General features: G+C 38.7%; 1 protein-coding gene across 2 annotated transcripts; it reads right to left on the bottom strand.

The window, feature by feature from the left end:
• Positions 1-24835: 24835 nt before the first annotated feature.
• Positions 24836-106357, bottom strand: ATG5 (autophagy related 5). 2 transcript variants are annotated; one of them, XM_062572691.1, is made up of 8 exons: positions 106265-106357; positions 105355-105508; positions 98106-98233; positions 91923-92001; positions 84898-85060; positions 72033-72127; positions 51875-51992; positions 24836-25911 (listed from the first exon to the last, which is right to left on the bottom strand). In XM_062572691.1, the coding sequence occupies exons 2-8, from the start codon at positions 105460-105462 to the stop codon at positions 25775-25777; spliced, it is 828 nt and encodes a 275-aa protein (XP_062428675.1). In that variant the 5' UTR covers positions 105463-105508; positions 106265-106357; the 3' UTR covers positions 24836-25774. The 2 variants fall into 2 exon arrangements, with proteins under 2 accessions (XP_062428675.1, XP_062428676.1); XM_062572692.1 differs by lacking the exon at positions 106265-106357 and adding an exon at positions 106122-106193.
• Positions 106358-120403: the final 14046 nt, after the last annotated feature.

Below are 120403 nucleotides of genomic sequence, written 5' to 3'. Positions count from 1 at the left end.
CATTTACCATGAGATCTAAACCAGAAAGGCCATGTGCTCTCCTTCCCTACCTGAATGTTAAAGAAATAATGTTCCTTTTCATATTGAGACACTCAACACTGTATGATGTTTTAAAAGTATTTCACTGTCCTCTTAAAATTCATTTAAACATCTGTCTCAAGAATTTGAAATACTGCCAACACAGAACTGTGGAGTTAAGAAAACCAGAGCACTGTTGTCATAAATGTGCCAAATGCAGCATGTTATATTCCTATATTCGACAGAGCTATTGCTGTAATAATTTTTTAAAAAAACATAGGATAACCGTTACCACCATAAATCATACTTCATTACTTGGCAGAGCATTACTTTGTGCTGGAGAGTTATGTCCTGGGGACACTTGTAAGCTTTAGAAGCTGTTTAATAAAACACATTACATAAAAAGCCAATGCGCGTTATAGATCACAGCCTCGCCAGGCTGAGCCCGGCAGCTGTTGCAGTTGTTTCTGGCAAAGCCAAAGCCAGTTAGACGGCACCGAAGGGAGCACGTTGTGACCAGAAATACAGCGGGTTTCTGCACTGACGACGACCCAACAACAACAGGACTGCCACCCGTGCAAGACGTGACTCTTACAAGCGTGAAAAATCATTGGTTTGGGTTTTGTTTTGTTTTTTTCAGTTGCTGGACCTGTCTCTCCTTACTGAATTATAAAGTCCCCGGTCTCTTAGCTGGATTCCTGGGAGAGATAACTCACTCCCAGTGCCGGCAATTACAGCCTGGAGGGCTGCAAAGCCAACGTGACTCACGGAGGGAGGGATGAGCCCGGTGTGTGGTTGCTGCCAGGACACCAGGTCCGCCCAGTGCATGCGGGGAGCCTCGGCGCACTGGTGTATTACAAGGAGGAAAATAGCTTTGGGTATTATTAAAGGGAGCCAGGAAGCAGTTGGGTAATGGCTGCAGCTGCGGCGGGTGGAGGCATGTGCCCGGCACGCAGCAGGGACCTGAACCGCAGAAGCCCGGTGGCAGCCTAAGAAAAAACTAGTGACAGATTCGAAGTCATTTCAGCAAACTCCGCCCCACCCCCCCCCCCAAAAAAAAAAAAAAAAAAAAAAAAAAGCACACTTGTGTTAGGAGTCTCAGGAGGTTATTAGGCCCCTGAGGCTGAGCAATGGTTGCCTGATAGTTCCTAGTTCCCTTCATACAAAAATGAGTATGTTGAGCTCTGCGTTAGCAAAAAAAACCACAGTGCACCTTTCGAAAAAAATGATTAAAAAAAAAAAAAAAAAAAGGAGAGAAAGAAAAATAGAAGAAAACTGGGCTTTCTCTTTGCTTTCTTTTAGAGGAACCAGGCCTCTAAATGGCCATGCCAATGCCCTCCTGCTGGTAACCGGCTCTGATGCCTTTCTGCCCACCCCCACGGTGCCAGCTGCCCGCTGGGCCTGGGGCATGCCGAGCCCGCACACAAATCCGCCACGCTCCAACCAGTCCTGCCTGGGTTGGGGCGGGGGCACGGCTTTTTGGCGAAAGCTTGTCGCTTTGCAAAAACACAGGTGTTGCTAAATTTGCCACAAGCTGCAGGTGAGGGGCCAGGCTGGCGCGGTGCTCGTGAGCAGCACGCGAAGGGGCTGGCAAAGCGCACGTTTCCGCGCCCGCCGAAGCCTCGTCCGCAAGGCCGGCAGGTTACACCTGGAGGGTCAGTATTTCAAACGCGTTGCGCTGCTCTGCTTCCTCGCTCTTTTAAAAAGCGCTGGGGAAGGTTTCTCAGCAGTTCGCGGTGGGGAGGAGGAAGGGTCCTGTTAAGCGCAGCCTGCCCCCCCGCGCGTGCCTGGGCGCACGCCGAAGCTTCGGCTGCGGCGTTGTACTCTTAACCCGCCGGTGGGCGATTGCTTGGAGACACATGTGAGCAGACACCACCTCTGCTTGTCTCACTCAGCGCCAAACCCCTTCACCTCCTCTGTGACACCTTGGAGTTGTTTGGCACCAGCCAAAGGACACAGAGAAGCTCAGCGCAGGAGAGCTTAGGAGACACTTGCTACCTCCAGGCAGCATGGGCTCAGCTGGCTCAGGCCTCTCAGCTCTGCAACCTGGGCCTGAATGCAAGCCAAGACACTGGAGACGGAGCTCAGGCTCCCAAAAGTGCCATCTCTCTTGTCCGTGTCGCATCATAACCCGCTAGATGGCCCTTCATGGTGCCCTCATCTAGAGCACGTTGTGCCGCCCAGTGCGTCAGCCAAAGGAAATGCAGGCTGTGGGACCTGTGGCTTCTGCTCCTCTTTCTTTGAGCCAACATCTGGGGCAGAAATCTGTGCCCAGAGTACAAGGACAGGGAGCAGTGGGGAGGTGCTGGAGCACCTTCTGGAAAAGGGAGACCTGGCACTCCAAGGAGAAGTGTGCCGGGTGCTCACCACTCTCCCTGCCCAGCGAGGCGAAGGCCAGGCGAGTCCATGCCACGTGGGCGCAGTGCCGCTTCCCTCCTCCTCTCCCAGCGCACGCGTGGGGAGATGGTTGGGATGCCAAACCGCTTAGGTAGGTGTGACCAAATAGCCCTACTGAAAGGAGCCAAACCAGTAGGACTTCCTTATTGTGCAATGCTTAATGAAGGCCTTCAGCTCTTTTCTTCCCCCATTAGTCGTGAATAGGCAAATCCTTGATCACTTCCTCATCCGAGTGCCCGGCCAGATTCCTTGCAGCATTCCAGCGCTGAAGTGCCTGCGCTGCGCGGAGAGGCGATTCGGCCAGCACTGAGACCACGCACGGCAAAAGAAAAGGCTGAAGGTCTCTTCCCTGGCTTGCAAGTGCCGGGGAACCAAGTTGTCACAACATGATACAGGGCTTAGGGTTAGGGAGATCCCGGTGTTCATGCATTTACCAGATGAGTTTTACACGAGCAAAGCAGAAAGTAGCTTTTGGGCAGCAAGAGGTGCATGGTAGTGAGACGCCCGTGCAGGGTTTCCTGGGCTTTCATCTCAGTTCCCAGGATTTCTCCTAGGTTTTCTCCAGTAAAACTCTCTGCAGGAGGATTCTCCCACCCTGCTGACAGCAGGCAGCATTTGCTCCCCCCCCGCTCCCCCCCCCCCCCCCGGTCCCCAGACCCCAGACCCCAGTCCATCTGGTGCATTTGGGCAGTACTAATTTTTTTTTGTTTGTTTTTAAACTTTTTCTCTCTCTCTCTTTCTTTTCTTTTTTTTTTTTTTTTTTTTCTTAAGGAAAGGTTCGGCACTTATTTACAGGCTAGCACAAACAAGATCTGCTCTTGTTTTCGGCCTCAAAACCCCACCACATATAGAAGTCATTCTCAGCATTAAGGCCTTCAGTAAAACAGGGGAAACAGGGGAGGGTTTGCTGGCGGTGGGGCCATGTCCCCAGGCGGGGACCCCGCTACCACGGCTGGGCGGCGGCGTGGGGAGGTTTCGCTCTGCTTGCAACTGATGGTGAAAACAACAAAGGTTAAAAATGTGTAGAAACTGTAACCAGGTGCGAAAGGGAGCAAGGATACATGAAAAGTGAAAATTTGCCTTTTTAACAAGCCGTTACAAGTTAGCTGGGTGTTTAGGAGGGAACACGCACTGGTGCTTATAGTCATTCAGAGAGGACTTTTTTTTTTTTTTTTTTTTTTGCCTTTTTACAAAGCCGAAGGGTGCAGAACGAGGCTCCTTTCCTACCCCATATTGCAGCAGTTCGTGCATGGCCGGAGCTGTGGGTGTTACGTGTTTTCTGCTTTGAGTGGCGAGTTTCGGTTTGATTCCTCTCCCGAGAGCTGCGGGGACAGTTTGCACCCGCCTCGCCGAGGCAGGGCGCAGCGTGCCCCGCCGCCGCCGGGTGGGCCCGGCCTCCGGGCACCGCGAGCCCGGCCAAACCGCCCCGCGCGTGGGGCGTCCTCGCCCCCCTGCTCGCGCCCGGCCCGGCGCCCGCGGACGCCTCCTTGCAACGTCTCGGGTGTTTGCAACGCCGCGAAGGCTCCCGCTGAGGTTACCTGGACTATTTCAGGGTGAATTTGGGCTCCGAATCGCAGCTCCCGCGTTCGGCTGGTGGCCGGAGAAGACCCCCCCCCCCCAAACTCGTGCCCCTTCCCAGCCCGGGCTTCGAGCGAGTCTCGCTTCGAGCCCCGGAGCAAAACCGTGTCTGGTGTTGCCGGAGGGCACCGCGGCTCGCGGACGCTGGGGCCGGTTCCCTCCGGCGGCCGAGCAGCGCCGCGACCCCCCGCGCTCGCCCGCACGGCTGATTTCCAAACGAACGGCGACACCTTTACGCCGTTTTTTTACCCAGAGAAACTGCACCTTTGCTTCAAAAACGCCTCCCCCCGCAGGGTGCGCTGGGGGCCCTCGGTGCCGCCCGCCGTCCTGCCGGCTGCACGGGGCTTTCGGCGCTGGCCCGAGCGGACGCCCCCGCCAGCTGTACGCAGGGTCCCAGCAGCGGCCAAGGCCCGCGGGACCCGCGGCCGCTCCGCGGGGACGTAACGCCGACCGCTGGGACGCCCTTCCCGAGGCGGCCGGGTAAGGCACCCGGCTAACATCTCCGCGAAATAGCCGCGTACTTCTCGAAGGACGGTACGACCTACGCGCCTCCCATGATGGCAATTTACAAGCCCTTTTTTGTTTTTTTTTTTTAATAGAAATTTCAGAATATCAAGGCCAGCGAGAAATTTTGCAGCAAGAAGAGGGAAACAGGAGCCAAGGCTGCTCGCGGCTGGTTTTGGTGCCTCCAGTAGCTGGTAGCAAGGCCTGCGACAAGTGGTTGACCTTCCCATACGCCACCCGACTCATTTGCAGAATAGGTACAAGACCGTGCAAGCTGTGGTGTCAGACCGATAGCGGTACCATGCCGTGAGAGCCTCTGGTACGCAACCACGTGCCCTTCTGCTGCTCAGAGAGCGACCGCGCTGCTTATATCGCTATACCTGCAGTGTCGGGATATTTAGGAGCCCTCACTTACGGGCTGCGACTACCCCGAACGCGACGAAAGCGCTCCCTGCCCCAAGGAGCTCACAAAGTAAGCGCGACTAGAAACCCCAAAACCACAGCGGCGAGCTGCAGAGCTTAAATTTCCATTTTCTCTCAGCGTTTTCCCACGAGGGGATCGCATGTGAGTGCGCAGGGCGCAGAGTCAGACCGCGCCTGGTTCGGTTGCTCTGGCATGCCGCTTGGCGATACAAGAATGACAGAAATTAAAGCGAAACCTCTTCACCTCGGTCTCAGTGAAAACGTAAAGCGTGCGGGGGGGGGTGAGGAGGAAAGGGGGGGGGAGATCGATCCGTATCTACTCAACAGTCAGACCCACGGCATGGGGGCAACAGGAGTCAGGGCTTTGCTTTTTCGGAAACTAATAATCTATAGAGAACCGTTTCCTTTTCTGCTGCGAAGATAACACATTCACCACCTCAGTTGCATGCAAATAACGCACGGCTCTGCTCAGCTAATTCACCTCGGCGATGCAGCCAGAAGGAGAGAAACCTCCCAGCAGGGCGGACTGGCGAAAAACGAGCCACCATCTCGCCCAGGGCTCGCTGAAATTCTTAAATACTTAGAGGACGGCGGCGCCAAACAGATACTGCCAGGGAGATCCGGTTTCGCGAGCTTAACCGGGCGTTTTTCACGGTCTTTGGTTCTGCCTCCGACCCACATGTGGGATCCAGGCTGGGGTGGACGTTATCCAAAGAAACACGTTCGATATAGCTCTTCGCGTGGACCACAGCTGGTCACCGGCTCATCCCAGATTTGATCGCAGTGCATCAGCTCTCATCTGCTGCCAGCGACACTACCGTGTGCCACCAGAAGCCCCCAGAAGCATGTGGAGAACGAGCAGGTGGCACCTCGGGAGGCCGGGAACCGTGGGAGCCTTGGCCCCGGCGGCCGCCCGGAGACCGAATCGTCCACGCGGCGGGAACCGGCCTCCCGGGACCGTGGAAAAAAAATATAATAATAATAAAATAAATAAATAAAAAAAAAATCGAGCTCTGCTACGTTCTTCTACACGTGCTTCTGCCCCACGCCCAGATAGGTCCCGTGCGGCCTTTCCTCCACTCGGCTCTTCGCCGCGGTTCCCGCCGTCCCTCCTCGTCCCCATCCTCCCGGCCCCTGCGCCCTCCCCGGGGGCTGCCAGCCCTCGCTGTGCCGTGGGGCAGAGCTGCCGGCCCGCGTCCTCCCGCCGACGAGCCGGCCGAGGGGACGGCGCAGCGCGTCCTCGCCCTGGGGAGACCCGGTGCCACCACGGCGAGCTGGAGCTGACACGTTCGAAGAAAGGAGAAAAAGGAAAAAGAAAGAAAAGAAAAAGGAAGAAAGAGCTCTGTGCAGCCGGGAGATGCAAAGTGAAACTGCTGCGATGGGCCCGGCCGCTCTCACGTTGAAAGGCCCAGAGCTGCTCGTCTCTGACTTCTCCCCGATTTATTCGGGGACGTTAAATTCCAGCTATGACTTGACAAACTGTAAAACAGCCACAGTGCTCGCAGCCCCTCAGAAACCCTGCCAAAGCTCGTCCTCAAGGTTTCGCTGGGTTGATATTGCCAAATTATTCAATTTTTTTAAATGGTTTTCCTTATTTTGACATAACTTTGCTAACATTTCCCCCTGGGGCTGACTTGCCACCAGTGTGGAGCTCGTGCTCATTAGCACACTCATCATCACCATGGCTGGGCACGGGCAGCTGGGGAAGAAAATGTTTAGGCTCGTACCAGGAAAGCAGCTGCGTATTGATGAATGATCACCACCCGCTTCCCCGTGGATGCTGAAAAAACGATTAAGCTGCTAACGTACGCAGGAGAGGTTCACCTTCAGCCTCCTCACGGGGGCTCAGCCAGCTTAGCACAGAGCAGCCGCATCTTGGTGGCCAGACTCCTCCACAGGCCACATGGTGGATATTTAAGTCAAAGCTGTTTTAGGCTAAAGCATCTTAAATGAAGAGAAGGATGTTTCAGCCTGAGCGATCCATGTCCATGGTTTGCCCGAGTTATCTCAGAGGGACAACACGTACCGCTCTTGGAAAGCAGACTGCTTTCACTTACTCTGGTTGAGTGGAAGAACAACTCAGTCACAGAGCTGAAGGGCTCGGTAGATGTTTCAGTGTGGATTGAGCATCTTTCAAAAGGAAATGATCTAGTTCATGGAAGTTACAGAGGGGTTCGGAGGCGTGCACGACACTCGCTAGCTTGTGTCATACGAGGAAACCACCAGGGATTAAAAGATCTATTATTCTGTGATTGCTGTATGAATTTTCCTCTCAGTATTATGAAAGGTCTCTACTTCCCTGATGACAGCTCCGCTGCTACATTACCTAAATATGGGCTACCACATGCACTCACTGTCACTGTCATCTCACCCTCTGATCCATACAAGGTAATAAAATAGCTCAAAAAAAAAGAAGTACCAGATGATTGTACCACCTGCAAAATATTCATGCCTAATACGTCCTTTGTTAGGATCGATATTGATATTCAGATACTTAAGATTTGTTTCCTGTTTATTCCTCCTTCTCCCTCAAGACAATTTCTTCTTAATCACTTCTGTAACATCTTGGTCACCTTGGGTGTAGATATGTGTAAGAGCACAACGTGCTGTATCCTACTTCAGTGCAGTAACTACTTTACCTCCTTGGAATGGTTTTACAAAAGGCGGGAACGGAGAAGAATGAAAACAGAAGACAAGTCCAATGCTTTGCAGACTTTTGGTCGTGGTGCACATGCAGATTAAGTTGTTTTTGTCTCCCCCCACCCTTCCTGAGGTGGAATTAGTAATGAGGAGCAAATCTCATTTCACACTCTCTTGCAGCTTTTAAAACAAAGTGAGTAAATGGCAAACGTACCTTTCGTCTCCTTTCGAAATTTAAGTTAGCTCCTATTGTTAACAAGTGAAATTAAACTGGTTGTTGCTGTTAAACTTCTATGCTGTTTCCTCACGTGAATTACTCATGACCAAATCTACTTGGCAGTTGTCCTTATTAAAAAAAAAAATCAACGACAACAAAAAACAAAGAAAGAAGAGAACAGAGAGAAGGGTTAAGCACTCCAATACAATTTACCCAATAAATTTGTCATATTCCTTATATAGAGCTGTCCCTCCAGTTCTTCCTGTTCCCTAACATATCTGGCAGTTTGAACAGTGTTGGCAATATTTAAGCAACGAGGGATTCCAGGTGGAAAGGTTAATGTACATTACCCTCAAACGTAGGGTGTGTTTTTTTTTCTTGTGCCTTCAGCCTTCCTTGATGAGCATTTATTGCACAATGACCGTGAAGTAGGAAGGTCTTCTTCCAACTGTAACATGGCCTGGCTTGCTCTGCTGTAGTAAAGGGACAGCACTGCAGTGGCGAGGACGAGGCAAACATCTCGACTTGTGCCCTGTGGAGACAGCTAAGATGACGACAGCTTCATTACTGCTGACCTCCAATTCATTTTCTGAATATTAAAGCCTTTGCATAATGGCACAAAAACGGGCAAAAGGTAACTCCAGAAAGCAAGCAGGCCAGTGGAGCTCAGCGTAGGACTGGTCAGGAAGATGCAGGGCTTGCTGTTAATTTTCCCCTCTTTCAGTTGAGCGATGCTGGAATCAGAGTTTCTTCTCTAGCAGCAGTGCTTCGTCCACAGTCCAGGCCCCTGTGGGACAGCGCTGGGCAGGACTGGAGAAGTCCTACTAGGTCCCACAAGTGTGAGCGGGAGAACCTGCATGGTTGCCATTCCCTGGGACAAAGGGACACAACTCGCTGCCAAGCCAGCGAGTGCAGGAGATGAGACCTTCGACCCAGGCCAAGATCAGAGAGCACCTGCAAACCACTTTCACGTGGCATTTCCCAAGGATGTCTGCGTGGCCACAGGGACCTCTCGCAGGGTGCCGGGCCTCCCTGCCCACCTCCCCGGGGGTCAGCCCCACACGGGGAGGAGCCGCTGAGCATTGGGCGCTTGGCCTCTGCGTTTGTGGCTGGTGGTGTTTCCCCAACCAGAGTGATGTTGATGTTCTTAATGGAGGTTTGGCAGAGAAGCAGAGACATATTGTAGCTATTATCAGACTTCACATTTAGAGTTTATCTCAGTAAAGGATGAAGAATAACCCACTCAAGCGTGGTGGGGTTTTTTTGGTGCAAGTTTGGGTCTACATTTTCCATTACAGTGCTAGTTCTGGTCCTCACCATTGTCTTCCTCTGACCCAGAAAACTTGATCATGAAAATAATGTTAGTTAGAAAATAATGGAACTGATAAGTCATTACAGTCACATGTGTGTCTCATTATACATCAGTTTGGTTTCACTATATATTTTACACTATGTAACATAAATTTCACTATGCACCACAAGTATTTCAATATGTGATAGTCAGAAAGTGGCAGTTTACACTAAAAGTTTCAGTATGTGGTAGGATATTTCAAATACTATAAATTCTCCTTTTAAATGAAATGTATTGTGTAGATTAGTAAGAAATGCAGTTATTTTAGTTTACTCAATGTGGTTTTCTTTCAGAGCAGTATTTATTACTGCACTGTTCAATTGCCATATTTATTTTTATCATACATATCAATGGATGATTAAGTGAAAATTTATTAAACATACACTGAACAGGATTCAGGCAACCTGAGTGCCATTTCTTAGATCTTTTTATCTCAACTCAATTTATACTATTTTAGCCCTCCTCTGATATCTTAAAGTTCACAACAGAAACACCAGTAAAATTTTTCAACTCAAAGTATTATTTGATTGCAATCCTACTAAAACAACTCACACTTGCACGCTCTTCAAGCAAAATAAGCTTCCTATGTGAAGCCTGTTTCCTGCCCTTTTTTTTTTTTTTTTTAAGTGACTCCTCTTCGAGGAAGTAAAATTTGCGGGACTGAAAGCCCTTGCAAGGGGGAATTGTTAAAGCAACAACTCGGGGTACCAAGGTACTCCAGTTAGCTGTCATTTACTGCCCATGATCATGACCATTTCAACTGCAACAAGGAGCAGAGGATCTGCTATGTGAGCATGGCACTGGTTATAAATGTTTTTAAGTGACTGGATCAGTTGACCATATCAGGTCAACCAGGCCTTTGGGTAGCAAACCTCTTCCCAGTTGCTAAAAAGGAGTATTCACCGCAATATTGATACACCAAAAAGCTTTGACGTATGTTAGAGTTACCAGGTCATCATATTTGCACACGTGACACCCTTCAGCATCAGGAGGTACCGAATGCCTTTGAAAGATACTTGGCAGGTATCTGGGATACGTACCAAGTGCACATCAAAAGCAACCAGGAGGCTCAGTAAGCCGAGGCACTTGCATGGGAAGGACCAGCTCCTGCAGCCAAAGCCATGCCAGGTGCAGCAGTGATTGCCCCACATCCAGGACCTGCAGCAGCAACTGCACAGAGAAAGGAAAAAAAAAAAAAAAAAAAAAAAAAAAAAGGTAAATGATGCCTATGAGCTCTCCCTCATTTTTTACCTTCTCTGACCATGGGCTGAACCAGGCAGCAGCTCATGCAAGGATCTATTTCCTTCAGCAGAGGCCATGGCACTACGCTGAGCTCCAGCCCAGGAGAGAAACACTGCCCGGCTACCCCTGCTCTGCCTTCTGCCCCTCAGGTATAACCACGGAGATCATTTTCTAGCACTTTTCAATGAATAATTTCAAAAATGGTAATGGGCTAAATTATATCATCACCCCCAAATGGTGATCTCCAGGCCTGACCCACCCGCTCTCGCCTGCAGATGGTGCCGGCAGGGAGCCCGCGCGGCTCTGAGCAAGGCACTCCCAGGACCCAGATTAACTGGAAACGAGGTCTTCGAATTTCGCCCCTTGCCCTGTTGCAGGGGGGCTGGCAGCCTCGCTGGCTCCTTGCCAAATAGTGCAAGCACCTATTAACCAAGGAAAAGGTAAAGTGCTTGGGACATAACGTGCTGGATTTCAGCCCAGCAGGTTTAAATCTCTTGACCCACAACAGCAGCTTATCTGTGTTTGGAGGTCAGAGACCTGGTAAAGCCCCGCTGACAGGTGCTCGCTGGCAGGGAGTCAAGCGTTTGGATCTCCAAATTAGACTCAAGCTTTGTTTCCTTCCACGTGGAGCGAAAGGGGCCACAAAACCCAGGACCAGCAATACACTTAATTTACGGTCTATACATTTTGCCCCGGAGACACCACGAGGCAAAGCCCATGAGCCGCATCAGATGTTTTTCAGCGACCAGACGTGTCCGTGTCAGACGCAAGGCAGAGGGACGACCCGGAGAACAGCGGTCGCTGCTCTCGCCCGAGACCGGCGCCAGGTGAGGGGAGCCGCCTTCCCGCGGACGGACGCTTTGAGCCGAGAGGGTTTCCCCTGCGCCCCCAGGCACCTCGCCCCAGAGAAGCCCGGCTATTCCTCTTATCCTTTAAGAAAAGCAGAAGAGACGAGTGCGCAAACTTTCCAATATTCACTTTTTGCCACATTAGAGCTGGGCTGAGATACGTACAAAGCAGTGTATTTATGCCACTGATGATACTGCCAACAAAAGGTAAATTACAGCGATTTTCCTGTTTCATCGACTTGCTAGTCCAGCAGGTTTTAGAGTGAAGGAAACATTGCACGTATCCTTCAAGTCCCCTCCTAAACACAGCCAGGGTATAATTTTAGCTTTCTCTTATTACCGATCATGTGTAACTGATGCTGAGCCAGCCTTTAGCCATCACCAAAGTTATACTACCTAACCTGTTGCACTACTTTCACTAGCTCACTTTATTCAAATATTTTAATATTTCTACACTGTAAAAAGCAGAACAGTAACAAAAATACATAAAATGTATACGAACTCACTTACCAAAACTAAACGCTTTCACTTGACCCAATTAAGGTTCACTCGTAACCTGAAATGCATGGATTCAGAAAAACAAATTACAGTGTAGCTTGACTGTCTGCAATGATTTCAGAAGCAGTTGGCATTGACCTGCAGAGTGTAGTTTCGTGTGCACTAATAACACTTAACATAGCAGTTTTTCACCTTAGCTGACTGCAGAAGTAGGCCTATTTGCAGCCATATAATCAAGCCGTTGAGTTTCCATTGCTGTGAATATGACCTATGTTTTTTCCTCTTTACTCAGCTATGGCTGAGGCTAATATTTGTTCATCAAAATTCTTCTGTTTTGAATCAACGTATCTCCACCTATGCAAGCCTGAGAGAAGAAATGCTCACACCTTCTTTCATATTCCCAATAGCTATAGCATTTCTGTAGAAGCAGAAGTCACTGCCATGTTCATGGTTTACAGATATTTCTCTATTTAAAGTAACTTCTACAGGTTTTCATGCAGAAAGCTTGTATCAGCCTTATTTCCTCCAAATTTAGTAGCAAAACATTATTATCAGCACTAACTAGGCAAGAGCCTTGCAAAGCAAGACTTAAAGTAAAAACTTGATTAAAAGGGTGTATTGGCATAGTATTAACATTTTCTGTATCAACAGCTTCCTGCATGCTTTTCTGCTGATTTTCTTCAAGTCAGTCAGTCTGTCTTCTTGAAAAGAGAAAAACGTATATATTAGTGCTTCTTTTAGTTCTGACTCATAACAACTGAAAAGTTCAATGTAGTGCTGCAAATCATATTCTGCTGATCTTATAGGAGGAGAAAGGCCAGCTAGACCAAATCTTTTCGTTCATTCATTGCTGCAAAAATGTTTCTGCTCCGACCAACGCTCTCTTCAGTACAGGTGAGTGTACTCCACTGGTGAGACTGCTTGAGAGTTTTGATTGGAAAGGGCCTTTCCTAGATACTTGCACCACGATTTTTCATGCTGCAAGGCATTAGAAAACTGCCAAATTCAGAATCTGTTGAATTCTACCTGTACAGGTAAGGAGACATTTCCCTGTTCTATAACTGGGATTTGCAACATCATTTACAAGGATGGCAAAACCCTCAGCTCTGAATTCAGCTCATTTACTGAATGTTCCACAAATACAGGCTAAAGCCATAAGGGACACTCATCGGTCACTGCTGTATCTTAAGCAGAGTGGCCAACGGAGAATAAATAGCTTGTTGATTTAAAGGAAAACTGCAAGAGCCCCTCTGCACTTGCACAATGCATTTTACCTTCTGGAAAACTGCACAACATGAGAAAACCACTTGTCTAATGCTGGATTTCTATATCTAAGTATTTGCTGGTTCCCATTTCCCAGAAGCATAGGATAACAGTGAAATACTCAAATTTCACTCTGCCATCGTAACAAAAACCAGCAGTCAAAAATAGGGCAGTGCAGAGGGATACCATAACCAGCAGTTGTCTTCCGAGGTTGGCATATCTAATCGTTTCCTCATGTGTTAATTGATTTTTTTCCCCTCCTGACGTCCCATTACTTCCATGGAGGTGACAAATCCAAAGAGCTGGAGAGGGATAAACCAAATCCAAATAACTTCTCACATAGGAATTTCTGAGGATCCTGTAGTCCTAGGATGTGTTTAGGAAACTCAGAAGTTGGGGAATGTTTTTGCTGCAAGGGGGTTGTGCCTGGTACATGCACTGAGGTACAACCTTCAGAAAGGAAATTGCCCAAAAGGCACAAACCAATACTCCTAGGAGAATAAACGGCAGAGAGGGACCTCACAGGCCTGGACAAACCCCAAAATGTCACAGCCCCTGCAAAATGCAAGCCAGAGAGATCAAAAAGCAACAGCACTCTGAATTCATCCTGAACAGCTGTCAGCATAAAAAGGGTTCTCACCTTTTCCTTAAAAGCTCTAGCCTTGGAATTTCTCCTCAAATGCTTCTGGGGAAATAACAGAAAACATCAAAATATAATTCAAGATTCAGTCCAGCTCCTCTGGCAGTCCCATCTAGGCATACTTTATGACTTGGGGGACAGGAGAGGGGAAGTCACGCTATCTTCTTCTTGCTTCATATAGCAATATCCCAGAGCATATTGAAAGCAATAATTTCCATCTGCCACATAACCTAGAAACCTGAAAATTACTCTGTTAGTAGAAATCTAGCATGCTAGTGAGTAACCAGAGGTGACCTACTGCTTGCTTTCATGAGTGGTCACAACATTCTGAGGATGCTGCGTTTGCAATTTACAGTTCTGATATGTCTAGTCAGGTGCATTTTTGCTACTGGTCTTCAAGAAACTTGGGAGGACAACAGAAGAACGCAAAATACTGATTACCGTATAAATTAATTTTTCCTTTTGGTCTACATTTAAAAAAAAATAATAGATAAGTCAATTCTGTCCTCTTCTTTTGAGGGAAAGCTGCTAACAGCCCCCATTAATTACTTGCAGAAAGGTAAGTGCTTTGAGATGATGAGACTGTTTGTAGACACAGCCACCATACATAGTAAAAGGTAATTTGAGGACGTACTTGAGGACTTCAGCAGGTACGAATGACAGCTGGAGCCTGCAGCTGCCATAGTTCAGCCCATACGGGTGGTGATGCTGGTCACTGCTGTAGTGACTGCTGGTCACAGTCGCTGAGAGCAGATGTCTCGCTCCACCAACGCTCCACCAGTGCCCCTAGTGTCGTTACCTCTGACTTTTAAGCTGGTGCATCCGTATGTCTGTGCCACGTAACTGCGGTTACTAAACTTGCCTAAACTGCCTGTGGTTGCTCAGCTTGTGGCAGTATCCACCACGTATTCCTCAGCGAGCGAGAAGTGGACGGCTGCGAGCAGGCAGGCCAGGCAACCTGTCGTTACAACAGCGGGGACCTCTCGAGATTCGCAGTTACGATAACGAAACACTTACTGTGGTCTGGCCTTGTCGAAATCTTTTGGGTATTACCCGTTTCTGGTGGCCCAAGGGATTCTGTTGCTTTGGTTGACAAAAGAGGCAGAAGCAGCAGGTCTGCGTGACGAACCCTCACGTAATCAGGCTCTCTGCGTCGGGCCGAAGGAGAGGAGCTCCGTCTCAGACTGCAATATTCACCCCGCTCGTATTTGTTGGGAGCTGCATTTGCTGGACGCAGGATTTTCCAGTAGGGAAGGTTAGATCCAGAATCTCCCTAACCAGCGTGCCACCTCCCCCGACTATCTATACTAAACTCAGCCGTGTCAAAGCAGCCAAGAGAATGGTGCTGCACTGCATTGGTTCAAATTAAACAAGCCAGCTGACAGATTTTTTAGATTTTATTTATGAGACGTGAAAAAGTTTCCTTCTACTCTCCAAACCATATTGCTAAATACCAAAGACACTGTGAAAGGGGGGCCTCTATTATTCAAAATTTTTTTGCATTCTTTTAGTAGATTAATTGCTTTTAACATTTTGGTTAAACACACAAACAGGCACAGCTTTTTGCTGTTGCTTTAAATGAAGCCAAAGGAGAACAAAAGGCATTAAATGGAATCAATTTTGTTTATAAACATATTAATTTTAAGAGTGCTATGTGTACACTTAAAATGAATTTAAAGCAGTCAACCTTTCCAGCATCATACCCATTTTCACTATATCCAAATAATCCATAAATCCAGATGTAAGTTGTCACAGACACTTCTCTGGAGAGCTTGGAAAGTTAAAAGTCAATGCTTCCTTATTAATTAATAATTGTTTTCAGCTGTTCTGGCAAGTGATTAAAACAAAGTGTCTGTCTTTAATGTTACAATATAAAAGTTCTCCTCTTCAGAGGCCTATGCGCCAAGTGGGAATTGCCTCATTTGCAGGAAGGTGTCATACATGATTGCTTGGAACATCTGCAAGCAAACGAGATGTGCAGATATTGTACCTGCCGTTGCAATGATTTTTCCGCAGAGCATCCATTAACATTACCTATTGAGCAGCTTGAGGTAATTAACGCAATACTTAATTGAGTATTGTACTATATGAAAGAGGCTCTCCCACGCTGTACAGGTTGTGCCTCATTTACCAAAATGCCATCTTGTCAACTTAATATCAAATCCTTTTTAAACTATAGTGTTTCAACCTTTACAGTGCAAAACATTATAGCACCTTTCCTTTCCAAACTCTAAACCACTATCAGTATATTACCAACACATTGCATGACATGTGAGTGGATAGTTAAACATTACAGCGACTCTGATTAGTGCCTCCTCCACACTGCTCCACTCCCTCCGCACTGCTTCGCTTGCCAAGGCCCCCTGTAGCTTACGTGCACCCACCTTATTCCTGCTTTCTCTCCAGTGGCTGGAGACATCTGACCGCTGAAGGAGAGAACAGCTGGTGCCTGATACCAGAGGAGCTATGGCCATCCTTAACTGACTCCATCACTTGTAAACCATGGCAAAAGAGCAAAATAACGCTGCTCTGAAGAGTGGGCCAAGATGTTGTTTTTAAGAAAGCGGGATGAGGCTTTGGGGTCCCTTTTCAATTTCCATAATAACTCCGCCAAACTGGGTCGGACCAGTCTTTTGAAATACTCCTCTTGCTTCCAGATTATTTGAAATCTCTGCCCAAGCTATTGCAATTCACTGTACCCAAAGCATGCATGTCGCACAAGCAACCGCACTTAAGTCCCTCCCTTGGCTTCCAGCCTGGTTTTAAATGCCAGTTTAAGGATTTGATTCCAGTTTTCCAAGAAAATACTGGCTATAATCAAAGACTGAAATTTCTCCTACCCACCATCAGCTCTACTAGGCTTCTCTAGGACAATGCTGATCTCCAAAAGTTGAGTGGGGCATAAAGTATTCTCCTTGTAGTCACATCATCTTTTCTCAATCAAAAATCTTTCAAATGAATCAAGATCAATCAAAAATCTTTTTTCCTTTAGTGGGGGGGGGGGGTGGAGGGGGAGGCAGTGTCAGACCATCCTTAGAAAACATAGTGAAGGGTTCAGCTTTGAGAAAGACCTTCTACCATAAATACTGCTTATGGGCAAAATCCTTTACTCCTAAACTTCTACCAATTCATCCTCCCAGTAAAATTGAAATAAAAGTTCTCATGGAAGCAGAACTTTCACATCCCTGCAAACAGAGCACAACAGATCCCATGACGCAAACTAAGAACTGTGCTTGCAAACTGGAAAGATAACTAGGGATTAAGATAACTCGGGATTTTACTGCTGCTTATCTTCCCACCCTTCCAAGCACCTGACAATTACAGCAGAGAAATTTTTCTTTTCTGCTGCATCAAGAAACTTGTTGAACTATTGGAAGTACAGTATTCGAGCTCCTCCCGTTCTGGCACATCACGAGGGTTGTTGCCAGCTCTTTCTAGCACCGGCTCTAAGAACTCTTGAGAGACTCCTCATATGTTGCTGTAGGAGCTGCTGTCTGTTCTGAGCAAGCAACAACATAGATGGGTTCAGGGAGCTAAAAGGTTGGGGAATGCTTTACTGGCAGAAGTCAAAAGGACCAGAATGAGAACGAGTCAGCTATTTCCCTGAAGGGGGAGATCCTTCCACCAGTACCGACTGACACTGGGTGCTCAAATCCGTAACTACAGGATAAAGGCGGCTGCGTGCTTGCACTGCATCCGCAATAATTCCTCACGTTCACATTCTCGCTCCCTTGTCAATGCTGGAGAAAGCACCTACTCTTATTGAGACACAAGCGACCTGTTTACTTTGGGAGGTAAAAGTTAGCTATCTCTGGGTAACTCTGAAAAGCAAACGCCCTTGTTTATTATGGGGCAACTGCAGCACATGCCCATATCTTAAGATATTAAGCGTCTTCTCTCTTATTTGATGGCATGCACCTCCACATCAATGTAGCACCTCCATGAGAGGATCAAAGCAGAACACCTAACTGTGTCACTGTTCTTGCTAATCAAGTATTATATTCAAGAGTAAGAAGGCATTTTTATCCCTCGCAGGCAACATCTCGCAGCAATGAGTTACCTGCTGGTGGTGCAAATTGGATGTCTTTGATTCTTTCAGCATCTTCTAGTGATGAACTCTCTCTTCAAAAAACAAACGTGTTTTTTTCTTGAACTCTCAAACCTCCTGATAGCATCAAATGTTTGGGAACAGAAGTTGTAGGTGGTTTTGTTAACTGCAGACAGTAACACAAGCCGGGGCTGAGGAGGGGCCGGCGAGGGAGGGGAATGGTGTAACGCTGCCCCGGGCCTCCCCAGTATGTGGCTCGCGATCCTGATCAGGCTTTCGTTTTGGAAGTTTACAGAAAGCTGATTGCACAAGGACAGCAAAAGAAGTGTGAATGAAGGTAGGTAAAAGCCTTTTTAGATGCTTCAATTTATGTCAGTGTCAATTTTTAAAGTGAATTTAATTTGCACCTCTGTTATCTAGCTTGCCCCTTGTGCGCTTACCCAGACCAAGTCTTCAGCAGAGGCGTGGTTCAAAAACTTGAAAGACCTAAATTTCAGAAAATCCTGACGTGATAGCTCAAGAATTCATCTTCACGCTCGGTAGCTACACTTCATTTTTGTCCTCAAAGCATACAACAAAAAATGATCTTATAAAAAATGGTGACAGGTAGGTCAGGGTGGTGGCGGTGCAAGTGGTAGGCTTCAGAGACAGAAATGTTTTTTTCCCCTGACCCCATTTCAAGAGACACCAAACCCACAACACTTTACAGAGGCCAGAGGAGATCCGATTCCCTGCTACATCCCCCAGAGGAAGCCATCCCCAGCAGCGCCCAGGAGCGCACTCACGTTTTGGCAAGAGATAAAAGACCCAGTAGCTCCTCTTACATACAAAGAAACACTCACAATGTATTTCAAGGAAATTGTGAGAAGATACGTTAGGATCTCGCCCTCTTACCATTTAAGTAATTCAATGCAGGACTGGAAGTAGGACACCACTAATTTCACTGAAAACAGACATTAAGATTTCTTAGTAAAGGACATCTGAGCAATACATTAAGCTGTTATTTATTTATTTATATCTATTGCCCCAGTGGCTACTGTCCCAGGGATTTCCTCAACAGCTGACAAGTGCACTACTTTTTATACGCAATAAATCAAAACTGGACGGTTTCAGTAAGGGAACAGTTCCCCCAAGCTGACTGTGAACCTGCCTGAATGGTTCGACAAAAACCTGTCACAGCAAAAGGGTAAAAGTCCTTCTGCATTTTCTTATTTAAAGGCAGTAAACTGTAGAAAACAGAAATGCTAGCAATTAAAAACAACATGCCCTCTTCTTGCAGTCTGTTTATGAGTGTCTATATCTTTTTCTACAACTAACTCCGATAAAACATCACCCTATTCTGACTGGCAGTTGAAATAGGAATGGTTTGAGATCAAAACTGGTTTCGATATTTATTATATGTTGAAACATTAATCTGCTATTACATATGAAATATTCATAAAAGTGTAAAAGATGCTTCACAACCATAAAGCAATTAACTCCCGTGACACAAAGTTCCCCAAATGAATCCATCAGCTGCTCCATGAGTAAAAAAGAAATGCTGGTGATTCAGTTTTCCACAACACATCAGAAAGCAAGAACAAGAAACGGTTGTGAAGCAAACCTGCCTAAATTTTGGGCAGTATCACCTGATTCTTGGTAGGTGGACATGCAAGTCCCCAGTGTAGGATCTGCTGCACAAGAAGTCTTGAAATGATTAAAAAAAAAAAAAAAAAGAAAGAAAAAGAGGCCTTCTTAAGCAACACACTGAAATAACTAGGTTAAATATACCCTCTTAATTACACTATTCGCTCCAAGGAACACTAGGACTACGAAAGACTAGAGGCGTCAGCCGCCGCGCTTCGCACATGAAAGCCAGCACACCGTGTTCGCAGAAAGGAAGGGAAGGAAAACGCACGCACGGTGGAAGCTCTAAGGTTACGAGCGAACATGAAACGGCGGCGAGATAAGGACTCCAACCCTGTCATTTCCCTCCCCGCTAATTGCTTTCTCTCGAGCCCCACCTGCGCTGTTTCTTTCTTTTTTTTCTTCTTCTCGTCGCCCTGTTCCCTTCTCTACACGTCTCTCTGTCCCCGCTTTCCTACAGGGCTACTCAGTTTGTGGTAACAGCCAGCAAAAACTAACTTGCTCTTCAGATGCAGAAGGAGAAGCTTAAAAGAAGGGTCACAGAGTGCTCTGAAGATCGGGGTTTCAGTCACGTTCGCTTTTCCAGTTATTGCTGTCAAACATGCAAGAGGAAAAGATGAGCAGCTTCAGAGCAGGAGAGGCAGGGCTCGAGCCCATCTCCACTCAGCTGAGGTCACGGATTAAGAGAGGAAGCAAATTTAGAAAACAGCGAGTTTGCAAGTAAGGCACAAAACCAGTATAATATAATTGTCACAGCGGAAATAACGAACCAGCCATACAACTTCCTGGGTCAGAGCAGCCCTTCGGAGCCCCAGGGCCACCACCTCGTCCCTGCCTCCGATTCCCTTGAATGCACTTGGATAGACTTTAAAATGGAGGAACTGTAGCTTATTTTGCTAATTTTGAACAGGAGAAAAAAAAAAAATCCAGCGAAGGTATGTACATATGACTGATGGAAATCTGCACTTCAGAGGTTTGATTATTTTAATTAAGGCTTACGATGCAAGTTTCTGACCAACAGTTTCCATTCTGATCTTTAATTCTGTAGGCATGAAAATACACACGAGTGCCTCTGCGTAGCTCCCGTGCTGAAAGAACCGTCTGTCTTTAAGCCGCAGCTGGGACGCTACTGCAGCAGCATCCCCATATACGCAAGCACAACGCAATGCAAAATAGCAGTTGGCTTCTCTGCATTGCTTTTCCTTTGCAGAACCCTCAGGAGAGTCCCCAAAGTATCCCCAGTTCGGATAAAAAGCAAAGAGCAGCTTCAGAGCTGGGAATCCCCGGCACATCCCTTGCTCTCGCTCCAGGATCCTATTCGCTGCACCACGCTGTACCCTGCGTTTTCTGTGACGCACGCGTAACGAAATAAGGCATCGCCAGTTCTGCACTGGGCACGCGAGCGCTCTCGCTGGGGCCTGTCGCTTTCAGGCACCAGCTGAAGGCTTCGCAAGTAAAGGCAGGCGAAGCTTCATCAGGCAGCTAACAGGGAGGAAAAAAAAAAAAAGGAAAAAGAAAAGCCCTGTAGCAGGTTTTTATTTCCATAATTAATTACACAGTAAACATAAATGCACTGCTTCTCATAAAACTATCTCATGCATATGACAAGGGCAATTAAAAGGGGTGGGAGTGAGGATTTAGATAACAAAGCAACTGATTTTTTTTTTTTCCCAGTACAGCCTTGTTTTCTTTGAAGGAAGACCTAACTTCTCACAGCTTTTAAGATGCACATGTAAACTTGCAAAACATTTCACAAAACCTACTGAATGACCCTCCAAATTCTAGGAGACGCAAAACACGCCACACTTCAGCTTTACCCCTTCCATCAAACAAACTCAGAATTATCACAAATACTAAGATGGGAATATAACGTGTCTTAGTAACTACATCAAACATTTGTTCCCACAGCTTATTCATTTTATTGCATCTTTTGACCTGTATTAGCAAAGTGATGTAAGGAGTAAGAATTTTGAACGTCTTCAAAGGCAGGCGCTGTTTTAAGATTTGATGCATTTTGGCAGGTTTGAGTGCAGTAAAATCGAGCCCCTCCAACCTCCAGGTTTAGCATGGCGTCTGACGGCCTCTCCTTCTGCCCTCAGTGCTTTTTATCCAACATAAATACTAAAATAATAATATAATCCAACATAAATAATAAATAAAGCAATGTGGAAAACCATACCTTTAAATTTCGTATAATTGCTAGCTATATATATGCATATATACATATACCTGCACACACGCATAAACAGAACTTACATAAAACTAATCTTCATTTACTTGTTTGCATAGCTATATTTGAAAGAACTTCTAGTCTTTTGTATTCTTCAATTTATTGTTTTAAAAAATTGGATGTTTCATTTCACAGTTAAAATAACTGCATTACTTGAATCTTGCAGGCATGAAAGGGGAAGGAAAGAAAATATATATCTCGTGATTATTTTAAACTTCTTTCAGAGACTAACATGACAGTATGACGTAAAACTGCAGAAATCTATTTCTGAGCATTTGAAACTTCACATCTTTTTACATCTCTAAAGAGATATTACTCAGGTTTAGTATGACATTTTGAAATGTCACCAGCACTGTCTCAAAACCAGAAGTTTTAACACAGAATAGACACCTACCTGCTTCAATTTGGAAATACATTCTTTGTGATATGATATTCTGAAAACCGCTATATGTATCCTTTCTCAGCCTTAGTTAAAAAGCTAAATGAATAAAAAATTAAAAAAGGCAATTCACTTCAAGAACCCCTTTCCTGTCCAAATAATCAGAGACCGCTAAAATTAATAGTTTAAGCCACTTTCTGAGAGCCTTTTTATTATCCTGATACAGCCACAAACTTTGAATCATAAATATGTCTTTTATCAGGAAATATTTTCCCCTGAAACAAGCATTTACCGCATCAAGAAAGGAAGATTATTCACTCCATAAAGGCCTTTCAGAGTAATTTTGTTTTGGCTAGAAGGCAAAAGTTGGAAAACGTGGTAGTACATGCCAGAGCCACCCAAACTCCATGTTTCATCCCCGTGCAATACCAGCAGAACAGCACTCGCAGGAGACCTCCCAGTCATGAACACGGTTCTCTTCCTTTCTGCACAATTTGTTAATCAGGATCAATACCAGGCTTATGCAAGTATGCAACCAATCTTAACTTCTACAAATAGTAGCATACGAATAAACACTATCTCTATGTTGCTGCTATGTTAGTAACCCAAATGACACCTAGATTGCTTGGGGAGTCTAAAATGACTGCTGTACACCATATTCATTTTGGAAAGTACCTATGAAAAGGATTTCATTGTCCTTTTTTTTAGTTAAGCCTTTTGATTTACTGAATTACAACTGACAAACATGTTACGCATTTGTTTAAAATCCTTTCTAAAGCGAAGAGTCACGTTTTAGCCTGAGAGCCAATACACTTGCGTACTTGAGATGCAGTTCTTCCTAAAAACCAAAATCAGAAAAACCACCTAGATGGAAGGCAACCAGCTCTTACCATTTTCACGCGTTGGTCTTCATAGGAGCTTGTTCCACAGCTCCTAACGCTCTGAGCAGAGGAGTAGTTTTCCTTGACGTAGGTTTATTAATAGCTAGTTTATACTGCATGCTTCTCTGTGCCTGAGCTGTCCTTGAGATTTAATATTTCTTCACATTCCTACCAGTTTTCCTGATCATACTGAGACATAGTCCCCAAAGCGACAGTGAATGCAGCAACAAGCTGTTTTTTTTTTTAAACTATGCTTTACCTCATTCATTGGACACACTTCAATTTTAAACTTACAGGAATGCGGGTGTATTTGGCACTTTTCATTAACATCGAAATTAATTTCGTGAGTGAAATTAATCTAGTGAGTACACTGAAATTAATGTAGCGAGTAATCTAGTGAGAAACTGATTTAGTGAGACTTCGACCAATTTCAGCCGAATCTGTTTTTCTCAGAAGTAACAGAAGGTGCACTGTGGCGTAATTACATATTTTTCTTCAGTGTGAAATTCTATTATTCACACAGTAAGAGAGAAAATAGAAAAATATATGATTGAGATCAGATAAAACAAAGACATCATTTCATTTTTGTAACATAGTGCTTTTGTTCAGACACTTTCTTCTACCAGCTCTACATAAAACAAACAAAATTTATTTACTTAAGTATTAGTAAATGTTTTTCTTCTGTCACAATTGTCCATCACACAATGATCCTTATTTAGCTGGAAATAAAGACAGACTCAGAGTTTATTTCATTTTTTAATAAAGTTTAAATAGTTAAAATAAGAGGAAAGAGTATGTTTTAAAGCCCACCTTTTAATTGTTTGTTTCATGCCGGGCCTTAAAAGTTGGATTTACTAGCAAACACGAGTCATGAGAAGAGAGCTGTATACTTAAAATGCTGGTGTAGAATATGTTAAAATAGGCAGTGACTTACTCCAGTTTACCTTAAAACAAAAGGTACTCTTTACAGTGTTTTTTTGTTTGTTTGTTTGAAGTGCACTGCCTCTTATATTTATTCTGAATAATGGAAAATTATCCCTACAAAAAGGGATTTTTTTTGTTTTTTAAATATGAAGACTCTACAAAATATTTGTTTTATCCATTGGCAGTATGTTGACATTCTCCAGAATATTTAGACGTGGCTGCCTACAAAAGTTTATAAATGCCAATCCAACACTAACAAAAATTCCAAACAGAGTTGAAAATTAGCATAATTGAACCAAATCATCCCACTATAAGAATATTATATTTCAACTCCTCATAAACACAGATCAGCATGTTTTGTTTCATTTTAAAAATTCTTCATGACCCGCAGAATACAGCATGTTTCCCTGTTACTTTTCTCCTTCCATTGCCTTAATGCTAATTCCTCATTTACATTTAAAACACTATTTATTCTACCAAGGTTTTTGTGCCCTTGGGACTTTTCTAGCATCAGTTCTACCCTTGCCCAAAGGGATCCTTTTCTCTTCTCCTTAAAGAGTGTTTTGATTGATTTCTTTAATTTTCATTTTCTTCTTTTTCAGATATAGGTAAGTGTCCTATCATAAAGGCAGCATGGAAATAAAATAATGGCAGCAGCAGTGGGAGCTGCTAAGATTTGCAAGCCAAGATTTACTAAGAACTTCAACGGTTACTTTTTTTTTCCAAAGAAAATTGTCATATTTTCATTAGAAAATGTACTTGATAATATGTGTATAGTAAACATACTGTTGTGCCACAAAGAACACAAAACTGTAGACAAAGCAATATGGCACACAGTTTGAGGAATTTAACCTAACATGAAAATATGGCAGAATCCTAGTAGCAGTTGTAATGGTAACAATCGCTTAAAACCTAATGGAATCCAACAACCTAAAAATACATCTGCTAAACTGAAAAAAAAAAAAAAAAAAGTCTATGCAATGAGATTACAAGCTTTTAACTTTCAGGCTGATTACCCAGGGACCACAGCAGAAAACTAAACTCAGATGTGAAGAAGTATTAGCTTGGAAAAGCCTCAGATTTCCAAAATTCCAAATTATTAAAAAGTAATACATCTGTTCATCATACTATGGTGTAACTGTTTTCTAATCTATGGGAATAAAGAGCAGAATACAATAGTTTGCAACATTCATTTACTTTTTCTTTTCCCCCCCCCAACTTTTTAAACTAATTTAAGAAAATATTCTCACAGGAAAAAAAAAATTAGATGAGCACAAAGAAATGCCATGACAAATCCTGAGACAAATTATCCTACATCATTGCTATTCTATGAAAACTGGTTTGAATAATAAACATACTGGAGTACATTAAGTGACTGCATACAAATCAAAAGTATTTGTAAATTATTAAGTTGTGCATGTTTTTAAATGACAAAACATGCTCATGGGTTTACTTAAAATCTCTCACTGCTTGTTATCAAAGTTAAAAGATCATTTGCATACCAATACACATATTGTAAACATGAAATTCTCATTAAGGAAAGATGGGTTTACAGTAATTTGATCTTTTACAAAAAGCTATTGGTAATTGAATCTCTCAGTGTCTAACTTTCTACAAAATTAAACCAATGTTTCCACTCTCCAAGTTGAAACATGACCGCTTTAGGAAATACCCCCGTTTATTTGTTAATCAGAAATACAATCAAGTGGCATATTTCCATTTGCTCTTCAGGCTGACAGTTTCAGCTTTTTTTTTTTTTTTTTTTTTTTAAACAAGAAAACAGCAGACTTGCAGAAGTCCTGTAAAGTCTTTCATATTGCAACTGAAGTTTAATTACAGCAGTGAAGAAAAGCAGTGGTGATGCAAAGAAAGATCGGCCCGATTGCCCCTATCTGCTGACAGGATCTCTCTTCCTGTTTGGCTCGCAGCAGTGAGGACTTCTTGTTTTGTTTCATTTTTTGTTTTTTCTGGTCAGACTGCCTCCATCAAGACTGACAGAAGCAAAAAATTGACATGCCCTTACAATTTGAGCTTGAGAATAATCCTCATACCAATATATACTGAATGTCAATCAGTAGGTCGGGGAATGATACTAATGTGAAGAAAATTATCTGGATAGCTCATATGTTCACTTAGCCACTGTATTGGTGTTTCCAGCATTGGTTCAATTCCATGAATCATCACTTGAGTCTTCTTTTCTCCATCTAATTCAAAGAAAAAGAGAAACCACTAATGCACCATTCAAAATTCACAGAAAGATAAAACATACAGTTAACTTCAAATAGACATAATAGGTGTTACAGAGTTTAACAGAATGAAAAGCGGGAAATATTGGTATGGAGAAAGCTGATAATTGTATCATCTAAAACAGAAACTTTGAGTTAAAATTAATTCCAAGAAAAATTTGGTTAAAATGAAACTTAATGAAAGTGCCAGTCTTCTTTACTACTTGCAAGTTTTCTCCTACAGCTTCTCGTTAACTCATATCTATCTCCCAGTTACAGCCATGTGAGATTTGTATAGATCCTGCTTGAGATGTTGGTTTAGCTTCCTAAAAATTCAACTTTAGGAGTATGATTTAATATTTTACATGTAATACAGCTTTTTCAGTAATACAGCAGAACACATGTAGTACATCATGAAATCTAACACCAAAAATATGCTTATTCCTAAAGTGATTTTATTTTGCTAAGAATTACGTATTTAATTATCTAGCAATATTACCAAGAATTAACTCAAAAGTTAAGTTGGCACCAACTTTTTTCCCCACTTACTTTCATCTTGTGGAAAAGCTATGTTAGCAAATGATTCCCAGTATGACAAGAATATATTCTAAGAATATTTCAATTCTTTTTATTTATACTCGTCCCGAAGGATGCAAATACTTTGATCCTTTGGTTCAAATGATGGGAACCAGCTAAACCAACTGAAATAGCTATCAGAAAATGAACTAACCCCCCCCCCCCAAAAAAAAATTCAGTCTCAAGAGGAGAATAGCATTTGAAATATGCTCCAAATAATGTTTAGAGAGAAAGAAAGAAAAAAAAAAAAAAAAAAAAGGACAAAGTGTCCTTTTACTGTTTTCATACTATACTCTGGCATTCTCATATAGACCTACCACAAGGAAATCCATAGTCAGTGCTCAGAAACATCACTGCCTTCCCTAACTGGCATCCTGTCTCCCTTCTCCTCGAGAAGCAGGACAGTACACACCAGACAACCCTGCCACCCAGAAGCTGCACAGAAGGGAGCAGGACTGAGGAATGACTGAACTGTTACTGGCTCTTTCAGGCTGTTCCCCGTTTCAACATAACTCTTATTTTAGAGCACAGATAGAATCTTATTCGCATTCAGTAAGCAAAATGATTTGACAGCTATCTGAAGAAGTTTGTACTGAAAATGTGTATCTATGCCAACACAAGCTAAATCTTACTTGAAACAGTTATCCTTAAATCCTCTGTTGACTTTATGCTAGCAATAACATGTCCTGAAGATGCAAAAAGCTGTTTGTCCAAAATATAGCATTATTTGTTACATGCTATCTACATATGGTACCTTACTGTGTACAAATCTTCAATCAAACCCATACAGTTGGATTCTCTAAATTACATAGTATGCATGTTATCATACTGAATTAAGCACAAACATTTTACTGAAGAGAGATCAGAAAACGGGCCACTGTCATTTGAAAATAAACTACTGGTATTCAAAACCAACACAGGTTTTATTGGGCTGAAACATTACCGATCATGTTGTCAAGAATATAAAATCCAGAAGAGATACTTTTCAGTAACAAAGTTTGGTACTATATGTGAACCACAACTAAATAAATTTTTTAAATAAAGCAACTAACTCTGTCAAAATCAATATACATATATTAATATTTTTATGCACATATTTTAGCATTTTTCAAAATAAAGCCCATCTATGGTATTCCAAAAATTGGCCAAAGTTGATAAGTCATTTACATTTCATGTTATCAGTTAATTTTTGGAAACAACTAATTTGCACACACAGGCAAAAAAAAAAAAAAAAAAAAAAAAGACACCGTTAATCTCCAAATTCCTTCTAGAATGACTTTATCACTGCATAACCTGCTGGAGAAAACCTGCATAGCCTAAGGAGAAATTAACTTTAACAAGAGTTAAATGCAATCCCAGGAGCACAAAATTTCATTCTAGATGCATCAAACATCTACATAATGCAAAACAATTTATACAGTAATATAGGCATATTAACCCTCAAATTCTTTTCTGAAGAACTTACATTTTTCCACTTCCTCCAGATTTTATGTTCTAATTATATCCCTAAATACATCTTGTGGTTGTTCCCATAACTGTGTGATTTGCGAAATTAATAAGAACATTCTTATTAATGGACTGAATAAGAGACAAAAAGTGTAGTCAGGAAAGATTCTTCAGGTTTTTTTGCTTTTCTACAGCGAATCATTGGTAATCACTCTCTAGGTAAATGCTCTCTGAGGAATTTTGTACCTCTAAAATTAAAAGAAAAAAAATGGTTTCTTACCCACAAATGTACGGTAGTGCCAGATACTTTACTAAATTCAAGAAGTATCTACCATTTCGCTTTTATCTTCAATACCTACAGCCCACTGAAGACACAAACAAGACGAATTTGAAACCAGTCTGTTCATGTCAAATGCATGTTCGCTATTACTCATGTCCTTGTTAACCAGTGTTTATGAACAGTCTAGTCTAGGTTCAGATTACACAATACGGCATTAGTACTGTGCTAGCTACCTATACACTGCTGACTGCTCTTAGCGGAAACTCGCACAAAAATAGATGAAACTTCAGAACTTCAGTATCAGCTTTTTATTATTGGAGGAAAAGCTTATAAATACTTTCTTTGAGTTTTCTTTTAGTATGTGACAATGTTTTTTCGGAGGGGTGTGTGTCTGTGCATGCACAGTAATTCGATGCTTCTTGCTTAAAAATGAAATGCAGTTTATCCGCATGTCCCTATTCTCCACTCCACTTTGTCCTCACTTTCTCATACAAACTTTTATTCTGTTCCTCAGTAACCTGAGTAGATCTTAGAGGTCAATGAAGTACTTACAATTTAAAGTCTACATTTTTGCATTAACATTGTTCATGAGATATTTTTTTTTTGGGGGGGGGGGGGGTTAATCTCTGACAAGGGATCACTTCTAAATTCCTCTTCCCCTTGAGACTTGAATAGTGAGATCTTACGTACCAATTCTGTACTTACTGTAACCTTCTTTCACAAAATCCATTGTTTTTACTTCAGCGTTTCCCCCTCCTCTTGTTACTAAGGACCATAAACTCTCACTCTTAAAGTTACATTTACCCAAACTTTCTTCAAATCTCATGTTTTCAATAACTTCCTCATTTTGAATCACATCTAGAGATTCTCTCTGGTAGCTGGCTCCTCCACTTTATAGCAAAAACTTGCCAACATTAAGAAAATTGCTGGAAAGTATTCTTGTTTTCTCAGCAGGTGCCTGCCTAATTAGTATCCATCACTACCACTGTCATCTGGGTTCAGGATGATTTGCTAGCTGTTCATGAAAATTCATCCACCTGGTTAATATTTATAATAGATTTACATCATATTTTTCATTATTGTTTGTAAACTTTTAAGGAGTTGTAGCTTACTTGCATGCATCCTGACACATTAGGAGGTGTCCTTCCTCTCCCCACCCCATATTCTGCAGTAACACAAACTGTATAAAGATTGACAAAATGCTTTATAAATTAAAAATATAGATTGATAAACAAAGCATATTTGAGTGGTGTAAGATTTAAATGACTTAGCTACAATGAAAATTTATATCATATTGGGGGCAGATTTAGCTCAGTTGGTTAGAGTGTGGTGCTGCTAATGCCAAGGTCATGGGTTCAATCCCCATATGGGCTATGCTGAGGGTTGGACTAGCTGATCTCCAGGGGTCCCGTCCAACCTTACCATCCTACGATATCATTGGACGAGGCCTGTAAAAACTGGGGCAAATAACTCTGTTTATCTGTACTGCATAAGGTCCAGACCTGTCAGCATTCATTCTACCATACTCAGCAATGCAGTAAGACCAAAATTTTATTGAAATCAAGGCACCTCATGGATTTTTTTTCCCCATTTTAGAACAACATAGAACTGAATTACCTGTTGGCTATCATATGACCTAAAGAAGGTTTCTTTTACTCTGTTGCAAATTAAGGAACAGGATAATGAAAATGTCAGAAAAAGCATAGCAATAAACGTTCCATAGAAAATTTTATAATGTGTGTACATAGTAACTATTGACTTCAGATCAAAGTATTTTTATATTACCAAAGTAATGCACAAGTAATAAATACTGTTTTAGCACTTACAAGAAAGTCTCAAAACCTATTACATCATCTCCTATTAGGATGGATGTCCCAGGCTTAAATTTCCTTTGCTTTCCTTGTGAAAATGCACAAACTCAGAAGCCACTAAAATCACTCATAGTCTAGAATAAGCAGAGATAAGACTTGTTGCCAAAACTTTATAGCATTCCATCTGCAGGAGGTAAAAAACCATGCTTACATGTTGCATATTAGCACACTTCGAGGACATTTTAGATGACCTAATTTAGGCACCCTAACTTAAAGGTTGCAACAGTTAAAGCAGGCACCTGAATTTGGCTAATAAATCATACCATGTCAAGTCAGAAGACTACCAACTTTCTATACAGAAAATGGAGAGAACCAGGCAGCTCTGAAGCACAGGGTTTAGAGACATATGTTTCTCTGTCATCTATAAAAATGCCTCACTGTTCCTGATCAGGAAACCACCTTGATCTAGGCAACAGAAAGTATTGGCACAGGAGGCCTTCTTCCCAATGGGCATCTGCAGGAAGGAAAGAGATGGTGTCTCAAAAGAGTACTTCAGACAGTGGCTCAAAGCCTTTTCCATCCTGAGGCAGCTTGAGTCCACTTTCCTATCTCTAAGGAGAATGCTATAACCACTACAATACTTGCTCTTGCAAATCCCCAGCTTCCTTGAAAAACACTCAAGATTTAAAAATCATCACGCAAGATGGAAAGAATACAGAAGAGAAAAAACAGTCTTCTGAGAAGGTGGGTAGATGTGCAATGTCACACTATCACATGATAAGTTTTTCTATTTCTTTTAGCTATATAAATCATTGTTTGCAAAGTAAACCACTCAAAATTAGGAAAGAAAGTAATTTAACTAACTAACTTGGCATCAGTTCAGATTGTTATACATACCCATGGATGTAATCTGTTTACATTTTTTCTACTGAACCATATTTTTATTTAGAATGAAAGAATTAAAGATGATAGAGGGATGTGAAAAGATATTTTTCTCATAAAGATAAAAGTGCCTAGGAACAGAACAGTGGGAAAGAACTACTACTGGCAAAAGTGCCTTTTTCAGCCACTCCCCAACCCCTTGGCAAATTAGCACCACAAAGCCCACCAATGCTGCAGCTATACACTCCCTTTCACCTCGCTTGATCAGCTTCTCTGGCCAGCCTCCGTCCCCTGTGATGCACCACTGTTCGATCTCGATCTCGTTGTCAGTGGAGGTGATGCCTCTCTTCTCGTCTGTAGCATTTAGCAAGCACCTGTCAGGGCAATTTAACTTGCTGCATTTTCACTGATGACACTGCAAGATATCCAGGATTTCACGAAAATTTGCCTTGGTGCTTCAGTTAGGCTCCTCAGCATGTAAGTCCTCTGCATAATTAGCGCCAGAATCTCTCTACAGTTATCCAAATGGGCAACGCAGAAGCCACAACTCCTTATTCAGGAATGCTAAGGACATGTGAGAGGGCACACTCATTCTGTGCTTGAAATTCTTCCTCAAAACTAGGAACTGTATATTTAGTGAGGCAGCATAGATTACTGCATTGGCTTTAAAGCCTTAGAAAAGGAAAATAAGGCCTGTGCTCCACACTAGAAAAATCAAATAATGTGCTTTTTGCAGGATATATAGCCACAGGCCTAAACTAGACAAGAATACTAAAAAGTATGAGGAGAGAGCATCACTAAGGAAAATGCCATGCAGTAGCAATGCTATGAATAATGTAACAAGACTAGCCTCCAGCTCCTTCAGCTGTGAAGCGGGTCATAAATATCTGCTTGCTTATCTTCAGAGCATATACTTGTTTCTGGATCAGATGATACTAAAGGTATCCCTGACAATATGCATTGGCACACAGTAAGAAAACTCATTCTGAGGCAGAGTGACAAGGAAGTGAGTTCTCTTCCTTCTCTTTTGGTGGATATGGTTTGCCTGCTTCCCTTTCCCTGTTTCTGCTCCTCAGGTTGCCAGACAAAAACAGGTATTTAGGAGTTGTTACTTTGAAGCAATCAGCACACTCTTTGACAGTAGGTGCTCAGCATCCAGAGAGAGGTGCTGATATCTTTACCAGGGAGATTTTCATCTAGCTCTTTGGGAGCTCTTTGGATTTTTTTTTTTTTTTTTTAACCAATAGATAATTTCTAGTAAAATGCTTCTTATGAAGATCCAACTAAGTTCATCTCTGACAGATATTACTGTCTAAAGTCTAAAGCCAAAACTGGGACTAAATCTCTAGCAAACACAGATGAAAATTTCCTTCTGAAAACTAGACTTTAAGTCTAACACAACTGATTGCATACAAAAGACTATACCACATAGCAAACAAAGAAATTCAAATACTATACATTCTAATTTATCACAGGTGGTAAAAAGTAACTGAGAAGTGGTTGCAGTTATCCCTCCCTTCCCTGTGTACCTCAAGTTGGATATTCTAGGATATACAGAGAAGAAACAGCCCCAGGAAAACCTTATGATCTGAAGAACTGAAATACACCAGTAAAAGAATATGAATAAACAACAATATGAAGAACCTATTTCACTCCATGGACTTTTAAGTAGAGAACATCTCTAAAAAGGAAAAAAGAATTAAAAGAAAAATTTCCAATGCAGAACAAGTCATAATGTCTTCCTGCATTAGAAAGAGTCTCAACCGAGTAAATTCAATTTGATATAGGGATATTTCAACTGCTACCACAAACACTGATGAAGAGTATTAACCCTTCAATAGAAACCTGTTCAAAATTGACAAATGCCTAGAATTAAAACTGACAATGATCAGATACCATTTATAACAACTTGCTTCACAATTACTTTCACTACATGTGCTGCAAAAATAGCTTGTGCTCAGAAAATAACCATAAGCTTCAGAACATTAAGCTAATGGGTGATCATGAACATTTTCACACTACTTCTGTAATATTCACTATAACCAGATACTGTATCTTTTTTAATCTATGGCAAAATACTTCTTACTTCAGTCAGCAAACTCAGCTACAGAATGATTTCAATCCATATATAAATGAAATATTCACGCTTTACTTAAATATCTTTATATATACATATATACATACATTCAATTAGAAGTTAAAACATTATTTCAGCTGTCTCCATTTATAAACTAAAATCATTCTGGAACATTTCTGCAATCAATTCCCAGCATGACATACAATAGCAACCAAAGCACAAAAATATGGCAGGATGTTCAGATTCTACAGTAATGATGATCTTAATATAAATATCTCAAATAGAAAAATAAACTTTTCTTTCAAACAAATCTTACCTACCTATTCTGGGACATGCAATTTTATGGGAATCACAGATAAAAAATGTTGAGCTTGGTTTAATCTCAGGGCCAAATATCATTTACTCTGTTTGAATAAATTCAGCACAAGCATGTTAATTAATATTTTACTATTTTAATTTTTAATATTTTTAATATTTTATTCTTCTTTACTGAATATAAATATTTTACATTTAAGAATCGATAACCTCATACTAAGGTCACTATACGGTCACAGGTTCTGCTGTAGTAAGTGACCAATTTCCCATAGCAATCTTAACATACTAACTCACTTTAATCTCACCTAAACTAACATAAACCTTACGCCCCACCCCAATTTGAAATAATTGTCAGTGGAAACAGAAACAGAGGTGATGCACTGAACCACAATCAGCAAGGTATGCTGTTCATATTCTCCACCCAGGAGTGACAAAACGCCAAAACTTTTGCAAAGTCAACTGCAGAATAGCCTAGCCACGAGAATCATAGAATGGTAAGGTTGGAAGGGACCTCTGGAGATCATCTAGTCCAACCCTCAGCACAGCCCATACAGGGATTGAACCCATGACCTCAGCATTAGCAGCACTATGCTCTAACCCACTGAGCTATACCTGCCCCCAAAGGAATGCTTCCTTCTGATCTCAAGAACTTAGAAGTTGATGTGTGACATGATGCCATAAGAACTGACTGTTCATTCCTGCCCACACATCCTGCAGGGCATGGGGAAAGCCATTGATGCTACTTCAGTTGAAGAATTCACACACAGAAACATACCTTAACTACACTACTCAAACCAAGTCCTTCCCCTCAAAATTATATTTTATCTGGAATAAACATTGTTTCGAATACAATGTAAGATGTGGCTTGGAAGAGCAAAACTTCACTTCCTTGATATAATCCAACTGCTGAATCATAACGTTATAAACGAATGATCAGATAGATCTGGTTAACTGGCATGGCAGCAATGTGAGAACATGCCTCATTTTAATAACTGGCAGTAACATGAGAACAATCGCTCAAATTAAACTTCAAAGTTTTGTTTAAATGTATGTTCTCAGTTCTGAATATTCTTGATATGCACACAAATATCCTAGATGGCTTTGAACTATGTTAAATTCCTGGCCTCAAAGTCAATTCATGGTAGAGATCTACTACTTCGCATTTTCTTTAAAAATTTTCCTTTTAAAGTAAAGTCAAAATTTTAGTGGTTTACCAAATGACCCGTTATAGGATAACGGAACAAGGCCATTTAAACAATCTTTTCTAAGTCATTCTTTTGAATTTTTAAATTCTTCTCCAAAATAAACAATTCAGAACAGTCTCCTCCCTGGAGTGTTTGGTCATTCCTGTCTCTTTATGAAGTTCACTCTCACAGCACCCTGATGTCATCTTACCAGGTCCCCTTTTAAGGGCTGCTGCTTTTTAGTCCAAAAGACTATGATAGGACTAGATCAGAGTCAACCTCAATGAAGTCTGTTTCTACAGAGAGCTTGACTCCAAAAGCATAACTTCAGGCAAAATATGAAGTATACTTCAACTGCATGACTGTCATGAAATCTGTATTCATTGGTTTGATGCCATGCTTTAGCTAGCACTGTTTTTTCTCTACACACTTTGACACAGATCAGTTGGCTGATCTCTACATAATCTTCTGGTGTTGAAGATCCCTAGCATAAACATGTGCTACTTTATTTTAGACATTTGTGACCTAAAGGAGAAGAAAAAAAGTTTCTCCATCATAGCTTTTAGCATAAATAGATTCCTGGATTATATTGTAGCAGACTCCTAGCTTTCTTGGTCTTCAAAATGAAACTGGATGAACCTACAGCATTATCATTCACATCAATTAAGATTAAACATTGAGAACAAATCAAATACTTGCTAACACCCCCCATTCATCCTTTCCTTCTCCATATAATTTTTCCTCTTGTAATTTCCTGCCATCATCTGCCTCAAGTTCACTCTGATGTTAGATACCTACATTAGTGAAAAATAACAAAAAATGTGGATTAAACCTGTCACAACACACAAAAACTTATTAGGTTTTGGATCTGCTTATAAGGTCTTGGGTAAGAGTCCAGCATAGGGCTACAAAGAGGACTGGAGCATCTCTCACGAGGAACGGCTGCGAGAGCTGGGCCTGTTTAGCCTGGGGAAGAGAAGACTGAGGGGGGATCTTATCAATGTGTACAGGTACCTGAAGGGAGGGTGTCAAGGGGATGGGGCCAAACTCTTTTCAGTTGTCACGTGTGACAGGACAAGAGGAAATGGGCAAAAGCTGAATCACAGGAAGCTCCACCTGACCGTGAGGGGGAATTTCTTCATTGTGAGAGTGACGGAGCACGGGAACCGGTTACCCAGAGAGGTTGTGGAGCCTCCTTCCCTGGAGATATTCAAAACCCGCCAGGATGCTATCCTGTGCAATGTACTCTAGGTAACCTAGCTTGAGCAGGGGTGTTGGACTAGATGATCTCCAGAGGTCCCTTCCAACCTCAACCATTCTGTGATTGTGTAATGCTTATAATCTCATAGCAGCCAGACAGTACATAAACAAATCAGGAAAAGTTTTTATCCCATTGAAAAAGCGAATCTGGCCTCAAACAGCAGTAAGTCCAGGCTGTAATACTTTTTCCTTTAACCATTCTCCATGCAGTTGTAAAACGTTAATACCGACAGTAATACCATCTAAGGCAATTAAGGGGATTTTTCCTTCCATAGAAGGATCCATGCAACTCAATGGAAAAGAGTTAGAGCATTAAAATGAAAGCTTTACTTAACTATACTTAGTGTTTTATTTTCTTTCATTCCTGTATGTTTATTAAAAATAATTGGGTTATTGCAATATAAATAATCCCAAAGTAATTTATGATAGAACTTTAAAATACTTTTCTTAAAGAGCTAACATTTTTAGCAGTTAAAGTTTTTAAAAGACCTTACAGTTGCTGGGCCTGAGATGTTACCCAACCTTTTAGAAAGGAAAATTTCCCACAGAAAATAATCTCATATCCCCCCTTTTGCTTAGGAATGAAATTCCTCCTTTAGCCTCAATGGCTTAGCTTCAATCCAGAACCAGCAACAGACCTGCATAAAACATTGGAGTTAGAAATTCAAACATTTTTTTTTAATTAAAAAAATGTTTAACGTTTGGCTATGTGCATGTGAGCAAAGGCAAAGTTCAAGGGAAATCATGCTACTGTTCCATATAACAAGCAAGCACACAATATATTTAAATATACAAGGCATGGCAAGGTGTGTACTGAAAGATAAGCGCCTGAATGCGTGACAAATTGAGTCCAATTCATCCATACCTTTCCCATTGTTGAGGGAGAGCTAAATCACTTTTAGGAGTCCTGAAGCTTTCAAACCGCAGACAAGTTGACTTGCAATGAGTTAACCCTTTCATGTACCATGCCCTTTAATTAAAGTTTCTCTTCCCTCTAAATTTTGTACAGTTGACCTCCCAAAATGTAGGCTCTCTTGTTATACAGCAGGGGAGCAAAAATGTAATCAATATCATTCTTGAAAATTTGAAATATTTGATAAAGATTTTTCCCTAGAATTGGTATAAATCAAATCAATTTGCTGTAAAAGACTTCTTACTGCCAACACTTTGTAAGGACTTTAAATGTCATTGTTTTCAGTAATATAGTTATCCTAAACAATTGAATATCAAATTTTCTATACAATCATATTATATATTCCCAATGCATCTATGTAAACATACATATTTTTTAAAAAAGGTTTTTATTGGCATTCTTGAACTTTCAACCTCTCCTTTGCTTCATTTTCAAGTTACTATAATTCATATCATGCCTGCAAAATATTTTTAATTCTAAAGGGCATCAATATTTTATATTAATTTGAGCTAATCACATGATTTTTTCAGCAAGACAAAGCAAAGTAGGATTACTGCTGTGGCAAAATAACCACAATACAGAAAAGCAAGTTTACTTGTTTTCATCAAGTCAATGATAATTGTTAGTTTATCTGCTCAGTTTAATAAACCAAACTCAGAAAAGGACATTCAGACATAACTACAGTTTAAAAACTTTTGCCTTAAAAGGGATGAGGAAGTATATACAGATCAAAGGCCTAATGGTTGCTATTTTATGTTTTGCACCTTTTCCTATGTAACTGAAGAATAAACCAGTTTGCCTTTTCTGTTACGTCTAGCAACATTATTATGATATTTCACAAAGTAAACAACTTTACAAGCAAAGTAAACATGCAAATAGAGATGAGCTATCCAATCAACCTAGCAGTCTGGACAGTTTTCTTCCATGTCTGACAAATTCTTTAACCTCTGCTTGGTTGATCAGTAAAAACCCAGCTAATTGAATCCATCGATGTAAAAAAACACAGGCTCAAGTCTGTACTGCATACATCATGCTGAAGGATTTCTGCCTCAGCCATGGCAGTAATAGTCAGTGGGGTCAGGTCAAAGAGGGTTAAAGCAAGTCAGGATATAGCCAAAGGAATACATCAAACACTGATTTTAAAAGGGCAATTAATCTTAGACAGAAATGCTTCCTGGGGAATGAGATCTCAATCTTAAGAGCACACTACATGATGTAGCAGTAAAAATGTACATATACAAGCTTAGAGAGCTTTCATCCTATGATCACAAACAGAAGGGGAGTGCTGTTTATCAGAGAAATACAAACCTTGCTAAAATACTTACATTAGCTTCTTCCGGGCCCTTACTCATTGAAAAATAAATTCTTTAATGAGTAGGCAATATAGTTTGCACACACAAAATAACTCTTTCTGTATATGTTCTTTTGAATAGCTAGCAGATTAAAGTATCTAGATTTCTTCCATAGCAAAATCACAGAATTTAGTCTTGAAAAATTTAGGAAATGGTCAATGAAGGAGTAATGTAATACCTGAAGGGCTCTTCACACTAATTTTTTTCCCTAAAATCACAGAATAATTACCTGTTTACAGCTCAGATTACAAATTAATTTTCATTAAAAGTTCATTTTACTTTTTTCATTCCAAAATATCAGAAGAGTTAACTTCAAAGTTGATAGATTATCAGTTTCTCTTTAAAGGGTGAATCATAACCTAAACATTTTTTTTTATTTAGAGCTCAGACAGTATTCTTTTTCCACTTTACAGCAAAAAGTATTAACTTATAACATGCCTATAGCATTTGCCATCAGAATTTAAGTTAATAATTAGGAATCATTAGCTATGTGCATAAAATATTGCAGGCTCACAAGTCAGAAATGAGTTATAGCTAATTCTGCTGCACTAGTTTACGATTTTAAATAGAACTGGCTTCTCAAACCGCCCTTCCGTTGGAGAACATTGATCCTCCAGCAGAAGCAGGAGAATGGGATCTATTTATGTCTCTAGTACGCCTCATCTGGCTTCTTTGCTTAAATTGCCACGGAATAACAGTTTGCACTAAGATACTGGATTTACTTAAGTTTCCCATAGCATTTCACCATTTTAAGTGTGGTCATCATACCATCAGGGAAAAGGGCAAGGGGCACAAGGGATACTGACATGTTCAGGGACTATAGCACCTCTGTCCATGCCAAGCCACTGCAGAAGACTAGCTTTGAGATAAGGAAAAAGTTTTACCTTTATTTTCTTACAAACACATGCTCTAAATCACTACAGATACCTGTTGAGATAGGACAATTGATCCATTGAATGTGAAGTTACTAATATCTGATTAAAATAAGGCATTTAGAAAGAGGGGCAATTACTCTCAACAGGTGCTACTGCACCTAATAGAGAAGAATAAGACATAATAAATGCAGTATTTGTTCTTGGATTAGTCTGTTTTACATTATTGGTGATGCTGCTACTTTTCTCCTAATTACTTTTCCTAGGACCTTTAGTTTTGCAGGTTCTCTTCTTGTCAGCCACGTAAAATGTTCATTTCCTGTGAAAATCAGATTGTACTTGTAAGCATAGAGGCAGAATAGAAACAGACTGCAAGAAGGGAGAAAGGACAAGAATAATTTTACTCAGTCCCCATAAGGGTATAGTACATATATTCCATTTAAAGGTATAGATGCATCTCACAAATGGACCAGGACCCCCACTGTGGACCTCAGGGCAAGCGCCACACAACAGCTATTGCTTGTTCAGCTGAATTACTTCCCTCTCCACAACAAGAAGGTCTCATCTGTACTGCTTACAGAGAACAGTCCCCAGACCACATTAATTCATGAACACTGCTCAGGATTTTCTGGGAGAGTATTAATTGACCCAGACCAAAAAAATTACACCAAAGAACTACTAATAATGGAAAAGACATCATGTTCTAGCTCTCCTCTGTTTACTAATCTAAATAAAACCCCTGACACTATATTGTCAAAATCCTGTTGCGCACAATAGTGTCTTAGTGGAGACATTCACACTGCAAGCCTGAAGAGGCTTAGTATCGTCTCCCAAAAAGGTTTGGTAGTCCCACTGAAGTCCCTTCTCTCTTCACCAATTGCCGCATGAAAGGCAGCATGAAAAATATAATCCATCAACCTTATCGGAGTGATGACCCCCTACCGAAAAAAAATTGGAAACATTCTTACATTTATTGTGGAAGTAAATGTAAAAAATACCACATAAGTCTATACACTTTGTGTACAACTTTAGACGTTGCTGACATACTTGTTTCTGAGAGCAACCAACAAAGATTTTTTTTCCCATAAAGTTTTTGATGTCTTAGTCACACTGAGCAACTTCTATGATCCCCTTGGGGTGATGCAGACTAATTTAGATCAGGATTCAGATCCTATCCTTAACTCTTTCCTACTGACCTCAGCGTGATCAGCTGCAAGCCACATCACCTACCTGTTCCTCTAATTTCTTTCCCTCCTTTCTGTCTCTCTTCACTCATCTTTTGTCCAAGTCATAAATTCTGTTGAAAAGTACTGAAATGTTTGTACACTTCATAAAAAACTGAGGACTCTCCCTAAAATACAAAAAATAGTCCTTTTAAAACTGACAATTCACCACAAGCAAAATATTTTGTCGAGATGCTTTGATTCCAATAGCTTTCCTGCTGAAAGTCATATGCATAACAGATTACTGAAACTTGCTAGCTTCCTAGTAATGTTCCAACGTTTTCTTGACTGCCTAGGTTTTCAGAGCCGCAGCACTTTATGAAGGATTTGAGGCTAGGACGACGCTTCCAGGAAGCGCACTTCTACAGCAATTCACAGAGCAGACTGCTCTTGCATGAAAACTCTACCTCTCTTTCATAGAGAATTTTGAAAACTTCCAACTTGCAATTTCCAAATGGAATAAGCTAAATTTTGTTCTGTGGAGCATTTTACTTTCTCCATTTCCTTCTACTACTGTTTGTAATAGATTTAGGAAACCTTGTTGTGTCTGTGTAAATTCATTGGCCTTCTGACAAATTTAAACAGAATAGTCTAGAGTCTGATACTAATAAAACTTATTGGGTGGCCGACAGAATAAATACAGCTGAAGTTGAACAAGCTTCCAAAGGCTTGTCTGAGAAACAGGAATATTTCTCTAGTTGTTCTTCCTACACTCTACCCTTCACAATGTGCCTGCATGTGTGTACCCAAAAGACACTTAAGTCACACAGAAAATGCATGTTACTCTTTTGATATGAGAAAACTTGTAGAAGGACACAGCTCACATCTTACCCAGCAGATGATCCAAGTGCAGTTTGTTGAGTTAAAGGTGGAGCAAAACTTAAAGTTACACTTAGTTACCCTTAAGGTACTGTCATATCCACAGCCACTGAATGCTTAAGATTGACCTAGTTATATTTATAAATTCAGGTGGCCTGGAAAAGTATTCCAACACTGCTTCTTCCACCACCATAGCACAGACCAGCCTGCAAAGAGCACAAGCAGTTAACGCTTACTGGACAAGGGGAGCAAAAGTTTCCTAACCTGGTTTACCACAGGAGGAACAAGGACTGGGATGGTGCTATTGTGCTCTTCTTGCTGTGCGGGACCCAAGGCAAACCCAAGATCCAGATAATTTTGTCCTCAAACAGAGCAAAGGCAGCTATATTTCCTTTTCATCCAAAAGTATGCATGTGGCATATATTTAACTCCTCTACTGCTCATTTGTCACTTGTGTCAAAATTAGGAGCATACAGGCAAATATAATCTAAATTCAACTTTCTGTTTGAATAATTTACTGGAAGTCAGTGCTTAGAAAATAGAGAGAACAAAAACAATTAATATGTAGTCTCTCATACAACATACATTAGAAAAAGCTGAGTTAATTGAAAACAGTTGATCACTAATTTTACAATATCATGCAGTACAGCAAGTCTTAAGAGAAAAATTCTGGAAGTCTTTTTGATCCTTGCTTTATTTCTAAAAGAACTAAAGACATTGCTATAGAAAGAGGTAAGTTCACACAGCTTTTCTGAATGAACAACAATGCTGTGAAAACTGGAATTGATTGATAGCCTACTGTTTGCGTCACTACATCCAAATGTTTACCATTTGAATCTTCAAGGAAGCAAGAGACAAAAATCAAAACAAGTTTTACGAAGACTTCAGCGACACTAGCAATTTAAAATTGTATCCAGAATTGCTTAGACATGATAGTTGTGGATGAAAACAGTTTCCTCCTGCCTTATGCAATTTTTATCTTTGCATTACGCACAATGTCTAAACTTCTGGTGTGGAATAGGGAAGTTGTCTTTCCCTCTCCCAGATTAATTCTATGTTTTCCATCATTTTAACCCTCTATCTTCAAAGAATTCCACTGAACTCAGCACTGTTTCCACTTGCATTCACTGCTCTGTAGTTAAATAAAATCTTACTATGTATACACCATTCTCCTAGTAAGATGAGTCACCATTTCTAAATGAACTGTTTCCAGCATCAGAAGATAAGGATGTGCTATAACAGGAACCTTAAATGTATATTAAACAGTTTTTTTTTTTTTTTTTTTGATTGCTGTGAATTATTCACATGTGCTTTTCCAAATTTGCTAAATTCTGAAGCTCAGCACTCATATCATTACTTCTGAAAACAAAGGCCCCCTCACTGGCAACAGGAACATTACCATCAGGTGCATAAAACCATGGGGTAATGCAGAAAGACCTCTCTGCTGACAAAACCTAATACTATTTATCTTTCATATATGACAATGCGGCTATAAGCAATGTGGCCTGGCCTACCTAATTTCAGTAAAATAAAGATTATTAGCTGGTAGAGGAACAAAGACTCGTTAGTCATGGTACCACCTCCCTTCAGTTGCAGTCCACTCATATTGTCATTTGGCAGTGTTGGACAGAATACCCATAAGCAACACATTCTACTGCATCTGATGTGTGGTTATATGTTGTATTTGCAGGCAACATAATAGTCATTAACATTTCTTCTTCACCTGCAAACCAAGCCATATGCATGCAGTCTAAGAAACCACAGGTGATGTCAAACCTCAGCCTGTTCCTCCATAATATACCAAATCTTCTTACAAATAGTAGTAACTTTCAAGACATCTGACATAATCACAAATCCAAAAAAGATATCGGGCACAGCGTATCAGGAATAAAACTAGTAAATTTTGACTTAAGTCTGAAAAGGTTCTTTAAACAACTTTTGGAGTGGAGAAGGGTTGATTAAAGGAGAAACTGGCCACAGTCATATTCTGGACTCCCCTGAGTAACCAGGGCACTAGTCTGTTGTAACGCTAACAAACTAAGAAATCTAAATTAGGAAATGGGGAAGAATGCTGATAGAGATTGACAGTCCCTAGGTATCTAAATATTTTAGATATTTCTGATATTAGATTTTCATACCTAATGTTACAAAAATTGTTAGAAAACTCAAGGAAATTGCAGTGTAATTCATAGGTCTGTCTATAACCGTATGTATGGTATCTCTCCATAGATAACAGAACATCACAGGAGGAAAGGATGCAGAGGATGAAAAAAGTCCTAAAGGAGCAGTGACAATTACTAGCTACATCACTAAAGATCTAAATCAATTACTCTTAGGAAATTATCTTGGGTTTGAAAAACTACGGAAATAGTTATCAATATCACGGTGAGCTTGGTCAATGGTGTAGAAGAATCAGAAGTAAAGGATGGAAAAGCAGATATTAAAAGAACAAGAAATTATAGCAAAATAGTTATGTATGACTGGAGTAGAGGTATTGAAACAACATGATGAAAAAAGGGGAATGGCCTTGGAACCACTGGCATGAAAAAATACGGCTTAGCATCAGTCAGAAAAAGAACTGGTAAAAAGGTGCTGCTCTTCCAAGAAGATGGGATCAAGATTAGAAATAATTAAACAAAGCCCCATACTAAATGACCAATTTGCCTCAGTTTTCAGCATAAACAGCTAATTGGAAACATCGGAGGGAAAAACAAAAAACCACCATCCATCCACACACTGATAGGCAATTACCAAAACAGAACAAAACAGTTCAATATGCTCAAATTACAAGACTTGCAAAAATTTACATCACAAGACTGAGACCTGAAATGAAATTGCACACCTTAGAGAAAAGATTCCTAATAACTCCAGGAGGTCAGGAATAGTACTGCATGAATAGCAAGTGGCTACCTTAATTTACATATTTTCTTGGCAACTATGGAACTGAGAAGTTTGACCTCAAGAGAATACACCAATTAATTTAAGAAAATAACATTTTAAGGAAATTTAGTAATTGAAAAATGGAATAATAGCATGAGGATACTTGAAGTAAAATTTCAGGCTGGGAAGTATCTTTAACTTCATTTATGAACCACTAAGTAACTCAAAAATTACTATTTGTTATTTTAAGAACTAGAAAATAGATAAGCAAGCATCTTAAAGGGAGATTACAGTAGGCTGTAACAGAGAAAGAAGAGGTTAGTGGTTTAGTTTGGAGTATAAGATTATTAACTTTAAAAATTACTAGATATGACAAGCAAGACTTCACTGTTTCCCAAACCTTTCTCTACACAGAGGAGAATCAGAGTGACAAAGAAAAAACAGAATTGTTCTGAAACAAACTGAATTAAATGCATTGATATAAAATGCATGATAATGCACTTCATGCCAAAAGTCAACATTTTCATAAAAAATGTAGAGTTTAACAGCTGGCAACAGCAGAAAGAGACAGTCAACCTTATTAGGCAGCTATCAGATGTCTGAGAGCCATGAAACAACGTGCACACCAAAAAAAACCACAATCCTCCGCAATCCTAGGATACCTCAGGCAAGACGTTTTCAGAAACAACAGAACGTTAATGCCATTGCACAGAGGTATGAGAGAGAACTGATGAACCATTTTGATAATACATGATTAAGAAAGGTAAATGGTAACTAGAACAGTAATAGAGAAAGGGTCTCAGAGAATGTATCGTGCTAGAAGGTGGCTATGGTGTGATATGACACAGTGCTGAATCCCATGCAACCCGGGGACTGCCACTCCTAAACCTCCTTCTACCTGACTGACTTGGTCTTACCTTTTCTGCTGCCACGCAACCACAACTGCTGCCTACGAATCAGCTAAACCAAGGAGGAAGGAAAACTATTCAGCTAATGAGAGAATAGCTGATTTAACACATTTACTATCTAAATGCTCATTTAGACAGAAAATTGGAGAGCATTATGTTAGATCTGTTCTAAACTAGTCTTCCAGGGGGAAACACTGTAAGGTGAAAGAAGAATATCTTTCCTGAAGGCTCATTATCATTGTATTACTTCTCAAGATGTTTGCTATCAGCAAAGGTAGCAATTCTAATTGTTATTCTAGAGAAAAGGATCCTCTAAGGCAATCCCCAACATGCACCCCACTTCCTAGGTGTTCAGCATTCTCTGCTCATCTGAAAATCTCTGTGGAAAGAGCCCATAAAGAAATATTTTGGGTAGATTTCACAGAGAAGGATAAGCAGAAGAGCAGAACATAGCATTTTCTTTTCAGTCTAAAGAGAGTCATCATTAAATTGCCAAATTTTACGTTCTCAAAAGCATACTATTAGGAGACTGATTTCAATGCTTGCACAATATAATTTCTTATCTCAGGCATGCTGTCTATACAACTCTCACAAAAATTACCCAGGTGATGTAAAATGGCATTTTTGACATGATAAACTGCATTTGATTTGCCTCACAAGATCTAGGTTGAAATAAGCGGCTTAACTATACCCCCACATAAAATTCTGAAGATGACTGAAGGTTGGGAGAAGGTATATTAATCTGCTTGAGGACATAAATATGTTCTGGCTTCCCAAGCTGCAAGTTAAAAATGAATCCATGCTTGATCCAGTATGCTCAGAAGGAAAAAATAGGGCCAAGCTATGTTCCCTGTCCTCTACCTGCTAGAGGCAAGTGAGGCAAGTTTGTTATGGACTTCAGAAATGTGCATCTCTGATCTCATGGTCTCACTATTCCAGCATTCAGAGCACAGAGAAACAGTAAGTAATAAAAGGAGGAGAGAAGCCTACAAACAATAGAATTCATGTAATTCGTGAGGGTTCCAAGAACTGCACCAGCTTCTTAGAGTTTGTTCTAATTCAAAGTATTGCTTTTCTTCAGACTTGTTCATCCTTACTAAAAATGTATCAGTTGCTCAAATTCATGCATTTGGACAGATTGCTTCCAAAGAGCTATATTCTCTGTGATACCTCCCCTGCAGTTAAGAGAGAAGGGGGGAGGGGCGATAAAGAAAAAAAAAGGAACTGAGGAATAGTTTTAAAGAGATGAAAGTATTTGAAATTATTTTTTGCAACTTATACAGGTGTTTACTGTACAACATTCATTAACTAGGGGCACCACATACATAATCAATAAAGGATGGGTTTGAGGAGAGACAAGGAAGTATGGGTTGAAAATAACTGCTCAAGTAGTTCTACTTTAGAGCACTTCAATATACAGTGAAAGCCTTGAATAAATAATTTTGTAAGTTAATTTAAATATAATGTAGTATCTAAACAGTTACCCACAGTTTCTAATAGCCCAGAGTAGTATTGACACAACACTTTACAAGGCGTATTTTCACTATTAGTGTTTTAATGTAACCAGAAGGGAAATTTGTGCAACCTGTTCTATTTCTGACAACTTTTTTTAATAGAGTATTGTGCTTTTCGACAGTTGATAATCAGTATATATCCAATCAACATATGTATAATTTTTTTTATTGAAATATTTTCTTCTCAGCACAATTAAGCAAGAGACTTAATTACATCCATGCTTCCTAAAGCAAAGGCATATAAACACTGTGGGTGGTTCTTGAAACCCTTTCCTCCCTCTTCTTGTGGTGGTCCTTAAGTATCTGGCAGCAGGAACAGCTCACATATCTGGCTACAAATGCCAAGTCTGAAAGACATCTATTCTCTGTGTTCCCACGGCACAAAGCTTGGTTACGGATGTCACCAAAGACAGGCAACTACCACAATTAGCATGAAGCTTCCAGTTGAAAAGTCATTGGAAAAGAGAAAACTAACTATGCACAGAACAAAAAAAAAAAAAAAAAAAAAAAAAAGAAAAAAGCACAACAGATGGAAAAAAAATGGAAAGAATAAGAAGCTCATATGGATTGTGTTGCACTGACAAAAAGATGCAGCTAATGTCACCAGTGCACTAATTCATGGAGAAGGAGGTTAAAAAATAGTCTTAGAAAAATATTCAAATTACTTTCTGAAATAAAAGTGAAAAATTCCTTCACCAATGCTTATTATGTCTTTAAGCATACCTTTGATGAGTTACAATATTTTCTCTTTTCATAAAAATCAAGTAAATCTGAACTTTGATAACATTGATTAAAGTCTAAAAATCCAGATGTGGAAAAGAATGTCATCACTTTGACACGTATTTTGGAAATCTACATTATTTTGTCACAACATAATTTTAACACCCCAACCAGAACAAACTAAAATTGCAGATTAAGACAAAACATGAAGTTCACAAGAATAAAAATTAGAAAAATTAGGTCCGTGGGACAAAAGGACAATTTTTTATACCATGAAATTCAAAAAATCTTGAGCATGAGCTTTTTTGCCTTCAGAAACTCTGCTTCATCTAGATTTTCCTGTGGAAAGATGATAATATCACCATTTTATAGACTATGTAAGTCCAGAGAATGGATTTATTGCTATTGTCAGATATATCCATTTTTTTTTCCAGAGGCTGGGGAGAACGAGATGCCTAGAACTTGACTTCAGAGAGTAGCTGACATTTTACATATTCAAAGCTCCAGAGCTCTCACTGATTCCAGGTACAAATAATCAAGTTGTTCTGTGGAACACTCGAGTCAGAAGCACCAGAAAAAAAAAAAAAAACAAAAAACATGGTGACCATCTTCCTAAAATAGGTGGTTTTGTAGTGCTCAGCTTGCCTAGTATCACCTATGAACTCTCTAGGGGAGAAAAAATTGAATTAAATTCCCAAGAGCCATATAAAGCTGCCTTAATCACAGTGTGTGCTGAAGTACACTCATTCACCATCTATCATTTCAACAATCAGGATAAAGTTTTTTCACTACACAACCCTAACACTAAAACATGCCTATTTTGTGCTGGAAGTGTCATGGGGGGGAGAGGGAAATTGAGGAGGGGATATGGACGCTCAGGCACATGGAGATTAAGATTGTACAGGCAGTCTCAAATTCTGATACCTCCTAAATTTCAAGTATTCAACTTCAAATGAATAACTGCGTTAAAAGAAAAACATCTGTGCACAGTTTCCCAGGTTCACAGAAATGCTAACAAATTAAATTCTCATATGCCCATAAACTGGGTAGAAACACTTAGCTCTCCTCTGCATGTTGAGCTAATAGAGCATCTGTTGACAGCAGTAGCTTGTTAATCTCTCAGTGGACCAGCATCAGAGAGGAAATGGGTTGATTGAGTGGGTTTCATGGAGACTTTAGCAGCACAAAAATGCTGAGGTTCTGCAGTCTCAGGAGTCCATTCCAGCTGCTGGAAAAGGGAGAAGTATGTCCTAGTTACGGTTGCTAACATTTCTATAGGCAAACCTCAAAAATGGCACTACCACAATCTGGTGAGCTAGCATTTTTTGAGGGTTTTTTTGTACCTCAAAGCTGTATTAAAGCATGAGCACTTAATATGGTGCATCTGTTACATTCAAATAGCAAATGACAGAGTGGATTAAGACAAGCAAGAGAGCAATCAAAGCTTGCTCTTCTCTTAGAATGGGAAGACACTTACAGCGACTGATACGGTATTGGGAGAATATCCCTAGAAAGTGAGGAGATACTGCATGAAGGAGCGTATTATGATGTGGGTTTTTTTTCTTATTAGTGGTGAGGGGCCTTTTTGTTTGTTTTTTTGTATTTTGTTTTTTTAAACCAGCCCTAATTTTAAGATGACCAGACTGAATGAGATATACTAAAAAAAACTGTGTGGTGATAAGTCTTGAGGGCATAGGAGAAGAGGGAGCACAGGATGGAGAGAAACAATGCCAAGGCCAAAAAGGCTTAAAGAAAGATGAAAGATTTATGTTACTGAGAATGAATGGCATTTCAGGTTGATAGTCATTGAAGACCGTATTTCATTCCAGTGATACGTAAGCTCAAGAAAATTACAGGGACAACCATCAGAAGTCAAAGGTACAGAGATGACACTGAACTGAAGCACATACGAGAAGCATCTGCTGACTGGACAGAAAAGATCACTCAAACGAATCAGGCTCTTCTGTTCTTTCTCTCCCTGTTGACCTCCCCCAATCACCTTTTCTGAATGGGCTAAGATGAGTAGATTGCTCTTTACCTCTTAGGTCGCCTCCATCACTAAATGGCTATCTTGCATCTCTACTGAACAGAATAGGATGGAGTGAAGTGGTCAGGTCTAAACCACTGCTGCCCTTCACACCTGTTCTGTGCATTGACCTTACCTGTACACATTCCTCAGCACTAGGAATCACTGCTCTTGTTGCATCTGCTTTTTGGATCATTTTCTATAAAGCTAACCCCTTTTTCCTCATCCCTCCATTTTGTCCTAGTTCCGTTTCTTCATAATCTGTCTCCTAGGTGTTTTCTTCTTTCCATATTGCCATACTTCATTCTCCACTTTGTACCTCTGTCTGAGACACAGTCTCCTAGTACAGCAAGCCCTGCACAGATCTTCCCCAGTCCCACATCTGACCATCTATATACACTCTCATCTCCTTGCTCTGCAAGCACAAACTGCTCTTCCTCCCAACCTTTGTTTCAATTTGTTTCTCCAAACTGGTCTCTAGACCACCTAAATCACTTCTCCAGCCAGAATTCAAGTGCCATTCTTTCTCGGATGCCTTTCAGTAGAGATCCACTTGCCATATCCTTCTCTACCCCTTCAGTCTTTTATTGACTCCTATTCCACTTTCTCCGTCCTGGTGTTCACAGCTATTATGTCACTTTTTGGCTTTTGCCTCAAGCTCTTTCATCCTTCCCCATAGTTTATAATCACTCTCCCTATCACATTTAATAACTTCCAAATCTGTCATTTGCTCCCAAATTACTTGTCTAGTCAGCCTTCTCCCCCCCCACCCCTCCTCTATAGGATCCTTGTATCATACTCCCCACATCTCCGCATAAATTTATACAATATGTACTGTACTTAGCTCACACAAGACATTTAGCTTTCTGTTACCTAGTGGGAAAAAAAAATGAGGACATGAGAAGAACAATCCAAAGCCACAATGCAGGAAAGATTCTGCTGAATCCCAGATAGCTCATGTCTGTGCAAGGAGTCAGATTTACTAAATTCCAAGTTTCCAGTTTGCTCGGTAGAACCCTAAGGATAAAAACTAAGGCAAATTTAAGCAGATTTAAATAGGAACAGATATGTATGCTCCAACACAAACAAATTCTTCAGCCAAATTTCAAATCTCTAAGTGTAGGAATAGTAACTATTATGGTTTCTTTTTCTTCAAGTAGTCTTTACCCCCCAAAACTGAACAGTGCATGAATATACATACATACACATACATACATATATATATATATATATATTTATATAAAAAAAGCCTTTAACAAAAATGAAACAATTGGCATAGAAAATTTCTATCCTGCTATTAAAGTTTGGCATGCTTGTCAACAACTGAAAATATGATCTATTAGTGGAAATTGTCATGCAACTGGCACTCATAAAAAATCATATTACATTCACACTTTGAAAAAAAAAATCACTAATTTGCAGTCCATGATGCAATATTTATGCTTTAAGATTATACATTCCCCACCTGCAGCTTTAGTAAATCCATGTAAAAATTGTCATCTATTCTATCCTAGAATAACTTTTGCATTAATAGTTTAAGTTTTTCATTCAACTTGTGTTCCTGACTACATTCCAAGTCAAAATGAATCATCATTTCTAATTCATACTTTTAAATTCCCTTTTCACTGGTGTTTGTGAGATTCTGAAACCTAAATACTTCAGTATAGTTAAGGAATTGTTAAATCTCCTTGTGCTAACATTCAAATCTATTTGTAACATTATGCTCCAAAATTTGGAGTTATTCTAGGAAAAAGGCGTTCCTTTTTAGGTGTTCCTGCATAGCTAGCAACACTTTTTTTTTCCTCCTTACTTTTTTTTTTATATTTTTTTTTTTTTAGAAATTACTGTTTCTATGTGTTAATAAGGATTCAACAGTGGTTAAAAAAATAGTAAGAAAAATATTTTGAGATACAAGTCAGTTTAAGATAGCCATACCTCAGAAATCAATAACTACCTGATTTTGAACAATGTAACTGTTGTGTAAAACTACATATTACTGATTTTTTTACATCAATTTCAAATTTACTGCTCTCTTATCAGAAGGTGATGTTATTAAACCCATGAAATCTGTACTAAGACCTCCTCTAGAATATCCTTTCTTAAATAACATTTATTTACTGAAAGAAAACATCATTTACAGCTATTGGTAAGACACAATAGCAAGAACAAGATGAAAAATATTTAACACTAAATGGTTTTGATCTCAGTTTGCCAGAGTATGTAACTTCCATATTTATCCCACCAAAAAAGTAAATCAAAGGAGCGTTCCAACAGCTGTAAACTCTGAGGCTCAGATAAAACCCAGAAACACTTACCCATACAAGTAAGTGTTGATCAAAAAATGCTACTATATGAAACGATATGATGCTACATGAACAAACTGGTACTTAATCCTACAATACTTGTTAGCAACTGCATATAAACTATTACATACTTGTAACAACCTCTTTCCTTTCTGGCACATTCTTAAAGGTTCAATATATATATAGGAAAAAAAATACCTTCTGAAAATATCTCAATTTCAACCCATTTTAGAATTTTATATATGAAAATTTTATACAATACAAAATTAAAGATAATTTACTTTTTTTTTGTTGACTTTTCCTCCAAACTACTTGTTAAAACTGCAGAAAACAAAACGATTATTTTCATAACTGTGTGTACATGAGTTTTAAAACAAAACTTTCAAAGATGAATTTTTCAGGAGTGCATAAGGACTCAATCTTGTCCTCTCCGAACACTGCAATGATATGTAAGCACAACGAAGGGCCAGAAAGGAGTGAACTCTGAACTTCTGGTACTGAGGCATACTTCTGCCTCCATAAAGCCCTATATAAAAGAACAAGAAAAATTATTTATTGGACAAAAGTTATCTTTACAGTACCTTCAGGGATAATAGCACTAGGACACACATCTTTTAGGAGATCTCCCAAAGTATGCAGCTGTCCTCCTGAAGCAATTGGTCGAAATAGCTTCTGTATAAAAGGTCTCTCTGTTGTTGCCTGTTAAAATACCAAAATTAGCAGTTTAAAGACCAAGCAAATATCTAGTATCGTTATTGGGATAGGCAGGAACTAGGGCAGAACAAGAGGTGGCAACAAAAGCTGTGCCAGGCATTTCCATTTCTTACTTCCCCCCCCCCATTTTTTTTGCATCCCATTCACATAGTGAAATGCAGGGAAGGGTTGTTTGTTTAACATTTTAAAGTAAACTGACACTCCAAGAAACTGTAAAGATAATTTATAAACAGTGTCATGGAGACGTAAAATTGTTAAATGTATTTTTAACTTCTGTTACAACAATAGGATCTGCTTGAACAAAACATTTAGATATATTCTTAGATTAAGTAAATAACCATGAGCGCAGACTTAAAGAGTCAATATATGCCTAAATGTTTTGTGAAATCAGAACAATACTGTAACAAATATTCAGTATCTTCCAGAATATTTTATCTTCCTCCTTTCACAGATGCATTAAACACTGAATAGGAAACAAGTACCTTTATAGCTTGAGCTAGGTGAAAATTTTCCAGCAGATTATTTGTTGAAAAACTCAAACCATTTCAGCTCCAAGAAACAGAAGACAGATTTTACAAGTGCTGTGCTCCAACAGAGAACCTAGAGTCTTCTGCCTATTTAAGAAATTTACCGAGACATACAGAACATATATGCTCACTTCTGCTGCAGATAGGTCCTCTGTACAGGAATCCAGAATGATTTCAGTTATGGGCCCTGTGAGATCTTGCACATCATCACAATTTCTTTTGGCAGCAACAGAAGCAAAACAGCTGTAAGTAACCATTCTCAGCCACCACCTAGAACATAGGCAGTAAAATTCCTGAAGTGGCAGCAGAAATGAAATAGCTGATGGGATCTACACACTCCATTCTCTAAGAACTGCGATTACACTAAGGTAATCCCCTTCGAGGCTCTGTATCTGCAGCTCCATGGTCAGCAAGCATCTGATCTTGAAAGGACAGGGAAAGTTTTTCCTTGATAACCTGACCTCTCCTCTCAAGCTAGGCATCTGAGCCAGAAAACATATAATCTCATATGCAAACAACCCAAAATTTGTTGCTGACAAAATTTTTACTAGCAGCTAACTACAGAAAGCAACAGACACAGCCTGCATTCCAACTCCAGTAAATTATACCTTTATCAAATACTAATCTAATGAGGAAAAAAAAAAAACAACTCATGCAGAAAGTCAACAGCCAGTGCCACTTGGATTTCAGCTAGCTAGCACTTGGACAGTGGTTCCTGTCCCACTGGAGTGATTAAAAATAAAACAAACAAAAAATCACACACAATCCTACACTCAACATCAAAGTATTTTATCTCCTGATGGAGGCTGTGAGTGGGTAGTAGCGACAAACTACCATGAAGTAATTTCAGGGCACCTGGCGTATGCACAAAGCACAGTGCAGAACTGCTGATACGCATTCACTTGTTACTTCTTACCAACAGCTTCCAAAAAAACAAAAAAAATAATCTTTCTCCAGTTTTTCCTCATGAAGACTGATACTGATTGGAAGGAACTGACCAGCTGGCGTGGTCCATTCTCAGTGTCCTCACCGTAAGGGAGTGAGGATGCACAGATGGTGTTAATGAAGTGTCTGAACAGATGAAGAATGATGGCAGGCACATAGCCAGGGCATTCACCTCCCACAGACACATGCTTGAGACATGAACTCTTTCACATTCTAGTGGAAAAGTGTTCTTTCAAAGCATCATACAAAAATAATCTGAAACATTGTTACAGCAAAACCATTTTCCTACCATTTATATCTAAAAAACCCCCAAAACAAAACACTCATCACGCACACACAAAATCTAATCACAGCTCTTAAGTGCTTGCCAGCTAAAGCAACAGAAGCAGAAACAGATCCCAAGGAAGAAGTCCTGCAAAGGTGGTCCATCATCAACAGGCTTTTAAGATAAGAATTTCCCAAGTACTTATGCAAAAGTTTTCTGTTCTTTATAGGCAAACCACAATCAATATTTTTTCCCTAATTATCATAATTTAATGCTGTGTTACAACAAGAGGAAAAAATTCAGAGATGTATTTTCTAAAGGTCCTCCCACGTAGCTTGACTGCTACAAAGTAACATCCTCAGCCATTATCATGAAACATTATAGAAAATAAATTCAATTTCATATTGTAAGTGTTGAGCAATACAGATGTGGTAAGGTAAATAAAAATCACTGGTTTCCATCAATGTTAAAATGATAAAAGTAACTGCACGTAAATTGTTTATACAAAGACTGTGGTTCACAAATATAATTTTACAGAAAGAGCGTTACCCCGACATGCTTACATTTCTTCCCTCCCACACAGCAGATGCTTTACACATTCAAAGAGTCAAAAGAAGAGTCTCATCCTACAATTATGAGAAACATTTATGAGATAAGTTTTCAAAGTATCTTAGTATAGCAGCATAAACTGATCTCGAAGAATGCTACTGTTACTCCCTTTGAAACTGTAGTACTAGTAATACAGGCCTAAATTTACTACAGCTTTCTACTCTAGTATTTACTCTAACAACATAAAAAGTAACAGCCAATACAAGTACTGATGTAACACTAGGTTTGTAGAATTTGTTTAATCAATCATGCAAATCAGTTCTATCTGTAATTCAACCTACGAAGACATTCCTGTGCAAGCATTAACTGACAGTGACTATAATCAGGTTTACAAGTATTTTTTCATACAGTATCCATTGTTTTTTCTTATAAAGATTTTTATAGCTTCAATGGCATATAGCATTTCTTCATTATTTTCCAGCATGGCTCCAATTTAGTGGCATGCTGTTCAAAAACCACTGCATGCATCTTCAGGGTACTATAGGTAAGAGCCAATCAATGGTTGCTGATGAGGTATGTGTAAAGGGAACGCCTTCAAGCATACTAACATGATTTGCAAGGCAAGTGCCTGGCACAAAATTTCTAGTTCTTTTAATGAGATCATGTCCACAATTCAAAAATAAATCAGTGAATTTTTATGAAAAAAGATTCAGTTAGAAGTTAATGTATCTTCTAGAATGTTAGACTTACTTTATTACAACAAAGATTGCACCATTCTTCTATACTGTCTCTACAGCACCACAAATCTTTTGCTTTACGAAACAAATGAAGACTTTGCTCTTTTTTAATGCCAGTTTAAAAGTGATAGTTAAAGAGGAAGTATACAGGAAAGGAAAGTGACAGTGAAAAAAAATTACAAAGACATCGAGGCTTAGCGGATGCCTCTTCAGAGCTACATTTGTTTATTTTGCATTTGCTTTTGTTAGAGATAAGCTTAAGAAACTCTAGAGAGTACAGTAAGAAAGGACAGTTCATTAACAGTAGCTTGCAAGATGGTCTCATCTGCCCAGACATCCTGTGAGAAAGTCATTCAGCCTCCTATCTGCCTCTATATCCCATCTTTAAAATTGACAACAGTACTTTTATACCATACACAGTGCAACAAGGAGAAATAGATTAAAGTAAGATATTCAGGTATAATAGCACTGAAGAGAGTTATAAGTGAGCTAGAGTTCTAGGAGGACCTTTAAGGCACTATAAACTCTCAGAAGATCAGAGACAAGCTATACAGTTACATATTGTGTTAGCAATTAGAACTTCTTTCTTCACAATGATCCTGTCAAAAAGAGTACTCAGCTTGCCTGGTCCTTTTCAGAATCAACAGAACATCAAACACTGCACAAAATCCACAATTTAATTAGTCAGACATTTTATACAGGATGCATCTTCAAATGAAAAACATAACCCAAGGACTGCTGAGTCTTAATCCAAGAAGACAAAAAGAAAAAAGAAAAAAAAAATCACAGTTACTGGTATTTCCAACTAAAGGAAAGGATTTGGTTTTTTCTTACTAAATATTCTAACTAATAAAAGCTACCAAATATATTGAATCCACACAAAACTCCCAAAAACCTGTAATTCCCACACATGCATGAGCTAGCAACCTAAAACCATAAAACTTTAGCCTTCCCTACATGTTTCATAATATTTTCATAAACTTGCCAAGTTCATATTCCTTAGGGCTTTGCAATGAAATGCTTTAAACTAAGAATATATAATATATTGATATAATCAAATCTGAATTTGTTTAAACAAAATGATAAACTCAACCAAGAAGCTTTAGAAGTAAAAGCAAGAGCTTGTATAATGCTTTAAGTAGGTATTTTTTAAATATATATCAGGGAAAACAATGATACATCAACTAATCCCTGAAAACGAAAGTTTTATAAGTTGTATTTAAATATTCAGTCAAAAAATCAATTTTCCACACCATTTTTTTTTAAAAAAAGGTCTTCTGCTTTGTAAGAATGTTTTCAATTAAAAATCTTAATACATAACGAGAAAGTGACTAATTAAAAGGTGACAAATTGTTTAACATATTTAGTTGCAGAACTACATACACCATACAGCATGTATGTGTATATCTGAAAGCAAGACACTGCAAAGCCACCTCTGAAATACTATTCTTTCACTGGTGCTGAAACTCACTTCCTCTCCTAGAATTCCCAGGTATATATTTTAGGCTTCTTTTTGCTTAGTGTTATACTCAAATGAATAATTATTTCATTGTGGAAAAGACATAAAAGCATGTGTGTGTGTTTGCTTTTTAGAGTCTGCTTACTGGAAAGTAGTCAGGTTAACAGACTGAAGGTTTAAATGAAAATTGCAGATGATCACCAGTAAGCTCAGGTAAGAAAGAATTTTAGTCAGAACAGGAAATATTATTTCTGAGTGTGTAGAGAGAGGAGGGGGGGAAAAAAAAGTTTGAAGGAGCCAGTCTAAGGTATCTTCCTGAACTGAACTACCTTTCATTGTCTAAAATTCTATGGTTTTAATAAAGTTATGAAGCAGATGAAGCAACTGTAGATATTTTGACTTTTTAGTTAGAAACTAGTCACATATTAAGAAAGGTTACTTGGCTCTTAAGCTCGTCATACATCCTGATACCAGTAAAATCAGGCCAACAGAAACATCTGCACCAATAATAAAATTATATAAAATATATAAGCATCAATAATAAATTATACAAAAAATATATAATTACATGTAAATATATAAGAAGAATAAAAATACTGTGTCACAAAGATAGCTTTTATGTGTATAAACAGCTAACAGTAGATAGTCAAAAAACCAGAAAGGCAGCATATGCAACAAATTGCACCAGTGACGTAGAAGGGGTAGAACATTTAAATAGCAAGGCAAATACTGACTAGTGTCATCCAGAAAACACAAATAGGTGACTATGCAGTAAAGAAATCTCAGACAGATTTAATCCAACTCATGTTTATTGTTCTGCATTGTTGGGATGCCTGCAGACAGTGTAAGCTGGTGATCTTAGCAGAAAACAATGACGATTTATATGCAAAATGGTTTGTGTGAACTTAGACCTCTAGTTCTTCCCCACCTTTATTCTGTGTTGCTGTACTAAACTTCCCATCTCCAATCAAGCTGCTGCTTAAACAAAGAAAAACTAAACCAAAAAACAACCAATCACTTTTACAATGGCCAGTGTAATTCTGATTAAATCACTTTTAAAAATTAAATGCTTCAAATATTTATGCATAAACAGTGAGCTAATATCTATATCAGCCTTTTCTTTTTGCACTTTGCTGCATATTTCATGTTTACATGACATTTAATATTTTGAAGCATTTATATTTTCATGTTCTATCATCTCATCTTAAGCTAGGAAAATAGAATAATTAGTGTGATACCCACATCCTAATTTCCTCCACGACAGAATAAAGGTGATCATGTAAACCAGAAATATCAGTAATGCTTAACTGGTACTTGAGTGATTCCTATTTCATCATTCAATTTATAGAAGCTTACAAAAAGGGCTAGGCAAGCACATATTGAAGGAAAGGTTATTTTAGGCACAGTCTTGCTATTAAGCAAGACCTTTCCAATTTAATCTGTAATCTTCCTCACATTAAAAACATAGGATACAGTACATTACTTATTAAATTGACTTGTTCTCCTGTGGTCTTATTTTTATCTAGTGGTTTTATTCGTAAAATATTTCCCTTTTCACAATCCCTGCTATTTCCCAGCATAAATTCTAGTTTATGCATCTAATTAAACAAATTCAGAAAGACTTGTGTGCCAGCTGGAGTTTCTATATTTTGCTTAAAAAAGTATTTCCAAAAATGATTATACCCTTACTTCCTCATTTACTGTTTTACAAGCAATCACCCAGCGCTTCTGTCAGGATAATCTTGCAATACTTAATTTTCAAAAGGTGTTAAGAAAAAAATACATTTTATTAAGGCTACAGATTCAAGTTACACTACAATTTGAAATTCAATATTTAAATGTCAAAATGCAAGATTAAGGTAACTTCATTTTCACTGCTACATCATAGTATAGTGTATCTATGCAAAAGCACTGTACATTCTAGTAAGCTGCTTTCAAACCCGCATTTTTTTTTTCTTTAAAGGAATCCACACAAGACTAATAAAATCAAAGCTATATCCAGTAAAGGGTCATTTATTCATTTCAACACAAAGAAGAAAGCCTTATCTTAAGCTACATTAGAGCTACTCAGGGAGCAGTCTGAGAAGCAGGAGAAAAAAAAAATAAAAGTGACATTTCTTCCCCTGTCCCTTCTTTTATGACAATCTAGAAAACAAGACTCAAAAATAGGTTAGTATGCCAGCCGAAACTATAATACTTATTATCACCCAATGAAAACATTTTTGGCTTTAGCTTATAAAAACTTCAACATAATAAACAATCTTATTTCCCCAAACACATCTATTACAGTAATTCAAAGCAAGTTGCCTACTAGAAGCAAGATGCAAAACCATTCAATGAAAACTGTGATACATTTGTATCTCTAGAACAGTCAGAGGAAGATTTTCCACGGACTCTGGAAATCTCTATGCGATAACACTTCCAATGAAGGAAAACTATTTCAGTCACCGTACACTTTTGTTAAGTTATATGCAAATTTTAATATTTTGTTATATCAAGAATGACTGAGATGAAGCCAAACATGAAATAAATGCATTATATTAAGTGTCTTCAGACAATAATTGCAATTACAATATGAAAGAGATGAAATACAATGTTATATGTCAACCAATCTAAAAAAGATGAAAACAAATGTGGGAATGCTAGTTTAATAATGCCTCATTAAAATGTTCTGGATCAATTTTTCTCATTAATAAAATATTTCATCTGTGCAGTAAGAAACTGATCATTACCCTAAAAGTAACTGTACTACTCATCACAGACTTGCTCCAAGCTGTAGTTACAAAGTTTAATCTACAGTTGTTGTGGTAACAGCAAAGTTGACTTCTAGAAAAACAGAAATTTAAGTAAATAAGCTGTTCAGAATATTTTATTCAATCTTAGAGTTAGCTGAATTTTTGCATAAAAATTCATTATTTTTTCCTCTGTTAAGTGATTATTTTACCTGAACATATCAAATTCAGTGCCCATTGTAACAGATCATAGTCAGCAGGAAAAGAGAAGATGGAAAGTGAAATTCTCTGTTACTGAACCATTTTAATTGACTTGTATCTTTGTTCTCCCCCAAAAATCCATATGAGTCAGAATAGTTGCCAGAATACAAGTTGTTCTATTACGCTTACATCCACAGGTTTGCATTGAAAAAAGTCCAGTGTAAAAACTAGAGACTTTCAGATGAAGCTATACTGAAGTCTGGAGCTTTTTTTTTTAAACTTAGGCTGTGAGAAGGAGCAAGAGTAACTATACATAATTGCTCCAATACCCGAGACTATGCAATACACACTACTAATACTTTAAAGATATCTTTAAAGAAAAGGACTCCTTTTTAACAATTTCCTTAGAAGCACTGGTTATGCTGTCGCTAGCATCTGTAATGTATTCTTGATGATTTCTTTGGGAGAATGAATACACCATTCTTTTAGAAAGCATATTAGTCCAGGCCAGACTAAAAAAAAAAAAAAAAAAAAAAAAAAAAAACTATCAGTAGCAGACACTTGCTAAACAACCAGGTTAGATATTTCACTTAAAGTTATTATGACTGGACTATTCTGATCAAATTAAAAGACTATTTCTAGAATTTCCTTAGTCTCCACAAGAAAATGAACTCCAGCTAATAGATGTCATCATTATGATTTTTCTTTCTTTTTGCCTTGAATCAGGCAAGTACTACTTTCAGAATTTTGAACCACTAATCCGTGATGTCACACCATAGTTTAAAAGCGTACGGTAGGTCACGTTACAATAGAACTAATTTAAATTCTTTGAATAAAGAACTAAGTTATGATTTTATATGTCCAGCATGTAACTAAAAAACATATGATGAAAGGAAGTAGTATAAGCACGCTCAATATACCTATCTTGAATTACCAGAAAAATTGACTCATTGACAGGATGTGATGGGTTTGCAAGGCTAACTGTATGACTTTTTTTTCCTAATACGCTTTTAATTGCTATAATAAATTCCATATTTTCAGTCACTGTAAAAGTTACAGCATACAGCTATAGTATAATCTAAGAAAAAAATGCACATTTTCATTTTTTCTGAAGTTTGTAGTAGGATTTCTGCAGTTGAGTGGTAAGAAGAAAAATCTGGTTTCACTGTGAAGTTAAAGTTTTTATAACTGATAATGAATGATCTTTATACTCCCTAATATTCTTAAGACACATGCAACAAAGATAAGAAAATGGAAACGAACAGGCTACACTGGACATTCAATTTGCACTAATAGCAGTCACAAATTAGCAGTGCAGAAGTACATCACTAGACTGAAGCTTAAGATAATTCTATGAATGCCTGTATGTACACTCTCACGTGGTCATCACAAATGTGTATTTAGAAGCAGCTTTAAAACTTATGACAGAAATTCTTACTTTTAAGATTTTATGTGAAATTATGAAAATACATAATATATTGTTAAAATGAATATTTCACACCATGTAGGCCACACAAACTTACTCGATGGATCATTTTTATCCCACAGAAAAGACTCTAATCCCAATTACTACAAATTTATTCTCTTATCATAAGATTTTAAATGATTAAGGAAATACAAACTTACATGTGTGTGTATCATAATACAGTATACCTATATTATATTCATACATACACATCTCATTTAACATGAAAATTCTGGTGTCTCTTGTGTAGTATCTTCAAGAAAGCTTTATAACCTTTTAGTCTTTGAACACTAATAATCACTGTTTTAAAAAGTAATAAAAATTATATAACGTTTCCCTTGACAGAAGCTTCAACTTGTTATAGCCTGCTGTTTGGCAAATGTTTTATCAAAAATTGTTGCAAGTTAAGTAATACCTATAGCCTTCCCCCCAAAAAAGAAAAACAATACAAAAGACAAACTCCTCAAAAAAAAAAAAAAAAAAAAGAAAAGAAAAGAAAAGAAAAGCTTCAAATTAAAGTTACAACTAGAATTACAAACACATTTGGAATAAAGTTAAAATTTTATTTTTAATGTAGTAGGGTTTATTATGGTTGTGTCTTGACAATAAAAATGAATTGTTTTGGTCACAAATGGTTAAGAACAATTCTCCTAATCATATATGGGCAACAACTGATGTCTTCCTTGCAACTTTTCATTGTACAGAATACACTGTATGAAACAACCGCAATCTTACCCTAAGTTCCTACACAATTGACAATTCAGCATTATTCTAAGTCTAAGAAGAAATACGGCAGCTATTTAGATTGATTTGGCCAGATGCACTGCTGAGAATCTTTCCTTGCACACCTTAATTGTTTTTTAAATCACCCTTTTCCATGCTATTTAAACTGGCAACATACTTCCTTACAGTATTATAGAAAAAGTTTTATGTAACAGCAACAATATCAGTTATTACAGTCATGAAAAACATTTGAAGTTAAACTCCTATCTTGTGTTCCGAACACACAAGAAATGTGATAATCTGAAAAAGATACACCTATTTAGAAAATAACCTTTACGGAAATAATTCAAAATTTAATGGGTTAACTTAATTATATCATCTCAGGATAGAAGACATTGTTCCCCTTTCTATAATCTGTTTCTAAAGATGCATCACATTGTCCACATTGTTTTTATGCCTATGTCAAATACGTTTACATCTCATCATATTAGGGCATAAGGGGGGGGGGGAGCACGAAAAACAAGGCCCAAACCTCCCTCAGATTCTTCAAAGAATCTTAAAATTTAGCTTAGTAGCATGCAGTAGGAAGCTGCCACAGAATTCATAAGAACAACAGATCTTTAAGGAATAATTTAATTCTCTGTGGCTTAACAGAACATTCAAATGGCTTTCTGGAATGCCAGCATGTTGATTCTGAACTCCCTGCATCTTTGAATTTAAAATTTTTCTAAGGGAACCTTCACCTTTGTAAGTGGAGATATTGAGACCCCTGTGAGATGTTCAGAGATTATACTCTTTCACATCTGCAGCGAGTTTGTCATTTTGTAAGTTCATATTGCAGAACCTCATTTCCACTGGGTATGTCTGATGTTTACTTCTTGGTTGCAAGGGTTGCAGGCCTGGTAAGTTAAGTAAAAAGGCCACAGAACCACATTCCCTCAAAACTGAGGCATTTTCGCACTGTTGTTTCTGAGAAAGGCTGCAGCTGGTTCATAATTTCCACTGCTGTTGGGAAATATGGATTACTGGATAATAACTTATCTTCTTTGATTATTTTACATCCACAGGAAAATTTTCTTCAACAAGCTGCCAAATCACCTATGTAAGGACAGCATTTAGTGTTTCTTCAGTTGTCCTTAACCATTTTCTTTAAGGTTTTTAGGAGAAAAGTGAGTAGTGGGTTAGTGGATAGTGGGTTGAGAATGTATTGCCATCTGTTCTTTAAGGTATATTAAAGGATACCCCCTAAAGTGCTTGTTCACACTGGGACTCCAATCAGTATTCCCTATAGAACATGACCACTTGGAGGATGGTCTGCAAGATAAATGAAGGCCGAAGCACTACCCTCCACCAAAGTCACATTATTCTGATTCCAGTAGTATCACAATACTTAACAGTGTAGAGTAGCTCCCTAAGTCCATAAGATGGCCACTAATATTTCTAGAATGGAAGGACATTCAGCCTTAATCAATGCTTTATCATCTCTTGACTAGCCTGGACAAGACTTTTTACCGAATATGCAGTGAAAAATCTTGTGTTAAGATGGCCAGTCTTCCCAGAAAAGAAAAAAAATCAGTAAAATATCAAGGTATCTGAAGAGTCATTGAAAAAAAAAAAAAAAAAACAAACAAAAACCAAACACTGCTTTTAACAGTTGCAGTGTTTTATGCACATATGCAGAACTAAACCTAGCATAAAGGCAAGCAATTGAGTACTGCTTAGTTGTGAGGCAAACAACCTTAAGAAATGGATTTAAATGCAAAAAATTATATTGTTTTTCTTAAAAGCATTGTATGAAGTATTGTACTACACAACGCTTTCATCCACTTACAGAATTAAAACCACTGTTCTCCACAATAAGAATCAACTAAAAGAAATTCCTACAGTCAAGAGCAGTAAAATGTCTAACATTTCCAATGTGTGTTAATGCATACAGTATTCCTAGAGTATGGTGTCATACCCCACTTCCTAATAGGTTTGTTTCATTTCACAGTTGCATATATACAATTTACTTTCAGACTTTTAAGAAAGTACAAATAGAAATCTTGGTACTTTCCAAAAAAACCTAAAACACTATTTCTCGATCCTGAATTTTGTGCTAAAGTTAACCTGTTCTGTTTACTTATTTTTAAGTAAAACAAAAATAAGATGATGCACTAACACTGACAACTCAAAACAGATACAGCTGTGACTTGCAACTCAACCGACTTCAGCTTCTTCCATCATCATCATAAGCTACCCTTTAGTTAAACTCTTAAGCAGTATATAGCATATATGCTGCACTGACACAGAAATAACCCTTGAAAACAATGCATCTCTTACCCTCTGAAGAAGGAAAAAAAATCCACACTTGCTTTTCCTCTTATTCTGAATGCACAGCAATTCACCGTGTTTTTTTTTTTTTTTTGCTATTACTTTATAGTGTAATACATACAATTATGAAGGAATATAGTAACAGACTGCAAGCAAAAGTCCGTCCTGCTACAAAATAAGAACCAGACCGTGTAACTAAATACAAAGTGAAAGTGGCAAATCAGTTGGCATTGACTAAACTGAGTAAAACAGAGAAGTAAAATAATCAGATTTAATGATCAAAGGAAAAGGCAGAAATATATTAAAACATAGCATTGACAAGATCCAATAGTAACTCTATAAATAGTCTTAATTCAACTGAATTACTGCATCATTTATTGTCTTTATTCAATCTTCAACTCGTTTATATTCTTGAGAATTAACACTCGATTGAATACATACATTAACTTTCGTAACAAATTTAGGATGGTATATAGAGCACTACTTTAATAAAACAGCTCAGGGAAACAGGGAAACAAAAACTTAAATCTCAAGTTTTAAAATCAAATTTTTATCATGAATATTTACATATGCTTTTTTATTTCTGGGTTTATTAGCATAAGCCAGTTCGGAACAAAGATGAGAGCCTTACAAGAACAATTTGCTAAAAAAAGCTATAAATTTGTGATGAGGGAGTACATAAGGAGTGCATGTCAGATTAGTGATATTTTCACCAAACTGTCAATTATTTCATGACAGCTCAACACAAATTGAATGTTTTGCTAACGTAAATTAAAAAATAAAAATCTATGCAATAGTTTACGCAAAGTAACTTTATTCAGCGAGATACTACTGCTTTAGATCCTGAAAGAATCTAGGTGTATCAAAAGAGAATCAGATAAGATAAAGAAGATTTAAAAATTAAATACTGCACAGTTTTCCCCAACGCGCAGAATATTGGATATCCCTAAGTTATCTAAACTAGTTACAGCATAATTCAGAACCTCAAACTCACTCCTTTCTCATATGAGCAAAACTACTCTCTGTATACAAATCATGCTTATGTTCAACTCAGAAGTACTACTGCAGCTGATTTGGACAAGCCCGAGCTATCTTAAAGCTATCCAGCTTGGTAACAGTGCAACCACAGCTCAGAGTAGCTACCGAAGTTAAGGCTTTATAGCCTCATCTCTTCTCAGTCTCCCTCCTCGAGCTCTGTGCAACTCATACAATAGCTTTCAACTAGGCAGACTGACAGGTTTCCAGATAACAGCCACATTTACATAAGCTTTAGTCACATATCTGATAACAAATACAGTATATAATCCCAGAATTTCTTTTAAACTCTGTGAAGCCCCCATCCTGCAGCATGACTCTGAAAGGCACAAGGCTGATCTTGCACCTGGTTTCTTTGAAGTCTTTCACAAGGACTGCATGAACACCTCTTAACACAAAAAATCATGAACTTCAGCAGCAGATGGACTGAGCTAGCCCATTTCACTTTGCATTTAAGTGAACCACAAGAGCTCACACAATTATGGAACCTCAACTGTGACGATAGAAACCTTTGGCTGAAGGTGACAATTTGTTAAACAGCTATTAAAAGATAATACTTCTAGTGCAGAACTGAACATCAATCAAGTTTAGAAAACAAGTATTCACAGTAATTTATGGGTCTTGCTGCCCATACAGAATATTCCCTGCAAGTTTTATTTTCTTTATAAGGAGGCATTAGGAAAAATATTTGTTTACCAAAGCTTCTATACTTTCTTATTCATAGAGATTTGATTTTTGAAGAAATTTAAAATGGGTAAAAGCATGAGTTTTCAGTGTTTCTTCAGCACTGAACTATTGGTTTTAAAACTAAGTCATTCTGTACACTCTATTTTACTATGAAACAATTTTTTAATTTTTTTAGGACAGAAATTGAGTTGAGCATAGCACTGTTAGACAAACTAAACATAATTTGGCAAGAGTCTTTCTATTCACTCAGAATTGCTCTTTTAAAAAGAACGTTTTAAGAAATAAATTGCTCTATTTTCAGTAGGTCTTTTATGAAATTGGTACTTTTAATAAGAAAAAAAAAGTTGAACACAGGATTATATACATGTCTATTTGACAGCATTTTGCATTAGCCAACAAGAGATAGAAACTTGCTGTGTTATGTTGCCCTCTTCAGGTCGATAGCAGCTATATTTTCTAGCTATTTTGGTTGAAACTTGCAGTTTCAAGAAATAGCTAACTTTACCCTACCAATACTTCAAGTATTTCTAACCTAAAATCTTGTATAATCAAACTTAACTTTTGGTCTCCCAAACTTTAATACTAGCCTTGAGTCTTACCAAAATATTAGCTAGTGTTTGAAAAGAAGACTACAAAATAGCTTCAGCACAGGCAAGCAAGCCTCACTTAAAGAGCTCAGTTGATTCAGTTTATCAAATAAAGTTGAAGTTGCTGATATCACCTCTCTATGTGAACTTAGAAGTCAGAAGGCTTTAAAGTGGCAGAACGCAAAAAAAATCTAAGAACTGGAGTTGAAGTTGGGCAAATTCAACCTTGAAATGCAAAGAGACTTTTTGCGCAGAATAAAAAAGTTGAGCTTACTAGTATAAAATTATCACTTGAGGTCTTTACAATTGGGTCCAACATCCTTCCGAAAGATCTGCTTTGATTTAGCTTTTGAACATCTATCATTACACAGGTCAGTGGCGCTGATCTGCATAATTGTAATGGTCTTTGGAACTGATTATCTGAGCTCTGCCAACTAGCATGAAGACATGAATAAAGGTTTTCCACTGCTTGAGAAAGGGCCCTGCTGGGCTTCCAAGTCAGTTACCGGGCCAGAGAACAATAAAGTCTTGGAATACTTTGCTCCCTCCTCCCACCTCCCTGGTTTTACAGGACAAGTCAGAGTAGCCACCTCAATACTGCAACTTCAACATGAAGAGCAATATGTTAGATTTAACCAGTATATTCCAAAATATGGCAAATTTCAGTTATGTTACTAAAACAGATCTACATCAAAACAATTTGTGATTGTACAATTTGCCACAAAATTTTACAGGATTTATGATAGGAAAAAATCTTTGCAAAGCCAAGGCCTACTCCATAATTAGGCAATAAAATCAATAACTTATTCAAAACCCTTAGAAAACAGAGGCAAAGCCTCATTCCAATACCATCACATATCTAATACTCTAATAAAGGAACAAGCAAGCAAACAATCCCGGATCATCATCTCTTGGGCTGGCAAAAAGACATTTAGCCTACCGCAACCTAGTGAGGCTCTAGAACAGCTCAGCAGTCTTCCTATCATGACTAGTCTTATTTCATCCTCTTTCTCATGCTTTTTACATTTCATTCTTGAAAATAAAATTACTATTTCAACTTTAAATCCTATGTACTAGTAAGGTAGACTCCAAATAATCTGACACATGCAATTCACATTCCCAACGGGATGATGGGCACGCTGTTACGGAGATAGCAGGCAACCCTCACAATGCCCATCCCCAGTATCTTGTCCCACAGACTCGCTGGGACCATGCAGTCACTGAACTGCAAGGGCTGCACCTTAGTGGAATAATCCCACACAACAGGAAAACATTTGTGGCAGAAAGAGTGAGACAGAGCGAGAAGAGGTAGAGCGAGAGGGCAAGTGGGAGAAACTGAGAGCTGGCTGGGGACAGATAGAGGCCGAGGAAAGGAGAGTGTGACAGGGAGTGACAGAGTAAGCAGGAGGGAGGGAGACAGAGAGATGCATAGAGAGAGGTGCTGAGAGGCAGAGAGAGAGAGAGAGAGAGAGAGAGAAAGAGAGAGATGGAGACTGTGAGGAGAGACAAGGAGCCGGCACGACAGAGAGGGTTATCAGAGCTCAGGGATCATCACAAACTACGTGCACAGCAACAAGCGAGACCGAGAGCAATCCCATCTGCAGGACAAGACAGCAGACAGTGGTTGATGAGGCCAGTCTCCGCTAATATATAGAGAGACTCCTCTCCAGTTTGACTGATATGCTCTCTTCTAATGCCTGGAGCCAGAGGCTTTAGCACAGTCTGATGAAAACTTCTTGTTATTTATCAGCCTATAGTTTGTTCAATTAGAAAATGAAAAACCAACTAGTCTGATGGGGAAAGAAAAAAAAAATAATCAAGCCAAACTAGCTCTAGTACAGTATAAGAAAAGCAGCACCTTTTAGATGCATAATATATTTCATACATTACTATTACTTTCTCCCTCAAACAAATGCAAAATCATTCTATTCAACAGTACTATTAGAGCAAAAAGATTTTCATGCAACTATCAACTGCAACTATCAACTGAGCACATAGCCGCTTATGTGTGTGAAGTGATGATGCGGGCACTTCCCCCCCACATCTCCCCCAAGCCATGTGTGAATAAGGAAAACTGTCACAAAAATACAAACACTATTTTTAAACTGCCTCTATTACAAAGTTTCCACCTATCTCAAAGCTTCATCTGATGTGAGCTCCATAAGGCACAGTTTAGACAATGAGAGTTGGTAATACAACCTCCAGAATCTCTTAGCTAACTTTTAAAAGCCGAAGTTAGCTAGCTTTTAAATTTGCAATTCAACTAGTCATTAATGACATTTAATCTTTTTCAATGTTTCTTACGTTACATGCTAAGATTCTAGTCCAATCTTAGCTGCTACATGTAAGAGGTGCTGGACAAAGGCTTAAAATTACCTGTGGTTAGTTTAGTTCTGACTTAGCCAAGTACTCTGCTCGTATTTTTGCCATCTCTCCCCCACACACCATCAGATTTGGATACCACATGAGGTATGATTCATATTATTCTTTAGAAATGTACTTTAATAGACAAGCTTTACAAATGAAAGAGCCTTTGAGTTTTGAATATATCAGGCCTTCACTGAAAAGCAAGCAAGTTTTACTTTATTGTATGCATTCTTCTATAGCAACTTTCTCCAAAGTCAGATTTGACCACTATAAGACTGATTTTTCTTAGCTGATTTACATTTAATGCACTTTTACCACAATCTAGCACATTTAAAGAAAAATATTCACTCACTTCATACAGAAACAAAAGCAATCTAGGCAGTTCACAGAATTATCTTCTAGTACTTTGGGGTAATGGAGGCTACAGAGAGTAAGAGGAGGAACTCTGCCTACTGAAGGCAACGGTGCTAGAAGTCTGGGAACATCATGGCTCTTAAAGGAAGCATTATAAAACCCTGACATTCATACACATGCCATGATTCTGCAACAGCCTAGTAAGTTCCTGCTATCCACCCATGTATCTTTAAGCATCTACAAAAAATGTTATGTGAAAATATGTAGGGAATCAATGCCTACTTTGGTACAAACCAAAGCTAAACTAGCTTTCAGGTAGTTACCTATGTATACGCAAGCAATTACAATACAAAGCCCAATTTTGTCACCAAAAAGGGAACTAAAATGCATTTAAGAGGGTGAGATGTTTAAAGATGTCTTAAGAATACTTTTGAGTCAGTTATTTCAGCATATGCAAGTCTGTCACTAGGTACTGTAGATTTATGCTGAGAAGAATGGACTCCTCACTTGAAAAAAAGGTATAGTCTCACTACTCTTAACACTTTCTGAAAATTCCTCTAAATACATAAGCTCTTATGATGAGCAGTAATCAGTGCACACAGTGACAAACCAAACCAAAAAAAAAACGTTAGGAATACCTGCATCAACCTTCTGAAAGGGAGCAACATCACTGAAAGTATTTGTAACTATTAAGAACAGTATTACTGAAAATAATGTACACAAGCCTTCCAAAGGACTGCCTCAGTATCATCTTCATTTGCGTTTAGCTTTCCAGTCTTATTTAGGTATTTGAGGTACACTCAAATAGGCTTACTGAGTACACTCAAGCAAGGGTTTCCAAAGAAAAGGTGACAAAGATGTTTATCATCAAGTACTACCAACATACGTAAAGGGATAGACATTATTGAATTTGCTTTTGTTTTGGATTTTTTTCAACTTTCCTAGCATGAAATCATGTGATATTACAGAAGTCTTCCCTCATGACTTAAAGATCCCTACTTTATTCGAGCAGCAAAACTTCCACTTAGCACACCCATTTCTGTAGTTACTATTAAAAGATTTTTCTTCAAAAAGACTACTAAAAAATAAATAACTTGGTTACCAACAAATAAAATACCGAGTGAACTACTTTCTCTGATACATAGTTTTTGATTGTCATACAAACCTTGCCATCTGCTACGATCTTCGACAAAATAACTGACTTCCGTTCTCAATCTAAGGTTTCATTATGACAGTAAATCTGTCCTATATCTAACATGAAAAATTACATCAGTCCCATAGCAAGATCATGTAGGTTGATATATTTTAATGAGTCATTAAAGCCGATTATAAAGTAATATCATTACTGTGAATAAAAGGCTTTTCCTATAGTGACAGGTACAAAATATAAATATATATAGACGTAAACATTTCAATCTTAAAGACAGGACAGAGCAAAACTGCTTAATTCATGATAGACTACATGAATTCTGTATAAGCTTCTAACTATGCTTAATTCAAAACTTCATCCCAAGCTTAATGCTAAAAAATTGAGGAGACACGAAAAAAATTGTACATATCTCAAGGAATTTTTCTCCAAATAAAAAGTTTCTGGGAAAAATAAGATTGGTATATTAAATTAGAAAAAAAAAAAAATCAAAGTTAGTGTGAGATTTGAGGAAGATTACATAAGGTTACAACTAATTGTCAACACTTTCTATGATCTTCAGATATAGTTCTAATCCCTGAAAAAAGCATGACAGAAGTGAGCCAAAAAGCAACTATTAGTGCAAAATTAAACTATTTTCATTAGTCAGTTATTAGTTTCAGAAGTCTACAAGAACTATCTTGTAAATCTAATTTAGTTTCAAATTTATTATTTATTATAAAATTTAAGAAGCATAGAATGGATAAACTATTTTACATTTAAAATAACCAACAAAAGACAGAAAAATGTGCAAGTAATCCACACAATTTGTGAGAGTTTTCTAAGTCTGTTTAGCACAAGTAAATGCAACCCAATAGCTTCAATTCATACCCCACAGGTACTCTTTGAATTCTCAGACAGCCACTATTTTATTAATAGATATCCTGAAGAAGAGACAACATTTATGTAGTTATTTTATTTTTAAACACACTGCAAGACGTGAGGGGGAATTTCTTCCCTGTGAGAGTGACAGAGCACTGGCACAGGTTGCCCAGAGAGGTTGTGGAGTCTCCTTCTCTGGAGATCTTCAAGGCCCACCTGGATGCAACCCTGTCTAACATGCTCCAGGTGACCCTGCTGAGTGGGGAGGTTGGACTAGATGATCTCCAGAGGTCCCTTCCAACCTTATTGATTCTATGATTAAGACATTTTACTTCACTGACTAATTGCTAAGCTTTTATCACTAGACACATTACAGAAGTTATCTTAGTTTCAGTAATGCTAAAAAGATTACTGTAGACAACCAGCTTTCACCAGATCAAAAAAAATTCCACAGATCTGGAAAACAAAAACTGTTTCATTTTTATCTTATGTTAGAACTTTTCCAACATATAAATGAAAAAACGCTCACACTGAGAATATATCATAAAACATGTCACAGATGTATACACATTTTTTAACTTGAAAAGTTTCTAAAAATTTAGAAAATATAAGGAGATGATTAGAAGACAAAGGTAAGACCTAAACCATTCATGGGGCCTTAGAATACCATCAAGAGAAGCCTATGTAGGTGCTGAGAAAAAAAGGGTTGTTCCCCAAATGTTTGACTTTGCCCTTTTAGAGGGCATTTTACAGTCAAAGCAGTCTTCACCCGTAGCAGTTTTTTTAACGACAGAATTTGCTTTTTTTTTTTTTAAGGCATCTATACCATCTTCTGTACATTCTTGAGTATTACACCCTTCTCATGCAATGAATGACAAACACTTATTAGAATAAATACTGTCCATTCGGCTTTGCTAAATTCATCCAACTCAAGAGTCCAACAAAGATGAGTATACAAACTAAGCTTTACCATAACATTAAAAAATAATATACATGATTCCACACAATTGAGATTATGTTATATGACATCTTAGAAGAGTTCGGTAAAATTTTTATTTCATTTTCTCCTACCTGATAAATTCTAAATGGGATGTATCGGAATCCACTATCTTCTGGAGGATACTCCATGAGTTTTCGATTTATGGCCCAAAACTGCTCAAATTTATCTGTGAAGGTAAAAGTGGATTCTGTTAATACAAACACCATATATTCTTCTTTAGCTAAAAAGACATCTGCAATCATCTGCATCCTCCTATGAAAACAGTAATACAGTAAGTTATTGAACTGAAAGAGAAAGCACCTTGAATTCATATTGCTTCTTCCATTGCTAGAGAAATAGTGCTGTGCATTACAAATTGCACTACCTGAATTAATAGTGCCTGTTTCCTACACTCTCTTGCTACTGTTACAGTCTTGCATCTAGTTAAAAAGATCTAATTGTTTTTAACTATAGATGAACAATACATGCAAAAGCTAGAGAAACTAAAAAGCACTAAAAAAAAAATTTGAGGGGGTTATATTTGGATACATAAGTCTTCAGATAATCTGCAATGATATACAATAAAATCAGAAAATGTACTGCCAGTTTGATGGCATGATGGGAAAATAAAAGCTTGCTATACTTGAAATACGTTTTTGTTAATAATAGCCAGATAACTTTGTTTAGTAAAAGAAGCTCAACGCTGCATATAATACATTATTTGATTCTTGTAATGTCTGAGGAAGATAACTTTATGATTAAAACTTGTAAAACACATTAATAGCAGCATAGGTCTAGAGTGGTACGTGCCTTTATAGATGCAAATCAGTTATTCAAATCAAGTAAGCAAACCAGAAGTGACAGAAAGGAGTACAAAGAATTAAGACGAATAAAGCTAACACTAGCATTACTGGAGAAGGCAGCATTAGAATAGGAACAACAAAGGACAAGTTTCCTCATAGGCCCTAACACTTCATGACGAAATACAATAGATAGTCAGAGACTGTATTCTTTTTGGAGGACTATATCTCTCCCAGAACTGTGTTCAGCTGAGTTGCAAAAAGACTGAACGTAACTGGTTTAGAATTCAATCACCATGAACCAATTCCGAAATCTATCCCACCGAGCAAAGGCTCTTCTAACTACCCACATGCTTAGTAACAACTAAAGCAATTGCAGAACATCTGAGATTTGCATCACTCCCCAAGCACACAACATAGCTGCCAGTCAGTGATCAAGGGCATAAGCTAATACACATTGCAGAGTTTGATGCACGTTGCTTTTCCTGAATGAATATGACAAAGCAGGAATTTCCAAGAAACAGTAAACAAACTACTACCAGGCACTCCGTAGAAGCATTTCCTGATGCTTATCTAAAACTTTTTCTGCATCCTTGTTTCTTGATTAGCAGTAAGTAGTTCTTGATAAGTACTTATCTGAACCACCATGAGCATCACAACACAGGCACCTGCCAGGGATTAGGAACTGCCTGGATGCAGGGTGCTAAGCCTGCATCTCTCCTGCTGGCAGCTGCAGCAGGTGCCAGTGACCCCAACAGCTCTGCAAGCTAACTGCACCCAAGCAAGCCCTCACTTGGGAAGCCCAGAGTCACGTATTTGCTTTTATAATGTTTGACAGAAAGATGACTGCATACTCTTCTTGAACTCTGTACTCTGCCAATGGGAAGGTAAAGATTTAGCATACCATCCTCACATTTGGAAACAGTGTTCAGAAAATGGCTTACAGCTTTCACAACAAACTATGTGGACAGGCATCATACAGTAGGCATTAATCTATAGCACAATTACTACTTCTGCCTCTACTGTACAGTCAGTAAGATGATTAATTATGGCAATACACAAAAATTAAGTAATAAACACCTATTTAAGCCAGTGAGCTTCAGAGGACCTTAGATCCTTAAACAAGGAATCTACATCCTGGAGACACCCTACCTGAACAAAAAACAAAACAAATGTTAATTTACTTGTTTAATGATCAAATTATAGCACCTAGGAAAGACAAGTAGACTGCTTATTGTTTTCAAAATGCAACAGAGATGAGCAGCACATGTTTTAGATCAGCAGAACATGAAATTCTGAACAAGCAACAGACTTATGGTAAGAAGCATAGAGTTCCTTACGGCATCTACAGCAAGTAAGTGAATCCTTGTAGGACAAAAAAAATTAGACTCGGGTCATCCACAGCCAGCTCACTTCCATTTTTCATTCTGGCTACCATACCTCCCTGAAATCATGTGACAGATGATGCATAAACACAAGAAACATCTGTCTAAAATTAGGGATGTTAAAAAGATTCCAAAAGCTGATCATAGCAGTTCAAGCTCATTATGTATATATAGGGGCAAACAGACTATTTTGAAGAAAATTATTAAGTAAAAAAAATCTGTTCTCTACTACCAGTAACTAAGGAGATCGCCCCAGGAGTGCTCTCTGTCCTTTCCTATTTTAAGCTGGGAGGGGGTGGAGGGGAGAAAACTGCAGCTACATTTAATGTAAAGATTCGGTTTCTCTCTCTTCAGCATATACTTTTAAATCTGTATTTGCATTTAACACAACATCAGCATATTTTTTTTGCCTACAACTTTCTACATTATATTCAGGTTTATCTGTTATTTAATCTCCCATCTACTTCCTCTAACATAAAAATGTAAATAGCTTAGCTGTCCACTGATACTTTTCTCCTCTATTCCCCAACCAATTGTTGGTAATTTTATTTAAGGTAAATTATTTAAGAGTTTATACTTTTCTAATTCTTCTCTGAACACTTAGACAACACTAAAGACAACCTCTTATTTCACCAAAAATTCTTCATTTCTAATAAATTCAGTAGTTTCTAAATATAACAGCAATAAAAGCATGACAGTCCAACAATAAACTTGTTACAATCAAATAGGTTTTGTCAAGCCACCTAATATCTAGGAAAGTGAAAAATTTCCTGGTAAATTAGCTAGACACAATGGAGTCAGACATTTTAAGGCACGCCTACAATGTGTATATAGCACTGTTTGAAAATATCTAAGCTAAGTGATCTTCATAACCTTATATTACTGTGTTCTAAACATTTCTATGGGTACAATATTTTTACTACAGAAAGATGAGTTGGGTATAAAGAGTTAACCATATAATTTTAAAGAAAGCAGCAAGAAAAAAATCACTGCAATTTCATATTGATACATATGAACCTAGCAACTGCTTTTATCATCATTGGATGCATTGACTGAACGCTAAGGATCCAAAATATACCATCCAAAAATAACAGCTTTAGCAGAACCCTTAAGATTCAAAACTAAGGGGGAAAAAAAAAGTACAACTTGAAAATATGAGTGAAAGGATTCAACATTCTGATTTTCATTTTTTGTATGTCAGTACCTCTTGACAAAAGGTACTTAAGGAAGCTACTACTGCTCTACATGCAGTAAGAGCTCATTAGAGCTTTTGCTACACAGGAATTAAAAGCAGCAAGCTGCTGGCCGGAAATTTGACAATCAAAACAAAACTCAAGTTTTTGGCAAGCCAGTAAACAAGGAAGAGTTCTCTACTTATCAGCAAAAACACTTTACACGCTCATCTCCCTCCCTTAAAAAAAAAGGTTACGCAGCCTACATGATACACAATATCTAGACTCCTATAATAGTCACATCTGATTACTTTTGTTTTCCATGATCCAACTTGTTTTTATGAAAGTGCTTGACCAATGTGTTAAAGAGTTTCTATATTAGCAAAAAGTAGTACTTGCAAAAGGCAGATGTTCACATCTGAATAACAATATTTAAATTAATGGCAATAAGGTTTGAAGGGAGCAATGAAATTAGTGATAGCATTAAAATGGCAAATGACTACTAATCATACTTCTGAAACAAGAGAGAAAAGCTGCTATCTACCTTTGCCTGAAGTGATACACAAAATTTCGCTCTCTGAATTTCATGTCAAAGATTGGAAATTTAACAGTCAAATAATGGAAAAGAGAAACAGCTGAAAATGTATCAGCTAAACCATTGATAAAGATTTTATTTATAAATATTCATTTATTAGGAATGCAGTCATTGCATGTCTCAACACCAGACACTAGCCTACAGTATTAGGGAACAGAAGATGTAGATGTACAGAATTGAAGTTTTGAGAATATGCATTCGCATATACAGAAATGTTAAGAAAGAGTAGTAAGACTACAAGAACTTAATGCTGTCTATAATAACAGTGATGTATACAAATATACAAATTAACCAATCAACAGATTAAACAAACCTCAAACATGAATTTACAAACACAGCAAGCCAAACATGAGCATAATACGCATCTTCAGAGAACTATCACTGAAATAATTCATGCCTTTAAAGTCTCCTTTAAAACAGTCTCAAAAAAGTTGTTAAAAGACAACGCCTTGAGAATGGCAAGACTAAACATCTATTAAATAAGACTGGAGATCACTTAATAGTCATTGAAATAAATGTAATTGCTATAAATTTATTATTTGGATTTAAAAGATGAGAGCACAGTGGCCATGGCACATGCTCAGTTAAAATGGCATTTCCTAGCAGAAGGCTAGAGACCCTTTTTGTTAACGTTTCTTCCTCCCTAAGATCCCAAAGCAGACACAGCATCCCCAACACAGTTTACCAGTTCTGAGCAGTCACTTCCATCACCAGCTAGCTATCTGCTTGTGGAGGCAATGGTTAAAGCAGCCCACTGTTTAATCTTCATTTCTGCAAGAGCACACTGATGGCTTTTGTTCAGTAGATGTGTCCACCAAGTCTCCTTTCCACAAAGTTGCTTCCCCGTTAGTCCAGAGGGTACAATGAAGTATGATTTTTTTCTGTCTCTTCTGTAGGACTTCGCACTTGGGTCAGTTAACTTTGGGAGGCTCCTGTTGGCCTGTTCCTCTAGCTTATCAAGGTCCTTCTGAATGGCAGACCTGCCTTCCAGTGTATCAACCACTGCAATTTTTTTCTTTTAATCATAAAAAAAAAACTTGCTATGCGTGTAATCTATCACATCATTCATATAACCCGGAACCATATTGTACGGAGACCTATAGCTGTAAGCAGATGATGTAAAGTGCGTTTTCTTAACACTAAACTAAACATACTTTCTACTGACTTGTGTTCTAACAAACATTGCCTTTAACTATTAAAGCCAGAAAAGAATCTTCCCAAAATTTAGCATCAATTCTACTTCTGTATTGTTTCCAGAAACAAACTCTACAGGTACACATAATTCTGCTGACTGAAGAGCAATTCTAAGCAATTTTATACAAAGTTAAATTTTGTGCAGTATGCCTCAACGTGAATCAACTTTACGTGAATCAACTTTGCTGATGAAGGATAAACATTTTAAACATTTCAAAATTAATTTTATTAGGCTATTTAGAAACACTATTTACAGCTGGTTATTCTCATTTCTCAGCTATTTAAAGACCTCTCTGCAAGCGACTTTAAGCCATCTAAACTCACTGTTCTTACTCTTATAAAACAAAAACGCAGATAACCAAGACTGTCAAGAATTTTAGGAAGACTCAGATACATGCCTGACCTTTGCTGGCTGGTAAAATTCAGTACTGGCCTATTGACAGCATTGTTTACAATATCTGTATGGCACTTTTAAATCTCAAGACTTTTTTTCTTTTCTGTTTTACACATTGCCATAATCCACAGTTTGAAAAAAATACTCTTCTTTTTAGGCATTTAGATTACTTGCATATTTTGCTAGATCATACAAGTGACAGATCGTATAAATCCACAGTTAAAGACGGCAGACAAGTTCACTAGTCTTTTCAGGCTGTCTTCAGGCAAGGAGGTAAACTATTGCATGTGGAGAGGTAGGAGGATAGTAACTGTTCCAGTAATGTAAGTGACAGAAGCTAGCCACAGAATGATGTGAAGAATATTTTCACATCTCATGTACTGAAGCAACAGCATTCAAAGAATGTCATACCTTACCAACATCTGTGTGATTCTTTTCACTTTTTTAAACACACATGCATAGTTTCCCTATGTAGAAATCAGTAAATCAGGAAAAGTTCAAGGGAAAAAAATCAAAATGGCATACCTTCTTTTTGCTGGCTGTATGTGAAAAGTCATATGTGAAAATGCACACTTACTACTTAAATTAAGATTTTTGTATGGCCGAAAAGCAGGAGATCTCAGTAAGTACTGTGGCTTAAACTAAAGAGAAAGTGCTGGTTAGTATCAAACAAAATATTGCAATCTACTTCTTGCACATAAGGTTGTATTAAAAAAAAAAAAAAAAAAAAAAAAAGACGACGACAACTGAGCAGCAGGGCTTGTTACAGCTTACTTTGCTAAGTCAAAGGGAAAATGACTCCTGAGTTTCACCCATTCTCCTGGACTCAGCTCCAAACCTAGATAGCCTGAATGCTTTAATGGCTTCTCTGCCTGTGATTATTTTTTGTTTACATACACAAAAATAGAAGAGCCTAACACTCTGACATAACATCTATTATGCTCTTTCTAAATTAAAGCTTTCCTTAAAAGTTGAGGAATTTTAATATTATTGCATGCCTGTCACAAAAGTTCAGGAGCTTACTAGCTGAAAACAACTTAGAGGCATTTCAAAATACAAATAAAAAAAGCTAAGGAAAGTTCAATTCACATATAAAGTTCTGTCTTTTAAAGATAAGTTTACTTAGACTGTATGCCTCCTTCAGCATACCTCAGGAAATGACATGGCTGGGGGGGGGGGGAGGGAGGAAGAAAGCAAGGAGACAGTAAAAAGTAAAGTTTCTGCACCACTTAAATCTAAGCAAAGCAGACTTAGAGAAATACAAGCAAAGATTCTTCAATTTGCCTCCAGGTCTATCAAATATTTGAAAAAAATGCAGAAGACAGGAGCCATGGAGATAAGGAATCAGCATTACCATTTGCTATTAAAAATGAAAAGACATTTTCAAACACCTTGTGTTATATATTCAGTTACAATAGAGAATACATACTACTGCTATTTTCATAAATATATGATGAATTAGTTTGACTTATTTCTTACTCAGACCATCTAGTTTTTAAAGCATACTGCAAGAATCTTTTTGCATAAAAAGTTCTGGAGCTCCATGCTCTGAAAAAGACCTCATCACATATACAACAACAAATGAAATGAAATAAGAATCACAGCACAGGTGCAAACTATCTACTTAAGACTTTTCACAAAACACAGCAGTGCTTTACCAATATTAAGCCCCTATTACATTGGGCAAACAAGTGAGTAAGCTTCAGACCTCACTGGTGCCAAATATACAGTGATCCATGGGGACAGTCTGTGATTTACAGCTGGTCCACACAGCTACATTAAACAATCTTTTCAACTAAAGATTTGATGATGAGAGGTTCACTGGCTCTAACAGGAGGTCTGGAAGGTAGCAGTCCATACCCAAGAACACTGGAAACAAACATGATACAACAAATCCCATAGGTTACTTGTCTCACTAGAAAAACACTGCATCCATGGCCAAACTATGATGGCAACATGCTTGGGGAAAACACCTTCCTCCCTTTGAACACTGTTGCAAGGAGCAGGATCAATGAATTAAATAAAGCAGGGGAACAAGGCAGCAAGAACAAAGGTTGCAGTAACTAGACTGCAAATTCAAAAAACATGAAACAAGCGTATTAGGTCATAAATACCAGAACACTAAATTGATCTAGACACTGCTCCAACAGTGAGGGAAAACCAGTGGAGATGTAGATGTGTATTCCTCCTTCCTGCTTACAGCAACATACCATTTAAATGCTCAGATACACACAAGTGTGGAAAGAAAGGAAAATATAGCCACCAAAATATGAAGTCTTGAAGAAATGGTTAAATTCCAGAAGAAAGAGGGTCAAAATGAGGACAAAACCCAAAGCTCTTGAACCTATAACAGCAATAAAAATTAAAACTATCCAGTATATACCAACAGTTTACATAGCTGGCAGATTACTTGTACCAAGGATGCAGAGGCTTCTGAGCTTGCTCCTTCCAGGTTTAATGGTTCTCATTAGACAAGAAGTCATTCAACACAAGATCATGAAAACATTAGGAGGCACTAGTACCTCATCTCATGGTGAAGACTTCAGTATAAGGCAGCATTGTGAGTACTAGAACGGCTTTTGCTTTTCTCTATTTTCTGCTTAGCACAGTTGTTTTCCCCCTCCTTTTGAAGCTGATGGGATCTCACTGGCCTCATGCACATAGCAGCTCTGCTCTGGATCCTCACTAAGAGTAGAGCTGGGAAAGCAAAGGGAGGGAATTCAGGCCACCTTCATTTCTCCATCTTTACAATGTTAAGAGAATGGATATGCAAGTAGTCACCTTGGCAGCACAGAAGAGTAGTAAGGCAAAAGTCAGTTTTGTTTTGTACCATTTAGAATCATAATATTGCAAGGGTACATCATTAATTCAGTCATTCATGCAGAAGGGGTAATGAGCCAGTACACGCTGCAGAACTAAGTTGGAAATCCCTACCATAATCCATTACTGAGGGCAGGGAGGACCCCCCCCCCCCCAAAAAAAAAAAAAAAAAAAAAGAAAAAAAAAGAAGTGTAAAGGCCTATTCTTATGCATCTGATTCATTCTGCAGGTTCAGCCTGAATCTAGTCAAATTTATCAGCCTCAGCTCATCATCAAATCAGATCTGGATAGTACTCATGCAGGGCCACTTGAATCTGTCTATGACATTCACCAGATTCTACAACATCAGTGACCCCAACACATGGCATATGCCATCCTCTTAACTTCAGGATAAGTAGGTACAGACAATAATTACAAGTAATTAGATGCACCTCCAGAAATTTTTAATCGCAAACCAGGAAGATAGCAACAGCTTTTTCTTTTTTTTAATTCTTCTTTAACCAATATGCTCATTTTCAAAGCTCAAAGGAATTACTTAGTCCTTCTAGTTAATGAAATCACTACAAATAGAACAAGCAAAGATAACACCACTTTGGTAGAGATATAAGAAAGGGGGAAGAAAGAGGGTTTTGTGATTTAAAAGTAATAGCTGGTTCATTCTCTTATTAAAAAATAATTTTCTAAGTATATATTGCCTAATTTAAGTTTCAAATGGCATTTAGGTTACAAAATTCCATTTGAGATTATAAAGATTTGTTCATAGTTACCAAAGCATGCTCATCATCCTGGGCCTAGGTAAAGAGAACAACATTGCTACTACTAGTTCTCTACAAATAAGAGAAACATATGCATATCAAATCTGACCGGGCTATACATACACAACACAAAACGATGCTGGTAATATATAGCACTAGAAATGTTCAAGCTCCAGGGTTATAATATTCCTGTGTGTTACTCTTCAGAAAAACATGATTTCTGCCCCTAAAACCCACCAGATTTTTTAATTTCTTCCTGATCCATATCTGAAACAAATATATACAGAACTGATTCGGACATTAAGATGAAAAGAAAAATCACACGAACTAAAGAATTAAATATTGCATACTATTTTTTGTAGGATATAGTTTGTTTGTATAGTTTGTAGGATATTTTCCCTTAATAATGACAATTCAATAGGGCCATTTAACATTTTGGAAGCTCTACAGTAAGAGCAAGCATTATATTCTTCCTACATAACAGTATATACACATAACAGTAAAATACATTATAAAATATAATGCATGCATTATTAAGTCATGAGTTTTTATTATTTATTTCCCCACTCATTTATCAGAAATACAAGCTCTGGTCTTCAATTATAGAGGATGGCTGTGAAAATTTCAGGGTATAGGAACTATGTTTCCCCACATCTGACGAAAAGCAGCTGTGTTGAATCTAAAAACCTTCCTTTATCAGAACTATTATTTACTGAAGTTATAAATATTAAGTCTTTGAACCATGGAAAAAAATACACCTCCCCTTTTAAAAACTGTTGAACTTTAATTTGTTTGATCCTAAGTAATCACTACGCCCACAACATGCCTCAAACCAGAAAGCCCATATTTTTTCCACACAAAAGGCAGGGAAAATACCACACTTAAAAATTCTCTTTATCCATGATAAAAACAGCCATAACATTACTATAGCAAGAACAATAGAAAGATTTCCCACCAACTGTGATGACAGAATTGTAAGAATCCTTACAAAGGATCAAAGGCCAGTATAGGCGCAGAGCCTGTCCTCGGTGTTTGCGCAAAACTTCTCTTCCCTACCGTATTCAAAGCTCCACAATGCCGGTCAAAACCAGGGCAGCCCAGAGGCACCTATGCGAAAGAAGCGCTCTAGTTAAGAGCTATCAGTGTTAGAGAGACTAAAAATTGGCCAACTGAAGCCTGAAAAATAAAGGGGGGGGGGGAAATAAACTAACAAACGAACAACACACACAGCCCCGCAAACCAAAAGAGTCATAGCACAAGCACACAAGCAATAGAAAAGTAAGTCTTCCTCCATGATTTTGTGGCCTATTAACACAAAACCAAAAATGGTGGGAGGAAGAACATAAAGGTTGTTTGAATACTGATCAGCTGCTCCCAGCACAAGGTTTTGCCGCAAATTCACTACTACAGCTCATCCCCTTAAAAGCATCAGAGCTACAGAGCAACTGGAGAGTTTCTCATGCTACTTGTTCGAGCATTTCCTGCTCTGTAGAAACATTTATCCCCAGTTATATTTGTACTTGGCAGTTGTATTTCTCCAAACAAACAAAACTGGATTTTTTTCAGAAACATGGGTTTAATATACTACAGTAACATACCCAGTAAGTATTGTTTGCAATCATTAAATAACACTTGCTCTATTTAAGAGCTGAAGAAAATTGCTTGAAGTTTCAAAGAGGAAAAAAAAGAAAAGCCTGCAGATGTATCATTACTTACAAGACAGTTATCACAAATGTTACTTTCTTTTCTTTTTTTGTGGTCATTCATTCTGTTTCAAAGAGGTTTAAAACTATTGCATCTCAAACGAAAGCCTATAAAAAACACACTGAAAGATACAACATGCTTAAAAAGTGTTTTCTTGGTTTCAGAAGCTTTTCTTGTTTCTCTTTTATGAAGAGCTGAGAAATTAAAATTAGCATTTGAAAGTATTCAAAAGATTGTTTAAACTTCTCATTTAGGTGTCAGATTCCACAGGTGCAATTTCTCATTAAATACAGTGATACAGTAAATACAGAAATCAACCTTGCTAGGCAACCTCTGATCTTAACATCATAAAGCAAACAGTGCAACTCTTGCTTTGCCTACAACTGAAGATGCTCTTAGATAAATGATCAACTAGAAGAGCTTAAGACGGGCACAGAAAGGACAGATTGCACACCTGTTCCCTTACCTCACACAGAAGTTCTCCTTAAGAGTTTCTATATTTTCTGGTTCAGTAAAAAACTTTTGCTCATATGACTTTTGTGTAGTCAGCAGTTCTGCCATAAATATAGTTCTCTCATGGTAGAGGTCTTTTTGCATCAACTTTACAAAGCATTCATAAAAAGAACATACAAAATGCATTGTGGGGAGCATTAGAGTACCAGCATTAGGTGACAGGATTTCATTTCCCAGTAAAACTAAACATTCTTTAAATAGAAAACAAAATTAGGTTGGCAGAGCATTCCGCTTCTTCTGTGTTAGAGGCAGTTTTGTTCAAACACTATTGCAGCAGAAAGGTTATCTCATGAAGTTATTAAAAATCCAGTTTAATTTGACTTGTCTCAATGTAAACTTAAGGGAAACATCCATTTTTGTAAGGACTCTGACTTCCAGTGGGTCAGAATCTTTATTTACTCATAATTCACAGAAGTGAATATATTATCAGTTTGGTGACTAATACCTATACAAAATAGAATCTCTCAAGTAGTTAAATAAATATTTTGTAATAAACCAGATAAGGAGCTATTTCCTATCAGATAAAGTTTGCATGTATTAGTTTGCAGCCTTCAAGATCTTAGCACTCAAATATTAAACTAAGATAACCCTCTAATTTCTTCCTAATACTGATTTAATTGGAGGAGCATTAGAAACCTATCAGAATAAAAAGAGGTTATATCACCTCATAGGAACTCAGTACCTTAAAAAATATTGCAGGAGTATCTTTAATATGGAAGGCAGCACGACTAAGCAATAAAAAAAATCCATATGCTCATAAAAAAATTAAACCCAAACTAATTTGGTGCCTTTCTAATTGTCTAAAGCTAACAAATGTATGACTCAAGTCTTCTTTCATTCAGAACTTCTCTTGTGTTTAGTTTAACTTTTTCTTATAAACACATGTGAAGAGATGAAGTGCAGATGCACAGCTCTTCATCTTACAGGACAAGACTTCTAAAGGCCTGCTCCAAGAACCACAATAAGAAAGAAGAGACACTAAATCCAGAAATATTGCATTTCACACTGCAATACAGATTCATACCATCTGCGCAAAGAAAGATTAATTATAGCACGCTGTTCTGCATTATTTTGCTGTCAGCTGCTGTTGTAGAAATACCTTTTCTGTCAACATTTTACCTGTGCAGAAATGTTTGCAAAAGCCATAGTAATAGCAGTAAAAGTTTTAAATTTGGGTGAGGGAAATAAGTTCACCTATATTGTCTATCAGTGACAATCCTTAAAGCATAAACCAGAGGAGCCAAACCTTTTTCTTAAACAATCCAACATGATTCATACTCAACACTACTTACACCCCACAGCTGTCTGCAATATAACAACCATCAGGTGCAAAAAAGCATACTAGACTAAATATTGTCTTTTTGTTTTGTTTAAAAAAACCCAACAATAGAATCACAACCCAATCCAGTTCCTCAAATATCTCAAGCTACAATTAGATTATTGCAAAATAAATACAGTTCAAAATTTTCAAGTATGTACTTTCTACACAATAAACTAAAATTCTGCAGAAAATTTATATTTTACTTTCCATATTATGACTGAAATTTGAAGAAATAAGCTATTAACATGCTACATCTAAATTAATTACATCTAAATCTAATTAATATTTGATGCCTTGTATTTACCATTCTGTAACCCCATCCACAGCTGCTTATGATCCTTTTTTTGCATCTCATTGATGACTTGACTTTTGTGCTTTAAAGCATCTGCTTCTTTTATGCAAGCCATAAAATGAGCTTCAATCACATCCTTAGAATGGCAGTGTAGAAGATCCTTTTCCGGAAAATTCTACAAAGAAACGAAACATAGGAGTGTGATGTATTTGTTTTCCTTGGTCTTTGAAGATCAAGAATAGATAATAATTTTAATCTGTTTTATACTTATGTAACAAAAGCACACTGGACTCTTCCACTCATGAAAGAAACTATCACCCTCCGTCCTCTCACTGTGTTGAAAATAATAATTTGCAGTGAAAAATGTTTCAGAGAGAAACATTCAGATAAACATTGAATAACTTTCTGTAAAAAAGTGAAGTTACTCTAAGTCATCCCACCTCACCTTAATAAACATACTTAAATATGTCAAAGGTTGCATTTAGGCCCTTATATCCAAAATTCAGGAAACAAATGACTTTAGCAAGTTTTCAAGCACAAGTTCAGTTAACTGGTAGCAAACTGGGAAAAACAGAAAAATAAGTGATAAATGCCTAGCTCCTCTTGACCTTCAATAGAAATTTAGTGCCCATTTCTATATATGCCTTTGAAAAGTGTTGCTTTCAAATATCTTCCGCATATACTATGAAATACAGTATACATGCCATTTACAAACATCTTTCCTCAAAGATACTGGAAATCCTCATCAACCCTATTTTTTCAATCTAACACACGTCCTATGGTCACATGCTGCAACCTCATTCCTCATCCATTTTATCTCATCAGTTATTGCACTGCACTTAAAAATGTTACAGATGCACAGTTCACAACTTTTGAATGAAACAAAAAGTTACCTCAGTAAATGGCAACTCTTTGCTAAATCATTTAATAAGGAACATAGTACTAAACCTTATTTGTGTACAAAAAAAGATCGCTTTGGAAATTACATAATCAAAAGCTCATCACTACATAGGCTTAGAGGTAGGCTTGTTCTTCCCCTAATTTTTATTTTATCAACTCTTAGTATCATTTTACTGTATCATTTTACTTAGTATCATTGTATTTTACAATACAAGCATTCAGTTTCATGAAATCACTGAGTTCAATTTTCGGAGTCTTCAAAAAAAGAAAAAACAAGGAGGGGGAGGGGGAAAAGCACATTTTATCCTCTCCTTATTCATGCTGTTTTCACAGCAGCTTATGACTATGCTGAACACCACAAACTCCTAAAACAAACTTAGAGTGGCATCATTAGTGCTCCCCTCTATAACAAGGGCTGATCACTTATTTTCACAGTATATTTCTCATCTGTTCTGCATAAACACTTTTCCTCTTAACCTTTCGAAAAGCTTTTTAAAACGTTTTTGTAGGGACTGTCAAAATCACCTTGGAAATACAAGTAAATCAAACAAACTATATAATGGGGAATTTTTCAAAAGCTTTTACAACAGTTAACAGATAATATCCTACTAGGATCATCATCTGGATGAACTTGTGCCTTCCCTCCTCTTCACAAATCAGGAGAAATGGTGAAGACTACCTCAAAGTAAGGGAACTCAAAATAACCAAGAAACACTAATAGCTGGCAATACTGAAAGGAGCTGGGGGCAGCCTTACCTGAAAAAAATTCTGAAAGACAAGAACAAAAGTTCCCTCTTCATTAAGTTTGTCAAAGAGAGCTAGAGATTAAATACTGGAATTCCATAAAGTGATTCTTCCTTATGACAGGGAACCCAGACTCTGGAAATTGCAGATCAATAGCATGAACATCATTCAAAGACAGTAGTATAAAGGGAAGAAGATGCCTTCTTTCTGGAAGAATACAGTTTGGTATCCAACTTAGAGGTGCTATTGTTACTTAGGACTAAAGGATGTACAGCTGACTAAAAATCTGAAGACAGAGATAAAGCTTGCTTCTCACATGAGCATAGCTGAGTACGAAAACATTAAAGAGGAAAGAACAGAAAGATGTTCTGTCACCAGCACAGAGCTTGCTCACCCTCTGTCTCCTCTACAAAGCTGACTGTCCAGCATTATTGCTTCTAAGATGCATAGAACACAATAGTGAGGCTGCTGGTTTCCAACTGACATCTGTATAAGCCTGTAAAATACTTTAAGAAGTTTAACTTATTTGCTCAAATTAAAAAAAAAAAAAAAAAAAAAAAAAAGGAACATCTGATAACCAGTCTAGAAGAAAAGAACAGTCAGAAATAACATAGTTCAAGATTTAAAAAGTTCTTTACATTCAAGAATTCAGATGTGAGACATTGGCATCCCTCAGAAAAGATGAAACAGTGAAGTCTACCTAATGCCAAGTAACAGAGGAACCTAGAAACTGACTTTTACAGTTCAAAGCTGAAGTTTAAGTGAAGTCTGAGAAAGTGACAGAATTTCCGGAACTGTTTGTCACAGGTATATTTACATGTTGAACTTCATGGTCTTTTTTTGGACATTGTGCTTTTCTACAGGTAAGCATCTATACGCTGGTTTTCATCCTGTGAGCCTTCAGACAACAGGAAACTTCACTCTTTGGTGATATGTTTGAGAGAGCCTGCACAGTGTGTCTGTAGAATAATGTTAAAATATTTAAACATTTCCAGAGCTAGCTAAGCTAGAGGAAGGAATCCAGGCACAGTAGCACAAAGGAGTGGGATGTTTCATTTTCACACCTTTTAAGGGAAAATAGAGTGGAAGACTCAAAAACATTCCTATGATCTCAATGTTGTCTACTTTTTCTTTACAAGAAAAACACTGACACATTTCTGTTCAGTACCGTGAGTAGAAGCTGAAAAACACAGGCGCAAAAGTGAAACCTTAGGAAATAACACTACATCTGCAAGAGGCATATAAAACAAGTCAACCTACCTACAAGAAACTACGAAGGAAAAAATATGGCATTCTGCACTGATATAAATTATGTCCCAGAAGAATAGGGTTTACATTTAAATATATCACATGCACTCCTATACCTCTCCCCCTCCTCCCTCCCGCTTTTGAGTTGCCTATTCAGGAAATAATGATGAAAAGTAAATAAATTACTTATGATTATATTCCCAAAAAAGGCAATTGTAAACAAGCTTGTAGCCACCTGTGGTTATACAAACATGAGAGGTGCAGAAACTTAAAAAGATTCCATAAACAACTTTGATTAAAACACAGTCATTATTTTTGGAGTCTTTCACCCTCCATGTTCTATATCTTTAAAAGAAGAGTTATTATCGGTTGCCTGGGACTTTTCTAAGAAAGCTAAAGTAGCATTGGTTTTATTTTGCACAGAACAGTAGACATTTGCAATATAAACTTGGTCATAAAGAGGTAGGTATCACCTGTAAAGACAGGAGCACTAAATGACCTTTCATATAAGTCTGTTCCAAAACCATACGGTAATTTCAGTCTGGTCTTATTATTCCATTCCACCAAAATCTATCAGTTCTATTTTACAAAATGCCTGTTTACAATAAGATAGTGTAATTGTATTAGGTTACATCTACAGAGAATTACACCAATAGCATAGTATTATAAACTATGCTATCATTGACATAGCCAGCAAAAAAAAAAAAAAAAAAAAAAAAAAAAAAAAGTTATTCTATGAAGTTGCACTTTCACTAACATACAGAATGCAACTTATCTCTCAATTTGTGAGATGAGAGGTGGTAATATCGAACCTTAGCTGTTTAATCAATGGAGAATTAGAGGTACTTCTAAAGGGCAATTCATGCCCTCCTTTGGGTCAGAAGGCTCTGTCTATCTCCTAGCTCCCCAACTAATTACAAAAAGAGCAATAATAGATTATCTCAGATACCTAACTAAAATAAGGCAAGAAATTTAGATTTCATGGCTGAGGACAAAAGCAGGACCTAGATTTGAAGCTTCCATTCCTATGCACAAAAACATTTGAATATAAGCCCTCCAGCAGAACATAACTCAGCTTATAACAGTTAAACTTCTAGTTCTCAAACTAATAATTTTTAAATAAGCTATTCTTTCAGACTTTCAAGGTAGAGTTCAGAATCATGCATTTTCCTAGTGACAGGGAACAGAAACAGAAAAATAATAAAGCTCCAGTTTTGGCAGGTAGAGAGGAATGGAAGAAAAAAATGTATTCTACAGCATCTTCCATGTATTTCATAACCAGAGACATAAGATTTTAAACACTTTGTGGAAGATCATATTCTTAATTGTTCAATACTGTAAGAAACCTCAGACCACAAAGTTCAGTACTGTGTGCTTAAATGTGCCAGATAACAGTATAAATATCATTTTCACTATACTCTTCCTCTCCACCTAGCAATTTATCACTTAAGGAGCTCCCAAGGCAGGGAAGCATCCACATACTTCTATTTAGTTACCATCAGTGATCTTTTCTTTGGGGGAAAAAAAACGTAAAAGCTAGAAGTATAAACAAATTTTAGTGTCTCCCACCAGTAAGTTCCACAATTTATCCATGTGCTGCATGGAAAAGTATTTTCCTTTTCTCTCCATTTGATCTTGTATTGAGTTAATAAAATCAAGAAGAGAAGACAACTGATGTTACACAAAAGAAGATATAGCTCCTCCTCTGCTACAGCAGGTGATGAATGGAGGGGCAGGCTAGGTAAGGGCTTCAGTGGAGGAAGAGTTTTAGCCCTTAACTTACTATACCGAATTCACTCTCCCACTATAGCACTAGCAGTCCCAGAGCAGTGCTTTAGCTCCTACACGCTGCTTAAAATCTGGGAAGGTGGTTAACATGCTGAGAACATTAGCAGTGCCAAGCACACTGCAGGGCACTATGAGACTAATTCCATGGGAAGGGACAAAGTTCCCCCTCTTCTCTATAAAGCAACACCAGGGTTACAAAAGCAACTTCCCAGACTATTGCTTCTCACGATTCTCAGACCTCAGTACTCTGCTCAAGCTCATCCTTCTACAATTATTTAAGGCAACTGTATTTTAACTTTATTAGAGTTATCAGTGAATCCTATTTTATTGCATACCACAAGTAGAGATGAGTAAATTGTTTCTTAAATGTGAACACTGTGTTTATTATTTCATCTGCGTACTATAAGTGAAGAAAACTACAAGTTTTTTTTCAACTCTCAGATCTGTGCAAGAATAAAAACAGGAACAAAAAAAATCTCACATTTCTTGCTTTAGACAAAGAAAATCGATCGGAAAATAAAAAGTAAAAGAATGCTCTCTACTGATGTTCTTGAGCTGTCTGTTGTTGACAGCATACTTTCATAAAAAAAGAAAAAAAGCTTTGACAACATAACTTAAAGACCAAAAAAAATCCTAATACTGTTCAATTAAATTAAAAAAGAATTACTTCCCTTTGAAGAATAATTACACACAAATGAAAAAAAAAATCTCTGCAGCAATCCTATATCTAAACTATTCAGCTACAAAGAACTACAACACAAAAGTCTCTCCAACATTTTGATATACCTCGAGAGATTTTCAGTTGTGTTTATACTTCAAACAATATGGAGTGTTATTTAAATAAAATTTTAAATTATATCAAAACCAGAAGAAGAGATTAAGCAGGATAGAATCTAACATGTTGGATGGACATTTTAAGGTGTTACGTATTTGAGATATAACTTATAGCAATCTTCAAAATAACACTGCTTAAGCAGTAAAGTATTTCTTCTGATCTTTAATGCACACTGTGAGGCAAAGGTGAATCAGCCAATGTCTTGGTGAGCAGCAATATACGAATATTAAAGACAATGTACATTACTATATCAAATTGAAAAGCATTCTTGTGCTTCAACTTATTTCCCAAGATGGCTCTACCTTGGTATGACAATATCCCTACTTTGTCACGGCCAATCTTCTGGAGCTCAATTGTGTGCAACATTTAAAATCACAGTCTAAGAAACTAGATGCCCTACACTGTCTCCAAAACAATTTGAAAGTTTCTTCATCCCACCTCTCTTTGATGTATATCAGACAGAAGTGTAGCAATTATAAAGGTTTCAATGACATCCTTGGATTCACTCATTAAATTTTAAGAGGTCCCAATGTGTAGAAGTGCATACTGTAAAGAAACGTTTTATTTTAGTGCACATTTCCAAAAGGAATCAGACTATTCCTATGAGCAAGGTCTTTTCTAAAATGCTTTCAAGAGAAAATTGTTTGAATGAGAACACTGAACACAACTACATGGATACTTTGCATTCATCTCAGACCGCACATAGTGAAGACTGTCTACTAACCTAGTGTTTTCCTTTGGATCAGTTTCCCTATTGCCTTGTTTCCTTTAAACCTCTACAGTACAATGGAGAAATTAAAGTTTCATAGTTAAAAAACATGAATTCTCTTTATGTTTTTGATTTCCAAACATACCTGAAGCTATCTTCTCAACTCGTTTCAGAGCATAGAAGAATCTTGCATCAGAGCTAACCCTACATAAATAGTTTTCTGAGCAAAGATCAACAGCACTATCAAGTTATACCTAATGATTTTACAATGCGTAATCAAAGTACTCTCTCCCCTGTGACTAAACTGTCACAAGACCAAACTCACTTCACTCAGTTCTCTGAACGGGACCCACATGAAATGCAACTTCAAAGTACAGCAGTATTCCCTGACTTCAACCCTGACTTCAAGGATCTCTGTGATATTTCATTTCTACACTGATGTGCCCAAAGTTATGAACACTTCTGAATCTTAAGTTACTGAATGAAATATACCATAGAAATTTTTTTCATTTTTACCCACTCAACTACACTGACATAGTCTAATAGCTTAACTCTATTATAATCCAAAAATCAAAAATTATTTTTCAGGGTATTTTCAAAAGGTAATTTGAAAGTATACAATTTCACAGTAAATTGCTTTAGATTTGCAGAGAATTAAGATGATTCCTGAAGAATGAACACTCTCCTCTTCAGAAAGTCATACCATCAATCTATTTATGAAGTATGAATAATTATGAAACCTTTTCCTAGCTTCCAAATTTCATATAATCCTTTGTTCAAATATTCTTAATCAAAAGGATACTTCAATTTTACCTTGAAATGCACTGTGATGTTCCAAGGAAGGGCCGTATTTGACGCATGGAGATCAAACAGCAAACCAATTGGGTAATGCCTAAAAAATGGGAAGAAAAAAAGATTAAATAAGCACAAAAACTGCATGTTTAATTATACATGAACAGTTAGCATAGCTGCTTAAAAAAAAAAAAAAAAAAAAAAAAAACTCTTTCCTTACACATTTAACATTTATTATTGCGTATTCAGAAAAAGGATACAGGCAGGTAACTTGCAGTTATTGGCAGAATCAAGCCAGAAATTCACACATTCTATACCTAGACCAGTGGCCTACAAGCTGCGCCCCACAGAACACTAGTAGCTTTGCAAGAGTTGTCTACAGCTGTAGAATCCTTCAGAACAGTAATTTCTGATAAAAAGCTTGATAGTGGCAGGACTGGCTGGTTTGACAGACAAGTCTATTTGTTCAGAAATTTAAAAGCCTCAAGTTTATTGATCCTTAATGTCTCTTCCCTGTTCCACCTGCCTGATATTGGGGTGGGGAATAAGTAGCAGAACCAAGAAGCAACTCCTCTGTAGGAGGGCTGAAGGAAGAGAAACAAAGCTGAACTCCTTATCTTTACTATCAAACTAAGCAGAATGGAAGAAAAACAGATTAACTGGAATTTTGCATCAGTGGTACAAGTTACAAGAAGCTGTTCCCTCTCAATATTCACCTTTATCTTGAAGTTTTGTCTTAACTTCAGTAGAAAATGCGGCCTTGGGCAATATAAACAATACCTATTACATACACAAAACTTCTACAGGCACTTAAAAAATCTTACTGTAATTTTTCTACAAGCAGACAGCGACAATATTTTTGATAAAATAAGGCATGGAGAGGATTTGTATTTAATATAAAAAACTGTTCTCTTATCTTTTGTAAATTTTAACAAAATAAAGAAGCCTTATTAATTCATCATTCTACAAAGACATAAGCACTCACTACTTAATTGGAAACTGGTCACAGTATGCAGAGCCAAGTACATAAGCTTCAAAAGTCCAGAAAAGCTGTAACGGTGAGATGACAGAATACTGCTCTAAAAGCACCTATGTCATCAAGCCAATTTCCTGACCACTTAAACTTTCCTGCAAACTAGTGCTTTAGCACCCTCTCCTGGTGAGCTAACAAAAATAGCAGTACAATTCTTGAACTTACCTATTGCAATCCTAACTTTTAAAAAGCAAGAACAGGGGAGAAAGGCAGCAAAGGATCTAGAACTGTGCTTTCCTCATAAAGAGGACAAAGAATATATAAAATGTCTATCTGGATTCACTATTAATGCTGAAAAAGTTTTTAACATTAAGTTTTTTTTATTATTACTACTACTACTACTAACTGCTAATCATGTCTTGAGCTCTTCAACGGGGATTCAGCAAGAGTCCATCAAAGAGTACTTTCTCAGGTGGGCTAAATTACAGAAGGCAGATTTCCCTTGAAAAATAATTTGCTATATCATGAATATGGAACACAATAAATGACTTTCAGTTACTTTTGATTTATACAGCAATAGACAGCTACAAAAAAAAAAAATCAGTTCTTAGGCTACATCTGCTATATCTCCTACCCAATTTAGATTACAAAATTGGATTCATGCACTGAGGCATTCTTCAGTAAGATTCTTGTACTTTGTGTTGCTACACACATGTAAAGAGGCCAGCCTTGAATTCATTGTGTGAATTTCCGCAGGAGAACACGTCATTAATGCTGACAGCAGACCATGAGAGAAATAGTTTTCTATTCAGAAGCATGACCCGCTGTTAAAAGTTTACAACATAAGTAAAGCAATCCTGACAGGTAAGATACTTCCTACTTCAAATTCCAGTTTACACACTGGCATTTAATCTAGACCCAACAGAAGCCTAAAGTAATGCCAGTACAATGCGGTATTTCACTCAAATTTGAGATACAATTACATGTATTTTTAACAAGTCTAGAAACAATAAGATTCCACAGAACACTAGCAAAGATATTTTTTATACTTCTTTTTATATGAAACCTTGTTTCTGAACCATGATAGGGAAATAAAGGGGGCACAAAGAGGGAAGCTGAGAGGAAAAGAGAACTTGTGAATCTATAGAAGATGGAATGAAGAAAGCAACATCCTCTCACTCCATTCTTAAGAGCATGCGCACCTTGTGCTACAAACCAGTATTACCTTATCAAATATCCCACTTCTAGCAGTACTGCTGCAAAGCTGTTTCTGAACTGCTACTTGAAAAATACTCATTGCAATTAAACAAATACACTATCACCTTGTAGAACCTACAGCAAGCAGGAGAATTTTTTAAAAAATCCAAAAACCCAGGAACAAGCTTTTGAACATTTTGCAGCATAGATAATATAGATAATAGATAATTAACAGAGCAACAGTATTAACTGGTCATGGGACATGTCTGTCCTAAAATGATATCATTTAAAAAAAAAAAAAACACACATGGTTTGATTGTCAAAAATCAAACTAAACTTAGCTGGAATCGGAATCAAGGACAGATAGATTGTGTAAAACTTCTTCCTTAAGGAAAAAAAGGGGGTAAAACAGACAAACTAACAAAAGCCTTTAAGAGACCTAAAAGACCACAAGGTTTTTTTTTGTTTTGTTTTTTTTCCCTCCCCTCCAAGTTGTTAGGGTAATGATTGGTTCTGGAAAGTCTTCAACCTATAAAAGCATAACATATTAAGCCACTATCGATTTCTACTGCTTTTATTAATACACAGAATATGTTTTAAACGTGTAAGAGATCTCCTGGAAAACTCAACTCTGAGCACTTAAGTACTTTTGAAGCATGACCCACAGATAGTAGGGAAAATTAATTGTTACTAGTTTTCTAACTATTTCTTTCTGAACTGAGAACAATACTACAGAAACACAGAAAGCTATTGGTAGGTTGTTCGCATGCCACAATCATTGCCTGGAGTAATTCAGTAGGATGTGTATCACATGAACTGACAATCCAGGATGGAAAAACTTCTCCTGTGCTCCAGAACTTATTGGGGTACTGAGTTTATCAAGTGTCCAAAATAGTGATTAAATATTTCTATGAAAAGGTCTCCTTGATGGAAATTTTGGCTGCATCAGAAAATACTGAATCCTAAAGGAAAAGGTGAGGGTAAGAAATAAATCTTGGCTCTTTCTCATGCTCCTTCTAGAAAACCCTAGCAGTTTCAAACAACTTCTGTCAGCTATTCCTGATCAAAGGGTGCTTTGATCTTTTGTCTGCTGCTGACTCCTGATTAGGGAGCGTTAAGCACCCATTCAGTCAGTGCTAGGGAAAAGATCTATACAACCGTCAGGCCTAGAGCCCAGCCCACACAAAGGGGCCAGAACCTCTGCCCAAGGCCCTGTGTGAGCCCCAAGGCTCAGCATCGCTGGTAACAAGCCACGGGGCACAAACTGAAACACAGGAAGTTCCACCTGACTATAAGGAAAAAGAGAGTGACAGAGCACTGGAACAGGTTGCCCAGAGAGGTTGTGGAATCTCCCTTTCCCAGAGATACTCAAGGCCTGCCTGGATGCAGTCCTGTCTAACACACTCTAGGTGACCCAGCTTGAGCAGGGGGTTTGAACTAGATGATCTCCAAAGGTCCCTTCCAACTTCAACCATTGTGATTCCACAGCATATCAGAGGCCTCCTAACAGACAAAGATCCAGAGGGAAGATGCAATTCTCCAAGTCTCAGGCTACCAGGAACACCTGGTACCTCTCCCCAGGGCTGAGGCAAATAGAGGTGACATCCTTCCCTAAAAGAGGTGCATGCTGCTGTGTCACAAAGTTAAGGAGCTGCAGGAGCAGGCTGGCAGACTGTACAGCATCAGGGAAGATGAAAGAGATTGATGGCATCGTCTCTGAGACTGACCTTGTAGAGACGAGACTCTGAACCCCTAACTGCACACAAGGAAAGGCAGACAGACTCCATGCTTGTGGATGCTCTACAACTCTCTTCATAAAATGTATAAAATTAGAAAAAGTTGGTAAAACAATAGTTTAACACTGACATCATCAGCTGGAAGTATGACTGGTATAAAAAAAATAGCTCACTACAACATGAAGAACGCTGTACTACTATATAACAGCTTCTTAAAAGCTGTTCTACAGGAACAAATTGAAAACAAGAAATCAGTAGACAATGGCAAAAGAGAGCTGTGGTTATTAAACTCGAGAAAAATGACCAGAGAATAAGGTTTCACATTTACAAGACATGCTCAACAGCTATCTGATGTTGTTCAAGCCTCCACTGAAGGCAGAATTGGGGGGGGGGGGGGAAGCACTGAAGCTTTACATTATTGAATACTTAGAGCACCTCAGGACAAACAAAATAGTCCTCAATAGTTTGAAAACCTCAGAAGAATTTAGGAAACCAGGTATTTTGCTGCTAATCTCAAAACCTCATGAATAAAAGACACAGATTTTATCAGTCCCCAAGAACCAACCAACTACTGCTCCAAGAGGTGAAAGCCTGCTAACTAACTTCAAAAACTTTTCAGAACCTATGTCAGCAAAGTAAGCACTTCCATCCTTTCCAAGAACCTTGGTGCTGCAGAAAGGAGGGACAGAGGATATGCACTCTTTCCAAACTCAAGTTTGGGAAACAGCTTAACACTTAACTGCATGAAAAAATGGAAGAAGATCATGTGCCTAAGGATAACTGAAAGGCAGAAAAAAAGGGGGAACAGCATTTCCCTATTCCTTTACATTCTCTGAAAGCAGTTATGCCACAGACCATGAAGTTGAAGCTGTCTCAATTTTTCCAGAATCTCACTGGAAACTAAAATAGCTGCTGCTTATAAAAGATACACTATATCCCAACCAGATACAAAACAGTACAAGTTGTAAGAAATGTAACCTCACAATGTAACCTCACAATGTAAACTAAATAACTAATTAAAAGAACAACAATCACAAGGAAGTTTGGTTTGATTCTGAACACAGAAATTACACTCAGGAAGAATGTTAAGGCTCCACTCTTCTTTTTCTCCACAAACTAGTCAATCAGTCTAATTCTCAGTTCTGGTATTTAGCTCTTCCCTGGAATGAGTTTAAGCTGTTTAGAGGACTACCATTCCCTTAAAATAAAGGTCTGTAGATAGAGTTTTCCTTAGCAAAGCAAACCCACTGAGATCAGTGGAGCTGTTTTCTGGCAGCACATGCTTAAAGTGTTTGAAGAATCAGAGTCTAAACTAACAGATAATGATTCAACATTCAATTGAGTTCAACTGAGTTCAGCTGTACTAACTTTTTAATTAGTGTCTAATACTTCCAAAAAAATGTTATTCTAGTTTAAACATCATGGTATCTGAAAACATAAAGATAGTACAAATCCATTTTTGGTTGAATTAAAAAGCCCTTCTTGTTACAACTTAAATGAAAGCTTAGGTAATTAACTCCTATTATCTACATAAGGTTATGAACCTGCTGGGACAAACTTGGTACACTGCTTTCTATTTATTTAGACAGTATCAGTCATGTCCTCAAGATTACTATGGCATCTCAAAACAAAATTATTGTTAAATTCCATGTAACTGAGTTACACGTCTAAAGCTGTTTTAGCCAGCTAGTTGTGAAATTAGTTGGAGTGGGAGGGGGAAGAAGTGGGCCAGTTTTCATGCTGTTTGGAAAATAAGTCACATATTTTCAAGGATTTTACTAGGTTTGTCTCAAAGAAATATAGGGCTAGGAGAGACCTTATGGATCATCATACCTCCAGAGTTCAGAGATTAGGCACATTATTTTATTATTGCTTGTGAGAAAAAACCCTACTTGCATTCAGACTCCAAAAATAATACTTTCTTTTTCATGACATCAAACATCTTAATGTCAAACAATAAACTAAAAGATTTCTTCGGTGATTCTACTGCCAGAAGCGCAAAAGCTGAAATGCAGGCATGCTTTGTGTTACAAGAGCGACTAGAATAAAAACAGTAGGTGCGGCACAACTTTTACCTTATACATATGGCAAGTACAAAGAAGAATAATCAAATGTTCAACATAAATCTTTTCCTGTTTTTCCTAAATAACAGGCTTTTCTTCCCTCCCCCCTCCTTTGCCATCTTTGAAACTCAGTGGAGTGACTAGTTCAGCAAAAGTACTGACGATGTGCTAAACTTATTTACTCTTTACATGTTAGATTATTCTGAGCAGAGGTACAAAAGTCAACTCAACTCACCATTTCAGTGGTGTACCTTCATATTCAAACCATATTTCACTAACTTCCTCTTGCCTCATAACTTTCTGAAAGTGTTTCTTCACTTTGTCTGTTACCAGTGTCAAGTAGCTTATCCTAGGCAAAAGTAACTGAAAAAAAGTTACATAAACATTATAAACAAAAGTTAATAAAAATATGCAACAAGTACACATTTTCATAATCAAAAGCTAATGGAAAAAAGAATGCTGACTAAAGACATTTTTAGACAATCAATTTTTAGTTAGTTTACTTATTAATGGCCAATGAAAGGCTATAAAATTATGTAGTTAGAAGACGCATAACAGCAGTATCCAGTACATTAACTAAAAACCAGTCAGAATGTAAGTTCTTGATTCTTTCAGTGCAGTGGAAGGCAAAGGAATTTAAATTTAACTTCCATCTTTCAGTATTTAAGCAGATCAAAAAAAACTAAATTCTTAACCTTTTTCTTGTTAACAGATAGGAATATGTTCTAACTTCTTACTGAATATAATGAGTGAATGTATATCAACTATTATTTCAAAAGAAAAATTTCTAAAAAATTACTAACTTAAGAAGACTGAATGAAAGCCTGCTGCTTACATGTTCAGTTTCCAAATGAATTTCATAATGTCTATAGCTGGGTTTCGGCTTTCTTTGCATGGTTTTGCCAATTCAACATGTTAGTCAAGGCTACCCTTACTCTTCCAATATTTCAACCATTTTCAACCTATTGATTTCAACTCTCTCAAAAATCAGGAAGAAAAATTTCAATATTTTATTTATTGAAACAAGACACGTTCTTAGAGCTTTCTATTATCTTTTTCCTCAAATATAGTGTTATGCATTACATAAGAGAATGTAATTACAGTGAAAACCATTAAGACTTCTCCCATCAGCTAGCTAATTAACTGTTAACACACCCTTGTCAAACAACATTTTCTGACAAGTTTGCTGAAAAAAATGTTATCCATACCATGGTTAAAAACAAACAAAACAAAAACCATGTAGTTAAGTGAAGATAGCACCTTTCCCTGCCAGCACGACTTTGTAGCAGAAAAAATTTAAAAAGAGGAACTGTCAAAAAAAAATTCCTCTGAAGCACAAATATGTGAGAATTTGTGGATCAAAAGACTTAAATTGCTAGTTTTAGAAATATTTTTTGAAATCATATTGAAATATACGCAACAATCATGGAAAATGTTTAAGTCATAAAGGTAATCATTATTTCCACAGGAAATTGTGGTAACATTCACCCTCTTACAGTAGTACTTCAAGAATATACTTCCCACTTAAAAAAAAAAGAAAAAAAAAGTCAATCCATATTAAGCCAACCAATAAAAATGGTTAAGTAGACTGCATGAATCAGTAAGCCTATGGCCATATTGCATGTTTACTTAAAAGATATTCAGCCCATAAGCTTTAACGAGCAATGTCTTTCAGTATCCAGGAAGAAAATATTAAATCACCTGCAAAATAAGGTTTAGCTTTGGTACAAACATTTAAAATGAATAGCATTCATGCTGTAAAATAATTTTTGTTTTCCTAAATGTTAATAAAATGAGTAAACCTAATGAATAAATAGAAATAAATTTTATTTTTAGTATTTCAGGAGAAACATTTGTTTCTCATAACCATTTTTTGTTGGTGTTTATTTTTTCTTTATAATATGCAGATGATATTAGGCCTTAAAGTGAAATGTGTATTGTACAGACATCCAGACTAAGAAAGGACAGATTTCCCCTGATAATAAACTATTACTGTGCTACAACACTTTGCTAGAATCTCTCCAAAAATTAGTATTAAACTTTTACATCAAATTGTGGTCTCTTTTGTCTACAATGTTGGAATTTATTTTAAAAAAAGAGAAAGAGAGAAATGAGATTCACAAACATTAAGTAAGGGGGTAAACTAAGAGTAACTTCTTACAAAAAAGAAAGAATACATCTTCTGCATGATGCTTTATTCGGTTATTAAATTTGCATATTTCTATGAAACAACTAAATTTTAGTACACAAAACTGCAGAAGATCAAGACTCCACACTATCATAATCACCAAGCCAGTAAACACTTGACTTGTTGCATACCATACAGTTTTCTTTTTTCCATCTGTTGCCCTTATCTTCATGATATTGTTTCCTTCACAGGAGTCTAACTCAGCAAGGTAATAAAACACAGTCTTTAGTTTTAAAAGTTGTACAATATGGATTCAGCAAAGCAATTAATGCACTCAAGTAGAAGTTCCACTCAACTGAATGACAGTAAAGTCTCACACTTTAATAAAGTTAAAAAGGCTAGTTCTACACAGTTTCCACTTGAGACAACATAGTCCAGGTAACTGCACAAAAATAAGTATTTTCATAATACTTTCTTATTTGTGTAATTTTTGTAGATGAATCTCATATTGGAATGTCAGCATTAATTTATCTGGACTGCTACAAATGTCATTTTTCAGCCCTGTTACATTGTGGGACAGCTACAAGGGAAGCAATAAATCCATTATTAAAGCATTACTGATTGCAACAAAATTTGATAAACACCTTTAAACCAACTTCCTGTGTACAGTATTTGAATTCAGTTCATTGTATGGAAGAAAATTTGGGTTCTATTTCAACATAATCAGAGATCACAGACAGTAGTTAAACAGTATTTCACTGAACGGAATACATCCAACATTCCCAACAGACATCTTTAAAGTACAGAACTCAGCAGTTAATTACAGAAACAGGGACTGCCTCTTTTTCAGAGAAGTTCCTATCTAAGAGGTATACCATTTATAGAATCACAAAATCAGTGAGGTTGGAAGGGACCTCTGGAGAACATTTAGTCCAACCTCCCTGCTCAGCAGGGTCACCTAGAGCATGGTAGACAGGGTTGCATCCAGGCGGGCCTTGAAGATCTCCAGGGAAGGAGACTCCACAACCTCTCTGGGCAGCCTGGTCCAGTGCTCTGTCACTCTCACAGGGAAGAAATTCCCCCTCACGGTCAGGCAGAACTTCCTGTGCTTCAATTTCTGCCCATTGCCTCTTGTCCTGTCACATGGGACAACTGAAAAGAGTTTGTCCCCGTCCCCTTGACACCCTCCCTTCAGGTACTTGTACACATTGATAAGATCCTCCCCCCAGTCTTCTCTTCCCCAGGCTAAACAGGCCCAGCTCTCACAGCCGTTCTTCAGAGGGCAGGTGCTCCAGCCCTCTGATCGTCTTCGTAGCCCTACGCTGGACTCTCTCTAGTACCTCCACGTCTCTCTTGTCCTGGGGAGCCCAGAACTGGACACAGTACTCGACACGAGGCCTCCCCAGGCCTGAGTAGAGAGGCAGGATCACCTCCCTCAATCTGCTGGCAACACTCTGCCTGATGCACCTCAGGAGACCCCTGGCTTTCTTGGCCACAAGGGCACATTGCTGGCTCATGGTCAACTTGTCATCCACCAGCACTCTCAGGTCCTGTCTGCAGTTGCTCTCCAGAAGGTCAGCCCCCAACTTGTACTGGTGCCTAGGATTATTTCTCCGTAGGTGCAGCACCCTGCACTTGCCCTTGTTGAACCTCAGGAGGTTCCTCTCTGCCCAGCTCTCCAGCCTGTCCAGGTCTCTCTGAATGACAGCACAGACCTCTGGTGTTATCAGCCACTCCTCCCAGCTTGGTATCGTCAGCAAACTTGCTGAGGAGGCACTCTGTCCCCTCATCCAGGTCACTGATGAAGATGTTGAACAGGATGGGAACCAGTACCGAGCCCTGGTGGACATCGCTAGCCACAGGCCTCCAATTAGACTCCACGCCACTGATGACGACACTCTGAGCTCTGCCTTTCAGCCAGTTCTCAAGCCACCTCACTGTCCACTCATCTAGCCCATACTTCCTGAGCTTGCCTAGGAGGATGTTATGGCAGATGGTGTCAAAAGCCTTGCTGAAGTCAAGGTACACAATGTCCACTGCTCTCCCCTCATCCACCCAGCCAGTCATTCCATCATAGAAGGCTACCAGATTGGTTAAGCAGGTTTTCCCCTTGGTGAATCCATGCTGGCTACTCCTGATCACCTTCTTCTCCTCCATACATCTGGAGATGACATCCAGAATGAGCTGTTCCATCACCTTACCAGGGATGGAGGTGAGGCTGACCAGCCTGTAGTTGCCTGGGTCCTCTTCTTGAAGACTGGAGTGACATTGGCTTTCTTCCAGTCCTCAGGCACCTCTCCGGTTCTCCAGGACCTTTCAAAGATGATGGAGAGCGGCCTGGCAACATTTGCCAGCTCCCTCAGTACTTGTGGGTGCATCCCATCCAGGCCCATGGATTTGTGGATGTCTAGCCTACCCAGAAGGTCTCTAATCCTATCCTCCTCAGCCAAAGGAAAGCCTTCCCCTCTCCGGACTTTCTCCCTCACACCCAGGCTACAGGATTCCTGGGGGCTGCCCTTAGCAGTGAAGACTGAAGCAAAGAAGGCGTTCAGTAATTCTGTCTTCTCTGTATCCCTTGTCACCAGGGCCCCCGCCCCATTCAGTAGTGGGCCCACATTTTCCCTAATCCTCCTCTTGCTGCTGACGTATTTGAAGAAGCCCTTCCTCTTGTCCTTAACATCCCTTGCCAGACTCAATTCCAACTAGGCCTTAGCCTTCCTCGCCGTATCTCTACATACTCTGACTGCATTCCTACAATTCTCCCAAGTAGCCTCTCCCCTCTTCCACAGTCTGTGTGTTTTCTTCTTCTGTTTGAATTTGGCCAAGAGCTCCTTGCTCACCCATGCAGCTCTCCTGCTTCTTTTACTGCACTTCTTACTCATAGGGATGCACCACTCTTGACCTTGGAGGAAGTGATGTTTGAACATTAGCCAGTTCTCCTGGACACCCTTCCTTCTAGGGCCTTAACCCATGAGATTTCACCAATTAGGTCTCTGAAGAGCCCAAAGTCCGCTCTCCTGAAGTCCAGGGTTGCAATCCTGCTTATTGCCTTACTTTCCTGCAGGATCCTGAACTCCATCATCTCAAGTTTAGACCAGTACTTAAGCCTTTTTATGTTTAGACCAGAACTTAAGCCTTCCAATGTGACGTCAACATTGAATTTTTGCCTATCTTTTTAAACTTCATGTCTAATTTGTTTCAACTGAAAGTAATGTATTTATCAGTTCTTAGTTTTTGAGAACACTACCAAATCTTATTTTGATCAGCACTACAAATACCATTTTGCAGTTTAAGTCTTCAGAACAGTAATTTCTACTTGGGTCTTCCCATCTCTTCTACTTTACTACAAATCTTCCCATTCCTTGGGAGAAATGAAAGAAACCAATTTTATTACTTTCCTAGGTTTAATATAATTATCCTAAAGATATAAAAGTATATTAAAATCAATTGAGTGAGGCTGTTAAAAGCATAGCTTAAAGCTGCCTTAATTTTATTACATATTAGCTTAACATCTGTTCTCTATCACCTGTCTATGTTCAGTGTCAAATACTAGCTGACAAAGCATTTTTACTTCAAATCCTGTGATCTTTGAATACTATTAATGAGTATTACCAGAGGAGAAGTACTGAAAAAGTATCGGGGGGGGGGGGGAAGGGGAAAGCCCTGGCGTATTTAACTGTATGCTAGACTTCAGCCGATCTTTCTGACAGCCCTCAAGGTAATTATTTTACAGAGGCTTCTGTATCACAGAAGAGATTCTACATAACAGCTTACCTTCTAGACTACTAGAAATATACACCACTGTTACAAAATTATTTATGAAACTCAAGTTAAGTACTCTTCCACTTTCTAGCCACATGGCAAGGAAGCTTCCTTTTTCTGGAGTTTACCAGAATGACATCTCTTCCACCAACTCTTTTGCCACTAACTGTTAAACCAGTCCACGCTGGCCAATGAGGCTGCATCCTATCAGGCTTTGGCTACTCTAGAGCAATATTTTTATATGTCAGGCATGAATTGCCATGATTCAGCGATACAGTAAATCTTGGTTTAGGCTGTAATACCCTCTTTTTCCATACTGTGTATTGCTACAGTATTTAATCACAATAACCAAGACTGTTCTCCACAGATGTTAAATGAAATGCAAGGATACTCAGTGCCTAAGGAATTGCTTGCAATACAAAAGAACACAAAAAGAAAACCTCTTCAGCTATCTCCCTGCTTTTTCAGCATGAAACACCATTTCATATGCAAAACTGATTATAAAATACAAAAACTCTTCAATGCATTCAGGATGAAGAAAGAGTATCCCAACTTGAAATAGCTTCATACTGCTCATTATTAGAGATATCTGTATACAGTAATCCTTTCAGTGTTGGGCAAACTCAAAGAGTAGAAATCAGTCCCTTGGGTAGAATATCATTCTGAGATGGTCTTCTGTTGCAATTTTGTTTTTCTTTTAAACATAGATGAATTTCAACAAACCAGTACTCTACTTGCTACCAATGTTATTTCTAACTGTTCTTTGTACCAACAGACTGGTATTACACAGTTTTTAAACCTAAGTCATAACAATTTTGAGACTACAGAAAAAAACAGATGGTTCAGCAATGAAGGCAGCTCAATCTAGATTTCCTAATCACAGTTCTACTCCAAATACAAGTATCTGTAAGAAACACCACAGAGAAGCTTGCATGTACCCACTTCCAACATAAGTCCCTGCGGAGACTTATCTGGCTCAACTACGGTAGCAAACGAGTAATACAATGCTTTACCTGAGCTGCTTGGCCCTGATGTCATTACATTACTCTTTTGAAAAATACAGGCAAGTTTGCTTTAAGTGAGCTCTGCTATACCTATACAATACTGTATTGTGTTACACACACCTATCACTCCTGTGCTGTGCTAATGCATCTACCAGAGAGGGGTCACATACTGATGGATTTCAGCTTCAACACTGCACAAAGCCCAAACTGAAGCTAGCTCTGTAATTAGGCAATACAAGTTCTCTCTCCTCTCTTCCTGCCAATGTCCAAGAATACAAAGCGCACAGCATGTATGTGCAGAGCCTCCCTTTTACCTAATTACTTGTTGACTTTTTCATAAAACTTTTAAAAACTTAACTATCTGTGATAAATTTCTTTCACTACTAAGGTCAAGCTGTAAGCTTTGAAGCTACTGTAAAGAGAGACAAATCTTACAGCATCATCATCAGGTTTACTTTCAGAAGGTGCCAGGAATAAAAAGAAGGAAAAAAATGTATTTACATGACAAGTAGCAATGTGCATGATGAGCAGACAGAAAACAAATATAATAATGGGATTGGACTATCCATTGCTACCTTTGTTATACTTACATAATAAGGTTCAGCTTCCCTTTCAGTTATCTCATCTTGATACAGAGTGAAACAGGTTGGTATTCGTCCAAACCACACATCTCGAAGTACGTCTTTGTCATCTGTCATTCTTCCAATGGACAGTGAAGCACATGTAGATCAGTGTGTTTCTTCACTAGAAATGTACCCCATTCCCCCAAAAAAGAAACAAGTCAGTGCTACTACAAATGAAACACAGCAGATTATACATTTCCCTCGTAACTATACTCCTGCAGGCACAGGCAACACCAACACTGAAACCAAAGTGTATTACTAAGATGTTAAACACATTAATTTCTGCGGAGAAGCAGCGGTGAGCTAGACACACAGGCCTTCAAGTTCACATTCTCCTGACTAGGAACGCACAGTGGATGACGAACACGTAAGCACTTCCAAAGCCCGCATCATGCCCTCAGCACACAGGCGAAAAGGTCTGTGCTTTTTGCTCCTTGCAAAGGCCTCAGCTCGCGGGTACCCCGGGCCCCGGCGCCGAGCGCCCCAGCAGCCCCGCGCCCCCCCCTCAACGCCGCCGCCGAGGTGAGTCAGCAGCACGGCGCAGCACGGCCGCCGCGGCCCCGGGCGCGCTCTCCCGGGCAACGGCTAGGCCGGGGGAGGGAGGGCGGCGGCGGCGGCGGCCCGGCCCGGCCCGGCCCGGCCCGGCCCGGCCCGGCCCGGCACAGCGTGGCGCGGCGCCGGCGGGACGAGGGCCAGCCCCGGCACCCCCCGCGCCGGGCCGTGGCGGCCGTTACCTGCGCCGCCGCCGCCCCGCGCCACCTGCCCGCGCGCCGGGACGTGCGGGCGCGACAGGGAGGAACCGAGGCGCGGCCCGCGCGGCCCCGCCCCGCCCGGCCGCGGCCCCGCCCCGCCCGGCCGCCCTCCTCCGCGCCCGCACCTGCGCCTGACTCCGCGCGGCCTCACCGCCGCCCCGTCGCGGCAGACACCCCGACTTCCGCCCGGCGCTCGGCGGGGGGACGCAAACTTTCGCCCCGCCCCAGAGCGGCGCCGGAAACCGGAAGCGGGGGGGCGGAGCGAGGCGGAGGGATGACGACGGGCAAGGCAGACCGAGGAAGCGGCGTCGCGGGGCCGTCGGCCGGGGCGGGCCTGGCCCCTCTGGGCGGGAACGACGTTGGGGGCGGGGCCGGAGTGCAGCCCGGCTCCTGATTGGTTGCCGCCGTCTTTGCCCAGCAACAGTGCCGGGCCAAGGCCCTGTCGGGAGCGCTGCGCTCGCTCCCGCGGGGCCGGGGCGGCGGCTTGCGCGTCTCAGCGTGAAACGGGGCCGCGTAGCGGGGGGTCGCTGTGGCGTCCAGTATCGGCCCCGTCGGCACCGGCTTTTGATAAGCGGCCCCGGCGGCTCGGTGGGGCTGGAAAGGCCCTTCCCGGCGCCGGGGGCGCAGCCCTTGCCCGCGGCGAGCGGCAGCGCGGTGATGCTCGCGCCGTGCTGACCTGCGGCCGGCAGGTGTCACGCCGCGGCCGCCGGGAAGAACAGCTGCTGTTAACGTTTTGTGGGGAGTTTAGCCGAGAACTGGCCTTTTCAGGAGCTGCGACGTTGCTGATTCCACTGCGTGGTGTGTTTGGGGGGGGGTATTTTTGTCTGAACGATTAGAGAAGTCCAAAGAATTTATTTTTTTCAGTTTAAGCAAGCTTGGTATGATAAGCTGGTTTTGATAAACCTAATATGCTGAATATAAGCCTAAGTATGAATGATTAGAAAAAATAGTTTGTAACACTGTGAAGAAAAGCTTTTGGTATGAACAGTTTCTAGCCTTCTGTGATTCAGGACATACACAAACATTTTGTATCTGTTCCTCCCAGGTTCTTATGAGCCTCAGGTCTTGGAAATGTGACTGGATTAATTAAAAATAACAGAGCAACTCGAGATATAAACCTGCAGAAAATTTCGTATTTGGTATAGATTACCTCAGGTCATAGGAAAAAGGGGCACATGGTACATGCCTTGTTGTAAGGGCTTTAGCCTCTTAAGCGAGCAGTTACAAAATCAGCTGCCTCCTAGCGGCAGTGAGAAATTCTGGCGGAGATAGGCTTACACTTCTAAGTACAGGCAACTTGCCCTGGGCGTGCATATTGGGCAGCACCTCTGAGTGGCGTGCTAAGACTGTGGTGACAAAAGGCGAGGGGTTCACCCCTTTCTGAGCACATATTCCCCATGCACTCATAAGTTAGTTACTTACAGTAACTAACATGGACAGTCTGGAAACGTTGTGTTGTAGATGCACAATGGCAGATACACCTGGATGCAGAAAGCCACTTCCGCAGAGATCTGTGCAGAACTGATACCAGAATTGCAAAGGTAACTCACAAACGTTGGTCGTTGCTGCAGGCTTCTCCATGGATATTTGCAAGGAACCTTCTTTTGCTGTTACTGGTCCATTGAAACAACTTTGACAAGGATGTGCTGACTAGTGATGCTTCTGTGAGGTGCTCGTACCACTATAAAAATGTATTTTTCTTTGATTACAAGACTTTCAGATTTTCAGAAAGCTTTGCACATACAGATTTCCCTACAGGAAGTTGGGGAGAACCACATGTTTATTCTTTGTCCCTTCCTCCTACCAGTCTTCAGAGTTCATGAGTAAAAAAGGGTTTATTAGTAGTACTGAAGGGCCTGACTGATCATTGCAGGAAGATCATTAAGGCTAATGCCAACAGGTATTGAATAGAAAATGGCCCAGAAATATCCACTGGCACAACAGCTCCCATTGAATTTTCCTCCAGAGCAGAAGTTTGCCAGTACTGCTACTAGCAATACTATTGATAGTGTGTATGTACTTGGTATGTGACCCCTTTTTCCCGTTCCTTGTGATTGTCTGCTGAAATCTTACTTGGCCTCCTCTACTGCTACAGCACTTGAAGTATACCATCAGTCACTATGCTGTGTAATTGGCATTGTGTTGATTACTAATGACAATTACCAAACAAATTAAGCATTTACTTTGGCATTATTTTCTCACGTGTAATACAAAGAACATAAGCACCTCACTCAGGTGTGTGGATTCCACTCCGTAGCCTGAAAATCGAACACCATCACGGTGCCCAGGTGTGTTGCTGGATCTAGATGTAAGATACTAGTAAGTAATAAAACACAATAAATCAGCTTAAAGTAAGGTAACTTGCTATTTCAAGTACCTTGCTATTTGAACTTGCTTGCAAACTGCTGTTTACTGTATATACTTGCTGTATTTACTTACCAGACATAGACCAACAAGATACAATGTAAAATCTATATGAGGTTGTAAAGACAATAGATCTGTAGGAAAATGATACTCTGCTACTTGAGAAGGAAATTATCTTTGTTATGGGTAAATGCATGAGATGATACACTCTAACTACTGAACAAATGAAGTGAACCTGAAGTGAATGCCAACTTTCATGTTACTATGACTAGAAATAATGAGTCTGAACATTAAAAATAATTGCACAGGAAGCAACATCAAAATAGATACAATTGTAAAGGAGTTACCTTCTTGGGCATATTATTTTTCATGTTATCTAGTGCTTCTAGTTGCATCTTCGCTCAGCAGATTAGACTGGTCTGAACTGGAAGAGGAAGAGATTCCCGTAGCTCAATGTATTTCTAGGTCCAAAGATCTTCAAGCAGTATTCCCCCATTTTACACTTCATTATCAGACAACTCACAGTGAGTCATTACCTATAGGGAATGTAAAGATGCTTGCAAAGAACAAGATTATGATTACAGATGGTTTAATTCTAACAGAAATATGAGAAATGGAACAGATCCTATACATATTTGTGGGCAGTTACATTTTTATATGATGGTAGTGGGGAGGACCATCTGCAAACAAAATCACAGTTTAATTTAGGTTGGAAGGGACCTCTGGAGTCCTTTCTTGACCTCTGGCCCAACATCCCTGCTCAAAGCGGGGTTGTCTACAATATTAGACCATGCTGGTGAAGGCAAATAAGCCAACATTTGGTTTCTGGAAAATTCATGAAATAAGCAATGGAATGGTATTTCCCATATATTTTGCTGTTATTCATTCCTTTGATCACATGGAACAAATTTAATGCTTCTTTTAGGGAACTAATATTTTGTAGCACCTGCAAAAACATAAAGTGAGGATCATTCCTACATAATAAAAAAAAGTCAAGTTGACAAAACTTCCTCTTTTTCACACCAGGCTCCTCTTTGAGTAAAACCCTGACTCCATTAAATCAATGACAGAGCTCACATAAATGAGCAAAATTTTACCTTTTTTCCAGTGTTGCTTTATTAGAAACTGGTCAGCAATCTCTATTTTTCTTTTCCTTTATTTTCCTAACAATTATCAATAGAAAGCAAAAAATACTATCTTTTCGTCTCTCAGCTATTGTCTTTTGAGAATATAAACAAAAAGCAGATTGTGAGAATCATTAATGTATGACTTTTAATGTGCAAGAGTGAGTAAGAGTCAAATGAAACTCATAAAATTGCTATTTATATCTAGCTTAATTGTTCTTTGTTGCCTACTCACAATGAAGAACTAAGCTGATTAATTATAGGAGAAGCTGATTCACTCCTCTAAGACCTATCTGGAAATACTACAAGATGTAGGTACTATGTTTGATGGCACATAGTGTTTTCCATGTGTAATTTCATTTTATATGTTTGTGGAAATGAAAATTTTCCTTACCTGGATATATTTCTCCTTTCATGCTCTACAAATATAGTTTTATATTTGTTTTCTGTGACAGGCAAATAGGTTTGGAAATATTCTAGACTTTTTCTCAGTGATTCTAAATTCATTGTGATAGTTTCATAGTAATAAAGTGCAATACAGACTCCAGTTCTGAAGTTTAAATTTGTCTCTCTGTTAATGATGGACGTAAAGATGTTTATATTTACAAAAAGATATTTAGTGAATACAAAATCAATTTTGAACGCAAGTTCTTCTGTTTTTCTGTTATATTTACAGTCCATTTGTTTTATGAGCTAATTGTTAAATCATTGATATCTCAGGAAAAAAATGAACATGCAGTGCATACAAAACAGAAGCATGGATGTAAGTGATGACTGGGAAAACAGTAAAAATCCTGAAGTCTATCAGATTGCACAAGCATTAGAATCATGAGTGAAGATTTGTGAAGATAAAAGTTCTAAGATGCCCAAAACAGGATATAGTGTGTTTGAGGAGACAGAAAATATATTGAATATGGGAATAGACAGTAGATGTAGTTTCTCTTTCAATTTTATGAAGCCAGTCCAGCACTGCAGGTTTTTCCCAAGTAATTTTGTCAGTTTTAGTTGGTTACTTCTTGGAATTAAGATCCATAGTGATTCAGGAGAAATAAGAACTTTTCTTGAAACACTGTTCTTAAAACACTATCTTTAAACACAGCACAAATATCATGACCAAGTGTAGTAGATACTTCACATTGCTCTGAGCTGTTGGAAAAGCAGCAGAGAAAGTCTGTGCAGAGTATTATAGATTAGTTTCTGCAATAAATTTAGAATACAATAAAATCCTTATCAGAAAGCAGAACGGGAGAAAGGATCTATCAGGGAGTGAAAAAAATGCTGTTAATGGGGGCATACATATAAGTATATGGAACAGTGTCCACTCCCATATAAAATATCTAGCCCCAATCTCTCTGCAAGATTGTAAACATTGTAAACAAGAATATCTTATTAGGACTAAAGATTTAAACAGCTCTGCTGACATATTCTCCTATAGTCATAGCTATTTGCTTCAGACTTTCCTTCTACCTCCTAGAAATGTTTACCCTTTTTGATTAGTCTTTAAACAGTGTTTCCAGTTTTCATTTATCTTCTCAGCTGCTCAATGAATCATATAATAAATAATTATAAGAGTCTGTATCAGCAGTGTGTTGACTGATGTCACGTGTAACGAATTACATCATGTACTCCTGCCCCCTCAACCATCTTAGTGGTCTCCAGTGGACTCTGTCCAGTTTGTCCACACCTCCTTTGTAACTAGGGGCCCAGCACTGGACCCAGCACTCCAGATGTGGCCTCATCAGTGCTGAGTAGAGGGGAAGGATCACCTCCCTTGACCTGCTGGCTGCGCTGTGCTTACTGCAGCTTAGTATTGGCTTGGCCTTCACTGTTGCAGGGGTGCACCGCTGACCCATATGCAGCATGCTGACACCCAGGTCCCTGCAGCTGGTCAGTCCCCAGCTGTGTGGAGTTACTCTGTCCCACGTGCAGGAGTTTACATTTGTTGAACTCTGTGATTTTTCTGCTGGCTCATTTGTGCAGTTTGTTGAGATTCCTTTGAATGGCAGCCTGGCCCTCCAGCGTGTCAACCACTGCCCCCATTTAGTATCATCCAAAATCTTGCCAAGTGTGTGTTTCACCCCATTGTCCAGGTCACGATAAAGATGTTAAATAGTACTGGCCTGAGTACTGATGCTGGAGGAATGCCACTGCTAGCCTGTCTCCAGTTAGACTTTGAACCATTAATCACTACCATTTGGGCCCAGCAGTCCAGCGAGTTTTTCATCCACCTTGCAGTCTATGCATCCAGTCTATATCTCGTCAGTCTGACTATCAGTAGACTGTGAAAGACTGTGTTGAAAGTCTGTTGAAGTTCGGATAGACTGCATCTGCAATTTTCCCTTCACCCACAGAGCCAGCTGTTTCATCATAGAAGGCAATCAGGTTGATCAAGCATGATTTGACTTTGGTAAATCTGCACTGGATGATTCCAGTCATCCTTTTTCCTCTGGGTGCCTGGAATGGGGAGGACTTGCTCCATAATTTTCCCAGGAGCTGAGCCAAGGCTGACTTTCTTGGCTTTTTGAAAGATGGATGTAATATTCGCCCTTTATCAGTAATTGGGTATGTTCCTCAGTTGCCACAGCCTTTAAAAGAAGAGGGAGAGGAGCCTCACAATAGTTGATGGATGCATTTCATCTGGTCCCATTGACCTGAGTATGTGAATAATTACTTAATTTCTCCCTAACTTGATAATCCTATGCTGTGGGTAGTACCTCTCTCCCCTAAATCTGATACTTGGCACAGACACCTGGCCATGCCAGTAAAGAACAGAACAAAGAAGACACTAAATATTTCTGCTTTTTCCATGTAGTTCGTCACTAGGTCCTTTCTGATGAGGTTGCCTGCCCCATTTAACAGTGAGCTTATATTTTCCCTCATCTTTTAAGGCTGCTGTACTTGAAGAAGCCATTTTTGTTGCCCTTCAAATTCCCAATGGTTCTGACTCCAGCCAAGCATGGCTTTGCTAATTCCACTCTTGCATGCCTGGGTGATGCTGCTATATTCCTCCCTGAGTATACTTCCTTTCTGTGTTTGAACTGTGCTTGAAGTTCCCTCTACAGCCAACCTGGGCTGCTGCCCTATGTGACCATACATCAAGATGGACCATTCTTGTGCTTCAAGGACATTGTCTTTGAAGATTAGCTCTAATGGGCTCCTTTTCCTTTCAAGGCAGCCTCCTCTGGGAATTCATGCCTACCAAGCTAAAGTTCACTCTCCTGAAGTCCAAGGTCTTTAATCTGCATTATACTCTCCTCACTTCCTTAGATCTTAAACTCAACCTGTTACTTCACTCTCTTAAGGCTTTGATCTTCATCCCCCAAAAACTCGCTTTAAAGTCCTTTTCAAAAGATTAGCAAGCTTGTTGAGGAGATGTTCTTGCCTCTCTTTGTTATGTGAATGCTCTCTCTCCCCAACAATCCTTGTTCCCAGAAGCTGGTCCATGGTCCTAGAATCCAAAGACCCTGCCTGTAACACCAGTCCCACAGCCAGATTTTGATCTGCAGGATGCACCCTCTCCTACTGTGCCTGTCTCCTTGACTAGTATGAGTGAGAAGAACAAACATCACCTTGGCCCCTTCACCACAGCTCCTAGAGCACAGCAGTCATCTATCTGGTCAAGGTCTCTTTTGGCAGCAACTCTTGTGCCCACGGGGATGAGGAGTAATAGGAATTAGTCCAAGGACTTCATCAGTCCTTCTGCAGGATCCCACATCTGGGCAAAGGGCAAGCAGCTGGCTTCCTGAGACAGTAGGTCTGACCTGCAGGTGGGTGCTCTGGCCCCTAGGGAAGGGAGCCCCAACCTCTGTTACTCATTACTCCCTATTTATGGTGCTGGTTCCAGTCCAGCTGGGATTTCTGTTGGAATTCCTCATGATCTTTTCTGATTTTAACTATCCCACATAATTTTCTATCCCCTGTAAATTTTGCAATCTTGCTACTTATTACAGATAATCAATGAATATTTTAAATAAGAGATGTTTAAGGAACTCCATTTTTTGTTTGCCTTCACATTGATTATGGAGCAATTGCTCTTACTCTTTCTGTTGTTCTGTTTCAAAACTTTTTTCTCTCATTCCTATCTAGTTTCCTTGCTAAGCTACTGGCAAGGGCATGATTATAAAGCCTGAATAAATCTCAGCTTACTCATTCTCCCTCATGTACTTTTTTGTAGACCAGGTAGTAGATAACTCCCTAATTATTGTTTATCAACAGTAGAACTTTGCTGATCTGCATTCTCACAGTCACTCTCTACACTTGTTTTAAGTATTACATCCTTATTCTCTGGGATCACAACTTACAATCATGGGAAAAGCAAATGCTGACAAACAGCTCTGCCACTTCATACTTTACTCCCTGAGACTCCCAATAGCTGGTTTGCTTCATAAGGCTGTTTCAACACATTCTCTCTCTGATAATTTTTAATGGGAAAATGCAGGATTTAGATTGATTTGAGAAGAGTACAGAGCTGATGCCTGATCGATTTCATGGGGTCATCCATGTGGATGAAAGAGCTTTTCCATATACAAGAAATAGGAGGAAGAAGTGACTGGTAAACATAGCTATGAACAGAAAGACAATTCCTAGTAATTTCCTGTATTATCTGCAGATATACAGGAACAGTTATACTCAAGTTACCATTTGGTCTGCTTAATATTTAATTTTAGATTCCGCAGCACCTATCTAGGTTAAAGAAAACTGGATAGCTCTTGGATTTGTCCTATAACACTTATATCCCTTAACAATTTACTCAGCTATGCTTATGCTTCCATCTTTAGTATTTTGTTTTTAAACCGTAATTTGCTCAAAGTTGAGACCTACCTTCCTGCATGCTTGTACACTTTCCAGCTCATCTACTAATCATAATAGATAATATTAAATAACCAATAGTTATGTTTTTAATATCCAAGGCTACTAATAAAGTAATATACTTGGAATCGATATAGAAATAATCTATTTTTAATTTCATGGTAGCTTCTGCTTCACTTCTTAAAAAATAAAAGAGAAATACGATATTCTAACTCAAGTCATGCTGGTTGGTAGATTTCTGTAAGAATATGATGAAAATGATAAAACAGCATTGTTGGTTTAGTCAAACTTAGATTAGAAATTATTTTCTAGGTTGAAATGAATTTGGAAACCTGTCACCCCAGAAAGTCTTTTAAAATATTTGGATGAGGATGCAAAATAGGACCACAGGTTATAGCCTAGCTTTTGGGCAACCATAATACTGTAGCAGTAGTATAAACAACAATTAGTGGAAAAAAATAGAATGGAAAATGAGAAGCAAAACTATAAAATAATAGCCTGAAAGTGAATGTATTTCAGCAAAATTATACCTACTTAAGAAAGCATGAGCACGTCTTGATATTAAGCACTAAATTAACAATTTGCCAATATTATACTCTTAATGCCTCATTATTTTGTTAGTTTTGGTATTTTCTAATTGAATTGTTTTGCGGTCTTAGTAGTATATCTTTAAATTACATGGCTACAGCACCAGTACTTAAAGAGGAAAACAGATTGGTAGAATTAACTTTTTTTTTTTTTTTTTTTTTTAATCAGACTCAAGAGGAGCCAGGATTGACCAGACACTGCCAACAAATAGCATCCTGCTCCCTTGAGAAGCAGCATCTCCCAGCTCCCATTTGGTTTCTAGCAGTGTACAGAATCACTAAGGTGAGAAATAAATGTACAATTTAGAACAATGAGAAATGTTCTTTCCCCTGAATAACACCCACAGCATTTGTTTCAGTCTAGTTATAGAGTATATTTTCTTATAGCTATTTCATCTTTCCCCATTAAAGTTTCAGAAAGGAAAAAAAAAGATACCAAACAAATACTATAGCAAATAAATGCTGACAGTAAGGGGCCTAGTCTGAAAAACATAGCATATGATTAGATAGTCTTTCACAGTTTTCAGTGTGCAGCCTGAGATCGGGCACAGAATCTTTATGTAAACTCTTTACGCAAACTGGCAATCAAAGGATTGAAAGCTTTGAAGAAAGTGGGTGTTGAAAGATGTACAGAGGACAAATTAATCCTTTATAGGTGGGCAGGAGAATACACTACTTGAATACTTAGAGTAAGACTGAAGTGGGATTTATGTGTCCTCTTGGCTTTACACTGACACTCTGCACTTCAATGAAATGTAGTTATCGGTAAGAGAAAAATAACCCTGGATCATCATTAACAGAAGGAGAGAAGTACCTGGCAGGTGACACAGAAGGAAACTGCTGAAACTTTTTTTGTGGGGCCTTTTTTCCTGTGAACTGATTGCAGAAGGAATAAAAACTAATACCAAGTTTATATTAGCAAGAATAAAAGTAATGTACTGTACTGGGAACTCCCGAACATTGCATAACTGAAACCTACTTGGCAACCTGCCTGGACCCATGGGCTGCACCTAGTTTACATTAAAATCAAATAGAGTACTCACTATTGGGATTGTGATGCAGTGTTATGTGGTGGTAGTAATTAATGCAAAAGTAGATGACTTCTACGTTAAAAAATCAGGATGGCTGTGAATGGCACTGTAAAACTCCATGTTGTGCTTAAATCTCATGTTGCACCTCATCCACCTTATAGGGCATTTTAAGGGTAAGCACTGAAGCGATGCAACTCCATGAACTACATGTTGACTTACTTAGTTTCCTCCCCTTAAGTGGTACGATTTGAATGTAAAGGTGTCTTTAAAGGCCCAAAGATGGGTTGTAGGGCTCTTGTTTGAGTGCGATGTTTGTGGGCACTAAGGGGCTACATGACACTTCCTGTCCATGTGAATATGTGTGCAACTAAAAGGCTCAGATAAACCACTTGCAATTTACAGCACCGAAGTAGAATAAGAAACCAACCATTTGAATATGCTAATTTTGCTTTACAAATTCTATCCACTCTTGTCTGCTATCAACCACACATTTTAAGGAATAAAATTCTTTCTTTGAGTGTCAATGGGTTCAGTAGAACTATCCATAAATAACTAGATTATGAAAGAAGCCAAACCTTCTGAAGAATGAATGAATAAAATGGGTGAAAATTTGACCCTGTTGAGGGTGACAGGAGTTTTGGGGCAGACCTAATGAATAATTGGCACCCAATAGATGGGCATTGTATGCCTACAACTAAGGCACCAGCTCTGAGATGGAATTAAATGCCAAAAGTCCCCAGCTGGACCATGGAGGATACTGGACCCCTCAAAATGAGATCCAAAATAACCAGCACACAAAGATGAAGGATTTCCTACTATCATCACACAGTGTGTAGAAGTAACAAGAAAATCAGAGCATGAACTTATGTGATTCATCCCCATTCCAGAACTTCTCTCGGAGGTGGAGGTAGCTCTGTTTGCATCAGACCTGGAGCCTGGAGTGCTCAACAGCATGTCTACCTAGGCCGCCCAGCCACGCAGCCATCAGACAGACCACAATAAGTCATGGGAACTGGCACATAATAGCATTAACTAACTGAGGATTGCTCTTGGAGCTTGATTGGTGTTTTGCCGCACCTACCAGGCATGTAAGTAAGGCAAGACCACAAATTCACAGCTCCCAAATTTACTTCTTGGTTGAAGCTGTAGTTCCTGGTTTTTGCTTCCAGATTCCCTAGCCTTTGTTTCATTCAATCTCAGCTAACAATTCTCCCCAAACCCTTCCCTGTGACATGGACTAGCTGACATTTATGGGTTTTGACCTGTTGTTTCTTTTACAGGTCTGTTGGCTTCTGTAGTCCTGGCTTGCTATGTTCCCGAGCTACTCTAGTTTCTAGTTTCTAGTTGGCTTGCCCTGGTCATGACAGTGAGTCAGTTGCATTTTCCATTTTTGATTCCAGGCTTTCTTTAATCGCCAGGAATGATCATCCATATCGCATCATGTCTGAGCATACTAACAATATATAACTATGCCTTTTCTTTTAGGATATGGAGCAGGACTCACTCTTTCTCTTTTTAAGTGTAGCCACGTAAATCTCTAATCACAGAAGGAAAACACTGGTGGTAACAGTATAGTGAGGTTGAATGTTCCCTTCTAAAGTAGGATATTCCTGAATTAAGGCCATTATTTCAGCCACTATTTCTACATCAGATGCGAAATAGCCAGTGAACTCTTAGAAAAGAATAGCAGTCTTCATTGCATTTTGCACCAACCCTGATTTTTACGATGTCTGTTAAAGAAGACCTCATGATGTCAACTACAGGGAGCTCTATGGACATTTAGGCCAAGGAATACCTTGTTTTTAGCTCCTTGTCAGATTTAAGCAAGAATCAGGCATCAAACTCTCGGTCCTGTCAAGAGTGAGGCAGTTCTGGGCATGTGAAGAGGTGAATCCCTAAGTACCTGGGGCACTTTGAAGACAAACAGGGAGGCACCTCTGGAATTTAGGTGCCCTTAGGGCTAGGTGTCAAATGAATGTGGGATTTCAGGACCACACTTCGGGGCTTGTGTGTTTAATGTGGGACACGGGCAGGATTCTGGCCCCTGTTTGCTTTATGGCCAGCTTCAAAGTGTGGGAATTCACAGGTATTCTTCACATACTCTGCCAGTGGATTATCTGAATCTTAAATGTAAGCTTTCATGTACTGATTTAGAAAAAAAAATAAAACCTCTGTTGTACTGAAAGAGAAGTTGATGATAATCTATTCTTACTAATACCTTAAATGTATACTTTACAAACAAACTAGTGCTTTTCAAATAAATTGCTTATGAGCTCTATAACATTTTGCCTCAATTATAGTGTTATATTGGAACAGTTTTGTATTAGAAGAGTGTTTCCAATTTGAAATTTTTAAAAGGAAGAAACAAATCTGAATAAATAATGCACACTGTGGTGTTATTTAGTTTCTGTAACAATTCTGGAGCTTTTGTGTCTGTATTTGAATCTCATCATAATACCAAAATAATTATGCTGCTTCTTTTGTTTTGGTAAATCTCACATATGCTGTGCAGACAAGGTAATTGGAAAATATTGAAAATGACTGAGTTTAATCTAGAAATATGGGAACATCCAATCATCTTCTTTTTCATCATGCTGGAATGAAACCAAACAGGAAAGGATCATTTGTTGCATAACATTTTTCTATGATATGAATTACTATGAACTGTTGCAAAACTAATTTGATTCAGATAAAAGCTAGACTGACTTGTTCTGTTACACGTGTCAGGACTGCTGACATAAACAGGACCATCATCTAAAGTTTCCTAAATGACTGGCTAATTCTAATGAATTTCTATGTTATCTAATGGACTTAAAAATGCCTTTCTTAAAAGAAAAGGTCCACATTTGCTAAATAAGCCTAGCAACAAGTACAACTAGAAGTGCTGAGCATCCACAAATCTGTTTGGATTGAGATCACATGTTGTTTTGATAATGCCTTATTTAACACTCAGACCTTAATTTTGGCTAACGTTTGAACAAGTATTATCAGCCAAATCCCCTTCACCTATTTTCATAAATAAAATATTACAGTTTATGCTAGCACTGAAGCGCAAATGCTGGTGTTAATGTTAATGTCAAAGTTAATGTTGCAGGCTTATTTGTTATTTTTAACTGTTATTCCAGAGAGAGATTTAACGCTGCACATTTTCTAGGGTGGGAACAACATGAACCTAATGTTGATGCAGATCACTCTGAGATATCTGAAAAGTTTTAAAGAGATGCATGCTTGGCATTCCTCTTTCTCCCCGCTCTGTGATTTACACAGTAGGTTTTCAGGTCGTATAGATGTTTTTTTCTGTTGTGGGATGAAGTAGTGTAGGACTGCAGGGTGTACGCTTGGCATCCGACCTTCCAAGGACTGAGTGGTCAATCACTGCTGCCCAGTAGGTAGACATTGCCTGCTCTGGGGGCCAACCAGCTGGGCTCCCCAGCTAGGAGGCTGATCAGCACATACACATCTGCAGGCTGGCTACCAGAGCAGGTCATGACGAGTCTTCCCTCTCCTAGCGGAGCAGGTTGGGCTACCGCAACAGAGAAGACAAACTGAGATTACAGAGGTCCAGACTTTTTTCTCCTCGGTACTTTTTAGCTTAAATGGTCCATCAACATGTTTAATCTATACCCCTTTGCTCTGGCACAATGAACTCTGATTATAACTGGAGCCTAAATGGAAATATGGTATGACTCTTTAGCAATATTTTTATCTGGTTTATCCAGTGATGCACAGGATAATGTCATGAAATGCCACATTTATGCCAGGTGTGGATCTCTAGTGAAGGAAACGGAAAGAAGGATTATTTTAAGAGGAGGAATGTAGCTGTTAGGACCTTTTAGTGCTGAGTCAGTGTCCAAAACTCCCATGTGGGTATAGGAAACAGGATCTCCTGCTCTGTTACTAGTCATCCACCAAGGATATTACCTGTTCCATGTTACCTGCCAGCAAGTCTGTCTCCATCCTAGGAGGTATTCAAAACCCAGCTGGACACTGTCCTGAGCACTCTGCTCTAACTGACCCTGCTTTGAGCAGGGGGATTAGATTCGACAATCCCAGAGGTCCCTTCCTACTTCAACAGCGGTCTGTCATCTTCATGCCTATATAAATTGCTCAGCTGGAATGGACAGCTCTTCTTCATCCCTCCTGTGTTTTCTGAGGGCATAACCACCTACCTTTTCTGTTCTGCCCAGCGTTGCACGTGACATGTATTATGTAGCACACATCACCTATTTTAATTCCGGGAAAAATCACTTTATTTGTAGGTTAGTCTGTTTAGTTAATCACTAGCCAAATAAATTATACACAACTCAAGCAAATAACTTTAAGAAAATAACTGTAGACCCAAATTGGTC

Source organism: Rhea pennata, chromosome 3 (assembly GCF_028389875.1).
Source record: "Rhea pennata isolate bPtePen1 chromosome 3, bPtePen1.pri, whole genome shotgun sequence".
NCBI lineage: Eukaryota > Metazoa > Chordata > Aves > Rheiformes > Rheidae > Rhea > Rhea pennata.
This window is presented reverse-complemented; position numbering and strand designations above follow the sequence as displayed.

Bases quoted from the DNA above. Each gene is read 5' to 3' on its own strand.
- ATG5 (XM_062572691.1), bottom strand. From the start codon at position 105,462: ATGACAGATGACAAAGACGTACTTCGAGATGTGTGGTTTGGACGAATA. The intron at 72,128-84,897 runs GTAAATACAAGG...TTACCTTCACAG, and splicing joins GTGGATGGGGTTACAGAATG to ATAAATTTGAGCAGTTTTGG. The intron at 51,993-72,032 runs GTAGGAGAAAAT...GTATTTTAACAG, and splicing joins TCCCATTTAGAATTTATCAG to GCAACAACAGAGAGACCTTT.